General features: G+C 34.8%; 17 protein-coding genes, 1 long non-coding RNA gene and 1 pseudogene across 25 annotated transcripts in view; 12 read left to right on the top strand and 7 right to left on the bottom strand.

Moving 5' to 3' along the window:
* The window catches only part of LOC108221446 (WAT1-related protein At5g07050), a 2,030-nt gene extending 770 nt beyond the window's left edge, over positions 1–1,260 (top strand). The window contains exons 3-7 of the mRNA XM_017395326.2: positions 1–16; positions 91–322; positions 408–566; positions 641–792; positions 866–1,260. The exon at positions 1–16 is cut by the window's left edge and continues 101 nt beyond it. Coding sequence (XP_017250815.2) covers positions 1–16; positions 91–322; positions 408–566; positions 641–792; positions 866–1,037 — 731 coding nt within the window. The 3' untranslated portion in view covers positions 1,038–1,260. The remainder of the gene's footprint in view (positions 17–90; positions 323–407; positions 567–640; positions 793–865) is intronic.
* A 3,889-nt stretch (positions 1,261–5,149) lies between these two features.
* On the bottom strand, positions 5,150–5,572 carry LOC108199850 (ethylene-responsive transcription factor ERF098). Its single transcript, XM_017367852.2, has one exon. The coding sequence runs from the start codon at positions 5,570–5,572 to the stop codon at positions 5,150–5,152; it is 423 nt and encodes a 140-aa protein (XP_017223341.1).
* A 7,388-nt stretch (positions 5,573–12,960) lies between these two features.
* LOC108204838 (ethylene-responsive transcription factor 1B) lies at positions 12,961–13,884 on the top strand. Its single transcript, XM_017374474.2, has one exon. The coding sequence runs from the start codon at positions 13,031–13,033 to the stop codon at positions 13,703–13,705; it is 675 nt and encodes a 224-aa protein (XP_017229963.1). The 5' UTR covers positions 12,961–13,030; the 3' UTR covers positions 13,706–13,884.
* Positions 13,885–15,535: 1,651 nt separating this feature from the next.
* Positions 15,536–17,688, top strand: LOC108221439 (uncharacterized). Its single transcript, XM_017395320.2, has one exon. It carries the CDS (start codon positions 15,603–15,605, stop codon positions 17,622–17,624), a length of 2,022 nt encoding a protein of 673 aa, XP_017250809.1. The 5' UTR covers positions 15,536–15,602; the 3' UTR covers positions 17,625–17,688.
* Positions 17,689–18,714: 1,026 nt separating this feature from the next.
* Positions 18,715–24,901, bottom strand: LOC108204837 (uncharacterized). Its single transcript, XM_017374473.2, has 6 exons — positions 24,630–24,901; positions 20,271–20,414; positions 19,823–19,890; positions 19,649–19,699; positions 19,459–19,518; positions 18,715–19,329 (listed from the first exon to the last, which is right to left on the bottom strand). The coding sequence occupies exons 1-6, from the start codon at positions 24,760–24,762 to the stop codon at positions 18,949–18,951; spliced, it is 837 nt and encodes a 278-aa protein (XP_017229962.1). The 5' UTR covers positions 24,763–24,901; the 3' UTR covers positions 18,715–18,948.
* A 10,030-nt stretch (positions 24,902–34,931) lies between these two features.
* Positions 34,932–37,016, top strand: LOC108196151 (inorganic phosphate transporter 1-4). Of its 2 annotated transcripts, none has more exons than XM_017363296.2 (2): positions 34,932–35,152; positions 35,264–37,016. In XM_017363296.2, exon 2 carries the CDS (start codon positions 35,278–35,280, stop codon positions 36,871–36,873), a length of 1,596 nt encoding a protein of 531 aa, XP_017218785.1. In that variant the 5' UTR covers positions 34,932–35,152; positions 35,264–35,277; the 3' UTR covers positions 36,874–37,016. The 2 variants fall into 2 exon arrangements, with proteins under 2 accessions (XP_017218785.1, XP_063936955.1); XM_064080885.1 differs by having other exon boundaries at positions 35,258–37,016.
* A 447-nt stretch (positions 37,017–37,463) lies between these two features.
* On the bottom strand, positions 37,464–39,259 carry LOC108205258 (phosphoenolpyruvate carboxylase kinase 1). 4 transcript variants are annotated; one of them, XM_064080892.1, is made up of 4 exons: positions 38,806–39,198; positions 37,958–38,396; positions 37,808–37,860; positions 37,464–37,687 (listed from the first exon to the last, which is right to left on the bottom strand). In XM_064080892.1, the coding sequence occupies exons 1-3, from the start codon at positions 39,145–39,147 to the stop codon at positions 37,826–37,828; spliced, it is 816 nt and encodes a 271-aa protein (XP_063936962.1). In that variant the 5' UTR covers positions 39,148–39,198; the 3' UTR covers positions 37,464–37,687; positions 37,808–37,825. The 4 variants fall into 4 exon arrangements, with proteins under 4 accessions (XP_063936962.1, XP_017230642.1, XP_063936964.1 ...); XM_017375153.2 differs by having other exon boundaries at positions 37,812–37,860; XM_064080894.1 differs by having other exon boundaries at positions 37,816–37,860.
* A 9,268-nt stretch (positions 39,260–48,527) lies between these two features.
* On the top strand, positions 48,528–49,718 carry LOC108195074 (protein LIGHT-DEPENDENT SHORT HYPOCOTYLS 4). The gene has a single exon (XM_017362010.2). The coding sequence runs from the start codon at positions 48,934–48,936 to the stop codon at positions 49,513–49,515; it is 582 nt and encodes a 193-aa protein (XP_017217499.2). The 5' UTR covers positions 48,528–48,933; the 3' UTR covers positions 49,516–49,718.
* A 14,475-nt stretch (positions 49,719–64,193) lies between these two features.
* LOC108204218 (uncharacterized) lies at positions 64,194–68,605 on the bottom strand. 2 transcript variants are annotated; one of them, XR_010285394.1, is made up of 3 exons: positions 67,913–68,605; positions 65,831–67,814; positions 64,194–65,594 (listed from the first exon to the last, which is right to left on the bottom strand). It is a non-coding gene; the product is annotated as an uncharacterized LOC108204218 (long non-coding RNA). The 2 variants fall into 2 exon arrangements; XR_010285393.1 differs by having other exon boundaries at positions 65,831–68,605.
* A 2,482-nt stretch (positions 68,606–71,087) lies between these two features.
* LOC108204216 (glucomannan 4-beta-mannosyltransferase 1) lies at positions 71,088–74,077 on the top strand. Its single transcript, XM_017373547.2, has 9 exons — positions 71,088–71,772; positions 71,994–72,092; positions 72,174–72,426; positions 72,660–72,770; positions 72,869–73,005; positions 73,085–73,198; positions 73,315–73,514; positions 73,613–73,804; positions 73,912–74,077. The coding sequence occupies exons 1-9, from the start codon at positions 71,473–71,475 to the stop codon at positions 74,075–74,077; spliced, it is 1,572 nt and encodes a 523-aa protein (XP_017229036.1). The 5' UTR covers positions 71,088–71,472.
* Positions 74,078–81,928: 7,851 nt separating this feature from the next.
* LOC108204855 (casein kinase 1-like protein 10) lies at positions 81,929–89,115 on the top strand. Of its 2 annotated transcripts, none has more exons than XM_017374498.2 (14): positions 81,929–82,710; positions 82,801–82,841; positions 84,668–84,737; positions 84,821–84,969; positions 85,055–85,150; positions 85,652–85,722; positions 86,800–86,861; positions 86,965–87,028; positions 87,122–87,206; positions 87,342–87,468; positions 87,657–87,730; positions 87,814–87,877; positions 88,303–88,442; positions 88,545–89,115. In XM_017374498.2, the coding sequence occupies exons 1-14, from the start codon at positions 82,635–82,637 to the stop codon at positions 88,821–88,823; spliced, it is 1,398 nt and encodes a 465-aa protein (XP_017229987.1). In that variant the 5' UTR covers positions 81,929–82,634; the 3' UTR covers positions 88,824–89,115. The 2 variants fall into 2 exon arrangements, with proteins under 2 accessions (XP_017229987.1, XP_063936945.1); XM_064080875.1 differs by having other exon boundaries at positions 81,966–82,710; positions 87,817–87,877.
* A 7,783-nt stretch (positions 89,116–96,898) lies between these two features.
* LOC108204311 (COP1-interacting protein 7) lies at positions 96,899–108,106 on the top strand. Of its 2 annotated transcripts, XM_017373685.2 has the most exons (14): positions 96,899–97,179; positions 97,284–97,342; positions 97,804–97,983; positions 99,138–99,258; positions 99,339–99,378; positions 99,598–99,650; positions 99,725–99,783; positions 101,228–101,380; positions 101,879–102,093; positions 103,048–104,540; positions 104,869–105,804; positions 106,530–106,929; positions 107,667–107,732; positions 107,811–108,106. In XM_017373685.2, exons 2-14 carry the CDS (start codon positions 97,284–97,286, stop codon positions 107,876–107,878), a joined length of 3,843 nt encoding a protein of 1,280 aa, XP_017229174.1. In that variant the 5' UTR covers positions 96,899–97,179; the 3' UTR covers positions 107,879–108,106. The 2 variants fall into 2 exon arrangements, with proteins under 2 accessions (XP_017229174.1, XP_017229173.1); XM_017373684.2 differs by having other exon boundaries at positions 96,899–97,342.
* Positions 108,107–108,285: 179 nt separating this feature from the next.
* Positions 108,286–109,827, bottom strand: LOC108204312 (putative protein phosphatase 2C-like protein 44). Its single transcript, XM_017373686.2, has 4 exons — positions 109,388–109,827; positions 109,050–109,308; positions 108,747–108,886; positions 108,286–108,646 (listed from the first exon to the last, which is right to left on the bottom strand). The coding sequence occupies exons 1-4, from the start codon at positions 109,592–109,594 to the stop codon at positions 108,509–108,511; spliced, it is 744 nt and encodes a 247-aa protein (XP_017229175.2). The 5' UTR covers positions 109,595–109,827; the 3' UTR covers positions 108,286–108,508.
* Positions 109,828–111,579: 1,752 nt separating this feature from the next.
* On the top strand, positions 111,580–113,101 carry LOC108200011 (CRIB domain-containing protein RIC5). The gene is made up of 4 exons (XM_017368065.2): positions 111,580–111,968; positions 112,059–112,168; positions 112,274–112,337; positions 112,511–113,101. The coding sequence occupies exons 1-4, from the start codon at positions 111,914–111,916 to the stop codon at positions 112,852–112,854; spliced, it is 573 nt and encodes a 190-aa protein (XP_017223554.1). The 5' UTR covers positions 111,580–111,913; the 3' UTR covers positions 112,855–113,101.
* A 246-nt stretch (positions 113,102–113,347) lies between these two features.
* LOC108211479 (kinesin-like protein KIN-10A) lies at positions 113,348–117,739 on the bottom strand. The gene is made up of 5 exons (XM_017383091.2): positions 116,807–117,739; positions 115,152–115,307; positions 114,950–115,057; positions 114,697–114,807; positions 113,348–114,613 (listed from the first exon to the last, which is right to left on the bottom strand). The coding sequence occupies exons 1-5, from the start codon at positions 117,461–117,463 to the stop codon at positions 113,468–113,470; spliced, it is 2,178 nt and encodes a 725-aa protein (XP_017238580.1). The 5' UTR covers positions 117,464–117,739; the 3' UTR covers positions 113,348–113,467.
* A 4,102-nt stretch (positions 117,740–121,841) lies between these two features.
* On the top strand, positions 121,842–122,606 carry LOC108221420 (glycine-rich cell wall structural protein). The gene has a single exon (XM_017395300.2). The coding sequence runs from the start codon at positions 121,842–121,844 to the stop codon at positions 122,604–122,606; it is 765 nt and encodes a 254-aa protein (XP_017250789.2).
* A 3,669-nt stretch (positions 122,607–126,275) lies between these two features.
* Positions 126,276–127,019, top strand: LOC135149935 (glycine-rich cell wall structural protein-like). The gene has a single exon (XM_064086135.1). The coding sequence runs from the start codon at positions 126,276–126,278 to the stop codon at positions 127,017–127,019; it is 744 nt and encodes a 247-aa protein (XP_063942205.1).
* A 3,444-nt stretch (positions 127,020–130,463) lies between these two features.
* On the top strand, positions 130,464–134,707 carry LOC108204624 (protein NPGR2-like; annotated as a pseudogene).
* A 237-nt stretch (positions 134,708–134,944) lies between these two features.
* Positions 134,945–136,770, bottom strand: LOC108204625 (large ribosomal subunit protein bL28c). The gene is made up of 2 exons (XM_017374154.2): positions 136,457–136,770; positions 134,945–135,314 (listed from the first exon to the last, which is right to left on the bottom strand). The coding sequence occupies exons 1-2, from the start codon at positions 136,689–136,691 to the stop codon at positions 135,082–135,084; spliced, it is 468 nt and encodes a 155-aa protein (XP_017229643.1). The 5' UTR covers positions 136,692–136,770; the 3' UTR covers positions 134,945–135,081.
* Positions 136,771–141,814: the final 5,044 nt, after the last annotated feature.

The following is a 141,814-nucleotide window of genomic DNA, read 5'->3' as shown; positions in this document are numbered from 1 at the left end:
TAGCAGTTGTACTAAGGTACTTCCAATTTACAATCGCGTAAAATCTATTAAACATGTTGAAGTTGTGATGATAATTCAACCATGATGCAGGTTAGAGGAAGTTAATATATGGAAACTTCGAGGGCTAGCCAAAGTTCTGGGAACCTTGATTTCTTTAGCAGGTGTAATGACCATGACATTGTACAAGGGATCCATTTTAAGAAATATAGGGCATCCTCTAATCCATATTAATCGAAGCTCAGCAGCACAGGAGGAATGGTTGAAAGGTTCAATTTTAACCATAAGTAGCTGTATCACCTGGTCTATATGGTACATTATGCAGGTTTTTAGCTTCCTCTGTGTGTGTGTTTTTATGTGTTTATAATATGAGAGTCGTATTAAAATCGTTTGTATTGTTCAACTTTCAGGCATACACACTAAAAAGATATCCAGCACAATTGTCACTGACAACATGGATGAATTTTGTTGGAGCAGCACAATCAGCTGCCTTCACTGTAATTGTAGCCCACAAACCAGCTGAATGGGCTGTTGGTTTCAACATCGACCTATGGTCAATCTTATATGCGGTAAATTTAATAGCTTCATATATGTTTTCTATCAAGTTACGCGAACAATTTCTGAAGTTGTTTTCTTTCAACAGGGAATAGTGGTATCTGGTCTAATAATTTACATTCAACTATGGTGCACCGAAGAAAAAGGGCCGGTCTTTGTAACAATGTTTAATCCCCTCTCCACAATATTAGTTGCAGTACTGACATATTTTGCACTAGGCGAAAATCTATACATGGGGAGGTAATACTAATATACACATTATTATGTTTAATTCTGGTTGTCTGAAGATATTTACTTTCTTTTATTTGTGTAGCATTATAGGGGCAGTGATCGTGATTCTTGGTTTATACTTGCTACTATGGGGAAAAGAGGCCGATCAGAAATTGCAGGTTATCCGAAAGTGCAGACCAGATATTATATACGAAAGTGATGGAGATTCCCCGGGAGGTGGAAAGGGTACTTTAAACATGAAAGAAGAACCTTGAATTAAAGAATGTTCCACTAGCTTGCTGGGAATATGAATTCAATTATTAGATCAATTCTTGTTGTTACTATTTGCTCCAGTCGTATCGATAGGTAGAGACTAAAGATATGTTATCTGCCTCGAAATTTTTCAGCAAGGCAACAAAATGAAAATCTGTATTCCAACTAAATTTTGCAATGCATTCAAAGAAATTCCTGAAGCTATGGCAAGGAACGGTTCTGCCACTCTAGTTCTCCGCGATTAGTCTTGTATTGTCTCTTTTAACCTTATAACTGCTTAAGCAATAAAATCAGTGCCATTTGCAGAAGAACAAGCATCTGATACTCCACAGTCCACCATCAACCAACATCATCTAGAAGTGATCCACTCCTAAAAGGTAAAACTATTATTTGAACGGTTAAATAACTGGTCTGATATTTATCGTCGTCTTGCAAAAGTAGACCTGGAACACAATTGTTCATGTTGATATTTTTCTGGATCCTTGCATTAACTTAGAAGTGATACAACTTCTACAAATATTACTCTGCATTTCAAGTAGTCCGAACATATAAAACTTCATTAATGCAGTTAAAAAATTATAGACTTCAGTTATAAGCGGTTGAGTTACATGCAGAAATTGATGTGTCATGACCTGCAATTGCAGCTATATAAGCTCTGAATTCCCAGTTCTCACCTCTTTCCCTTCTGTTCACTCATCTCTTTCATTTCCTTGGCATAATTTGTTATGATATACTCCCTTCGTCCAAAAAAATGAGGAAAATGGCCAAAAAAATGAGAAAAGTGGCCTCAAATCTTCCATATTCTCTGAGGAATGTCCAAAATTATAGAGTTCGGAAAAAAAATACCTCAAATACCAGACACTGATAATCTAGCGTTTTCAGTTTTGGGATCGAAAATTTCTAATTAGACGCTACACCATGTACCGTTACACCACGTAGCGTTCTGTTAGGATAACTTAACATAACGCTAGACCACCATGTAGCATTTTTGATAAATAATCAAAACGATGCACGATATAACATTACTAAATGGTATTACCCAAAAATGAGCCACTTTCTTTCACGCATTTTAATATGTTCAGAAGAGGTTTTTGTAAATAATATATTTCAAATTTTTTATTTTATATAAAAATACAAGATTCATATTTTTACATAATAAAAAGACTGCAAAAACTAATATTTATAAGTAATTCTTCGGAGCACATTGAAATGCAAAAACATAAGAAATATCGGTGAATTTAAGATGCATGGATCATTTTTTTAGGACATCAAACACATTTTCAAAAAATACCTACGCCTCTCCCCTCTCGGAATCGCGCATGAAAACTGCTGATATCATTATAGATATCAATTCCACATTTTTGCTTGCAAATTAAATCAGTTCTGGGCCTTGGCTCCTGCAATTAAAAGATCAACAGCGATACAAAGTGGATGGAATAGGAACATGAAAAAGAAGCTGGAGGTTGTTCAATACAGCTTGGGACACGTAATTGGCCCAGATTCACAAGCCCATATATTGAATGAAGAGTTGGCGAGAAAAAGGATCACTTCTTTCTTTTAGGCCATTTTTAACCGTCACTAAAAAACCAATCAATTTGTCATTTTTTATAAAAAAAATATTTTAATTTTTTTTTCTCTAACAAATCTAATAAACTTCACTAAACCTTTGAAAAAGTTAATCAGAATTATTTATAATCGACATGGACTAATCATGATCAAAACATAATTAAAATTAATCAAAAAATAATAGAAATAATCAAAAAAAATTATTTTTATGAAGATTTAACTAGAAGATATAAAATAGATACAACTTATAATTTTGATGCAAACCTTCGTGTCCATAAGTTTTAACAAGTAATCATGATGATCAAGTAGTTTACTTGACAAATTATAGTAGTTCATATTAATATAATAAAAAAATAAGAAAAAAAATGAGACACCGCACAAGCACATCTACACTTATTTTCATGTTTATTTTCAAATCAAATATAACAATATCATTGAATCACAATCCACCAATTAGTCTTAGCTAAAATATATATACATATGACTTGTAGAATTTAGAGATTTAGACAGAATGATTAATATAAATTAAGTTTAAGTAAATTATATTTTCAAAAAGAAAGTCTAAATAAATTATAGAGACAACGGTGAATGATGAGTGAATTGTGTGTTGTTTCGTATTATGATTTTTTATTTTCTGCTTTTAAAAATTGGGGTTAATTATCTAGTTGGTCACTGAAGTGAGCTTAATGTATCAAATTGGTCATTGAACTCAAAACGGTATCAAGATGGTCACTGAAGTGACCATAAATATCAAACAAGTACCTTGAAATACAAGTTCAAGTAGAAAAAATATTATTTATAAAATTTTACACATTATATTTGAATGTTACCAAAACCAAGTAAAAGGTTATGACTTCTAATATTTATGATAATATATTTAGATTTTATCAAGTTTATTGATTATTTATTTGTAATTAAAACAAAAAAAATAACTATATAATAAAATATAAATAATAAATAAACTTGATAAAATATAAATATATTATTTTAAATACTAGAAGTCATAAGTTTTTAGTTGGTTGTGGTAACATTTAAAAATAATGTGTAAACTTTATAAATAATATTTTTACTACTTGAACTCATATTTCAAGGTACCTGTTTGATATTTTTGGTGACTTTAGTGACCATCTTGATACCGTTTTGAGTTTAGTGACCAACTTGATGCATTAAGCTCATTTCAGTGACCAACTTGATAATTAACCCTTAAAAATTGCTATCTAGTTATATCTTTACTAATAACTGTTTTTCAAAATTGAGCCAAATACAGCATTTATTTTCTAAATAGAAAGCTTTTAGTTATGAAGTCAAATGGCCACTCAGTTACTTGGTTAGTTAAACTTTCTTTTGTGTTCCACATGTTGCAAGTTGATTGACAGGAGATTCCTTGTGATATAGATACCTTAATGCAACATGGAGTTACAATTTGCAACATCGAGTTGACTCGTGACTTGATTCACAGTTTTAAGTCCAACCATCTTCAAACCTGCTTTATTCTTTGTTTATCTTTAGATTCTAAGACCAATCTACACGAATCAGACTATGTTCCAACTCACCTGCGCTAAATTTAGCCGTGTTTCCTTGTAGAGTTGTAGTGGCTGGTCTTGATTGTACCTGACATTTAAACATTAGTTGGACAGCTACAGCTAAATTTTAACAGTCTAGGTTTTCATATAGTTGGAATGTTAAAGTATGGCTCTTTAGGGAACCTGAGAACATACTATGAGATATGGCCCATACTGACCATATCAGAACAAACTAGCTACACAAATCAAACTATGTTCTAACCCACCTTCGATCAAGCCCTCATGTTGCAAACTAGCTTACACAAATCAAATTGTCTTGGATCCATGACTGATGATTTCAGCAACTGGCGGGCACCAATCATTCCTTCAACACCCCTCGGGTTACCCTTTCCCATAATGGGCTCATTCCTTCAACACCTCTTGGGATAATTTTTTTCATACCTCTCATCCTCATTCCTGATTCTCATTCCCACCAACCATCCAAACACCCCCTTAGACATGAAATCGGCAATTTCCATGCCTGCTTGCTTTAATTCACAAGTATCTATATACGAATCTCACGTCACAATAATACATAAGTTCGAAATGACATATTTGCACTTTATTTGCATGAGGTTCTTTCTCCTCATTCAGCTTCAATGCCTATCGTTTTCTTACTTGTTGCAGTGAGCTTATTAGTGTTCACATTTTTTTACTTTCCTACAAGTTGCAGTGGGATCCATACCAAATCCCTTCAACAAAACAACTTTATAAAAAAAAAGAACATTATCAAGGTATCTTCTGCTCTGTATATTGACCATCGTTTTCAAAATACTACTCAGTCTATGGCTACTTACTCTGCATGAAATAATACTGATGAGTCCAATGCAAAATAATGTACTCAGGCAGATTTCCAAGCTTTAGATCATTACCGCAGCTAGAAAACATATGTTCAATCAACCAAGTATTCTGTATACTAAAACCCTGTCATTTCATGAGTGCAAAGTTACATCATAGAAATGCCATTAATTTCTACACAAGATTTACTATTTCTTCGACTTGATCTTTTCTGCTTCCGACTCGAGAAGCTCATCCATAACACTGTCATCCAAATATTCAAACTCAATGATCTGCTTCCCATCAGAAACAGAGGAAGAAGGTGACACCGACGAACATGGTCCGGGAGGATAAATATAACTTGGCAATTTCGAATAATACTCCCTGGGGAAATTAAGAATAGCCAAGTGACCTTTTAGATTAAATGCAGCTTTATCATAAGCTCTAGCCGCTTCCTCAGCTGTTTCGAATGTTCCTAGCCACAACCGTTGTTGTCTGTTCTGCGACGAATCGCGTATTTCTGCTGCGTACTTTCCCCATGGGCGCCTCCGGACTCCCCTGTATCGTACTTCTTCCGATCCTGTGCCTCCCTTGTTCTCCTGCGCGTTTTTTCCTTTAGACGAACCTTCCATTTTTACCGAATACTAGCTTATCACCCGTGCCAATAACTTTCTGTTTTGTTTACAGTTTAGTATATAAACTTGTGTCATTGAAGCTGAGATATTTATAATGAATGGAAAACAATGGCATTTGAATAATACATCTCCAGGTTTAAAATGTTTCGAGAATATTACTCTAGTATGTCGACAATGATTCTGCATATGGTTGTTTGAAATTCGAATTTTTTATCAAATCAGTTAAATTGAAATGGACGTTATTAGAATTTAGAAGCAAGTTGCATGTGTGTTGAATGAAATTTTTATACTACTTCTCACCTTCTTGAGTATTGATTCTGTATGGTGGAGCATCCTTTTTTATGCGTGAAATCAGAATTAACACGGAATGAATAATATAACCTATCATATAATGTTGATTAAGGATCAGATTAGATGAGATTAGGTATCAAATTGAATTATTATATACTTATTAGGTTCACCTCTTAATACAAGGTCAAAAGTCACCACGTATGAAAGTAAATTCTCCGTGCAGAGTCTTCCATCACGAAAGTAAATTCTTCGAGTGAAGTCTTTTGGCGAAGCTTATAGAGGATCAGCACTTAATTTTGCTAATTTTTGAGTAACTAATCATGATTGATTTGTAAATAATTGTTGACAAAAATAAATCTTATATGACTCCACTAATATTGGATTTCCAATGTTTTTCTAGAAATCAATCAAGCGTTGATTCGAAAGGTTAATAACCAGCTGAAATGTTTAACCATCGAACAAATTGAAAAAAAAAAAATTATAAAATAACATAGATTATTGTTCAAAAATAAAATAACATAGATTATCTGCATGTTAATATCGTTGGAATATGGAAAGTTTAACACAAACATTATACATGCTTTTGATATGATTTCGGTAAATTAGAAAGTATAGGTTATTTCTTATTATGAGAATCTAAATTTTATGTTCGGAATTAAGATATATTTTTTATTGTAATTAGTAAAGAAATAAAGAGAACATATTTATTTTGAAGAAGTAACATGATATTATATGAAATTGTATCGTGTAGAATTTTAGAAATGATAAACAAAATATTGTGAATTTATAAAAAAAATCGTACGCAAAAACAGTGTACAATTACTGATGCAGGCACGTGAATGGTATGATTTAGGCACACCTTCTTAGCAAATATGAATTCAAAAACAAAATTGTTTCGAAATTTGACTGATAAGAAAAATACGATAATAAATGAAACGGATATAATTTTAAGGTGATCCAATTCATTTATGATTTAATCCGATAATATTTATGGGCTGATGATTAAATATAAATCACTAAATGCGAACTTTAAATACATAACAAAAGAAACTAGGCTTACACGATATCACCCACCCCTATATGTCATCACCCACCCCCTAGATGTCATGATCCATCCGGGGTCCACACCCGACCTTACTCAAGGACCAACTAAAGCCTCATTATGATTCCGGACATGACTTAGAGGCGCTCCTGACAAGCTCAAGAGCCGATATTTTAGCCCATCCTCTTGTCAAGACCCACCTCGTGGTCCATTCTCCGGGACCACAAACCTCCTCATATTTTTCAAATCATTAATTCGCATTTAAGTTTGTATTTAGTAGTTTGTATTGGAGTAGATGTGTGTGTCTATGTAACCACCCCAATAGAGAACGCTTATATACACATAAACTTTTATGTATTAATCTCATTATTAATCAAATATATAATTAATAAATCAAAAAAATAAATTTTAATTATTTTTTCTTCCAAAAAAGGTGTTGAAAATTATATATGTATAATGAATTAGAGGCGCTCCTAACAAGTTCAAGAGCCGATAATTTAGCCCATCCCCTTGTCAAGTCCCACCTCAGGGTCCATTCTCTCGGACCACAACCTCCTCATATTTTTAAAATCATTAATTCGCATTTAAGTTTGTATTTAATAATTTGTACTGGAATATGACTCTATATATATGTGTGTGTCTATGTAATCACCCCAACAGAGAACGCTTATATACACATAAAATTTTATGTATCAATCTCATTATTTATCAAATATATAATTAGTAAATCAAAAAAATAAATTTTAATTATTTTTTCCTCAAAAAGGTGTTGAAAATTATATATGTATAATGACTTTGAGGCGCTCCTGACAAGCTCAAGAGCCGATACTTTAGCCCATCCCCTTGTCAAAGCCTACCTCGGGGTCCATTCTCTGGGACCACAAACCTCTTCATATTTTTTTTTTTTTGAAATTGAGAATAAATCTCACAAATATGAACCGGCAATTCACCGTGATAATTCTTTCATTCAAGAAAGCTTATTATCTAACCGTCGGACATGCAAGATGACCGGAGAAATTTAGACAATAAAACTTTAATGTCCGAAAAGAAAAACTCGTCTTCTTCCAAGAATCCTGAAAATAAAACAAAGAAAACAAGAAGAATATAAATCAATATATAACACATTATATATATTATAAAAAAAAATATCCAATAATTAATAATTGATAAAATCACGTGTATATGCATGTAATGATTAAAATATTCACACAATTATGAAAACTCATAATTCAGACAATTAAACTCTTAATTAAGGTACAATTAATAAAATATTAACGCACTTAATTAAGACACAATTAACGCTCTCAAATAAGGCACATTTTACGCTCTCAATTATGAGGCACAATTTACGCTCTCAATTATGAGGCACCATAAACGCCCTCAATTACGAGGCACAATTAACGCCATCAATTGACGCTTTCCTTACTGAACCCGGATCCGATCATGGAACTGCCGTCGCCGCAACCCTCAGCCATCACCGCTACCACCGCCACACTATCTCTCCCGCACATCCCCTTGCCAAAGCCTACCTCGGGGTCCATTCTGTGGGACCACAAACCTCCTCATATTTTTAAAAGCATTAATTCACATTTAAGTTTGTACTTAATAGTTTGTACTGGAGTATGCCTCTATATGTGCGCGTGCGCGCGTGTGCTTATATGTAACCACCCGAATAGAGAACACTTATATACACATAAAATTTTATGTATCAATCTCATTATTCATGAAATATATAATTAGTAAATAAAAAAATAAATTTTAGTTATTTTATCTTCAAATAGGTGTTGAAAATTAATTATAATATACAAACTATTTCTATGGTAGAATCATATTCATCTAGAGTGATTCTACAGTAAAATCGAATTTAAAAATTAATTTCTTTACTTAGAATTTAGATAGTATGTTTTAAATTATTTGTGCATGTTATGTACGGTTAGTATTTTACATTAGAAATTTAGAATAAAAATTTATGAATAAATATGATCAATTTTAAAATTATTGATGAAATTTTAAAATAAAATCAAATGATTCTCCACTGGACTCAATAAAGATGGTTTTCCATGGAAAACTGGCCTAAATATGTGTATGTATATATAATATTTTTATGTTTATATCATGTTATATAATGGGAAATTCTTGATGGTACCCTCGTAGAATTGGTTTTTTTCAATGGTACCATCGCATTTTTGACTTCTACCGATGGTACGCTCGTACTTTTAATTTACTCTTTATAGTACACTCGTATACTTTTAATTTACTCTCTATGGATTTCAAATTGTAAAACAAATTGTATATTTGAAATTCTTGCGAAAAATAACATAAAATAGACCGTTAAATCATGTAAAACATAGTCAAAATGAGTGACATATATTCAAATTTCATAATCAAACTTTGATCATTAATATATTCAAATTTCATAATCAAACTTTGATCATTAATATCTCACTCATTTTGACTCTGTTTTACACGATCTAAGGGTCTATTTTATGTAAGTTTTCGAAAGGATTTTAAATATACAATTTGTTTTACAGTCTGAAATCAATAGAGAGTAAATCAAAAATACACGAGTGTACCATAGAGAGTGAATTAAAAGTACGAGGATACACTGGCAGAAGTCAAAAATGCGATGGTACCATTGAGAAAAGTCAATTCCATGAGGGTACCATCAAGAATTTCCCTTATATAATTATAAATAAAATTACTTTATTTAATATATAAAGTCGAAGTGCTCCTCGCCGTGTAATCTGTCGAAAATTGAATTTGCGACCATATAGCAGAAAGTATAAATCATGTTTTTTGGTACAAATTATTTATGTTATTTGTGTGATCTGATCCACTCTAAATATTGAAAGTATGATAAATGACTATATTACAATTGAAATAAATTATAAATAAAATTTGAAATAACAATTTTTACTATTTTTGGAAACATTCATTACTCGTATAAAAAATAATTTGTTATCGACTAATAAACATGACTAAAAATGAAATATTTTATTTATTTTACCCGTTCGGTTTTCCTCCCGTAATTCAGTCCTATATATCAAACTAACCTCCTCTTTTTCGGCCCTCGGAGCATATGCAAACATGTAAAGTTCTCAGCTAAAAACTGAGTTGGTAATATTAAAAATAAAAAATATAACTATTCTTTTCAAAAAAAACACAGTTCAACACGTCCGTCCATTATCTATAATTATAGCCGACCTTTTCAACACGTCCGTCCATTATCTATAATTATAGTCGACCTTCATTATATTTATCGAATCTCTATAGTATAAAATTACATATCATTTATTATCATATTAAATTGATATATTCTATTTATAACAATCTAAATATTAATAATATATTATTTTTGAATTATAGCCGACCAATATAGACAATACGATGGAAGCACAATGTCTTACCGTTCAACGAATTCTACGTGTCTAATTTAATCAATGATTATAACCAACCTCCGATGCTCATGGAAACGTGGGTTCATTTACAGTACTCTCTCCGTCCCTCTCATTAGTTTATACTCCCTCCGTCCCACTAGATTTTTTACAGTTTCCTTTTCGGGACGTCCCATCCAATTCTTTACATTTCAAAACTTATCAAAAATAGTCAATGGGTCCCACCACTACCCAACTTTTCCTCCCTATTCACACTACTTTTACTTCCTTTTCACACTACTTTTACTCCACTATCTCCCTTTTATACATTAAAAATTAGTAGATCCCACCACTTAACCTACTTTTCTTTCTTTTTTTCACTACTTTATATATATTTCTTAACCTCCGTGGCCAAACCAAACGTAAAGAATTGGCCGGGACGGAGGTAGTATATGAGAGGGACACGGAAACCAATGCCTTACTTATAATAATCTGTTTTACAGTAGCACAGCAGATTCAAAGTATAGAAAGTAAAGAAAGTAGAGATAAATAACATGTGCATGACAGAATTGTGGGGACACAAAGATTTTTATAATATTAAGAAGTTATTATTTTAGGTAACGTAAAAAAAATAGAGAGACGGTCCAAAATAAAAACTCTAAACAAATGAGGGGACAGAAGAAGTATATATCATGCAGCTAAAAGTTAAAACTGCTGAGTGCTGAGGCCTTCCTCAGCTGTCAGCATTCTAAAATCATGCAACTTAAAATTGACAGTTCTTGGAAAGTTCACGGATGAAAAAAACTGCATCGCCCTTGTGACATATACTCCCTCCGTCCGCCGTGATTGTTTACGTTCACTGTTTGTACGCATTTTGAGGCTCTTGTAAAGTATAATTCTATAACTTTTTTTTAAAATTTTTTTTGTTGAATAAAAGTTTAAACATCAAACTTTTATTCAGAGAAAAAAATTTAAAAAAATATATGATGGAACTATACTTATGAGTGTGGAAAAACGTGTCAAAAAATAACGTAAAGAAAGGGAGGACATGATTTATACAGTCACGGTCGAAGAATAGTCTTGAAAGATGTTCACGCCCCATTAGACTTTCAATAGCTTACGTGATCTGCACCTGGACTTCTTTGCACCATCAGCTTCAGATTATTGACATGTATCTACTTCTTGCGGTTGCGGGTCACAGAATCAACATTTTGGCTTAGCAGGGGTGAGGGGGAAATAAAACAGTTTGGCGAGCAAAAATAGATAATGCATAAAATATTATTGTTATTGTTGTTACAATTTGCAACTTGTGAATTCAGAGTACTGCTTTTCTAGTAATTTATGTATAAATATACGGTGTATATAAATCTCAAATATGGTACTCAATTGTTAGTCACTTGCTCAATTTTTCAAATATTGTTATACTGAACATATGATCAGAATTGTTATACGGGTTCTGGTTAATTATCTAGTTAGGTCAGTGAATTGGGCTGAATATATCAAGTTCGTCACTGAACTGAAAACGGTATAAGATGGTCATTAAAATCATCATAAATATCAAACAAATACATCGAAATATGAGTTCAAATAGTGTTATTCTTGAATGTTATGATAATCAAGTAAAAGGTTATGACTTCTAATATTTATGATAATATATTTAGATTTCATCAAGTTTATTTATTATTTAACTTTTAATATATAGTTATTTTCTTTGTTTTAATTAAAAATAAATAATAAATAAATTTAATAATATCTAAATATATATATTATCATAAATACTAGAAGTCATAACATTTTACTTGGTTATGATAACATTCAAGAATAATGTTTAAAATTCTATAAATAACTTTCTTACTATTTAGAATTCATATTTCGATTTACTTGTTTGATAGATATGATGACTTTAATGATCATTTTGATACCGTTTTCAGTTTAATGTTTTCAGTTTAATGACTAAATTGATACGATAAACCCACCTCACTGATCAGTTAGATAATTAAAAAGAAAACTTAGAATCTAACATATTACGACAAGCTTTCAAGATACAGATACAGATAGTGCTACGAAACTGCAACCCAAAATTTTTTATAATAAAAGTTTATAAGACAATGAAAAGAGAGAGAGACATCGATATAGAAAACAAATATTTTAAAAAAACCTAATTAATTACTACCTGTTTGTTAAACTAGGAACTTTCTGTGATCCTCCCTCACAATATTACCACAGCATCATACATCACAAAATGGTCAATAAAATGCTACAAACAAAAAAATTACAGAACTAATGTCATGTGATTCAAACTCTGATCTACAAAATACAAAGCATACAAGTCTCCAGGAAAAGAGAACTTGATATAAATTCACAAGATTCATGAAATGCTGATCTCATTCCAACTTCTTCATTGACCTGGCCGCCCCCCTTTCTTTGACCCATGTGTTAGATATACAAGTGGAGTAGTATACTACCACATTTCTTTATTATTTTTCATCAAACAAAAGTTAATTATTTACTCCAGTCTCCATAATTAAAGATATTAGTAATATGTGTATGCATCCTCTTTGGTCATTTTTTTGTCCTTTTACTAGATTGCCCTTCCCGTTCCTTTCCTTTTGACTTGCTTTCTTGGGTCTATTATTTCAATTCAAATCTCCTTTTCTCCAGTATTTAAGGAGCAGCCACAGCACAAAATCATATAAGTTAGTTGCATACTTAAAATACTTTTGCAGAGCCAAAAATTTATCGAGCAAAATGGAAATCGATTTATCAATGTTCGAGCACTTGGATTCGGAATTCTCACCGCAATCTTCATTCGGCTCGAACTCGTTCTCCTGGGACGACATGCAATCGACCAATTTCCTTCCGTTCAATTTTAACGACTCCGAAGAAATGCTCCTTTTCGGGGTCCTGTCACAAGCGCCAATAGAAAACTCATCCGAAGAAATGAAGGATGACGAGGTGAACTCGAAAGTGCAAAAAAATATCGAAATTCTCCCCAAGGAAGAAAAACCGTACAGGGGCGTCCGTAGACGTCCCTGGGGCAAATTTGCCGCGGAAATAAGAGACTCTACACGAAATGGAGTGAGGGTATGGCTTGGTACATTTGATAGTGCAGAACAAGCTGCTTTAGCTTATGATCAAGCTGCTTTTTCGATGCGGGGTTCTTCTGCTATTCTTAATTTTCCAGTAGAAAGAGTTCAAGAATCGTTACTGGAGATGAAACATAGCTGTGAGGCCGGGTGTTCACCTGTGGTTGCACTAAAGGAAAGACATACAATGAGAAAAACAAGTGTAAATAAGAAAAGTAAAATCATTAGCAAACAACAAAAAGAGGTGAAAATTGAGAATGTTGTTGTGCTGGAGGACTTGGGTGCAGATTATTTGGAAGAGCTTTTGAGCTTGACGGACAATGCTACCCCTTGGTGAAATCAGGAAACAAGATTATTTTTTGATTTCTTGGGATTTTATTGTTTTTAATGTACCACTTATTATTTTGTTTTAGTTCCGTGTATATATAGATGTTTTTGAGTTTTTTACATCTGTTATGCGATCAATAAAACTAATGGATGAGATTATATTAATAAATGTTGCTCTTATTTTCTTCATATTGTGGGACCATTTTATCACTGACTTGGTGACTTTTATCAAAATGGTATATTGGTCATTTCACATTTCAAATGATTGTCCAGCAGCTTTGACAACTTGTTTTTAGAAAATTCCGTGCCTTATTCACGCTCAAAACTCTGATTTAAAAGACTGAACATTTAAATAAGACGAGTAAACGATAAAGTGGTGGTGGTAGTCTTTTAAATTTTATAGATTATTGACTGGAGTTTAAAATCTGCAGATTGATACATGGCTGAACTTTACTTCCGTTTTTTAATAAGATGGATGTCGTTAGCGGCTGTGGCTGTTAAATTTAGATCATAAAGCCCAAGAAAAAAAAAATTTAAAAATGAAGGATAAAAGCGGGTTTTTGGGTTATAGCTCTTTTCTCTTTGTGGCATTTATTTTTCTCATGTTGCATGAACTCATTTTCTATGTGCAATCTTTGATATTCATATTGGTATATTGAATTTTTTATGGTGTGCTTATGGGCACACAATAGTCATTAACTCTCGTGAGAATACTAATTTTTGATTGGTGGATGGATATTAAATGTTGTTGGCCCCTCTGCATTCACACAAATTCCACCAATCAAATTAGACTATTTTCATCAGAGTTGGTGTTTAGCATGTGCTCATGGGCACACACTAGAAAAACCGTTGGTATATTTAGTGGGTGTTTTTGGCTCTTCAAATTAAGTATTTTTCATTATAAGCTTGCTTCACGACTTCTTTACTGATTTAAGTTAAGAATCCAAAAGTCAATTCTTAAACTTCTAGAAAAAATTAACATAATTTATTATCATATTAAATAATATATTTTATTTTTCATAATTTAAAAAATTAAAATAATAAATTGTCAAAATATAATCAATTACATAGACCGTTTCATATGAGCACAAGGACTCAAATGTTCAACAAATCTTATGTAATCAATATTTCATGTCATTTTAATTTATACCATTATAAATTTTATTCGAAACATTTATATAGTACTGGTATGTATACACCCCTAAAATAACTTGCACGCACTCTAACACTAAGAGCATCTCCAACGGCGTTGGCTATAATTGTTGGCTAAATTGGACCTGTAAGATATTATGTAAAATTTGCTGAACCTGTAAGACATTTTGCTTCAATGGTACTGACTATATTGGTTGGCTATAATTTAAAAATAGTATGTTATTAATATTTTAAATTGTTAAAATATAATATATCAGTTCAATATGGTAATAAATGATGTACAATCTTCCTACAGATTTGTTTACAGACCTGTAGAAGTTCGACAAATTTAGCCATCCATAGGAGGTTGGCTAAATTTATAGATAACAGCTGAGCATGGTTGGAGTTGAGTTTTTAGAGCTGTTGGCTAATTTTTTTTATTTTAAGTATGCCAACTCATCTTTTAGCCAAGGGTTTTAGATGGTTGGAGATGCTCTAACATCATACGCTGATTTAAATCAGTAAAGATTTTCGCACAATAAGAAATTTCCAAAATTTTCGTTTTTAATGAGTTTGCTTGTTTTCTGTATTTAACCGAATGAAAAAAAATATGAGATAATAAGCAATCAGAGAGAATCTTGGAATTATAATCTTATCCTTTTACATTACTTGGTGGCTAAGCATTTACCAAACATATAAACAAGGAAAATGCTTCATCTCAAAACCCTTCTCCATTTTTTACCGCTCCTCTTTTTCCAACTCTAGAGACCAAAGCTATGCAGTCACTCTGTAAAATTAAACTCTCACCTCGAGGTTTTCACTTCCACAATTCTTTACGTTGTTTAACCCACCATGCATCCCCTCAACCATGCAAAAACTTCGAATCTAAAACCCTAGCTTCCCCTCCTGAATACTTGTTAAAGCAAACAAGATGCAAATCATATCGACCTCTTTACGCATCACCAATCGGCTCTGCTTTCAATCCATACGCATATGGTGGCTACACCGCGATGGGCTTAACCGAAAACAAGTCACCAACATTTTTGTCTACGGGCAATCCTTGTCTCGATTTCTTCTTCCATGTGGTTCCCAATACGCCGCCTAGTAGTATTGTTGAACGTCTCGAGTCGGCATGGGCTAGTGATCCACTCACGACTCTGAAGCTTATTTGCAATCTTCGCGGTGTTAAGGGGACGGGGAAGTCCGACAAGGAAGGGTTCTACACGGCCGCGCTTTGGCTGCATGAGAAACATAGCAAAAACCTAGCGGGGAATGTGGCAGCTATTTCCTCCTTTGGGTACCTTAAGGACATGCTTGAGATCCTTTTTCGGTTACTCGAAGGCGCGGAGGCCCGAGCAAGGATTCGAGATGAGTGGAAAATGAAGAATAAGGTAGGGTTACCTAAAAAGAAAAAGAATGCACGGGGAAGGCTTAAGTATAAAGAGGGTAAAGAGGTTCAATATTTGAGATCGGCTTTGCTTTCGAGGGAAGTGAGAATTGAGGCCAATGACGCGAAAATGAGAGGAGAGAGCGAGAAGGCGAGTATTTTAAGAAAGGGGACAAGGCTAGCAAGATTTAAGAGGCTTCGGGAGGTGTACGAGAGTGACATGTATTTTCGGTTCTTACATGAGAAGATCTCGAGTCTTTTTTCTGAGATGCTGAAGCTTGATATGAAATGTTACAATTGGGGGAAGAAGAATAAGATTAGTTTGGCAGCAAAGTGGTGTCCATCACTTGATTCATCCTATGATAAGCATACATTACTTTGTGGAAGTATTGCAAAGAAGGTATTTCCGCGTGAATCATACCCTGAGTATGAAGGAATTGAGGATGCACATTATGAGTACAGAGTTAGAGACAGGTTGAGAAAAGAAGTGCTGGTCCCGCTTCGTGAGATGCTGCAGTTGCCTGAGGTTTATATGAGTGCTCAGAAATGGAGCTCGTTGGCCTACAACAGAGTTGCGTCTGTTGCCATGAAGAATTACACGGATATCTTCATGTGGCATGACAAAGAAAGGTTTAGCAAGTACCTTGAGGATGTGAAAGAAGGGAAGGAAAAGATTGCGGCTGGAGCATTGCTTCCCCATGACATTATAAGGTCTTGTTTAGACGGTGATCATACTGCTGGGACGGTGGCAGAGCTGCAATGGAAGAGGTTGGTGGATGATATGTTAGAGAAAGGTAAACTCTCGAATAGTATTGCAGTTTGTGATGTTTCAGGAAGTATGATTGGAACTCCGATGGAAGTTTCAGTTGCACTTGGGCTATTAGTTTCGGAGCTAAGTGAAGAGCCTTGGAAGGGTCAGGTTATCACATTTAGTACATACCCGCAGCTTCACTTGATTGAGGGAAATAGTCTCTTTGAAAAGTGTACATTTATTCAGAGGATGCAGTGGAGTATGAATACAGATTTTCAGAAAGTTTTTGATGAGATATTGAGGGTTGCTGTTAATGCAAAGCTGAGTGAAGAGCAAATGATAAAGAGGGTGTTTGTTTTTAGTGATATGGAGTTTGATCAAGCATCACTGAATCCATGGGAGACTGATTACCAAGCCATTCAAAGGAAATTTAAAGAGAACGGATACGAAAGAGTGCCTGAAATTGTGTTTTGGAATCTGAGGGACTCTTTTGCCACACCAGTGACAGCCAAACAGAATGGGGTAGCTATGCTTAGTGGATTTTCGAAGAACTTGTTGACTATCTTCTTCAATAAAGATGGGGAAATCAATCCTGAGCTCGTGATGGAGCTTGCCATTTCTGGTAAAGAGTATCAGAAGCTAGTTTTGTATGATGACTGAGTCGGAACAAGTATGTTTAAGCATTAGTCTTCTTTATGAATTTAATCAATTTACTTGAAATGACTATGACTTCTTTGGTTTTTGATTAGTAAGAATTTAAGCAGGGCCCTTGGAAATCTAATAACTAAGCAGCTGTTTATTATATCAAGTTTTCTTAGACAGATTAAGATATGAATACATGAATGCATAGATGTATTATTTTCCAAAATTTTGAATGATAAATATGGTTTTCTGTGATTTTATGAATACAACTGAAAATTTCATTCCCAAGTATGTTTGCGCGTGGATAGCAAGTACAACTGAAAATTTCATTCCTAAGTCTGAAGGAATTGAGGATTTCAGTTGTATATGGAGCAAGTGACAGATTGGGGAAACAACTGGTGCCATTTCAGGCACTCGAGTTGCCTGATGTTACATATATTGCAACAGACAGAGATATCTTCTTACACCAAGATGATCCTAGGTGTAGGAAAATATCTTCAAGTTTCTGATGTTCCAGGAAGTATGGCATGCTCTACAATTCCCATTTAACAATCAATAAGGAAACTTATTCATATACAAAGAAACTCGGTTGTTCGACACGTGGGGACGTGTATTCCGAGTTGAAGTGCCATTAGTGTGATCTTATCGCTCAGTTGGTTTAATTTACATGTCATGTGTGGTCTTAGTTCGATTCCGATTTACATGTCCAACAGTCAGTCCGATTTAAATGTCATGTCACTCATATGTGGTTTTATCGCCCAGTTAATCCAACTTACATGTCATATGCTAAATCTAAAGTAGTGTAACATGATAGCAGTTGAGGTTTCGAGAAAATACACCTTTTGACCAAATATTAACAGTTGGGGTGTCCGGAAAATCCACCAAATACGCCCTTCACCAACTATTTTTGTTTCTGAAAACATAAAACAGTTATTAGAATACGTGGCATCAGCCCTGCATCTTAAAACAGTTTTATAAAAATAAATGTAATCAGAGAACAATTTTTAAGAAGGAATACCTGATATGAAGAAAGTGTTTCCGAAAACAAAAAACAACAAATAATGTCAAACAACACCTTAGCACAGACGAGTAATATCTGCTATAACCATTTGCAGTAGAAAACGTGGTTGCAATTAGAGTAATAATTTTTCAACTCCCAAGTTAAAGTTAATATCTTACAAGAGGGTCACTAAAATGTCATCTTCTGGCTGTAATTTACATCTACAGAATGTAAGTAAACCTTCAATTACGATACAAGCATACAAACAGAAGAAGTTGGCATGCACTTGATCTACCGAATCATTTACGAGAAGGATGTTATAAGGAACATAACTAAGATCTTTCATCCTTCATTGATGCCATTTACATCACTCTTGCATGGCAGATTTACATGCGATTCAGGTAGTAGTGTCTGAACTTCTTTCTTTCGGTAAGTTAAAGCTTGTACTCCACCTCCGTTTCTTGTTCTCGTGGAGATGGGCACATGATCATGGGTTTGTGACTGGTTTTTCTTCGAGAATTGGTTGGCAGCCAAACGGGCGCCAGATATAGCTGCAGCAAGTGTTGGTGATTTCTTCTCTATTTCAGATGAGGCAGAGCTATTTGCACGTGCAACAATGGATCTTGGCTTTGATGAAAAATGACCTTGTGGATTTCCAACCAGAAACTTAATCTCCAAGGGAGCTTCAACAGGAGCAAGGCCTCTGATAGCTGAATCATATATCTAGATATTTATGAAATAAATGAAACAAGATTAGTACTCGGTGCTCAGCAATGGTGAAAGATCAATCACATATACAAATCATCCTAAACAACAACAAACAGTGATCCATCTGGTAACTTTCTATTGTACCTTTCTTTCCAAATTATAAACGCCTTGATATCCCCTCATTTCAAATGGAACAATCAATTTCTGCACTCAAGAAAATGTACACATGTGGATATAACAACACAGAGGAACATAATATAGATAGAGAGATACACACCCAAGCTATAAAACATCTCAATGTCAAAGAAACAAAGCTTATCAAGAAAAACTGAACCTGTGGTTGCTCGCAAAGCCAGCAAAAATTTGTTTGACCTTCAAGCCTCACCTGCAAAAAGACAACTAGGATAATTAAAATAAGGAAATTGTACGTAATACTAAAATTAAGCTGAAGGTACCAGTCCTAAAGTTTGCCTTGAGATTGATAAAGTGAAAATTATGGTATACCCACCCCTTCAGGGATATCCTCCAAACCTTTTAGCTCTTCAAGTGTAACACAACCGACCACTTCAACGCAGCCTGTTCAAGGATAAACTATCATGCATGAAACAGATCTCCAAGTATAGAATTGATGCAACAACACATTTTCTTTGTTGATAATAAATATATAATGTCTTTTATCATGTATTCATGCGAGAAATTATCAGCTCAGTTCACATGCAAACTCCAAATAACTCTAGTGTTTGGTAGGTGAGGTTTAAATGTGAACTTTAGACAATTAACAAAGAAATTTAACAAATCAACGATAACCAGAAAAACAGGACTAGAGACTATGCAAGAAGAGAATAAGTGTGAGAAATGGGGGAGATACTAAAGACGGCTAAAAAATACTATTAATCAACTAAATAGGTTGAACTTGGTACTAAAACCTTAATGAATAAATGTATATAAGCAAGCACCTAGAAGTCTTGAAGTTGGGTAATTAGTGGGGAACTTGATATCGGTAATCCCATCCACTGCATAAATTTCTCTGTAGAAGTCTTCCATTGCTTTAATTGTTGCTTCTTCTGGTATTTTACCAGCAGCATGGATCCAAAGTCGTCCTACAAAACCAATCAAATGTAATACAAAGAGTTGCAGACACTTGGGAAAGACAGCATGTGGAGAGCGGTCAATTAATAAGGTTATGATCAATAAAATTCACATGAATGTATATATTGTGGCCCATCAAAATAACAAAAGTTGATCTCTCTATTGTTCGGTTTATAGGGGACAAAAAAACATCTTTTTAGAAAGTAGACCCTCATATTGTGTATAATATATATAAGTTTCAAACTGATTCTTTCAAGATTAGAAAGCATCCCATATGTCGTTAGAACTGCATAGGTGTATACTAATCTTTGGAAATACTGGGAAGGCACACAGACCAAAAATGCAAGCATACAAGCAGCTACTAAAATCGCTGAAGTTATCTCAACTTCCTTCTTCCAAAAGTTATCAGTTGGACTTCACAGCAATTTGAACCCACAGGCAGGTCAAGAGGCACAATTGCAGCCAGTCATTACAGCCTAGCTCAGCAGCAAGTGCATTTTAGTAGTTGCTTAGCAAAATTCAGAAAAGTCTTTGTTTGAGTTACAATCATATATATCATAAAAATTTCAAGATATGTAGCTACTTGGGGTGGCGCAAAATGAGACAATCAATCTCAGACAATTAAGAATACCGTGTTTATCTAAAGGGCTCATAGCTGCCTGGCTTATAAATAATGATGCCGCAGAAAATTAAATTTATGGAAGCACATTACATTGCAAATATAATGCTCCCTCCGTCACACTTATTTTGTCCATCAATCAACTTCCACGTTTTATTCAATCATTTTAGACACTAATAGTTACTCAAGAACTATATTGTTTTATAAAGTACTTAACATAATTAACACTTAACTTCTAAATAAACTGAATTTGGGCAATAATTTTGGGACAAGTATTATTGGAATTGTGACCACTGGCCAATATAAATGAGACGGAGGGAGTAGTAAACCACTTGTTGTATTGCAAATGGTAGTATCATTGTCTAAATTATATATGAATCTCTGTAAAGATAAGATCTGAAGGATACCAAAATGCAATGTCATGGATACTCATCAAATAAGGTCATCTGGGGGAGAGAACAAAGAATCGTTCTAAAGGAAATTTCAAACGTTTTCCAGAGTAGAAAAACTGACAAGTATCCGAAAGTACTTCTATAAGGACATAGAATCTATGTCACTGGAGACAACTTCGATTCAACCTTCAGTTCTGAACATGTATGCTTCTGGTAGCTAGTAACGTAGATGTAGTGAGATGTAGAGATTCAATGTATAAACAGAAAAAAAGGTATAAAATGGAAAATACAGTGTTGCGGAACAGTGGAAGTAACAAAATCAAAAAAGGCTCACAGGTCTTTACAGAACACGTTATGCGCAAGTAATTGCTCACTTTTTTTTCAAAAATTATATGATAGAATTAGTGATATTGTTCTAATATACATGCTAAGGCTTAAGTGATAAGTGTCCAACGAAAGGTTCTGCACTTTTTCTATGTTATGGTTTTGCAACACATTTGGTTCTCAGTTCCTACAATTCCCCAGTTCTCATTTGTATATATGTATGTGCTTATCGAAACAACCTGGTGCTAGTTCATATAGTTATCAATGTGACAGCCTCAAAACACGAGCAAAACATCACCAGACATCAAGGTCATCACGAAGACAAGTCGTCAAATAGATGACATGAAGGTATTCGAGTGTCGAGGGCCTTAAGGCTCGACTTGGCACCAAGATAATCATCATTATGGTGTATTATTGCCCAATGCAACCAACGACAATACAAAAGAATGAGATAGGAATGAACATGATATTGAGATAAATGACTCTGCTCGATTTCCATCGTCATGTTTTTATTTGCTTGGACGTGGTTGATATTTGGCATATGGATATTACAATGTAGCAACCATGCTTAATTTAAAGGCTTCTCCAACAGAAAAACCTGCAGTGAAGGCATTTTCTTTGTGCACATAATCAGTATCTACGTCATCACCAAGCTCCTTTTTAAGAAACCAGTCATTGTAATTAGCAATTACATTTTAAGCAATTGAGTCATGTATGAGTTTTCGCGAGCTTTGTTTTACTTTTATCATTTTTTGGCTCTTTGTCAATTTTAAACTTGCATAAAGTCACTACTCTCTGACTAAAAACCTTGCACCTACATGAATTTTGCTCACTTACTACTAACTCCATACTCTATAGGACTGCATACGGATCTCTCCATACAACAAGACATGTATCTGATAATAAGATTGTATACAATCTCGTTTCCGTTACTTAAGCAGTTCAGGGAAATCAAGCTAAAAAACTTAATGTTTGTTAATGTCACTGTCAGATACCTTTTGAGTTGCAAAATGTTATTCTTATCTTCTAAAGAATTTATCTTTCTTATTAACGAGGACCTTGGCACGCTTCCACCATATCAAGTACAACTAGAAAGCAAAGCCGCATTAATCAGATTAGGTAATCATTCTGATGCCATGACACAATAAAATCAGAAATAAATAGTTGTTTACATGCTGTTTGCTTTAGACATGGTTTATTCACATTTGTTTTCCATGACAAACAATGCCAATCTTCTTCCATGTGTACATGGCCCTCCAAAACAAAATCACTTCTTCTATCCGGCTCAAATGAAGCATAAGCACAACTGTTTAAGAGCAAATCCAAGTGTGATCCCTATTTTAAATCCCTAAAATATAGTAAAATAATGGTTATTTTAGGGAATCAAGAAGTTGGTGTACTACAACGATATCCCCTATATTCGTCCCCATATATTAAAGTAATATTTTAGTAAAATAGATGATAATTAGAATAATATATTATATCTAATTGGTACGTATAAGAGCATCTCCAATGGGGTTGGCTAAATTGAATCTGCAACATATTATGTAAAATTTGCTGAACCTGTAAGACATTTTGCTTGGCTATAATTTAAAAATAGTATGTTATTAATATTTTAGATTGTTATAAGTAGAATATATCACTTTAATATGGTAATAACTATAATTATATAGACAAGGGGTGGGTATGGTTGGAGTATGACTTTTTGAAGAAATTGGCTATATTTTTTATTTTTGGTATGCCAACTAAGTTTTTAGCTAAGGGCTCTTCATGATTGGGGATGCTCTAAAGGATTAAGGTAGTAGAAGATATAGTGTCAATTATAGGGGATCAAAGTTCCTCTCTCAAATAAGGGGATGATTTTTCTCTCTCTTAAAAAATGAAGGGGGTGGGGAGGGTGGTTGGAGCAATAATTTTGGAGCTAAATCCCTAAATCAGCCCACGTTGAGGAGATGCTATAATGTTTGAACCCTAAAGTCAGAACTCAATATCTTTGTCCATTAGAAAAAAAAAATCAAGCATGATGGGATATAAGGGTTGGATGCCACTTACTAGCTAATGTTAAACCAAAAAAGGTAAGAATCAAGTTAGGGTTTTTGACATAATAGACAGTGGAGGCGTTTGGAAGTCAGAGGTTTGAGAAAAAATTAGACTGAAGCAAATTAGAGGATTGACTAGATATATCCTCTGATATTGGTGTTTCCAAGGGAATTAAGGGTATAGGAATGAGGTTTCAAAGGGGAGTGTAAGGAATGATTTACTCTCCTAGTGGGATCAAGGTTCCCTTCCATGTCACAAAATTGCTAATCCTAATACCAACATATGGGTTTGAGGTTCCAATTCTCGTTAACCGGACTCATTAACCATGAACCAAAAGCCTCCCTAGCTAGCGGTTTTAGTACTCAATTAGCTAAATTAAAAACACTACTCGAAGAGCTTTTTCAATTAAAGGGGTGTCACATGTCTACTTATAATATAAACAGCTAATCCAAACCAAACAGTTCCATTCAAAACCGTTAATTCAATCAATTAGCTAGTCAAAACAGCTACTTCCATATACTAAACGGCAACGCTCATACCTAATTGCCAAAGAGGGCAGTGTAATATTTCACACTCCACAGATAAAGAGACATGACACCCCAAATACAGCAAAGTGCAAGTCTTTTTGAATAACATAGAAATCATATACTAATAATCTCCCAAATCAGTATAAATTAAAAACCGACGTTCATAAAACAATCAAAACCAAGGGCAAACAAATAATTCTTACAACAAAAATACCCAAAAGCATAAAATTCGAAAACCAAAAGAAATCAAGAAAAAGATCAAATCTTTAACATAAAAATCAGAAGGAAAAACCGAGAAAACAACAGAATCAAATAAGAGAGTACCAGTTATAGGAGAAGGCCAAGATCTACCCTCAATACGTTTGATACCATGAACAAGCAAAGAAGCCCATGGTTGATGCATTGTGAGACATGGGTTCCTGTAATTTCCACTCCCTCTATTATTATTACTCGCCATATTTGTCAATTGATTGCTGCTTCCAAACTTCAACGATTCTTCTCGTGGCCTTTCAAATTTGTTGTGTGTATGTATATATGCAGCTGAAAGATTTATTTCCTTTTGCTAGGTAGCTGAACGATTCCTCGTAAGCTTATGCAACTGTATTTTTTAGGGAAATTGAGTGATAATAATGGTATTAATTATAAATTGGAAATTGATATGTGTTTTCAGATAATTAAGACCTTTAAGAGTGTCTTTTTAATTTTGTAAAAAGAAAACTTCTATATAATATAATTCTTACAAGAAAATTGAAGTAAGACGTAAAATCATATAAAACTAAATTCATATTGGTAATCATGATAAATCCTAATACAAATGTGATTTAAAAATTGATCTTAAAAAAATGTTTATTATTTATTAACTAGTGAAAAAAGCCGCGCTTCGCGGCGGCGTGATAAATTTTGATATGAATCAGTATTATAATAACATAGAAATTATTTTGAGTCATCTCTCCGTTAAACATATCACAAATAAAAAATATCATAATTGGTATAAAAATTTGTTTAAGTGGTCATCCTGTCAAACAAAATACTAATAATAAAATTAGTTTGAACCTCCTTCCCGTCAAAGACAATATTAATCCATAATTATTATTTTTATGATAAAATTAAATACTATAATTTAGATCAAAATTAGTTTGAGGCTCTCTTATCAAACACAATACCAATAACAAAACATTATAATTTAAATATTAGTTTGAGTCGCCTTACTGTCAAACACATACTAATAAAAATTATTCTAATTATGATAAAATTAAAGATTATAATTGGACAAAAAGTATTTTGAACTGTGGTTCCGTTTTAACAAAAATATATATTATAACATAGATAAAAAATTATTTTAGCCACTTTCCTGTCAAACATAATACTAATAGAAAATTTATTATTATTTAGATAAAAATTAGTTTGGGCCGCCTCCGTGCCCGTCAAACACAATACTAATCAACATTATCATAAAATCAATATATGATTCCTATTTTATATGTATTAACTTTTGGAATCCTTCAAGTTGATTTTTTAAATTATAACTATAATTGGATAAAAATTATTTTGAACTGTGGTACCGTTTTAAAAAATAAATATAATAGCATAGATAAAAAATTATATTAGCCACTTTCCCGTCAAACATAATACCAATAGAAAATTTATTGTTATTTAAATAAAAATTGGTTTGGGCCGCCTCCCGTGCCCGTCAAACGCAATACTAATCAAGAATCATTTACATTATTATAAAATCAATATATATTTCCTATTTTATATATCCTATTTTTTTTGTTAATTATTTTTATTTTATGATTCCTATTTATTACTTAAAAATTATTACTCTTTTATGGTTCTAATTTTTTTGCTATTAGTGTTTTTTTTATGATTATTATCTTTGCAATCCTTTATTTTCTATACGAAATTTTAAAAAAAATTATAAGACTAAATTGAAAATAAAAATTGTACGTATTACCTTACAAATCTTAAATATAAATTGTATTTTATATATGATTGTTAGTTTAAATAAATATAATCCTGCTCTTTTTAGGATTCCTAAATAAGAAAAGAATTGTATTATCTTTAGAACCAAAAAAAAAAGGATTGTATTAACTTTTGGAATCTTTGAACCTGATTTTTTAAACATAATCCTATTTCTTTTAGGATTACTAAATAAGAAAAGAATTGTGTCATCTTATCATCTTTAGAATGAAATAAGAAAAGAATTGTATTACTTTTAGAATTCTTGGACCTGATTTTTTGAATTATAATTATATTTTATCTCCGAAATTCAAGAAAATTTAGAAGACTGAATCGAACAATCCCAAAGACTCCCGCATCCTCCTTTATATATATATATTGATTGATGGGGGATGATTTAATGAAAAATAATTTTTAGTTTATATGTCTGAATAATTTTTTTGTATTTATAATTTGTTAAGTATAAAAATTATTAATATAATAATAAAATATTATATATTATTTGTTAAAATGATCTTTTATATTATTAAAATATAAATACTAAAAAACTAGCAGTTTATAAGTGAAAATTGACTTACAAGTTACTTATACAAACATTAAACTCAGCCAACAGCACCTAAGTTTTTAGTTTTTCCTATTTTAAGAAAAAATAATTTTGTTTATTCAAAAATAAATAAATTTGTGATGAAATTTTTGGTTTCGAACAATAAGCCACCAGCAATCTTTACTCGAACTACCAACTGAAACTAGAAAAATATTGAGTGATACAAATGGGGTGTTCAACCTGAGTGAATAAGATAGCATGCGCCTAGTTGTTTCTTGCAAGAGTGTATGCACCTGCATCTTTACTTATCCTGGTCAGGAGGAGATTTGCGAGATCTCCGTCAAAATTAGCTTTCGGGACCTAGTTTATATATACTCTGCATATTTCATGCAGGGGAACCCTGAATCCTGATCCTCATCTGAGCTGCCTGGGGACGTGTTTAAAGTTTGTGGAAAAATCGTGTTCCAAGTTCCAACTACCATTTGTTTTGCCTGCCGGAAGGATGTATTTTAGATGATCGAAAGAAGGGTTAGAAGTTTCGGAAAAAATGGTAGTGTTAGCACTATCAGGTTTTCTTTATTTCTTTTCAACGTAGATGGCTTACATATATTTTAATGGATTTTAATACTAAAGTATACATATTGTTTTCTTTGTTCTACCAGGCACAGAACAAATATAATAATTTGACAAAAAGATCTAAGTTTTCCGGTGCATAGTAGAACTAAGAAGTTATGAAAGTAAGATATCTATAAGCCCCAAATTTCGTGGTCCATCACTATACCAGGAGACCAGGTTTTTCCTGCAAAATTCCTGAAAATGATCGAATTGTTTTAAAAGCTAATTCCAGACTTCCAGTCATGTCAAGAACCAAGGAGTACTATTTTTCGGTACTGCAAAGACTTAGTACATTTTCTCCCCCTTCTGGAATATGATCCTCCGAGCTAATTTCTTTCCTATAAGTTTATATAGTGTTAAAAATGGGAACATAGAACTATTGCAATTACCATTCTGAGAGACTATTACACTGATATATCACTGAAAGCTACCAATTGGTATGGTTTTTTTTTTAACATTTATTCTATAAATGAAAGTGGTCTACTATTTACTTAATTTTGTGAGGTTGGTTTGATGTTTATGATGCTTAAGGTGCATAAGATATCTTTGAACAGGAAACTTTTTTTTTTTGGAAATGTGTTCTGGAGATATTATTTTACAAGAAATGAGGGTGGGCACATTTTAGAGTAGAATTGCTCTACTCTATGCAAGATAAAATCCTTTTAGAGTAGAATTGCTGTTGTTCTATGATTCTGAGATCAAGTGTTTATTTGCTCTGCGCCTCTTTTATACTTTCTATTGTCATGGCAACTTCCTTTGTTACCGTTTACATTTGGATTTAATAATTTTACTATGTATGCAAGTTCTCTAGGCTGAATCTAAAGTCCTTTCAGAGCAGGGTGACATGAGTACTGATGTATCTTTTACAGCAATTTATGGTTTTGAGTTTGCGCGCTACAGAAAACCCGATTCCTACATTATTTAGTCATTTGGTCCATCACACTATCTTTAACCCCGTACACACTATCTTTGAGTGCGCTGGAAAAGTGTCATTTCCCTGTTCGGATTTAAGTATGAAGGGCCCCCAACAAATATGATCTCAATAGTTGGAGTTCCTATGTTTTATTTTTGGTGGGTATCGCCACGCGGCTTAACCCCGTCCCCGGCCGTAAAGAAAAGGACGCAATAATCGAGCGGAATAGCCGAATAGGACAATAATCGAGCGAAGCGTCAGATAGTATTCCCCCTTTTCCAAATAATAAGGGCACGAGGGCCCTTTTCCTAAGAGATAGAACAATCCTCACTCGACACCTCAAAACTGACCAGTATAAAAACACTCTGATCCGTCTTTACTTATATTTGCTCAAAGAAGAATTTAGTAAAGATCTAGTCTAATACTATCTCTATACTTTGAATTTACCAGGAATACTCATGGTCATTACTCTGCTTTACTGAGGGTTTTTAACTATAATGGTTTCCTTCTGAAATTCAAATTTTCAATTCTAGGCAGTTTTCTATATCTTTGGTGCCTAGAAGCTGATGCAGTTTCTTTAAAAGCTGTAATTCGGCTTTATACCTCGAGCTCACCATGTACATATCTTCTATCTTCAGATTACAGGGGAAAATAAAGTTGTAGTTTACTTTAGCTAATTTCCTTTTTACTTGGTGGGTGTTTTTTTTGTTATCAATTTACTGAAATAAATTTTTTCTACAGACAAGTTGTTTTCTCACTAATGTAATCGTTTGTTCCAATCATTCGGGATAAAAATAAATTATGATGAGATTGTGTAACATAGTTGCCGACTCAGGTCAATCAGAATGTGATGCAGGGAAGCTATATCATAGAGTGATTGTAAATGAATATGCTAAGTGAAACCCTAGAATATCAGTTCAGAACAGAGAAGACTAGAAAGGAGAGAGAAAGAAGAGAGAGAGAGATATGATTGTAACAAAATGACATAACATTTCATAGTCAACAGCATTGTTTTTATACACATGTCTAACTGCATTTCCCGCCAAAAGACTCCTCTTACTAATATTTCTAATTATGATTTGTTTTTTTATCACTAAACAAATCATACTCTATCATAACTCCTCCCTCTAAACAGACTTGTCCTCAAGTCTGATGTACCCCAACAAACTCAGGAAACTTGATAACAAACTCTGCTGCAATTTCCCAAGTAGCTTCAGGAATAGAATGTCCTTCCCATTGAACCAGATATTGGATCTGAGGAGCATTGTGGACCTTAACCATCCGAGTATCCAGAATAGCATAAGGTTTCAGCATTGCAGTTTTAGCAGACACAGTAATCCAGTCTGGACAACTCACCGAAACAGGAGAATCCCCCACAAACATTTTCAACTGAGATACATGAAACACATTATGTATCTTGGCATCATCAGGCAACTGAAGTTTATAAGCAACCTTCCCCACACATTCTATAATCTGAAATGGACCAAAGTATTTAGAAGCAAGCTTTTGATTAGTTCTTATCCTTACTGATGACTGCCTGTAGGGCTGCAATTTCAACCAGACCCAATCTCCCAGCTGAAAGACCCTATCTGATCTGTGTTTATCAGCCAATTGTTTCATCCTACACTGAGCCCTGAGTAAACTTTCTTTCAGTTTAGCAATCATCAGTTCCCTCTTTTGCATACTCCTATCCACTGCAGCCACAGCACACTCCCCAGGTAAATAAGGTAAATGCAGTGGAGGAGGTTGATTGTACACCACTTCATAAGGAGTAGCTTGCAAAGCAGAATGGTAGTGAGTGTTAAACCACCACTCAGCTAAAGGCAACCAGGCACACCATTCTTTTGGAGAATCAGCACACATACATCTCAGATAGGCTTCCAAACACCTGTTAACCACCTCAGTTTGACCATCAGTTTGGGGGTGGTAAGCAGAAGATAACAGAAAATCAGTTCCATGTAATGTGAATAAAGCCTTCCAAAACTGACTTAAAAATATTGGATCTCTATCACTAACAATGGACCTAGGCCATCCATGCAGTTTAAACACCTGATCCAAATATAATTGAGCCACCATTGGAGCATTGAAAGAATGAGGCAGTGGCATGAAATGAGAGTATTTACTTAGCCTATCCACAACCACAAAAATCACTTCTTTGCCATTAGAGTTAGGCAAACCTGTGATAAAATCCATAGAAATGTCCACCCAAACCTCTGTGGGAACTGGTAAAGGTTGTAAAAGACCAGGAGAAGCACTTGTATCATACTTTGATGCTTGACACACTACACAATGCCTTACCAACTGTCTTACTTCTTGAGTCATTCCTGACCAGTAAAAGATACTTTTAACCCTCTGTAAAGTCACTTCCCTTCCAGCATGCCCACCTTCTGGTGACTGATGTTGCCAGTCCAAGATTTTCTTTCTCAAAGAAGCATCAGGTCCCACTACAATTTTGCCTTTTCTTCTTAAAAAATCTTGCCTCCACTGAAACTTGTCATGCACCCCTCCTTGTTTCAGCTGTTGTATAACCTCAGACAAAGATGAATCCAGAGTGTAACTATTGTGAATTTGTTGGACTAAATCAGAATTGACAATTGAAATAGCCAAACACAAAATTTCAGAGCCTTGCACTCTTGATAAGGCATCTGCAACTTTGTTATCCACCCCTCCTTTATATTGAATCTCATAGTCAAATCCCATTAGCTTAGAAAGCCAGAAATGCTGAAAAGGAGTAGAAATTCTCTGCTGTAATAGCCATTTTAAACTCTTCTGATCACTTTTGATTACAAAATGAGCACCACTCAAGTATTGTTCCCATTTTTGCACTGCAGTTACAATGGCTAGTAGCTCCTTCTCATAAACAGATAACTTTTGCCATCTGGGACCCAAAGATTTGCTCAGAAATGCCAATGGATGGTTATTTTGCATCAAAACTGCCCCAATACCTTCCTTAGAGGCATCAGTCTCTAATACAAATACTTCTGAAAAATCTGGTAATGCCAAAACAGGAGCAGAAACCAGAGCAGCTTTTAGTGTCTCAAATGCTGATTGAGCCTTATCATTCCATTTAAAAACTCCCTTTTTTAACAAATCAGTTAACTCTTTGCTAATACCAGCATAATTCCTGATAAATTTCCTGTAGTATCCTGCCAATCCCAGAAAACTCCTCAAATCTTTAACAGATTTTGGTATTGGCCACTTAGCTACTGATTCTACCTTTCTAGGGTCAGTCTCAACTCCCACTCCAGAGATAAAATGCCCCAAGTATTCTATTTTGTCCATGACAAAACTGCATTTACTTTCCTTGGCATATAGCTCATTCTGCATCATCAATTCAAACACTAGAGACAAATGATGCCAATGTTCTGCAACTGTCTTGCTATATATGAGGATGTCATCAAAAAATACCAACACACTTCTTCTAAGTAGGGGCTTAAAAATGGCATTCATCCATCCTTGAAATGAGGCTGGTGCATTTGTTAAACCAAATGGCATCACTAAGAACTCATAGTGACCACTATGAGTTTTAAAAGCAGTTTTAAAAACATCCTCCTCATGTACTCTTAACTGATGGTAACCAGCCCTTAGATCAATTTTACTAAACACAGTAGACCCTGCCAATTCATCAATTAGCTCATCTACCACAGGAATAGGGAATTTATCTTTGACTGTATTCTTATTCAATTCCCTATAATCTACACATAGCCTCCATGTTCCATCTTTCTTTCCCACCAAAACAACAGGAGATGCAAATGGACTAGCACTGTTTTTGATAATTCCCCTTGCTAACATCTCTTCAACAAGCTGTTCTATCACATCCCTTTGCTTCAAGGGGTATCTGTATGGCCTAATATTTACAGGATTGGCCCCCTCTTTCAATGGAATCCTATGATCAAAGACCCCTCTGTTAGGTGGTAAACTCTTAGGCTCTCTGAAAATATCAGCATACTTTTCCTTCAGTTTGAGGAGCTCCTCATCAGCAGATTGAAGAGGTACTGATGTAGACTGAATTTCAGCAAAATTAGCAGCAATTTCTTCATTCTTAACACCAGAATTGGTTACACCAGCTTTGGAAGAAATCTCATTAACTTGTAGAAAGCACAGTTGAGCAGCATTTTTAAGCAATTTTGCAGAACAAGTGCCCTTCACTACTTTAAGTTTCTGTGGAGCAATTCCTCTCAATTTAAACAAATTCCCAGCAAACAAGAACTCCATAATGAGATTTTTAAAGTCCCATCTCACTGTCCCCAAAGTGCTCAACCATTGAACCCCCAACACCATGTCACAACTACCTAAATCAATCAATAGCACATCTGCAGAGAATTCCTGGCCATTCAATTTCCAACAAAAATTCTTAACCATATTCTGGTATACAATGTGGTTTCCATCAGCTACAGTCACTTGTTGATCCTGTATTTTATCAATTTTACAGCCCATACTCTTTGCCAAATGAATATCCAAGAAGTTATGTGTACTTCCTGAATCTATGAGTATATGCAGGGCTTGAGATGTAACCATACCTTTTACTCTCATGGTTGAGAAGGAATGGTTTCCAGCCAAAGCATTGACAGAAATACAAGGTTCAGCAATGTCATTATCATCTCCTTCAGATTCCATATCACAATCATTTTCAGCACATATTTCCCCTGGAATTTCCACTGTGAATAGTTGAGGTTCCTTAAACTGACATTTGTGCCCCTTGTCATACTTCTCATCACAATAATAGCATAAACCTTTAGCCATTTTATCTGCTCTGACTTCAGCAGGGATAAACCTAAAAGGTTTATTGTTAGTCTTTGCTCCAAATGTATTCACAGGCTTTGTTTGTGGTGTTGGTAACAATGCAGGTTTATTGACATTGGAGTTAAAAATAGCTGGAGAAGATGTCTTCAAATTAGGTCCAGAATAACTAGACTTAGAGAGCTTAGAATTGGCTTGAATAGACTCCTCCTGTAGTCTGGCATATGTGATAGACTCAGCAACTGTCTGAGGCTTAAAAGCTTTAACAAATGGTTTAACAGCAGGTTTAAGTCCCCCAATGAAGCTTTCTAACAAATATGTATCAGGTAACACATGATTAAACTGCTCCATAAGAGATCTGAGATTCTCAAACTCATCAATATAGTCCTCAATTGAGCCAGTCTGCTGTAGTTTATTAAATTGTTCTACTACACTTAAGCCAGATTCATCCTTGAATCGAGCGCTCAAATCAATGACAAATTCAGTCCAATTCACAGCTCGTTTCAGAGAAAGGTAATTAGCTACCCACACTTCAGCTTTATCACTCATATACAAGGATGCTAAATCAACTTTCTGCTCTTCAGGTATTTTACACAATGCAAAGTATTTGACACATTTTTTAACCCAATTTCTCGCAGCAGTTCCATCAAACTTAGGAAATTCTACTTTAGGAACAAAACCTAAAGGTCGTGGAGCGAAATTACCTCCAGATGAATCAGTTCTGGCTTCAGGTGTGGATCGGACATTGTCATCTCTCGGTCCTTCAAAGGAGCGATTAACGCTCAATTCACGCATAAGCTTCATCATCTCCTCAAATTTCTTATCATTTTCTTCTAATTTCTTCGCAATCGCTCGCGATTGTTCCTCGATCTTACTGTCAATTGATCGGGAATAGGCTTTAAACTGTTCGTCCATACTCACCGTCGATGCATAAGTCTTTCTAGTTGTTGGAGCCAGAATTGAAGATAAAATGTTCTAGATTCGCTCTGATACCATTGATGCAGGGAAGCTATATCATAGAGTGATTGTAAATGAATATGCTAAGTGAAACCCTAGAATATCAGTTCAGAACAGAGAAGACTAGAAAGGAGAGAGAAAGAAGAGAGAGAGAGATATGATTGTAACAAAATGACATAACATTTCATAGTCAACAGCATTGTTTTTATACACATGTCTAACTGCATTTCCCGCCAAAAGACTCCTCTTACTAATATTTCTAATTATGATTTGTTTTTTTATCACTAAACAAATCATACTCTATCAGAATGTACTGAAGAACAGGACAATCTTCTGTCATGCTATGCTCTCCATCTTTTCCTCTGACGATGATCAGTAGCAGATGAATATGAGTCTTTTGCGGATGGACAACTTGTAACTACAATTTCAGCTTCTTTTCAATTTGAACAATTTGATAATACTGACGCCTTCATGAGCGTGGATCAAACATTGTTGCGTTGTTTCCAGATACTAAAGCCAGCAGAACGGATATCGCCATATATACTAAATACCAAATACTTGTTGCTCCACATATTGGCATTTAAATCTGAGTTGAATTTTTATGTACCTCAGGGGCCGGGCCAACAGATGATTGTAATATCGTAATATTTCTCTTTGTCTTGTGTGATTGTGATAAGAACTTGTTCCCGGGTTGCATCGTGTTCTCAGTGTTCTGTCATAGGTCACCATTAAAGTACCAATATATTTGTAACCTTGCATAATTACAGTAGCGTAACTGAGTAGATTACATCAACTTAGTCTTCTCTGCCGGCATACAGATGCAACCATCTGTTTATATGGAGATCAGATTTGTCAGCAGCTCGTGCGGATTATGCCACCTGCGATCCTTGACAAAGCTAGAGACGAACAACAATCAGAGCCGTTAAAGAGACAAGTTAAGGCTATAAATAAACATAACACGGGTACGGGAATATCCTTTCTAAAATGCCATGCCAACAATAGTCTCCTGAGGAACTTAAATATGGAGCCAATCCTCCATATTCTTGCCACGCCACTCTCATTTCTCTGCCACCCTTCTTAAGGTGCATCGATTCTTTCTACGGCTGTAAATTTCGTAAGGTGAGATGAAGTACTTTTTAGCGTTTTTTTATAAGTAATGTACCCGTTAAGATATAATATGTGATTTAATTGAGCTCTGTTTCTAACTGTTAACTGCCTTTAAAGTTTTAGGAGTGAATTTAGGAATGGCAAGAGAACAATTGCAAGTGCTGAATGCGCTTGATGTGGCCAAAACACAATGGTATCACTTCACTGCGATTGTTATTGCTGGAATGGGTTTCTTCACAGATGCATATGACTTATTTTGCATCTCCCTCGTCACTAAATTGCTTGGCCGCATATATTACCATGTAGACGATTACCCCAAGCCTGGAACGCTTCCACCAGGTGTAGCAGCTGCGGTTAATGGTGTTGCTTTTGTTGGCACCATTGCCGGCCAGCTGTTTTTTGGATGGTTAGGAGACAAAATGGGGAGAAAACGAGTGTATGGAATGACACTTATGATTATGGTCATCTGCTCAATTGGTTCTGGCCTTTCTTTTAGTAAGAATCCGAAAGCTGTGATGGCTACTTTGTGTTTCTTTAGGTTCTGGTTAGGCTTTGGCATTGGTGGTGATTATCCTCTTTCAGCTACAATCATGTCGGAATATGCTAACAAAAAGACGCGTGGAGCATTCATTGCATCTGTTTTTGCAATGCAGGGATTCGGAATTTTGGCAGGAGGTGTTTTTGCTATCATTGTCTCTGCATCTTTTAAGGCTAGTTTCCCAGCTCCAGCATATGAAGATAATGCCCTTGGCTCTACTGTTGATCAAGCAGATTATGTTTGGCGAATCATTCTGATGTTTGGTGCAATTCCTGCCGCCATGACATACTATTGGCGCATGAAAATGCCTGAAACGGCAAGGTACACAGCTTTGGTGGCAAAAAATGCCCAACAGGCGGCTTCTGATATGGCTAAAGTGTTGCATGTTGAGATAGAAGTGGAACAGGATAAAGTTGAAAAAACTAAAGATTTTGGTTTGTTTAGCAGAGAGTTTCTTCGACGCCATGGGGTTCATTTGCTTGGGACGACGAGTACATGGTTCTTGTTGGACATTGCTTTCTACAGCTCCAATCTTTTTCAGAAAGACATTTTCACTGCTGTAGGATGGCTTCCTCATGCTGAAACAATGAACGCAATCGAAGAGGTTTACAAAATTGCAAGGGCTCAAACTCTTATTGCTCTCTGCAGTACTGTTCCTGGTTATTGGTTTACAGTGGCATTCATTGATAGAATAGGAAGATTCAAGATTCAGTTAATGGGCTTCTTTTTCATGACAGTCTTCATGTTTGCTTTGGCTATTCCATACGATCACTGGACTCATAGAAAAAACAGGATTGGATTCGTTGTGATGTACTCACTAACGTTTTTCTTCTCAAATTTCGGTCCAAACGCAACTACATTTGTTGTTCCAGCTGAGATCTTCCCTGCAAGGCTTCGTTCTACATGCCATGGTATATCAGCAGCATGCGGAAAAGCCGGAGCAATGGTAGGGGCATTCGGGTTTTTGTATGCAGCTCAGAACCAGGACAAAAGCAAAACAGACAAAGGATATCCACCAGGTATTGGGGTGAAGAACTCCCTTATAGTTCTTGGCGTTGTCAACTTTCTAGGCATGATGTTTACGTTCTTAGTGCCCGAAGCAAATGGAAAATCATTGGAGGAAATGTCTCAAGAAAATGTCGAAGAAGAGGAGATGGAGTCGAGGCCAGAGGATAGTAGGGCAGTCCTAGTTTAATTATGCTATTATGCAGCTAAACCCTATGAACCTTTTACTCCATATCATAAGCAAGATGAAATACCAATCTTACATTTGTGATACGATATTTGTATAAAATAAAAAATATGTGCACAAGAAATTTATCTGCTCAATTGGGATGGATACAAAGGCTTGAATTTGAGTTCAACAATTAACATAAACCAAACCTAAGATTAAGCTTTAACCCAGAATTTGTTCTGCTACAACAGAGGCTATATTCTTTCCTCTATTCATAAGCTATCTTTGTATAATACCTGTCTATAAAGACTGCTTCTTTATCATTCTTTGATAAAAGAACAAATAACAGCTAGCACATTTCTTATAAACTACAATACACTTTGTCTTGCACTACATTGCATGTATTGAAGAAAGAATATGCTCCTCAAAGCATATACCAAAACATAGTAAAATCCCACTATCGTAACTTACTCCATACATAAACAAGCACAATAATTGAACTACTTAGAAACACGGATATGCTCAAGACATACTCTTGGTAAAATGAAGAAAAGAAACACATTGTGGGAGCTGATAAAGTGATAATGCTTAATTTGAAATTAAGATAAGCATTCAAACTTCAAAGTCCAAGCCACATATATTTACATAGCATAAGATTCCCTTCAAAAAGAGAATTACACTCTTTAGCACCCAATTAGTAGAAAGTTTAGTGAAACATCACAAAAGCAAGGATGCCTCTACACAAGCCTATACATACAGTTAGGTCGATCGATTACATACAAAAATTTTCACATTGGAATGCTCATCTCTCGGTTGCCTTGCATCCAAGGGTGTCCTGATTAATTACACCATAATTACACACATTAGAGATTTGTATAATAAAATCTGTCTATCCAGAAAAACTGATCCCTAACTTCAACAAGAAACAAAGTAACAACAAAGCAAAAGAACATACTTACATACAGTGAATTCTCTATGGGATATTTATTCGTTTCGGGACTGAAGAGCCTAGTTGTGAATTTATCGAGATATGTCATATCTATTAGATCGGAATCAAGATAAATATTAATATTTTGAGATTCTGCCTTAATTTGTATTTACTCACCAAGGACTTGCTCAGCAGAGAGTCTTCGAGAAGCATCTTTGCACAGCATTCTCCGCAACAGATCCTTAACAGCTGGTGACACAGAGTGAAAATACCTAACTGGAAACCTCAAATTCGCCCTAAGTACTGCCTCAAAAATCTCCGTAGCTGAATTACCATAAAACGGAGCAACACCAGTCAACATTACATACAAAATCACACCTGCACTCCACACATCAACTTTCTCATTGTAATTCCTCCCAGCCAAAACCTCAGGCGCCACGTAATAAGGAGTTCCTACTACTCCAGTCAGCATCTCGTTTTCCCTAACACACTCAGCCGATCCGAAATCAGCTAGTTTCAACTGATTCCACTCGTCAAACAACACGTTGTCCGGCTTCAAATCACGGTGAACAACTCCCAATCGGTGACAGTGTGCAATCGCCTCCAGTAGAGGCACCTAATATATGGTTTTGAAACAAAATTCATCAATTAAAACGAATGAAATCACTTTTAACCAAGCGTTTACACTCCAAAACCAATTGAAATCTAAAAAAATGTACACTGATCAGCATATAAAAATGGTTTAGCTAGCCCACAAACACACACGGAGAGAGAGAACCGGTGCACAATTATCAGAAAAAAGTGTTAAAATAATCTGACCGGTGCACAATTATCAGAAAAAAGTGTTAAAAGAATATGATAAAAAAAAAAAAACTGTTATAGCTACAGATTCAAGTATATTCAAGCAGAATCAAAGGCATTTAAAGCACAATTAATTTCACAAGAAAAAAAACTCTTTGAATCCATCTTATAAGAGTATAATTTTTTAGGAAAGTACCAAAATTAACAAAAGTAACAACACATACCATAACAGATTTGGCTTCAGACTCATCAAAAACTCGTTCACTGACTCGGCAAAAAAGATCGGGCGAGTTACACAGCTCAATCACCAGATGCAACCAGTCCTCATCTTCATACACATCATAAACCTGTATCACATTCGGATGCGGTGCCAAAACCTGCATAATCTTAGCTTCATTATACAAACATTGCCGATCAATCGAGTCATCGGCGAGCAGTCTTTTCTCGACGGATTTCACGGCAAACGACTCGCCGGAGACGGCCGAGTAGCACCGGGAAACAACGCCGAATCGTCCCCGTCCGATCTCTTCGCACACGGTGTAGTCTCGCTTCAACGCCTCACTCATAGTCTGTATGTATAGGCTGTAAGTATAGAATTCTGTTTTTTCTAGGGTGTTGAAGTTGTTTATATAGAAACAGAATAGAATTGGGGAATGTTTGTTGGTATATTCCAAGTGGACTGTGCCCCTTGATTTTGAGTAGTGTGTTTTTATCGGACGGCTGAGATTGGCTTGGGTGAAGATGGAGTTATTTACGAAATATGCCACTAGTGACTTTCCGTACGACTGTTAAGACGGGTTTGACACGTGGGGCCGGTGTTGGTTTCTAATAAAGTTTGGATTTTATTACGAGATTGCCACTGTGTGAAGAAGTGTCGAGTGAGCACTGAGCAGTGTTCTCAAAATCTCCGATTTAACCGATTAATCCCGTGCAAAGTTGGTTCCCGGTTCGATTTTTGAAATCTGATTAATCCTTATATATATTTCTTAATCGAAGTATATATAATAAAATATTGAAATTAAAATATTATATTTCTTTAAATATGAATAATTATAGAGTTTATGAATATAGTAAATATATTAGTTACTAAATAGCCAATATAATAATAACTAAATATTAAATAATATTTTAATATTAAAATAAATCCGATTTTCACTCCGATTAATCCTTCCGATTAATCCCCGATTTCCGATTAATCCCTGAATCGGTAGCTCAGCCGATTATGTCCGATTCCCGATTTCTGTAACACTGGCACTGAGTATTGAGTGTGGTTATTTGTAGAGTAAAATGCGTTTTAACCGAAACACTATTACACTTCTATAATTATCGTATGTAATATTACATTTCATCATCTGATAAAATTTATGCAATTTTGTTTATAATTTTTAACGTCGTTTCTAGAAGTACAAAAGAGCAACTATAAAATGCAATCACATTTTAATTTTGATCATACATTTTCAGATTGTATAATAAAATATATTTAAAAGAAATTTATAATAAAAACAAATGATTATAATTTCGATAAAATAATGTTTATTAAATAATTGCTCAAAAATATATATTGAAAATAAAATGACGTTAAGTGCAAACTCGATCAATAAAGTTTTCAATTAAATTTATGTTGTACCATTATTAATTTTTTAGTTTTTGTCTCGTATAATTTATTAAATTTGTCCTAGTCGGGTTGATATTTCTTTCCTCCGAAAAAGCTAATTGATCTTTCATATCCCTGTCATTTTCATGTCTTGGTCCTTAGATGGGAACTTTGCGTATTTGAGCGAAAACTCGAAAGAAATGTACAACCTTTTGTTTCTAAAATTACCGTGAGAAGTACTTGTACTGGATATAGACATTAAATTTGTACATTATTGGAACATCGTGGTGGTTATTCTTTTCTTTTGGACAAGATAATAATAACCTTTATTCCACTAAAATGAGTACTGAGAAAGTGGGGAATAAGTTAAAGGGCAACTTTCATATCACGGGTGTACACACTATAAAGCAAGTTGCGTATCATTTAGTATAAAAATTAGGATATTGGCAATCTTTTGGGTAATTGGGTGTACCAACAAGTACTCGCACAAACTCAACTTACACAGTTTTTAACCAAAAAAAAACTACACAGTTTTGGGTAATTTGGTGTAGACATGCAAACCAAAAAAAGTGTAATAAATGAGTAAGGTTAGATGAAAAGTGGATAAAGTGACGGGACTCATTTGTATTTAATTATAGATTTTTGATAGTGAAAAAAAGTAGTGGGTGTAATAGTATTTATATTATTATAAAATGAAGATAGTGGAAGAAAAATAATTAGTGTAATAATGTTTTGTATGATTAAAAATTGTTATTTTAATAATGTATAGAAATGATGTGACATCACGAAGAGGAAACCGTATAGAAATGACTGGGACGGAGGGAGTATATAATAGACAATAAATAAATATAAATAATATATATAAACAAAATTCATATTTATACTTATAACTAATATCTTAATATAGATTATATTTGTCGAGATATATACATTTGTTATCATATTTAAATAATACATTCTATTAATAATAATATGAAATAATAAAATATATATTATTTTTAAAATATAAACAATTATTATAGCCGGTCTCGTCAGAGAAAAATCTCATATAAATTCAACAAATCTATCTACTTATATATATAATAAGGCAACTAGGGGCAAAAATTGACAAGAAAATAGCTATGAAATATCTCATATACCCCTACTGATCATATAATTACAAAAATACCAGTTAAAAAATTATTTAAAATCATTTAACCTATTAATTGTTATTGATTGCTCTTTGAACATAAATTAATGACATTGTTATACTTTTCATCTTATATAAAAAATTGACAAGAAAATAGCTATGAAATATCTCATATACCCCTACTGATCATATAATTACAAAAATACCAGTTAAAAAATTATTTAAAATCATTTAACCTATTAATTGTTATTGATTGCTCTTTGAACATAAATTAATGACATTGTTATACTTTTCATCTTATATAAAACTTTCATTTATAAAGATATCAATGACTAATTTATTGATACAAAATTTTAGGAATCATCAATTAAGCAATTAATTGATGTAATATTTAATCAATTAACATAAAAAAGAATATTCATGTATATTGATCTGCGACTTTTTATTTAAATTTCGCAATCATAATCAATTTAGCGTATCTCTCATAAATTTTATTTAATTTACTTGAAATCTATTATCAATTGAGGGTGAAATGTTGAATACATTTATCATATAATTACGAAAAAATCTTATTTAAACTTCACAATCACAACCATTAAAATAAACACTCTCGGGTCGATTCAATCTTAAATATTAAAAAATTACACATTGACTTCGAAAAATACCTTAAATATTATCATTTTAACAACATATAACGCCGCTCTTGATAAAAAGAATATAGGAGCGTGAGATAATTGTGGTGATACATGGACATCTAATCCAATCAAAATAATGAAAATTATATATCCATAAAAAGAATTCTTGTAATATCATGAAACTTAATCTTGATTCGATAACACGAGCAAATCAGTCCAAATATGTTTATGATGTTTAAAAAATTTAAAAAGTTTCGTGATTAATATTATTATATATTGTTAAATAGTAAATCTTATATTTTCACTCGTTTAAGCAAGGGAATCGAAGATATTATTTAAAATACAATATAAATTAGCGGTCCTTGCCTTGTACGGGTTTTTACGCTAGTTGTGCATAATCTCTTAACAATCCAAGTTAATTTATTGTGCATAAACAGGGTCATATAAGCATACATTGTAAGTAAGTAAGTGTTAAAAAAAAAAAAAAAAAAAAAGTTTACCGTACAGTCTATTCAAGACTCAGAAAGAATCGAGGAAAAGGAGGGCCTACTGCAGAGTAAATGAGAAATGGATGCAATGGCTGTCCACCACCAGTTGATATTTGATGAATGAACGAGGCCGTAACAAACAAGTGTCCTTTGAATATGGTGAAAGGTGCGAATTAAAATTCAAAATTATATCATCCATCTTATCGACTAACTCGGGGGAGATTATTAGGTTGTCTTTATTTCTATGTGATGCGGTAAGAAATATTAAAACGAAATTTGTTTTCTAATTTGAGATGCCTAAAAAAATTATCCATTTAATTATTTTATTCAAAATTATTTGAACTATGAATTCTAACAAACGTTTTTTGTGATAGATGTTCAATTAATTTATTCATCATATTTTCCTACAATTTTCATTACAACAATTTTAGACTTATTCATATTTAATCAGTATTGTCTAATAATTTTTAATTTCTATATAATTTTTTTTAATTTTTCATTGTGTCATACAAGTAAATCTCTAAGTATTTAATTCTGAAAAATTTATTCATTTTAATAATTTACAATATAAAAGTTAATATTATCATAATGATTGGTCTCAAATTATTATTTTATTACATTTTAATTATATACACATAATATTTATAATACAAATTTTTTATGAAAATATTAATTCAAGTTAATATTTATTATTTTTTATAATAATTTAAGTCATACTCTAAATTATTTAGCAAAATTTATCCACGAGGAATAACTTTGCGCGTGATGTGAAACAAGTACCCTCCGTCTCTAAATACTTTTCCTGTTTATACTTTTCACGTTTGCCAACACACACTTTTGATCGTTAATATATTTCATTTCGTAGTAGTATTAAATATAAAAACTTCACCGTATTAAAGTACTCGTGAATACGAATCTAACAAGATCACTCATGACTATATTTAGTTTTATAGATTAGATGTAAATTAATAATTTATCTCATGTTATGAACAGTACCGACATCATAAATAGGAAAAGAAAAAAGAAACGGGGGAAGTAATTAAAAGGCCAACTTCTATCTCAGGATCTCAGGTATCTCATGTGTACAGAATATGTATATACGTTGAGCTGCGTATCAAACAAAAAATACATTTCACTTATAAACAAAGCAAACTATGATATGATCTTGAATATAGAGATATGGGTGGCAATAATTTAAGAAAAAAGGGACCTACCGGGAAAAAATGGGTGCAATGCCTTTCTCCACCACTAGCTTATTTTTCATGAATGGTGAAATGAATTAGGCCCTCGCGAAAAAAAAAGTGCCTTTTCAACAAGGTGAAGAGTGCAAGTAAATCATCAAATTTGTTTTGTCGACCAAGATACAACCAACAGTGACAAAACAGACGTACAAGCCAAGGACAATCAGGCGAACAATATTAACGGTGTTAGTTTTTCGAGTCCGCCCTTTCTTGTTGTTGAATCATTATAGTGTTTCAGTGGTCACAAACACAAATTTACCATGTCTTATGTTTTGAATTTTTTATTAATTTATTGATACTTTCTTGTTGCCTCTATGTCAAAGATTCAAATTCATATAGGAGAGAGAACGAATTTTTTATTAATAAAAACAAGTTCAGAGCCACTGCATGACTCTTAAAATAAAGGAGAGAAAAGAGACTCTTTGAGCTCAATTTTTGATCATCCTCTATGTATCTTGAGTTAAGAGCCTGTTTAAAAGTCTTTTGGAGATGCCCTAAAAGCCACAACAGCATCTCCAATGGGCTCTCTTAACAAGCTCTTCATTTCAAATTTAAAGAGCTAAGGCAAATTATAGAGCTCCATTAATGGGCTCCTAGAAACTCTTTAAAAATTTAAGAGCTCATCATCACTCCTCTATTATAGAGAGCATCTAGTAACTCTTAACATTTATTTATGAATATAATATTAGTTTTCCTCCGGCTCTACGTCCAACATCTCTCTTTTTATTTTTCCCTCTAATTTATATGAATAAGGAGCAATTATAAAGAGGAGCAGTGGAGTTGTTATCTTTTTTAATGCCTTAATTCACTAGGAGTCACATATAATATTATATTTTAAAAAATGATTTAAGAGTCTCATTTGGAGATGCTCTAGCTCTTAACTTACATTTTATATTATTGTATTTTTTTCACTTTCTTTCTCTCTCTTTACTATCTATCTTTTTATAATTTCAATGTATTTTCAATTTTAAAATAATAGATAAGAAGGAAGTAAAGATTATTGTTTGAGATAAACAAATATTATCTTACTAGAAGGTATTTTTGTATAATACGTCACCAAAGGTACAATTTGCAGCATAAATTGTAATAAGAACTAATTAATTAGGTCATAAGCTTGGATACAGTGTCAATTTAGGTCATATAAGACCTAACATAGTTAGGTTGTTTGCAAGTCTGCAACTATATTTAAAAAATAAATAAATATTATAAATATTTTGGCTAAAATTTATTTAGCAATAAACAACTTCATAGCACGTATGCAAACTGCAAATGGAATCAAAGAATTTGTTATTAAGCGAGACCATTAGATTATTGAGGGGATTATCACATAAACGATGAAATCATTGAGTTTGTCGCAATCAGTTAGCAAAATTTTAATATAAACATATTCTCTAACTGAATATTTAATATTGGTTATTGAACTTGCTGGCTTAAGTTGGGTGCGACGGCGGCCGTAGTACTAATAAAATGTAACATAAATTATTATTTAATTAATTATTGAACGGCTGCATAGGTTGTATTGGGGACAGGTGCACCTTTGTCAGCCACTAATGGATGTATTTAATCAATAATCATATGATTAAGGATATGAATTTTTTGTTTGGACATGAGTTGTTGTTTTCACTCCAACTCCTTTCAATAACTAAAGCATCTTGGTGGCTAAATGAAGCCCCAAGAAATTGAACCTAGCTACAAACATATCGCCTAAACATCGAACCCGAGAACTCAGATTTTGACAATAACAATACTTGTGCGGTAATTAATTATAAATGAATTAATTTACTGTACATTTGTGAATTAGCACGTTGGATTCATAACGGCCTGCCCTCGTTCTTTGAATAAATGTTAAGATATAAATAAAATTAAACCGAACACATAATTGTGTGCTGCTTTCGAACACAAGGTCAGCCATATGCATATACTCCTATACTTTTTGTTCATTTCATCGACAAACGTCATAGGGATGTATGACAATTTGGGCCAGGCTCTTCTCTTGTTATAAAAATCTAAGCATGCCAGGCGCCGATTTTGGTTTATTCTTCTACATTCTTATTATTTATCTTCAGCCCAAGAGGGAGAGCTCAAGCCCAAGTTAAATTATAATTCAAATCATTATTATCTTCAGCCCGAGAGCGAGAATTCAAATCTATAAATTTGGTTATGTGACATATTATTATCTTTTTACGTGTCATATCTGATACTCTGAAAAAGAAATGTTCTTACATACAATTTCTTGTTCCATTTTTTCTGTGTTCTTTTTAATTTAAGAGCTAGGGGAAAAAAATAAATACAAAGTACAGTACAGCAACATTTCCACGCACTTCGTCCCTCCGCAATTATATTTAGGACACAGTGCTTCAAAAATAAGACTCTTTATTAATAGTATTTAATAATTCTTATTTATATATAGGTCGTTTATTTATTAAAAAAAGATATAATGTTATGTGTTATCGAAGAAATAAATGATTTTTTTCCTGAAAAATAAAACCCTTAATGTTGTTTGCATCAATGTGAAGTAGCAATGGTCTAAACGGTAATCGAGTAGACAACTACTCTCTCGATCCATTATATAAATCGCTTGTATTTTTACGTAAATTTTGAAATTTTGACCTCAAATCTAAAATCAATATCTTTTATAAAAAATTCTGAATAGAAATATTTATATTTAAAAAAAGGTCACAATTTTTTTATATGATCGAAACACTTAAAATTACGTGTAATTAGTTAAACAACTTAGAAACAGAGTAAGTTAAAATACTTGTAAATAGGAACAGAGGTAATACTCTGATCCTATTTACAAGTTGTTTACTAATTGTTACACGTAAATTAATAATTTATTTTATATTATAAACACTTCCGGCATATCAAACGGGAAATGAGAAAAAAACGGAGGGAATATTTTATAAAATATTGAACTACATGTTAAATATCATGTTCAAGGTAAAAAATCGAGGGCACTGAAGGAGAATGCAGCAAGAATAGTAGTTTGTCCCCGTGCATTTAGATACGGTAAATGTTAGGCCTGACCCACCGTACAAGTGCAGGTGGTCAATTATATGAGACTGGGAGATCAACAGTAGTCCTTTAATTATTGAAGAACTTGTAGTCACTGCTTGCTTCGGACTAGTCTCTTTGAAAGTTATTCTCCACGGGGACAGCTCGGGGTATTCTTGTAATTAAGTTTGTATTGTCAATCAGTGTAAATAGTGATTTGTCCATTAAACAAAAATTATACTCATATATGTCGTCCTTTTTCCTCTGTCATTATCCTTTTGCTATTCAAAATATTAATTTTATCAAGACTATCGGTCGAGCATTCCTGTAGAGGTTTAGTTCTTTGCAACTGTATACTCCCACACTACTTCTCTAAATAAAAAAACAAGCATAGAATATGAGGGATAAAATGACTCAAATTTGATTTGTAGAGTATTTCATTTCGATCTTGAATTATTCAGAAACTCTATAAAGGAGCTCGAGTTTCAAATATTTTGGTCGGAGAGATTCGAGAGCCAAATTTTAAAATCTTTCTTCTTTTTTTTGACGTACAATAAGATTTTATTGAACATAAAACATAAGAACATAGTCGAGACAAACTCTCAAACTGACAACTACAACTTGATTGTGAAACAAAAATCGAGCTAAACAAATAGCCGCTTTGTTTTCAGATTGCTTAACATATAGAATATAAATATTCTTGATAATAAAAATGATTACAAAAGTTTCTCGAGCAATCCAGTCCACACCAACATCACTGAAAATAGTGGAATCATATCTTTCTTTTAATGTTATGTATATGTGTATTATATTGATAATCAAAATTTATACATTAATAGATCGAATCACACTCCAGCAAAACAACGATTTACTCAAATTTAAGTTGTTCGATTCCATTTGTTACATTTTGCGCCCTTCAACAAGAAAAGCAGCGTAACAAAAATCCATAAATTACTTTATTTTTGATTACCTGTCAATCACCTCTTTACCTGCTGATATCAATTTTAGTTATTTATGGATGTATTTATTTGAGTCTGTTTAATGTGAGACAGATTGGTTAGCCCTAGATCAGCTAGAATCCCGAAGTGAAATGCAGAAGAACACAGTTTCTGCCTACTCATTCCCTTTGTTTTTTCCACTAGAGTTTCTTGTGCATATCCTTAGAAAAATATATAATGTGCAGCTTTTTTGTGTTATTTGAAAACACGAAACTTTTATTATTGATAATATATTACTCCCTTCGTCCCTTTTTAATTGTCATCTTTGGTATTGTGCCGGTCAAATTTACCAAAGTTTGACCGGAATCTATTAATATTTTATCAATTGAAAAAATAAAAAAAAATATGTCACTAGAAATAATTTTTAATATATTTTAGGATGTAATTTTCAGTTTTTAAAATAATGAAAGAGTGACTTATCATCTTTGGTCAAAAGTTAGTCAATTTGACCAACAAAAATAGAAATGTGACAATTAAAAAAGGACGGAAGAAGGATTTTAAAAATAGATTTATGTGTAAATATTCTCCTCAAACTTATATTATATCTGAAAGTAGAAAAAGTTATAAAGATCAATGATTAATGTGATCCTATTTTGGCTGATATTTTTAATAATATTGTTAAACTATGAATATCACAAAAAAAAGTTCATTCAAAATATAAATTGAATTCATTCAAAATTGCAAGTCCCGTAAAATTATTTAATATTCAGATTAAATACACGACAACAATTTTATGGAAGTTGTAGTTAGAGAGAGTAACTGAGAGCTAACAATCAGTTTGGGGTGGGTGTCACTATCTAGCTATCATATCAATCTTACTGTCAAACCTCTTTTATTTCCACAAAAGCCCGAACCAAGTACCTTCACTCTTCACAATTCCATCACTCCATCTCCTCTAATGCCACACAGTCCTCCTGTTGAGGGGAAGGAATAGTACCTTTTTTTTTCTCCTTTTGTAGGAAACTATGTTCCCATCTTTCTCTTAAACTTTCTAGATAAAAACCATCCATCCACTTTAATCCTCCTTCCCATGTTTTGCTTGTATCCTTAGGTCTTCATCAATTTCTAGCAATCAAAGGAAGAGATGATCAGGACAAGAACCAAACAATCACATCTTTGAATCTAGCTACTTAGATCTCCACTCTTCCATCAATAATCTTGCAGATCATATATTAGAAAGATATGATTATGAAACCCTAGCTAGTTGTGCTTCTGTCAAGAGAACAAAGACTAGGGTTTAGAATTTTGATCAAATCTTGTTTATGAAATCAAAATGAACTTGAATCAAGAACTAGTCAACTCATCAAACTCAGTCAGTAACACAAGCAGCATGCTAATCTCCACCACAAACACAAATTCCGTTGCTTCCTCTGCATCCACCTCAGTGACCTCACCAACAACCCTAAGCCGATACGAAAACCAGAAGCGCCGTGACTGGAACACATTCGGCCAGTACCTCCGCAACCACCGCCCACCACTCTCTCTCCCCCGCTGCAGCGGAGCCCATGTTCTTGAGTTTCTGCGGTATCTTGACCAGTTTGGAAAAACTAAGGTCCACATTCCACTGTGTCCTTTCTTCGGGCACCCTAATCCTCCTGCCCCATGTTCCTGCCCGCTAAGGCAGGCTTGGGGCAGCCTTGATGCCCTCATAGGCCGCCTCAGAGCGGCCTATGAGGAAAATGGCGGGAAGCCAGAAGCCAACCCGTTTGGAGCTAGAGCTGTTAGGCTATATCTTCGAGAAATTCGAGATTCACAGTCGAAAGCAAGAGGAATTAGCTATGAGAAGAAGAAGAGAAAGAGGGTGGCGCCACCTCAACAGCCACTGATGCAAGCTCCTCATCATCCTCCCATATAAATCATGATCATGACCTAGATTTCATATAGTCATGTTTCAATGAATGAAATTATGCACTTTTAGGGTTACTTTGTCGTCGTTTGTAGGCTTGTAGCAGTTCAAATCTTTAATTGATCTATCTCAATTGGTTCTGAACCTTCTTATATATGGTTATCTGTAATAATAATGTTTGTTATATGAGATTGATATGAGCAATTATATTATTGATTATGCAGAAGGTATATGAGCAAAGTTGTGCGGATACTTATGCGAATGCACTGTGCAAACTTTACTCTTTTTTCTTTTTTTTTTCTTTTTTTTTTCTTTTTAACTCTTATCTCTAAAACTGTTGTGAATATTATATCTAAATGTAGCATTATTTTGATAATTAATGGTAGACAAAATAAAAATAAAAGAGTATGTACATTCTAAAGAACTCTCACCTGTCTCCATGGAACTGGTAGTTGAGATTTGAGAAATAATGCTAAAACTACACGCACCAGTGTGCATGAGAATTAATTGGGAATTGGAATTAATCTTACAATTAATCTATCGACTCAGAATTTATAATTATCGAAGATTTTTGGATAAGTCAGGAATTTTTAACAAATCAGAGTGTGATTAATAAATCGAGCAATGTTTTTTTTACAAATCAAACGGAATTTAGTAAGAATCTTTATTATGCTATCAAGAGCAAGACCGATGCACAAAATACTTTTTTTTCCCGCTAAATCATACTGTCATTATTTTTAAACGTAAAGTCATAACAATTTATGTATTTAAACGTACAGTTATAACAATTTATGTATCAGGGGATTTAGATTATTAATATTAATGTAGAAGCCCGTGCAATCAAAATTATTTCTCATACATATATGTATATATATTTAAATAATTTTATAACTTTAAAAATAGCTAAGAATAATATTTCGTTATTCCAACTGTATCTTTTATATGCATGCTAAATTATAATATTTCATTCAATTCTTGTAAATTAATTTGTTTTACAAATATGTATATATAATTTTGAGCTTAATATCTAATTGAAAAAACATATATTTTTTACACAGTGCATAAGGTTAAAATGGAAAAATAAAGAGTGTTCTATTAAAGATTTATAGAATGACTACTTGAAATAGAGATACACAACCTGACTTTGACAAGTATACTAAATAAAAAAGAATGAAATTATTGGTCATGTATACTCTACGCGACGTATTGATCATAAATTCATAACTTATGGGTTGAATTTTTTTTTTCTCAATAAAATTAGTTTGGACATTAAACTTTTATTCATTAGAAAAGAAATTAAGATAATTTATAAAAGTATACCACATATATGAGCATTTTATGTCGAACTCTCTTTCTAAAATGCTAACAATCGAAAGGGACCGAGGGAGTATAACTTTACAAATATACTATTACCACTATGTGATGGCATGGAGACACAAACTTTTGATTAAGTTTTAAGCTGAAACTAAGATGTCAATTTGTCATTGCTCTAAAAGGCGTATTAAGCGGTCGTTTATGCTGTCACTTTGGCAGAATTCGCTTCTAAAACTCTTCGATTATGTGCTAAGCGGGTGATTAAGTGTTTCTTAAAATTAAACGGGTTAAGCGGTCATTAAGCGAAATAAGAGGTCAATATGATATTTAGTTGCTAGTATTTTAATTTTAAAATATTATTTTTTATAATAGAACTAAAAGTATATTTAGAAAATTATATATATATATATATATATATATATATATAAATATTATAAATTTAAAATTTTTATCACAACATAATTTTATTTTTAAATATATTAGTATTATAACTAAATATTTAAATATATATTATTAATCCACTTATTGACCCGCTTAGAACTGATTTGTACCTTTTATAACGTTGCAATTTGTACATAGATTTAAAATTTTCATATAAGCTAAAGCAAGATAATCCGGTCCTAAAATTTTCTTGAGCAAATTGTTCTCTTTCTGCATTAAGATCATCATCAAAATGATTCCAAGAAAAAATGGATTATCATCAAAATGACTATTTCTTTGACTGTACGTTTAACTTAAAACACTAATTTACCATATTCAGTCTATCAATAATTTCTTTAGCATCTATGCTAACTTAAACTTAAAAGTCAATTAAAAAACTCATGTGAACCTAATTTCTTAGCATTCCAACATATTAAGAATGCTACTCTGTGGGGCGTGATGATGGACCACAAAAGAATCTTACAAAATCCTAAGTAATGAAATATTTGACCTTATTGATCAAATCATGCAGATTTCTTACTTTGATATGAAGAAAGAATATTTTGAAAAAATTATATAAAACAAAATTTTGTCAAAATTATTTTCAAACATGACAAAAAACGTGAATTTTTTTAGCATAACTTTCTTGCCTGGGGAATTAATTTAAAGTAGATAATTAACGCAACTCGTTTTTTCATGTAAGTTTAATAGCTTTCTTGTTTTGCTCAATGACAACGATTATAATTAGATGTTATCTTTTTTTAAAGGAAAGACTATATTCATTGTTTAATCTTTATTTTTTTTAATGGAGAGAGTCGAACCTGTGATCAAGAGGATAAAAGTCCACTCTTTAACCAGCTGAACTAACCCTTGCGACTATTCATTGTTTAATTTAGTTAAGACTTATCTACAATTTACTAGTTTGCATGCATAAACATATCTAAAATTGCTTAAAATATGTTGGCTGAGTAATATAATAGGATTATTACCTTTGACAAACTAAGTTATACTCCCTCCGTCCCATTTAAATCTATACACTTTTTTTTTGGATGTCCCACTCAATTCTATACATTTCAAAACTTTCCCAAAATAGTCAAGTTTTATAATATAAAAACCTCACCCATCCATTACTTTCAACTACTTTTCCAAATCTATCAATTATATATTGATGAGTCACACTACTTTACCCACTTTTCTTTCTCTTTCTTCTTACTGTACATTACTTTATACACTTTTCTTAGTGTCAGTGTCTAATCCATATGTATACAATTCCGAGGGACGGAGGGAGTATAGATCAGTGAACCGTTTGCGGAATGATCTCGTCTCTATATCGCTGACAAGATGACGTCATAATATGTCTTCTACCACCTTGATATCTGGAAGTCCACGTGATTTACTTGATTTGTGTGGTGAGAAATTGTCGAATGATAACAAGTTTCAGACATCGTCTGGGAAACTAAGGTAATGGAAAATGTTTAATGTGGACTTCTCCTCCAGCTTGTAGAGAAAACTATAAAAGAATAAAAGAGCATGTATTCAAGTGGTGTGAATGAGTATTTTATATTAGGTGATTGACCACTACTTGAGCTATCTAACCGTGCTAAGTACTAGAGATATTAATATTATCGAAGTAACTTAATAATCTAATTAGGGCATCTTTGGCATCTTTTCTTGTTTCGACTTTTTCTCTTTTGTTGCCAGCAAAGCCACAAACAGTCTGCAAAGATAAAGTAAATTTCGTAAAAAAAAAAAGAGCTGAAAGATTGTGCAAACTTCATGAAGTTTCTAAAATTAATCATGCATTTTTATATTCATGAATATGTGTCAACATATAATATTAATAATATTAAAAATACATAAAATCTGAATAGGCACATGCATCATATACACCATCTAGATTGTTCTACTACCACTAATATAAAATGTACCCTACACATTTGTATCAAATCAGAATTTTGAATTCAATTTGTAATTATTCCAAAAATATGTATTCATTCTCTCAACAGTGTGTGCACGCAAATAGTGTTTCTACTGTAGTTCAGAGAGTGGTTGTGATTATCTCAAACTCTAAACTCATCTTATCAATACAATACTAAATTATCTTATCAATACAATACTAAATTATTATTGTTATTACTATAAATTAATAAATAATGTAAAAACTGAGTCATCAAATGCCATTTTTAGGAAGAGAAATTATAATTCACTAATTACAATAATATTTCTTTTTACCTTCTTGTCAGTCATTAGTTTATTCCTCACAGACTCCATGATGCCAGGATTCTTACAATGAATTGAAACTTTATGGCTGCCCATTCACGAATAATCAATAATTCAATTGTTACCTTTGAAGAAAAAAGTTGATTGTTACATAAAAAATTATAATGATTACCAAGTACAAAATCATAAGTATCTATCACATCCAAGAAATCAGCTAAGTAAATATTTAGCCAGTCACGGGTATGGTTTTCCATTTTGGAATGGATTGCCAGCTGTACTCCATCACGATTCCTTTACACACAAAATAAAAATTAATAAAGATTCTCAAATCAAATAACCAACATGATTAATTAAAAAACATACTCTCGGCCTTTAAATTCATCATAGAGATGCTGCAAACACATACATGTGTGCATTGATTCATGCTAGTTAGGAAAGACCTTATCCAAGTCATATGTTAATCCGTATAAGTCTTCATACGGATACTAAAGATTCTGTAACAAAACATAATCACAAAAATATGATACACCTATGTGCAATTTTATACTTACTAAATAAAAAAAACCAACAGTATTACCCCTTTTTGATCCTTAAGACGCTTCTCATTCTCGTGATTGTAGTAATTTCTCACAAACTGAAACCATTCAAAGATAGTATCATTGTATGTAGTGGCGGATCCATCTCCGAAAATAAAAGAGGTCATATACAATATTTTATAACGATGATTAATCAGAATAATAACATAGAAAATAAAATTTTAATATTCATATTATGTAATTATTTACCGTTTCACAACATAAATAAGTCATGTCCACCTTGATTAGAATGTCTAATACCAAAATGATAACACAGAAAACAAAAATTTAATATTTAGATTATGTAATTTTTTACCGTTTCACAACATTATATAAATTTTCAACAGTTAGTGTTTCCAGCTATAGTTTGAGGAGTGATTTAGTTTTCAATTAAACTTACATTGTGTCCGCATTCTCAAGCTCGAAAAAAAAGTGTCGGAGATGTCTTTGATCTTCGCATCCAGTTCTAATAGTATTGCGTATGATGTTTTTTAGTTGAACTACTTGCTTTTTCAAGTCAACCCTTCTATTAGATGTCGTGCATAACTTAGGTTGTCCGTTTGCTATCACCAACAGCTCAAAACCATCATTAAGCTAATTATGAAAGTCGAGTTTAATAGCAATTCTCAAAATATTCCTGTAACATATAAGTTATTTTTTCAATAACACTTTACCAATTACATACACTAAATATGAAATTAAAACATAGAGGAAAGTAAGAAAAATTTGTACTTAAGGAGCTTATTTCTTTCTTCGGATGGCTTTTTCTTATACTTTATTGCTTCGAACAGCTCAACTGCGAGATAGACCTTTTCCTCATGGTCAACCACACTAATAGGTTTGACAAAGAGATCAGGAAAATTCTTGAATTGTTCCAGTGCTTTTTCAGCTTTCATTCGCCTTGGAAATGGTAAAAGCAGTCCAAGTTGTTAAACGTGCTATAATGATGGTCATTCTCCGATGGTGTAACAATTACCGGTTAATATATCAAACATAACCTAATTTAGTTAGTTAAACACGGATTTAAAAGAATATACATCAACAACGCAAAAACAACTTATAATTACGCTTCATTTTGCACAATATATAGATCATCTCAAAACAATGTAATTAATGCTTATTGTTCAACTTAGTAACAAAATGAAATACATGGAATAACAAATAAATTAAATTCAAAAAAAAATGTAAAACATTGGTCAAAGGTACATGTTTGCATTCATCTAGGATGCTAAATATAAAGACAAGGGATCAATTTAGTTTTTATTACATTATCTCTCACACACACACACACACACACAAATATATATATATATATATTTATATATGCACACTTTGTTCTTCTAATACGTTCATATTATACAAATAAATAGGCTATAATACATTACACATTGTATCCGCTTTTATTCTTTCATTCAAGAACAATAATCGTTGTGCTTATATAATATACACTAGTACACAAAGCTTGAGCTCTTCAAAATGGTTGTTAACGATGAATAGTTTAAAGAAAAAAAATAGGAATGAGAGAGAGAGCGGAAAAGATATACCATAAGTAGATAAGAATGATACAGTTTTCGAATTTCAAATAATCAAACGCATTAATTGCTTACAAAACTATATTTCCCTACTCATACATGAGATGGTAGATGAAACTAATCAATAATTGTAATAATTATAAATAAATTTATAATATTAATTTCCAATAACTATTCCATATATCGTGATTCTTTTAAATATTTTAATATGACTTGTTATTTTATTTGACTTCGACTAAGGGTTCTTATTATTTTATTATATAAATTTTGAGATTACTAAAAATGTTCACTACAATACAGTAGAATAATGCACAATAGAATATATCTCAAGATTTAGTTAAATTACTACATATTATAATATGCTGAGAGATTCAAATATATGTAAACCTAAAGATTCTCGTAAATATTTTATAATAGAATATATGTACACAATGTTGGAAAGAATCTCTGATGATTAATTATCTTCGATCATGGTAAATCTTTTGAAATTTTAAATTTTGAAATTAATTATTAAATGCATTAAATGATTGATTAAGACAGAGATAATATAGAAAAGGAAATCAATTGATTACATATCTTATTATTTATGTTAATCAAATCATATGTATATATGGTCATAAATGAGTACTTGCCTAAAAGATTTTTTATTATTGATGTACGATTATGCGCTTTACTGAATTGTTAATATATATTTACTAAATCACCTAATTATAGTAGCCTTTGGATTAAAATGACTAATCTACGGTAGATAGACGGGTTTCTCAGTTTTCTCGATAAATTGAGTTTTCCTAGGATCTTCCCCATATATATATATATATATATATATATATATATATATATATATATATATATATATATATATATATATATATATATATATATAATTGAATCGAACTCGATCCGAATTTATTGCATTCGAGTTTTTCACAATATTTAGTGATTTAATACAAGCTTTTGAGCTGAGCTCGGACATATGAACACTTGTCGAGCCCAACTTCGAGCTTGAAATTTATGGCGGAACTATTTAATCGAGTCGATTTCAAACGTGACAGTGTTCGACTCGGCTTCGCTCGTTTACAGCCATAACACAAAGCATTGGTACTTACTATATTACTAAAAATTATATGTTTTCTCAATTCTCACAATTTATTTTCCAACTACGCCTAAAAGAATTCCCCGCTAACTGTGTTTACTCAATCCACAGTCACTTTCCTTCATTCTTCAAAATTTCTTTCATATTAATTATTAATTCACTAGTTGCTTTGAATTAAATGATTTCATATCTTTATTTTTCTACGTTGTTCCCGTCTAATTATTATAAGATTATTCTCAGTATGTAAAATAGGGTACTGTTGATAGAGGAATTTGGTAATCAACAAAGATGAGGTTCGTGGCCGGAATCAAGATCTGTGACGGTGGTTTTAGCTAACGGAGAGTGGTGGTTGTGTGTTTAGGAGGTGGCTGAGATTAGGGTTTTGAGTTGGTCTCACGTGCTCTCAACTCATGATCCCCCAATGTGCCTACGTACCCCTATTTATAGGGGATCAAGCCATACGTAGTTCTATTGGACCAAGAGTCCTAGTTTGATCAGGACTAGGCCTCTTGGCGATAAGGTCGGAGATAGGCCGAAGGCCCATCTTGGAGAATCCTACTCCTGTTAGAATTAGTCTTGAGTATGACTACCCCAGACTCCTAATCCAAATAGATCACGGATTCAACGATATCTCCACTACGAGAGATAGCATCTACCACGACTCTTATGGAGAAGTTATCTGGGAGAGCCATGGCTAACCCCTCGAGGTGCAGGGACATGTCCTCACCTCTCGGTGAGGTCTTCATCTTCAAACAAGGTAGACAAGGAGCCGAATTACACGATCGTCTCAATCCCCCGATGAGGGCTAACTCACCAGAATACAGGATCCAGACATATGATCGGCCTTCGTGTTACCCCGGAGGGCCTTCAAGAGCCATGATCACCTCAAGCCCCCACACGAGGGTTAACTCGGCAGATAGCAGGATTGAGGATTGTAGATCATGCCCGGATGAGCCCGGGAACTATCAGATGAGCCCGATAACTACCAAATGAGCTTGGTAACTAGTCTTCATATCCCTCGGAAGGGTTGTCACGGAGACTCACTCATCCTCTTTCTTTCATCATGTATTTCATAACTATGCCTCTTCTGAGTCAAAGGACGCGCCCTGATAGGGAGGACGTGTCCTTCCCAATTCCCGTCTTCATCCCTGTTTACTGGACAAGAGACCGCACCTCCCGGGCCATGTCTGGGGAGGGCGCGTCCTTCCCTTATCTTGTCTTCAATCCTCCTTACTGGACAAGAGACCACACCTCCCGGGCCATGTCTGGGGAGGGCGCGTCCTCCCCTCCACATGATATACAAAAACGGCTACAACACCTCGGAAGAGTCGTCGTATCCCCCGGAGGGGTCGTCATATCCCCCCGGAGGGGTAGGTCTTCCTATCCCCGGAGGGACGGTCTTCGTCTCCCTCGGAAGGGTTGTCTCAGCGAATGTACACTCTCTCATAAGAAGAGCCTTCTTACAACACATCAGACAGGTCCTTCTTTAACATGAGGTCGCGCCCCCGGGGAGGCGAGGACACCCCGTTAAAGGCACGCCCTTGGTCTTCATCTCATTGTCAACTTCTTACAAGGGACGCGCCCCTCGGTCACCTCCGAAGAGGGCGTGCCCTCCTCCACATATTACAGGACGTGGGTGGACGGAGGTCGGTCGCGTCTCTCCATCAACACTCTCAAGTAAGGCGTCCCTCCTTGTGACTCGGAGGACGCGTCCTTTTCAAGCAACACCAAGGGTCGGTCGCGTCCTCACTTTATAAGCAGGAGGACGCGTCCTTCCTTTATATAGGACTCTTAGCCCAATTCATGTCTTACTTAGTTAAACTAAGTACATACTTGGCCCAACAAGGACCTAGCCAAATTTGGCTATAACAAGTACTCCCCAAATTTTCTTGATATTGGAGATATCAGGGAAATTTTTACTCCATACCACACATCCTCTTCCGAGAGGGCGTCCGCCCATAGAGGCGTGACGTAAGCCACTTCTATTCCTCGACATTCCAAGATGCAGGTTGTGCACAGACCTTGCAAGTATATAATGTCGGTGTCTTTGATCATTTAGCAAAGTTGCTAAGCATGAGGCTGTCGCGTCTTCTTGATGTGTTCATAAATAATAAGCAATCTTTATGTAGACAAAAGAAAACAGGGGGCGCGGCCTATCTGTTGTTGACAGTGGCGCAGCTTCGCTTATTCCTTCCAAAGGACACATTCAACCATAACATTCGCGCCAATGAACTTCAACAAAAGAAGGGCGCGCCCTCGCTGTGCGAAGGTTTGTGGGTTTTTTTTTTTTTTTAGCCTTAGTGTGTCCATGGTACCTGGGAATAGTAAATATAAGGCGCGACTTACAGAGTGGCGCTGCCTTGTTATAACATGACCCCTTTTAATTCTTTTTGTTAAAGAATTGCCTAAGCAGAGGGCGCGGCTGATGGCGCTGCCTTGCAATATTTCTTTTCTTTCAAGGACTGTATAAGCAGAGGGCGCAGCCTTACTTGTAATGTGGGCTCTTTTGATCTTTTCCAAGGATTAAGTAGAGGGCGCGGCCTTTGGCGCAGCTTTACTTTTTCACGCGTGAATCACTTGCTTAAGAAAATCAAGAGGACCACTCCCCAGTCCATACATCTTCCCATATGGGGCATCACGAATCTTATCGTGGTTTTCATAACTCCGGTGCATCGCACAGGTCCCAGAGCTCATAGATCAATGGGGAATGAATAGTATAAAATGTTATCCAGAGCATATCATGGATATGTAAGATCCAGAGCGTATCATGGATGCGCAAGTATAATGTCCAGAGCGTATCATGGATGCGCAAATATAGTATCCGGAGCGTATCATGGATATGTAAATAATCATAGCATCCAGAGTAGATCGTGGATGACATCCAGAGCGTATCATGGATGGTTAAAATTCATAGTACCCAGAGCTGGTCATGGATAATTTGGTAACCTTTGAAAGGCCTTAAGTGTACCTTGATCAAAGACCTTGCAGGTATCATGCTACGTTCCTGTAGAACGGAGGGCGCGCCCTCATCAAGATGGACAGCTCCTTTAGCATGTTGGACTTGACCTGCACTTTATCATGTATACGACTTAATACTGATGGTCAGTGTTACCTCACGACGCGCCCTGTTGGGGGAAGACGCGTCCTCCCAAATTATCAACCCTGGAAACGTGACTTTGAAACTCGGGGTGCGTCCAACTAGGAGGAGGTGCGTCTTTGAAGCATATTCCTCCTCAACCTTATTATCCTGGGGGCGCGCCTTCATGCGCTTCCTCAAGTGATGAGTACTTCCGAGAGGGCGCGCCCTAGGGAGGGACGTGACCTCTTCAAGACTAGTGAGCTCTTTCCTGAGTATGTTTGTCTCTTCGGGAGGGCGCGCCTTGTTGGAGGAAAGTGCGACTACTCCTCATGGAGAAGAGGTGTACTCCTCTTAAAGGTAACACCATATTACCTGTGAATTTACACATGTAGTAGTCTTAGGGAACCAAATACTGAGGGAGTTTAGTATTTACCTGAGGGCGCGCCCGGTCAGGGGAAGGCGCGCATCCTTACGACTTTTCGAGCTAGGTTCCATCTCAATAGCTCGCCCTTCGTAACTTTCCCGTTCATATCATCACATGTGGTCAGGCCTTCAACATGCGCCTCTCGCGAACCTCAAATTACTTGCTCTGGGGAGGGCGCGCCCCTTCAGAAAACCGTTGAGGCTTCCAGGGAGGCGATCTCCTTCTCGTAAAGACTCAAACCACAACAGACTTGTTAGCAATAACATGCGAAAGCATTGTGAGAATCTTACCCGGAGGTGCGCCTTCTTCGGAGGTGTTAGGGAATTCGTTCCTCACGGTGGTAGTCGAGCACCACATCACTTGGAGGCGTACCCTGTCAGGGGGAGGTGTACCCTGTCCGGGGGAGGTGTACTCTGTCCGGGGGAGGCGTACTCTGTCCGGGGGAGGCGTACCCTCTTCGTAGGTGTCAGGTCTCCGAAAATCACATCCTTCGCTGACTTCCCGGTCCAGAAAACCCTGATCGCAAATTAGGTTACCTCCTAGAATTTCGTTGATGATCGTCCTCCTTCAAACTCCCGATGGAGATATCGTCCTTTTCCTGAAAAAGTAGATGAAGGTCTCCTCCTCTTTTGTGCTCTAGCCATCGCCCTGCCGGAAAACGCTCCTCCTCTACGTGCGAATCTCCGTCGTGTGACATCTCTTCCTCCTAAGATGAAGATCTTGAATAGCCCCTCCTTCTAGCGCCAATTTGTTGATAGAGGAATTTGGTAATCAACAAAGATGAGGTTCGTGGCCGGAATCAAGATCTGTGACGGTGGTTTTAGCTAACGGAGAGTGGTGGTTGTGTGTTTAGGAGGTGGCTGAGATTAGGGTTTTGAGTTGGTCTCACGTGCTCTCAACTCATGATCCCCCAATGTGCCTACGTACCCCTATTTATAGGGGATCAAGCCATACGTAGTTCTATTGGACCAAGAGTCCTAGTTTGATCAGGACTAGGCCTCTTGGCGATAAGGTCGGAGATAGGCCGAAGGCCCATCTTGGAGAATCCTACTCCTGTTAGAATTAGTCTTGAGTATGACTACCCCAGACTCCTAATCCAAATAGATCACGGATTCAACGATATCTCCACTACGAGAGATAGCATCTACCACGACTCTTATGGAGAAGTTATCTGGGAGAGCCATGGCTAACCCCTCGAGGTGCAGGGACATGTCCTCACCTCTCGGTGAGGTCTTCATCTTCAAACAAGGTAGACAAGGAGCCGAATTACACGATCGTCTCAATCCCCCGATGAGGGCTAACTCACCAGAATACAGGATCCAGACATATGATCGGCCTTCGTGTTACCCCGGAGGGCCTTCAAGAGCCATGATCACCTCAAGCCCCCACACGAGGGTTAACTCGGCAGATAGCAGGATTGAGGATTGTAGATCATGCCCGGATGAGCCCGGGAACTATCAGATGAGCCCGATAACTACCAAATGAGCTTGGTAACTAGTCTTCATATCCCTCGGAAGGGTTGTCACGGAGACTCACTCATCCTCTTTCTTTCATCATGTATTTCATAACTATGCCTCTTCTGAGTCAAAGGACGCGCCCTGATAGGGAGGACGTGTCCTTCCCAATTCCCGTCTTCATCCCTGTTTACTGGACAAGAGACCGCACCTCCCGGGCCATGTCTGGGGAGGGCGCGTCCTTCCCTTATCTTGTCTTCAATCCTCCTTACTGGACAAGAGACCACACCTCCCGGGCCATGTCTGGGGAGGGCGCGTCCTCCCCTCCACATGATATACAAAAACGGCTACAACACCTCGGAAGAGTCGTCGTATCCCCCGGAGGGGTCGTCATATCCCCCCGGAGGGGTAGGTCTTCCTATCCCCGGAGGGACGGTCTTCGTCTCCCTCGGAAGGGTTGTCTCAGCGAATGTACACTCTCTCATAAGAAGAGCCTTCTTACAACACATCAGACAGGTCCTTCTTTAACATGAGGTCGCGCCCCCGGGGAGGCGAGGACACCCCGTTAAAGGCACGCCCTTGGTCTTCATCTCATTGTCAACTTCTTACAAGGGACGCGCCCCTCGGTCACCTCCGAAGAGGGCGTGCCCTCCTCCACATATTACAGGACGTGGGTGGACGGAGGTCGGTCGCGTCTCTCCATCAACACTCTCAAGTAAGGCGTCCCTCCTTGTGACTCGGAGGACGCGTCCTTTTCAAGCAACACCAAGGGTCGGTCGCGTCCTCACTTTATAAGCAGGAGGACGCGTCCTTCCTTTATATAGGACTCTTAGCCCAATTCATGTCTTACTTAGTTAAACTAAGTACATACTTGGCCCAACAAGGACCTAGCCAAATTTGGCTATAACAGGTACATTGAGATGCTTTGTCTGATATGGTTTCAAAAGAATGGTATTAAAAACAAACATAAAAAGATATAGAGAAGAATGCTCCCTTGTGATGTTCTTTGGATCACTACTCTCCGTCATTTCTTCCTTGACCATCAGCTTAAGAAGTTTTGCTATAGAGCTATCATTTGAATCTTCAACTTGCGTGAGGGTACTATATCTTTTGCTTAGATCGAGAAGTTCAGTCTTAAATTTTTCAATATCATCTGTAATATGGGTGCTAAGGACCATGTGGCAGCATTGGTACGTCTTATACCACAGCATAAGGCGACAGTGATGTTAGTCTTAATGGAACATAAACCAATAGGAAAAACCACCAAGAGCCTTTGTAAAAATGTCCGCCAACTGATCTTTTGTGGAAATCTTCAATGAAAGAATAATCTCAGCTTGAACCTTCTCTCATAAGAAGTGACAATCGAGTTCAATATGCTTTGTGCGAGCATGTTGAACGGGATTGTTAACAATATCAACAGCTGCCTGATTATCACAATACACCAGCACAACACATAATACATGAACAAGGAGATCAGATAACAAATATTTAAGCCACATAATCTCAGCGGTGATAGAAGCAAGCTCAATAAATTCCTATTAAATATGAACAAATAGAATCATTACATTTATGCTATAGAGCCGTCATTATTAAAAATCACTTACAAATAAATAGGTAAAAGTAATTACTTATTACTTATAAGTTAACAATGATTAAAGACAACTATATGATACAGTAATTTTATGTTTCTGTACTATACAAGACTGGAGGCACTGCTTGAACCACCACAAACTCCATCTTAAACTTTAAACCATACCCATAAATCCTCTAAAACATGTTATGCGAAGGAAGTATACAATCTTTATCGCCAGAATGATCGACCTAAAATAATCTTTGCCAATAGTTTATACATGTGAAGCTATGTAGAAAAAAAATATACGATGACGGTGTGCATGGACAGAAGACAGAGAAAGAAGCTGGACAGAAAGATAGAAGTCCTTCTCTCTCAACTTCCAAAACTTATGTCTTCATAACCCAACAAAAATTCTCCCGTTTATTTTATCCGAATGAGCTTAAAGAAGTAAAAGCCCAATTTCCTTTAGCCCAGCTTCTTCATACACTTTGGGTCAAAGTTACCTGTGAATTAAAAATATAGAATATGTTCCTTTTATTAATAAAAACTAGCTTTATACGCCGTGCGAGACATGGGCATGTTTTAACTATGATTGAGTTGTGTTATTTCTCTTGATATTATTTTTTATAATGCGTATATAAATAATTGATAAAATTCTATGTTTTAATTTTTTTTATCTATATATTGTTTTTATACAATATGGTGGTAAATAATTAAAAAAAAAAATCAATCTTGACATTATTTGAAATGTAAAATATTATGTGATTTTATTGTTAATATCCTTTTATATGTTACAAAAGAAGTGGGACAAATATATAAATTTATATGATTGAGCAACCGAAACTTCTCTCAACATGCATGATTCCTATGTTTGTCACCCGATACCGCATAGCAGTGTTAAGAGAAATTTTATATAAAATACTTACTCAAGATAAATACACTGCATCTAGAAGATTAATATTACTAAAGGAAATTTTTCCCAGCACCACCAAATAACCAAATAGATCCACATGACTTACAACTATATCAATTTTGTGGTCGTACCAACAATTTTTCCTTGCTAACTATACATATTTATCAAGTTTAAGCATGGCACGTTTAAGCATTAACCTTCTGTCGATTGTAACGATATCTGTCATCATTTTTTTGGCTAGTGGAATCTCATGAACCTTGCAGACTTTCGGACGAAGTTGAAAATTTCGCGAAAAAAATACAAAGTTTATTTTTGATAACTTACATTTACAAGCTGTTTAAAAGGGCACGGTTCAGCCTCCCGGAAACTGTGTGCATTCTCTTCTGATTCTTTTTTTTTATATATAGAAATTCTTTGATTGTTTTTCGGTCATTAGTTCATTTACATGTATCTTATTCTTTGACTGATCAGTACATTGTATATCTCCGTTGCAGATTAACTTGTATACTTTGAATTATGATGATATAATTTAAGCTTGTTACTATAGAAAGTTAAATCCTGCATCACTAAATTAGAATTAAGAAAGGATTTGCAAATGCCAAAATCTACATAATGTATTAGATATCAGGAATTGAGACTGATGGGCCTATGATTTCTAGGGGTTCTACTTCAAATCTGTTTTTTTTTTTTTTTTTTACCCATTGGCACATGTTAAAGAAAGGTGGTCAAAGGAAACTGAAGAAAATTCAAGTTTAGCTTTTTCTAACAAGTAACCGGATTCTTACTAATTCCTCAACAAAACAGAAAACTCCGTGAAACCTCAGGCTGAGATTTAATGACTTTCATGACTAAATCTTCATATAAATATAGTTTGAAACTGAGCTTCAGCAACTGCATGTCTGTCCTCCATACTGATCTTATTAACTCATTCAATTTGGTGTTCCTACCTAGAAAAATGAAGCTGAGAGGTCTTCAGTATGATTTCCAGAACTATATTATTAGTTCTTGTTCTTACCACCATCAAAACATATATGATATAGCTCATTGAAGCCAGACACTGAATACATTATTAGTGTTATTCTACAACTACCGGCACTTAAAAGGGAAGTAATCTGGTAGGTGTTGGGGGTGGTGAAAATCAGGGCTGTAAACGTCGTACAGGGTCTGTGAACAAGCATGTCATGACGTAGTTTTTGTGCATTTTTTGTATTTTAAAACTTGTGTTCCCATTTAGTTGTTGCTATACATGGCTATAACATTTATTTCATCCAAATCTATATACACAAAGTTTGATTATTTATGTATACAAAGTTCCAATAAAGCAAAAAATAAGATTGTACACTACACAAGCATTCAGTTCATATAATATGATGAAGTTCAATAAATTTTATCAATTACCCAATCCAGGATTGTGGAACAGAGCTTAAAAACTTGTTTTCTCTTTTGGTTGCGTGTCAGCAGGAACTTCTTCTATCATGATCTAATCATAACCTGCATAATTAACATGAAATGTTAGACTAAGCTAAAGAAATCCTAGGAGCACAATTCAAGTAGAATTGACACAAAGTAGTGGCAGGATGTGAAGCTGAAAGTTCAAATCACAATTAATATTCAACTATAACTATATAATTTATGGAACGATAGTTTATTCCTATTTTAGTATGCAAAAATGTCAATCAAGGACTTCCTATTATTTAAGATAATGAGTATGAACAGATTCATCTTACAAATTGATATTAATTGAGGAATCATTGTGAAAGAGCGGTGGAAAGCTTTTCTCTCAAATCCACAAGGACCTTCGGATATCGCTCCCATAGCCTTCTCTTTGACCTCTTGAGCCGAATTCATATTCTCCTCACTAACCTCAACAGATGAATCTCTAGAGACACTCGCTTTAAATATGTTGCAGCACGGCGATCAACGTGATTGCATTTGGTAACCAATATGGCAATGCCTGCTTGATTAAATTCAGCAAAATTTCATGAAATATTGAGAATATATGAGACAAGACTCTGCTTATGTTGGATGCTTCAGGCCTCATATGGACCGATTTACGCAGTCAATGAATGATACACATACATGTAATATAAGCGGGAGTCACTAGTATGGTTAATGAACCAACAACATAATTGTATTTGATAATTAATATGCCAAGGTCTGTGTAAATAAATTCAGCTAAGTTTCATAAAAAAATATTAAGCATATATAGACAACACTCTGCTTATCTTGGATGCTCGAGGCCTAGTGCGAACGGACTTGACAGTTAATAAACGATACATGTTTACGTAATAGAAGTGGGGAGTCATTAGGCTAGTTAATATACCTTCTCACTAATTTTTATAGTCTGTATGATAATAGCGGGATAACTCAACTTTTGAAATCATCTTCAAAACAAGCAATGCATGTATCTTTATTCTTTAAAATTATTTTAACAATATGCTCTCAAGCAAAGACTTATACACAATCAATATGTATTCACTTTGTCCTCTAACAACATATGACATATACTCATCTGCAAAATATATGTTCATATGTGTTTGTAAATGCCAATCATCCTTAAAAACCAACAATGATCGATTTGAGTTGCATAAATATTTTCGTTTCGTGCAATCTGTTTTAAAAAATTTATACCAAAGGCATAGGCGGTTTCTGTTGAGATTTTTATTCTGACGACCATCAAAATTCAAAGCATACAGAAATGTTAAGTGCTGCAAGAATTAGAGATGCTTTAGGGCATGTAAAGGGAGAAAATAATTTGCTCGGAAAATTGCTGTATTAGGAACATTTACCAATCTTTTCCACACGTCGAACTTGCATGATAGAACCACCTAATCAGTGGTGGAGCTAGAAATAAATAAGAGCAACACTAAAATAAGCAATAATTTTTTTTATTAACATACAATCAGCTATCCTGCATAGTTCACAGGTTGCTAATTGCTATGCTATTCTAGAGACTATTTACACAAGAATTAATATTAGACATAACCAGGGTGTAGAGAAGACGACCATAAACTCCAGTAATAATATGTAAATATATGTTAACAGAAGTTCAGAATGGCTAATGAGTTAAGGTTTATAGACTATTAAAAAAAATTGGGCTGGTCACACACTAAGTAACACCCACTTTCTTTACTTGTACCAACTATTTTGTTTGCTACAATGTATAAAACATATAAAAGAAATTCTGAACTCAGAGTACTCGAGAGAACCCTCTAGGTTCTCTATCCCTCCACCCCTGCACCTAATTATTTTTTTAAAAATAAATCAATTAGTTTGTCATAGACTCATAGTTAATAAATTCTTGCTACTGGTATTTTTCCGGTTTATAAGCTTTTCTGATCTCAACTTTTCTCATCTCCTGGGTGAGAGATAAAAAAACAATTATTACTCAAAATGCTCCTCACGTCCCAGTTCCCGAAAGAATAGTCGAGTTCGGTTCGACTGTTCATCGATCTGGTGAATATATATGCTCCAGGGTGGTAATACGAGGTCTAATTAAACTCAAATTCTATTCATATGCATTAATCAAACACCATCTAATCATAACTAAATTTCTTTACCATACCAAACTATTGAACATAGTTCACCAATATAGAAAGCATCAGTGTAATAGCAAATTGTTCAAACTTACGGATCATACGATAGGCCAACATATAGTAAAAGGAAGCTTTTCAATTTCCTTTCACTCAATCAGTATTAGATTCTTCAGACCTACAAATGTAAATAACACTTTAACAATACATCATAAAAGGAGAATGCATACTTACGGAGAATCGAAGATAGAAATAACTTCAACACAAGCCGCTCACCCTCTTGAATAAACTGTTCAGAATCTCTCTAATCCAATCTTCTGTGTAGCACCAAAAATATCTATAACCAAAACAAGACCCTTGAATCCAACAAACAAACACCTTCAAATCAACAAATAAATTATAATTTAAATGGAGAATACTAATGTGCAACAGGGGTTGCAAATAGATCTGGGGGAGCGAAAATAAAAGATGGAGTGTCACAGATACGAGGGAAAACGAAGAGAGAATTCGACGGTGGTACTCCGGTCTGTACTTTTGATGCATACAAAAATCACACATGAGTACATGACTCAGCAGCTGTTCATGCACAAATATAATGAAGGGGTGCAAAAATTACTGGGGTACTGTAAAGACAGAGCCCATAGTACAAGAGGGATAAAGAAGTAACTTCAGCTCAGTAAGTGATGGGCAAAATTGTAATTTCACACTATTTTTTTGGCTCACCTAAGTCCTTGTTTCAGCATTATATATATAATAGACTATTTTTTTGTTCCAAAAGCTGCAGCTTACGTCTTGCTTGTAATTTTTTTTTTATTTTGTCATATTCTTGCTTGTAATTTGTTTTACACAAATCGATTCTCTCTTGAAATCATTCCAGGAGTTTGTTGTTTTTTTTTATTAGCAAGGAAGTATACAGAAATACTTGCTGAAAAAGAAAAAAAAATATATTTACCTAAAACATTAATTAAAAACTCTACCTGCTAATATACTCTTTAATAATAACTAGCAGAGCTCCCCGCAGACACCCTTAATAAAATACACAACACTATTAAATAGTAACGAGTAACATTCACAAAAATTTATCAATTTATCATCCACCTGTCAAGGAAGTGCCCTTGTCTTCACTGCATACTCGGGACAAAGGTGCCAACAAACCCAATGATAAAGCCAAGAATGCGCCGAACTGCAAGAGCAGATGGATCTTATAAACATTTTGTACAAGGAATAATGCAACATAAAAATTCCCATAATTAGCTCCAACTTGTTAATCCTGCTCAAACCGAGTGTATGAGTTACAAACAAGAATAACTTAAATATTTTTCCAATTATTAACCTTAATTTTCATATAAAAATTAAAGTATCAATAACTAAACAATACCTCTGGATCTTAATAGTCACAATTCATTCGTTGACTTGGATAGCTTCTATTGCTGCCATAGAGGGATGGAAGGTATGACATTCTCAAACGTTATCAGAAGACAAGGATATAAACAAATTCAGAAGAGAGGGTGGTGTAAGGATCTGCAATGTATCAGTTTAGTAGTAAATCAGATGAATGGACCTTTATATCGAAGTTGCATTACAGTAGAAACTAAATCAAACATTCAAAATTTCGGTGCATTTTGACTTCTGCATCACCAAATTCCTACATATTCCCCTCGTATAGTATAGTCAGTACTGGTACTCGTTAGCAGATATACATATGGTTGTAAACCACCTTTTAGTATTCACTTTAGATTCCAAAGAAGATATGAATCAACTAAACTATCGAGCGATACATCAGAAATATACAACTGCATAAAACTATAAAGATCACCTATTCAACATGCTAAGTACATATAACTGAAGCTTGACTAGATTGATGCATTCTTGCTTAGATGCATATTAACTTACATTGATTGTCCTGAATTGCATACACTCGAAGATCAACCTATTAGATGTATAATCTTGACTTTCATGGTTCTTGTCACAAGGGTGGCCTCCCTGTTACATCTTGCATACTTATGTGTAAGAGGTCCTAATGACATTAAGCAATACTTGTGCGTTTTTGAGATTGCTACAGATGGAAACTACTAAATGTCATTAAGCAATACTTGTGCATTGCTTGAGATTGCTACAGATGGAAACTACTAAATGTAGACCTGAATAATCATGAGTCTTCTACCTTTTCTCGTAACTCACAGTCTCACATCGATGCAAGTAAAAAGGCGTACAAGATTTTTCTGAGCTTCAGTCAGATATTGGTACATAAGCGAATATGACATCTGACAAGCTGCAAGTTGGTTGGTTGAAAATGTACAACCTCAAGTAGTGGTGAACAGATGCATAGCACCAAAATGGATAACATTGTGGCCATTTCTGGAATAATTTTTGTTGTAAGGTTCTCGAAAGAAAGAGGCTATAATGAACTTCTACAAAGTTTACGAGAGAACACAGAAGCCATGTGCACATCACCATAAACATTTTACTTAAAGAAGCGCAAATCAGGAGTAACTTGAATGATAGCTGTTACATCAAATGTGTCTTGGTTACGTTGTACAAGGTATTGGGTTCTGATAGAGAAAATACAAAGATTTTGTGGGTGTTTGGTTTCATATCTAAAAAACCGGTTTCCGTTTTTTAAACATGTTTTTAGATAACAAATGTTTTGTTCTGTTTTTAGACAATAATTTTCAGAGATATATCACTAGAAAATAGTTTTTAAAAAACAGAAAAATAAACAGGACCAAAAACCACATTATTTTCCTGGAACTGTTTTCATGTTTTTGAAAACAGAAAACAGTATTTTAGTTATGAATCCAAACAACTTATTAGCCTCCGATATTCGAAATTTCCCTTGCTATAGCCTATAAGTACAGCCTACAGGAATCAAGGCACCTTAATGAACAATATATATTGCAACTATGTATCATAAATTATATATTAGTATGTATAAAGTATAGTGTATAGTTAGCAAAAGAAATAGATCAACTCAAAAAACATATTGTTGCTATATTTTATTCTTTTTAGATTACGGTTGCTTATTTTCTTCTAGTACCGTGCATTTCGAAAATTTGAACTATCGGAGTCATCTACTGATATTATCTTTTATAAATATATACTATAAGGGCAGATGCAAAATAGAATATTGTATATGTTATTAAACGTCATATATAGATAATGATATCATATATTTTATATATATATTTTTTACTAAATTAATCACTCAGTCCTAAACAAATGTATTAGAAACAATGTACATATATTTGATTTTATATTTTAGTTTTGTATATGATTATTGATGATCGGATGATATGTTACATCTTGTATATTATTCTGTTCGATTATACATCAACATTAGTTTTGTCCAAATAGTTTCCTTTTTATTTCAAACATCAAAAAGAGTAAAAAGTCCTTACTGCAGTGACACATTTACTAAAATTGAGATAAAGAGTAAGAGAAATACCTTCGATCAACAATTTGATGACTTCCTTTTATTGTTGGCGGTTCCAGCTAGCAAGTAGCTACGTAGCAGCATCATTGCGTGCATGTTCTCCGGGTGTCCTTGCTAACGAAAGACTTCAATTTCAATCGTTCACTCCTCTTGTAGAATGCTTCCAGCTAAAGCCTAGCTATCCTCATCTTTATCCTGAAATTTTTCTATGTTAAGCATATACTACGTAATTGCCAAAGCACAGCATCCATCAGATGCACTCCATAGTTATCCCTTCCCCGGTTCCCCCTCTATAAAAATCATCCCCTTCCTTACTTTCTTCTAAAGCTCTGCATCTAAGCTTTTTCCCACATCAATTTCCTTTTTTGCTTCGCACTTCAGTTTTATCCCCACACCTTACAATATGAGAAATTCAGTCTTCCAAGAGCCTGATGAGATAACAATGAGCATCAATGATGCTCAGAAGAAACTCAGAGCATCAGTAATTGTGCCACTCTTGTATTTTGCACTATTTGTATGTGTGATTATGTCTCTTATGCTTTTCATTGAACGGCTGTACATGACAGCCGTGATCCTATATGTTAAAGCATTGGGGAAAAAGAGATACACACAATACAATCTGGATTCTGTGAAAGAAAGAATGGAACGGAATAGAGAGCATCCGACAGTCTTGATCCAGATACCTATGTACAATGAAAGTGAGGTAAAATTATTACTTTACCTGTACACTTTCCTTAACAATTAGTATATGTATAAATCATTATTTATTGTATCGCATATAAACTCTACAAAACAAGATTAGACTAAGGCTCTAGATCCCAAGTATTTAAAACTTTATACTATTACCATCAGAATGAGTGATTAGATACCAATCTCTGCGAGCTTCACTATTATCCATCTGATCCTAAATTTTTTTATGTCCAGGTATACAAACTCTCAATTGGAGCTGTATGTGCACTCTTATGGCCACAGGACCGACTCATTGTTCAAGTTCTTGATGATTCAACCAATACAACAATAATGGTACTTAATTTAGGCCAATCAAAATAATTTTGGAAGTATACTAACTAGAAACGAGTTTAACCATCTAGTGTTCACATGCAGACGAATGTACAGGCAGAGTGCAGGAAATGGCAAAATCAAGGCGTGAATATTAAGTATGAAAATAGGGCCAACAGAAATGGCTATAAAGCAGGAGCTCTGCGGGAAGGGTTACAAAAGCAGTATGTCGACAATTGTGAATATGTGGTGATATTTGATGCAGACTTTCAGCCTGAGAGAGATTTTCTTGAAAGAACTATTCCTTATCTAATTGATAACAAGGAACTGGGGATGGTTCAGGCCAGATGGAAGTTTGGTAAGACCTATGAAACTCTATTATGCTCATAATTAACTCCAAAACTACTTCACCAGTTCGATAGAACTCTAGTGTTGTGAAGAGAGTACTAAGATATTTATATGAGGAATTGGTTAGATTGTCAACTTAGTTCGTCAAGTTATTGCATAAGAAAAAGTGTCTGAAATAATCAAAGCTTTTAGTATATTTTTTTTGTTTCTCAAGGTTATAACCTAATGATATTTTTATCCTAGTTAACGCGGATGAATGTCTTATGACTCGTCTCCAAGAGATGTCACTTAACTATCACTTCTCAGTTGAGCAAGAAGTAGGCTCCTCAACATGCCAATTTTTTGGATTCAATGGTAAATCAAAACCCCAGTATAAATCAATATAAGCATAACGAGTGAAAAACAACTCCACAAAACAATTTCGATATAATTCTTAATCATTATGTTCATAGGTACCGCTGGTGTATGGCGAATTCAAGCAATTAAGGATGCAGGAGGATGGAAAGAGCGAACCACAGTGGAGGACATGGATCTTGCAGTCAGAGCCAGTCTGCAGGGTTGGAAGTTTGTCTTTGTAGGAGATGTGTCGGTAATTTTATCTCACCCTGTAATTTTATTCTTCAATCCAGCAGCATAAGTTCAGAGAGAATTTCAATATTCTTTTATAGGTTAAAAATGAACTACCGAGCACCTTCAAGGCTTACCGATTCCAGCAGCACCGCTGGTCATGTGGTCCAGCCAACCTTTTCAAAAAAATGACAAAGGAAATCATGCTTTGCAGAGTAAGACAACTCCGGAGTCTAATCACACCAAAATCAAAGAATCCAAAATAAAAATATCACAAGCAATTATTATTTAACTTTCAAAGGAATTACAATTACCTTGTTTTATTTTGCAGCGCGTGTCTGTATGGAAGAAGATTCACCTCATATACGCATTCTTCTTTGTTAGGAAGATCGTTGCACATTGGGTAACCTTCTTCTTCTACTGTGTGGTTATTCCTGCATGCGTTTTGCTTCCTGAGGTTTATCTTCCAAAGCCATTAGCCATATATATTCCAGCAATCATCACAATTCTGAACACTGGTGGCACTCCTAGGTAGTAATTCTAATAACTGTATTACATTCCATTTAAGAGATATATCATAACTTCCAAAAAAGATATTGATTAACCTGAATTGATATGCTGGCAAGCAGATCCTTGCATCTTCTCGTATTCTGGATACTGTTTGAAAATGTCATGTCCCTTCACCGAACTAAGGCATCAATAATCGGGCTATTGGAAGCCAGTCGAGTCAATGAATGGGTTGTGACGGAAAAGCTTGGCAATAGAAGAAATAACCAAGCTAGAGTTTCTTTTTTTAAATCCAAATTCCAATGTGGAGAGAGGTTATATTTAATTACTCTTGCTCTACTAATGTTTTGTAAAAATTAGGCTAACAATAGGAAACATTCATCATTTTCTTGTTTGTAACTCATACGCTGAATTTGAACAGGATTCACAAGCTGGAGTTCATAATGGGGATATTCATGCTTCATTGTGCTGTATACAACATGTTGCACGGCAATGATCACATGTTTGTATATTTGTTCTTGCAATCCGGGGCGTTCTTCACAGTAGCATTTGGTTTCATTGGCACGTTTGTCCCAACTAGGCAGTGAATATCTGAGAATAAGCAATGAGGAAGACAATGACAAGTTGGTGAATGTTAATGTTTATGAATATCACCCCACTTGTACAAAACTAGTTTGTATCTTGTCAGGGGTGACTTCTGGTAATGGTGCGAAGAGAGGTGCTTAGTTGCAGTGTAATGTATGTATGGTTATATGCATCTACCTTAAAATAAAGATTGTCCCCTGTGTGTTTAAAACGGTTTCAAAGATACTGTACTCAAACCTTTTACTGCATTTTCAACAATTGGACTTCTGACTTGGTAATATGTGATAGACAACAATCAAAAGTCATTTTAACCTGCATCCCTATAAATTGTACCATTTAATTATCCTCCAAATAAAAAATTAAGGGTGCATAAATCCTGCAGCATCTAGGGAAGAGTAGGTATTAGGACTGTTCTGAAATCTGATTTCGATTTTATTAGCATACCAACGTAGATCATATTATAAATCTAGTATATGTCTGTAATAAAAGAATAGGATACACACTTATTTATCATCTTATCCCTGTCAAAAACATTAACTTGAATCCCTTGATTGTCCATAATGTATATTGTTAGTGCTTCTCCTATAAAATCCATAGAATGCTTGAAATTATTTACTAGTGTTCATCACTAGGGAGGTACATCTGACTCTAGATGATATCGAGAATTTGTAATTCTTGTCATATTCAAGCAAGATTCAAGGTCTTTACAAGATTATGTTGGTGGTCAATTGGGGTTTTTACCATACCCTTCGACTTTTGTTGGTTTACAAAAACTAACTTCAACACGAAATCACATAGTGGTGGAATTCATTCGATTTTAAAATGCTATAACACTGTAGAAATCAGGCACAAACTCGAAAGATTCTTACGAGACAAAGCCTCTCTCTAGCTCGGCTTAACTCAATCAAACTTAACAGAATCAAACCGATACGTATAAAGAGTACAATTCCTATATCCAAAACAACAATACAGACCCTCACTAATGTTTCAATCTTCATCGTGTGAGTATAAGAATTCAGCAGTACATGACGCAATTACAATTTATGCAAAATAATTAACCGTTTGCGTAATTCGTGATAATGTTAATTGATGATGCTAAGTAGATAAATATCGATAACTGAGCATATAAAAATATAATTAGACTGGAAATAGGCAGATAAAATGAATGAGTAGATGATAAATGAAGAATGCAAAGAGGAAGATGAAGCAACGTACTTAGAATCAAAGGCAGCGGCAAATGGACGGTCCAGATGCATTTGCGTTATTCGTGATAATGTTGAATTGATGAGATGTTCGCCGTGGTGACGTATTTGACGGAGATGAATGTGATAATCACCCTTTTAAAAAGAAATATAAAGGTACTTTTATCGAATCTTAATTTATTTTTTTTGTTATACTCCTTAATATCCGGTTTTATTTCTTATTTTTTTTACGATTTTTCATTACTTTAAATGAATTTTGAGGTCAACAGGTGTTTGATGGAAGGTTTGAGAGAGGGGGGATTTGTTGAAAGGGTTGTGGTTTAGTGATCGATGAGGTCAGAAAAGCGGTGCCTGTTGAGGACATTGTTTCTTGGAACACTGTGATTGCAGGGTATGCTCGCAATGAAGCTTTAAGGATGATTAGGGAGATGGGTAGCGATGAACTACAGCCTGATGTTTTTACTCGGTCTAGTGTACATATTATTGTTGAATATGTGGATGTTTTAATAGGGAAGGAGATTCATGGATATGTCTGAGGTGTGAGCTTGGAGAGGATGTTTTTATAAGAAGTAGCTTGATTAATGCAAACTGTACAAGGACGTGAGATTCGTATAGTGTACTTTTTTTGTTGCCTTGTCGGGGTTAGGTTGCATGGAACAGTGTTGTTACAGGTTGTGTACAAAATGGTTTGTTTGATGAATGCTTGAACTTGTTCAGGCAGATGGTGATGGCTGGAGTTAGCCGTTAGGCCTGTTGAAGTTTCTTTTTCAAGCATAGTTCTTGCTTGTGCTCACTTGAAAACGCTGCTTTGAAAACGCTGCTTCTGAGGAGGCAACTTCATGATTACATATTAAGTTGTGGTTTTGATGCTAATGTTTTTATAGCCTAGCTCCCTGGTAGACATGTATGCCCAATGTGGGAATATTAGGATTGCTGGATGGATTTTTGATGATATAAATAGCCCGACATGGTGTCATGGACAGCTATGACCTATGATAATGGATTATGCTTTACAATGGCAACCTCATGATGCAATATTCTTTCATGGACAGATGATTTTGGATGGAGTGAAACCCAACGATGTGGTATTTCTGGCTGTTTCCGCTGCATGTAGGCTGTAGCCATGGGGGAATGGCAGACGAAGCTTTGAAATATTTAACAGTATAACTGGGGATTATGCAATCTCTCCCTGTTTGGAGCACTATGCTGCTACCTCGGACCTTTTAGCTCGAGCAGGATAATTGGAGGAAGCTTACAGGTTTATCTCTAACATGAAAACTAGGCAAACTGGAACTATCTGGTTAGCTCTGTTGACCGCATGTAGATCTAACAACAATATTGAACTCGCTGAAAAGGTTTCGAAGAAAATAATTGATCTAGATCCCAAAAATATGGGTGTGTGTGTCCTTTCACCTAGGGCCTATACCGCTTCTGCGAGAGGAGAGAGGCAGCAAATTTGCGCTTTAGTATGAGAAACGAAGGCTTGAAAAGAAGGCATCTTCTAGCTGGATTGAGGTCGGAAAAGAAGTACATGCTTTTGTAGCAGGTGACGACTCCCACCCATCTTATAATGACATAAGTGATGCCCATGATGCTCTTTTTCAACAGAAAGAGCTAGAAGTATATGTACCAGAGACTACCTAGGATTGCATGATGCTGAAGAGGGACAAAATAGGTACTTCTGTTGAGGCACAGTAAGAACTTGCAATAACATTTGGTTTCGTTAGCACTCCTAATAGGACTGTGATCCAGTTAACAAAAAATCATAAAGTGTGTGTTGATTGCAACACAAAATAGATTTGGTTCAGAGTATCTTGCGCTTGATGTTATTCCAATGTATTAAATTTGAGTATTATTTCAGTATCGCTTGTGATGATTTTTTTTTTTTTTTTTGTATTAGATACAGTGTCAGCATTAAAACATTTAATTTTTGAGTTGCAGTCTCTTGTATTGGATGTATAAGTTGCATTAAGTTTTCTATGTAGTTTTTTTAAGGTAATATTATGTTCACTGCACTTATTGTAACAGTATTGAGTTAAGAAACGTGATTTGTTTTTTTACAGTTAAATGAGTTATTGTGAATCTCTTTGTACCGGACTCCTCAGTTTTATTTAGTCAGTAGTACTAATGCCTATTTGTTTCACTTACTAATGTCCGTTGAATTGTGATCACTTACATTTTGCAAAATTCAGAGTTTCAGAAGATAGCATAGACTGCAGAATGTTTGTCCAGCAAATTCAGATTGGAAGGTAAGTTGAGTTCTTCAATGAGGAAGGAAACCACTAGTGATTGGAGAAAATGTTCAAATGCACCTAGAACAGAGGAAGCACCTTCTGTTGCAACAAAGTAGAAGGTTGCAGCCGCCAAGCATCATACTAAAGAAGCATTACAAGGAACAGATCAAAACATACAGGAGAGAAGGGAGCAGTATGATCCTTGTGCATCAATTTATTCTGTTATCAGGTTTCTGTTACTACCAGTAGTCAGTTCTGCATTATTTTGTCTTTTTCATTTAATTTTGAATCAGTTGACGCTTACATTTTAAAAAGCTTGATACACGTGCGTGTAGATCGTTGTTCTTAAAAATTCTCCTCGATTCGTATAAGTTGATATATTATATTGCACCTGTACCTCTGAACTCCAAACTCTTTATTTACCGTCCTCATGTTTGCAAGGATCTATGATTTCAGGTCTTGTGAGGTTTCTTCATCTGTAAAAGTTTAAAAAAAAAATCTGAGTGTCCAATTTATTGATGTTATGTGCTTATTCTTGCAGGTTGACAAGTAACCGCCACTGCAGCAAAGGCATGTGAATGGCTGAAGGTTTATAACCCTACTTTAATTTGTGTGCATTCTAATCCCGTTAAATCTACAAAGTGAAACATTATTTTCAATTACTCTAATTGATCTGACTGAATAAAATATCTGTTAGTAGAGAAGCTTTTGACTTATTTAGTCCAAAGTTAGGATATCAGAAGTATAAACATAGCAAAAATTATATTTGTTTGTACTTTCAGTTTTCACCGTGTCGTATGCTCTCATCTAAGGCCGTTTATTTTATTGGCTTCACCTGATAAGTTTAATATTAAAGCTAATATGAAATGCCTAGATTTGGTACCCGACCCTGTTTTATTTTTTTTACTCTAGCATCCCCATGTACAAATGACTATTGTAAAATGCATTATTTTAAAAAATGTGTGAGTGCCAGCAAATATAGCTTGAACCTTGGTTTTAGGTGATTACTTCTAAACTTCAGTTTTTTTATCTTTTCAGCAAAACTGAAGAAAAAGAACTCAAAATGCAGAAGACCTGCTGTGGATTTCCATTCCAGTAAGATCACTCTCCAAGAACTCAAAACGCAAAAGGCCCACTACGTATTCCGTTCAGGTCATGATCTGCCATGTTTCACATGACAAGTTATTCAGAAACAAAATAAAGAGGATTGTCCTGCAAATAGATTATACGATTTATTAGTACTGGAAGTTTCAACGGGAACTAATAAACTGAAATATAGTATGCTGAAACTCGACAGCATTACAGTTCTGTAGAATTGTAGGAGTTGTGTAATCATTTCTAGTCGTTCTGAATTATATTGCGCAAGCAGTATTTGTTGTAACTGTAACATGTGTAATATAACCTTTTTATGCCTTTGTATAATAATACTTTAATATGTAAAAGCATCCTACAGCTGCAGAAAGCTTCTTCGCCTCTGAAGTCTTACCTTCCAAACTCAGTTGGCAGCAGGATGGATCTGCTTGAGCTGAACCTCGTCCCAATTTGTTCATTACTGCAGAACCGTATCATAGCTAAGCAAACAAACAGTTCAAAACTTAGCAAGGTGGTTGTTTTACATTTGGCAAGTCTATTTCTGGTCTTCTGTTTCAAGTTGCATATGTTCTCCGCACATGTGTTGTCATCGTTGTTGTTCCTTAATTTTTTGTTAGATATTTTTAGTCAGATAGAAGTGCTTGTAGTTTTGAATATTGATAGTATATGATCCATTTTGTAACTTCCGTCAACACGTTTTAGGAGAGCTAGTCACAGGGAACAAATCATTTAGGGAAAGTCTAATGAGGCTCATCAAACGGCCCTTTCCGGTGACAAAAAAGGGACAAATAATTACGGCCTGATTGATGATGTGTTCCCCACGCCGGTCCCTTCTCAGGACAAATGATAGATTCAAATCATTCTGGACTGATTGATATTAGTCTGATGAGAGGAAGCATGAGGATTAAAATATAGAGAAAGAGGGCTCTACATGTGTTTCAATTAGTAGATTATATAAAAGAGTAGTTTATTACTCTAGATGGTATCCTGGTGATTTTGCTCTTATGTCTTGATGTATACTTGCAAGTACAACTATGGTTCTTATTATAAGAGCAAGTCCAACAATGTCCTAGTTAGAGCCTCAAATATAATATAAAATATGATGTCCTAGTGATTTAGGACATGGTTATGTAAGTTCAACTCCAACAATGTGCCTTATTTTCAATATATGTTTAATATTTTATTATTAAAGTCTTCCTTTCATCATTAAAACACAATATAAAGTAGAGAGAGAAAGAGGGTGGATATAAAATTTTATATTAAAATATTGGATATGGCAAGGAGAGAGGTGCCCTATTAATAGGGCTTGAAGAGATTGTCCTAGTGATATAAGGCATCACTAGGACACTTTTGGATCAACATTTTTCATCAAGTGCCTTAAATTATAACTTAAGACAAGTTATAGGGCTTCTCTTGGACTTGCTCTAACAGGAGCATCTGTTAGGCCTGGTGCCAGTGTCCAACCCTGTCTGCCAATTATTTGATCACAAAATATGCTAATTGTCTGTATGGTTTAGATCATCTTCTGCTGAATAGCATGAAAATTTTAGCAAGATAAATTTGTTAAAACATTTGGACTCATCTGAAATATATGAAAGTCAAGAAAGATTGATCAATCAAATAATAATAATAAGGATTGCCAACAAAAAGTCAAAAACAGCTCAAACGATTACTTATTTTCTCTTAGCTCTCTAAAAAAGCTGAGCCGCGTGTTACTCCCAATTTACTAAACTTGAGCCAAATGACAAAAAGTGAAAAAGGTTAAAGATATTTCTGATTAATCATCCCATATAATTAGGAGTAGTATTGAATCGCCCATATATTCATATAAACTCAATTTTGTTGTTTAAACAATGTATTAGGCCATGACCTCGTCTTGCATGAGTTCAGCGATTTTTATATATGTTTTTATAAATTCACGAGAATCAAAATATTTCTAATTATAAAATATGCCAATCATAACAAATAGGGAATTTTCAAATTTGGTAGAATATTTGAATATATACTCAGATGCAAAATGAAAACTCCATGCTAATTGTCAATATATAGATAAATACCGTGAAAAAACATATATTAGATCATTTCCTATTATACGAATAAAAACAACTAAATAAAATAATATAAATATTGATTTTTTTTGAAACAAAGGTGTTAATCTAATAATAAAAAGCCATACGGCATCTACACCAATGATCGAGTCGAACAAACAGTGATTTGCAATCGCCTGTTCTCGTAAAGAGACAGTTAAACGATATTTTGAAGAAAATGTATATACAAATACAAGTACCCGCTTCATGCATCCTCGTTGAATTACTGGTACCCTCTTCATCATGCCCTGACAGAGCTATCGTTTGAGCTATCGACCAAAACGGCGATTCCATACAAACTCTCATCACCAAATCAAAACCCCGCTTACAATTAAGAAGCGAAAAACAAAACTCTCACCAGGGAGAGAAAACAACCTTAGATCTGAAGCAAAACCACAGAAACAAGAGAAATCGAACTGAAAATCCACCCGCTTGAAACAGAGAAGAAAGACAACGAAATCTCCGATGATTTTAGATCTAAGAATTCTCCCGAGAACAGATCCGGAGCAGAACCACAAAAAAAAAAAAGAAATCGGGCTAAAACTCACCCGTTTGGAAGAGAGACAGCGAAATCTCCGATGGTTTTAGATCAAAATTTCCCGGGAAGATGTATTATTCAAAAACTAAGAAGAAAAACAAAGCAATCAAATGATTCGGGGTTTTCCACCGGTGAAAACCGATGGAAGCCCCAGGCGGCTACGACAAAAGAGGGGCTGGGCTAGAGAGAATTAGTGTTAATAACTTAACCAGTTAACCGGCTAATATAAATATTGATTGTTTCTTTATTTTATTTTTGGCACCCGGGTGTCTCTGAGACAAAAGAGTATAAACCCGGCTATCCAATCGTGTCCAAATATTGATTAATTTAAAATTTATTAAATGTGATTGTTGCTCGTTTAAAATTGATTATAAAAATTTATTATTATTCTAAAAGTAGGTGGTTAATCCATATTTCATAACTCGTCGAACGGATTAATTATTCGATTATTAACTGATTAATTCTTGTTTCATGTCTTCTTTGATTAAGTGTAATTCATTTTTTTTACAAAAATAAATCCATTATATTATAAAATATTAGATTATATTTATTCTTTATATTATTATGAATAAAATATAAATTACAACAAATATCGTGAAATTTTTGAAAAAACAACGGAAAATTTGACAAAAATTACACTCTCACTGATTTTTTTTATTTTTTTTTACATATTATTTTATGATCGTTCTTTATGCTCCTGTATATACTCCTCCATCACCCTCTTCTTCCTCTTCATTATATCATCCCTTTTCTCTGTCTCTCATTCCCCTTTTTCAGAATCAATTCTTACCAAACCCCTTATTTCTCTCTCACTTTCTTTTATTACACAGATCCCTCACTGTACACATACAAACATCTATATCTATATATCACCCCTCAAATATTTCACACTATTTCTTCAAATCCTCATTATTTCTTGAATCTTTCCCTACTTTAATCATCACTTTTTCACTTGTTTAGTCCACTCCTAAGCCAATGTATCATAAAGTTAGGATTTTTACATCTAACTTGTTGTTCTAGCCTACTGTTTTGTGGTTTTAATTCAATTAGACTTTAGGGTTTCAATCTTTTTGTTAATGGGGTATTCAAAGTTCTTGAAAGTTTCAATCTTTATTGGTAGATTGAGCTTAATATTTGTTGTTTTGCTTTGATACAGTATTTTATATGACCCATGTATGTATAATTGATTATGTGCTTGTAATTTTGGGATCAGATGTTTTGGGGTTAATTATTTGATTATTGGACAGGTGGGTTAGTGTGATCGTTTATTAATATTGCTTTTCTTGTTGGATCTGAAATGATTTACGGCTTTCAAGATCATATAGTGTGTTAGTTTTTGTTAGTTGTATAAGAGTGAGAAACTGGGTTTTGATTGTTTATCTGGGGGATAATTTGATTTGGTTGATATGGATCATGTTGTTGGTGGCAAGTTTAAGCTTGGGAGGAAAATTGGAAGTGGATCATTTGGGGAACTTTATTTAGGTATGGTTACTTTGTTGTCGAGATTTTGTTTCTCACTGTTATGTTGTATTTTCAATATTTACTCAGTACTTTGTTTCGATTTGTTTACAGGAGTAAATGTGCAAACCGGAGAAGAAGTTGCTGTTAAGCTGGTGAGTGATGTGTTTTTAATAATAAATTTTCAAATGCTAGAGACTGTTTTAATAAATTGTTGGTTGGTATATGTAACTATATGTTTCGATTACCTGGAATAAAGTTTTGAGATTTTGTTATGGTATGTGTTGTTTTACTATATCTGGTTAGCATATCTGTGATATTTCAGAAACTATCATTTCGTCAGATGACGCACACTAATCCTACTTGTTTATTATGAAATGTGATTGCTAAAGATTTATGTATTTGCTGTACTGGGTAGCTTAAGGTTATAGCATAACATAAACCTTATCAGTCATGGCATGTGGGGTTGTGACACATAGAACCTTGAGATTCTTTTTTCTATGCATAGAAAAATTGCACCTGTTTGGGAGAGGAGAATGGCAGGAGAATATCTGATAAGCTAGGAATATTTGTGCCAGAATTCAGACGAAAACTTTAAGATTATTGGTTTTTGAATTCAAAACTTGTTAAGTTTAACAATGTGTATAACCCTAATTACCTACTCTTTTCTTTTGTCTATTGTGTCTTAAGTATAAGAGCGCTAGAAGATGGGTACCTTAGGTGGAAATATCCTGTCGTATGTTTTGGAGAACAAAGGCAACACATGTACAACAGAGTAAATTATTACAAATACCAAAATTTGTTTGCTTTGGTAGAATTCTGATATCTTCATTTTCGAGTAATTATTATGTGCTTATTGATTAGGCTTTTTTTCAGCTGCTAACTGTGTCTTCCCTATAACTAATTTTGGTGGTAAAGTTAGTGAATTTGTAATAAATTTGTTACCCAACACGGGTTGAATTTTATATTATGCGAAAATAACTTTGGAGCATTTATTCTTGAGCTTGGCATACCTGATAGCCCAGATGTCAAAACTTTGGATTAGTGTTCCTGATGGTCTTATAGTTGCCGTTTTAAGTGTGAATGTCGTCTTTGGAGGGTAAACATGGAATTGTTTGTTTTTCGGATGAGATACTTTGGTTTAGCCCTTAATCAACATCATAGAGATGACATTCCATGATGCATTCTGTTATGTGATGACATTCCATGTGCCTCTATTGGAGATGCTCTGATGGGGGTAAAAGAATGTAGATGAATATTGGTTGTTCGACTGGTATTGATAAGTAGATCTACAACAGAAGAAAAAATTTCACATATCTGGCTTGGATTGAAATATCTTTGGCAAATCCACAAAGCTGTATGCTTTCTGAAACAAACCTGTACAATCAATGTGATTATTAATTCAGGGCAAACTTTTTAGGGTTAATATAGCAGAGGCTGAGTTTCAGAATGAGGTATCAAAAGAAAAGGAAAAAAACCTTTTTTAATATACTTCAGCATAATATACGTTCCACTACTTGGTAGAAGATATTACATGTGTGTTCTGTCCTTGTAATGGTAATGACAACAGGATCGACATCTATAAGTAAGACCTTTCATCCTTTTGCTTGGTAATGATATTGGGAATCACAGGCGTGTTCCTTGATTTAAAGTGTTGTAAAATAAGAACTCTGGATATATTTCTTCTCTATTGAGGCTTTAAACCTCAACTTCTTGGTCGAAAGGGGAGCTAGGAATGTTGGGCAAACACCTCCCGAGTCCAATAAATTGAGATCTAAAACTAGGGAGGTTTATCTGTTCTTTAGTTTTTAGAAATAAATACTTTTCCATCTGTTTGAGTTTCTTTTACTGGCAATGACATGAAGATTTTTATTATTCTACTTGTATCTCTCAAATATTAATTGCTGGCATCTCCAGCTCTGCATTGCTTAAGAAAGCTCTTACAAGGTCGTCTTTTGTTTTCCTTCTTACCTCATTTCAGGAATCAGCCAAGACCAAACATCCTCAGCTCCACTACGAGTCTAAGTTATACATGCTACTCCAAGGGGGAAGTAAGTTCCCACGTCCTATTCTTCTGTTTCAATTATTTAAGAATTTTTTTTAACATATTTAAGTGTTTGGTCATATTATAAAGCCGGTATACCTCATCTCAAGTGGTTTGGAGTTGAAGGGGAATACAATGCGATGGTTATTGACCTTCTTGGACCAAGTCTAGAAGACTTGTTTAACTATTGTAACCGCAAGTTTACACTTAAAACAGTGTTGATGCTTGCAGATCAGTTGGTAAGTGCTTTGTGCCTTGTATATTGTCTGTCTTATTGTATCAGTAGCATTACTAACGTTTACCTTTTTAATCTGTTACATATAGATAAATAGAGTTGAATATATGCACTCAAGAGGTTTTCTTCATCGTGATATAAAGCCTGATAATTTTTTAATGGGGTTAGGGCGAAAAGCAAATCAGGTATGTTGTACTACAATTTAATATTTAATTTTGTACTTCTTCATTCAAGTTGAAGCTGTTGGTAAATGCATCTTGAACTATTTCACTAGTGTATACTTAAGTACGTACTTGGAGTAGTAAACATATCTATCAAATTTTCAGATCATAAAAATGTGGATTCATCTTATTTTTAAAGTGCTGCCATGTGGGTGCTTATCTATATACATGCATGTGTGTGTGTAATAATGCACGATGCACCAGGCTTATTGTTTCTGCATTTGATCGAGTACATGTACGTGCAAACATTTTACTGGCACTACCTTTGAATAACAAATAAGTTCAACACTTCAACCTGAGACGTGTTTGGGTGAGGACTATCATCCTACTTATATTTGTAGGTGCCACTTATTTTGAGAAGTAAACAAAAAACTAAGCATTCTCTAGGATTCTTTTCATGAATTTTTACACTTCTTAGCTATTTAATTGTACTTGACTGTTTGTGCTTTGTTTCCTTTATGACAGGTGTATGTAATTGATTATGGCCTTGCTAAAAAGTTTAGGGATCTTCAAACACACAAGCATATACCCTACAGGTATTATATCCTCTCTATTTGTGATGTTTTGCTAATGTGGAATCCTAACTTTCCGAACTCATTTTTAAAAAAAATCTTGATAATGGCAACCTATATAGATTCGTAATGTTCTACTCTGTCAGTTGATGAAGATTACAACTGTTTTTATAGAGATCCTACACTTGAAGAAGTGAAATTACTGGATAATAGGAACACGCCCAGTAGTGCCCAGCTCTAATGAAGCTAAATGGTTCAGCTCGGGGTGGTTGAAGTCTTGCTGATATCGGACTGTAACAACCTATTCTTCTGAAATACTCCCTGTGTCCCAATTTTGTCACTTTGACCAAATTCTGGTTAAATCGACCAATTTAATATTGAAAATTGCTTATATTATATTATAATAATTATTATTCCAAAAGTTATGATCATAAGCTATATTCAATGTATTATAAGATTCAATTTACAAATTATAAAAAGCATCAAGGATAAGTTTTTATTTGAGGTCAAAACTTGGTCAATTTGACCAACAAATAAAAATTAGGCCAAAATAAATGGGACGGAGGGAGTTTCTGTCTAGAGTTCTTGTAGATAACTATCGCCATCTAAGTCTAAAATATTCCTAAACAGAATATACAAGTACACTTTTTTCTTCCTAATAAGATAAAATAAGCTACAAATCAAAATATTAATTACACATTACTATCAAATTTAAAGTGACAGACAAAGTTCCGTGTAGTAAAAGTAATATTGACTTTGCCAAGTAAAATCATAAACTTATAGTTGGCCAATGAAATATAAGTGTCTCCTTGCTTACTATTTAAACTACAACTTATTTGATGAGTATTTAGACACAAGTTGTAACTTAATATATTTGACAATTAGCTTGATCTGCATTATGAGCCTTTCTCATGCAACCATAGTCAATAATTGTATACTTTTTTCTCCTGTTATGGTCACCCAAAAATGATGCAGAGTAGCAAAATTTTTCAGCTATTTAAAACTTTCCTTTGATAATTGCACCCTTTACATTCTCCTTATCCATAAATAACTCTTGTATTCAAAAAGGCAAACTTCATTATTAACAACTATTTTTTGCAGGGAAAACAAGAATCTGACAGGAACAGCTCGGTATGCCAGTGTTAACACCCACCTTGGAGTTGGTGAGTTGCTTCACTCTCTTCAACTTCTACTAAATATCTCTTTGTTATCTATGATAAGCCACTTGTTCTTGAGTAAAAATTGCAAGATGTGCTGATTTTGCAGAGCAAAGCAGGAGGGATGATCTGGAATCTCTGGGTTATGTGCTTATGTACTTTCTGCGTGGAAGGTATATATAATTTAAGCCTAAATGATACTATTTCTAATTTTTTAATTTGATGTGGTTCTTTACTTCTTTCCTGTTTCTATTTGGATTTTCTAGCCTTCCTTGGCAGGGACTAAAAGCTGGCACAAAAAAACAGAAGTATGACAGAATAAGTGAGAAAAAGATGCTAACTCCAGTAGAGGTATTGTTTCTCCCATGAGAAAGAACACTTATTGAAATTTGATTGAACTTGTAACAAATTCATATTATATGCAGCAGCCTGAGCCTACTGAAAAGAATATAATGGAATTGATGTTCTGCTGTTTCATATTTCCAGGTGCTTTGCAAATCTTACCCATCGGAATTTATATCATACTTCCATTACTGCCGTTCCCTGCGGTTTGATGACAAACCAGATTATTCATATATGAAGAGGCTTTTCCGTGATCTTTTCATTAGAGAAGGTTATTTTCTTCTAGTTCTTTTTTGTTGGTGTTATCATTATTCCCCTCCACTTGACCCTGAAGAAACACCCACATTAAATTTCCTAAATTCATCTTATCAGTGTAAATCCTTAAAGTTGATCCCGACTTCTTTCACATTTTATTTATTTTGGAGTAAAATATTTGTCAACTCATCAATACTGGTGCAGGGTATCAGTTTGACTATGTATTTGATTGGACCATATTAAAGTATCCACAGATTGGTTCCAGTTCAAAATCACGGGTATGTAGTACTCTTGAATTGCTGTGTAGAATTTCCAGTAATTGAATCAGAACTCATGTGTATATTATTCCTCTTATTTTCAGCAGCCAAGTGGGAAATTACCTTTAAATCCTGGACCCACTATAGATAGAGCAGAAAAGACACCAGGTATATGCCAAATAGCTTCAAGTTTTGAAGTACATTTTTTATTAAGCTTTCATGCTTTGCTGAAATTCGCATGTTATTTTGATATTTGCTAGATTCAGTATGGCATTCCCTTCGACTCAAAATTTCATCTCTCTGCCTTTGTATTTCACAATTTTATTTTTTTAAAAGTGGGGTCACTATTTTGAAAGCAGATCAAAAGTGATTGCTTCTTACTTTTTTGAATAAAGAATACTAGTCAGCTAAACTTCTGCTTTGCTAATATTTTTCTGTATAAATGTTTTTAGTCCCATTGTCCTACTAAGTGAAGATCACGAAAGTGTTTTTTATAAATGAAAATGTTCATTAATTCTATTGGCTAGTAATGAATTTAATGGATTTGAGTATGAAATCTGATTATGTTATGTTCTCCATTTTTCTTCATTTAGTGAAGCGAGAGATGAGAGATCGATTGTCTGGGGCAGTTGAGGCGTTTGCTAGACGGAAAGGTTCTAGTTCTGGTGCTAATCTGCGTGGTGATCACTTAAGACACAGATCTTCTGATAATGTACCTTCATCAAAGGATATGGTAAGATTGAAGTTCACGTACTGATGTCACGATTTTGGGTAAAATTGATCTATAGTTCTGTAAATATCTAGTTTTGACAGATGCTTTTTTCACTATTTGCAGCAAGCCGAACCAGTAAGAGGACGAGTTTCTCGAGCTGCTAGTGCTTCAAAGAGGGCAGTCGCATCAAGCAGTCGGCCTAGCTCCTCTGGTGAACCCAGTGAAAACAGGCTAAATCGACTGGGATCAGGCAGTGGTCGTCTGTCGACCACCCAAAGGATCCAACCTGGTTTTGAGCCAAAGCCATCATCCTTTACCCGAGCCTTACCATCAAGAGGTGGCCGTGATGATGCTCTCCGGAGCTTTGAGCTGCTTACCATTGGCTCGGGAAAGAGGAAGTAAGTGTTGCAATCTGTTTGCATCTTTACTGAGCCAGTATGTTTCTTTTTACTTATCAACATCTCCAAGGACCCTCCGAGCACCATGGTATCTTTACTATTCCAACGAAAAATAAATTTGAACTCGTTTCATGTTCAACTGTTTTTTCCTGAGAAATGTAGCAAATATGTATTACAAATTACATTGAGGATTGCACAAGTATACATGTGCCAAGATGTGAACAAGATAATTATAAGAACTACTGATGAAATACATGACACAAGTGATAAACTTAATTGCTTGTTCTTTTTCTACATATCTGACTCCCTTTTATACGGAAGTTGAATTGATAATGAGATTTGCTTTATCAACTTGTTTCTCCTTTACTTCCGGGAGTTGATTTGGATGAAGTGCATTTGGATCAAGTGTTGTGAATTTTGGTCATTCTGTATTTGTGTGCATTAATTCATTCTGATTATTTATTTCGAAGTCAAGTGCCAGCAGTAGTTTTGCATTGTAATTTGTAAACACTAAATATACCTGCTGCTTTGACAGATTTTTTTTTGCTTGAAAAATAGAACTCAGAAGTACTAGTGATTTGTTAAAGCTGATTTCTAAAGTGGTTGATAATAAGTTTATGGAGGATATTATGTGGTGTACATAGTGTTATAGAAATCGGTAATCGGTTAATCTACCGATTTAGGATTAATCGGAGTGAAAACTTGGATGTATTTTAATATTAAAATATTATTTAATATTTAGTTATTATGTTTTGGTTATTTATTAATAAATATATATTTGCTATATCATAAATTCTATAATTGCTCATATTTAAAATGATATAGTATTTTACTTTTGCTAAATCATTATATATATTTCGATCAAGAAAATTTTATAATGACTAAAAATTTGAATCGGTCGGCGACATTGCGAGGATTAATCGGGGATTTTTAGAGCATTGAGTGTACACATAAATATATGATATATAATGACAGGTGTGATCATAATGCCACCAACTGCTCACTGCTGTCACACATTATACTTCCCTCTTTGACCGGGAAGGTTAGATCTAAGACATTTATAAGTTGGTGTTAGAGTTGGATGTGGTGTTACTTATAACATTACCTTCTAAGTGAGAATAGTACTTGTGGAGGAAGTGGTCGTAGTACCTTGTTGTGAGTTCGCCTTTCATTTTTATTATGCTTCTTTTTTCTTCGTTATTTAACTCGAGGTCGTTGGTGTGGTGTGTTGCTTTGTTGTGAATTGTGAGTATAAATTCAATGTTAGTTCTGCTTCTCTCTTTTTCACTGGAGGTTGGTGGTAATGGCAGTAAGTGCTGGTTGTGCTGCTTTGCTGGCTATAATATAGTAATATATTAGTAATTATCTAAAACTATAGTAAGAAGTTTTGGGTTATACTATATAATATGTATAATTATATTATCTAAAGTCATACCTAATAAAGATAGAGGTTTTACAAATGTAACTAATCTAATTTTAGTCATCTATCTTTTACATGTCAAAAAAAATCGAGAAATATAGCAGGATCAACATCAAATTAGGAGGTTGAGTATTATTATAATAAGAAACGAGGTTGAGTATTATTATAAAAAGAAATGTCCGAATGGAGTTGAGATTTGTTTCAATATTATTTATAGCATCTCTTTTTTAACTGCTTTAATTGCAAAATTCAGAAATTTTATTAATTTTATATTTTTATCTGCAGTATTCATGAATTCTATTCAACTACGTGCGTCAATTGTTAAATGTGTTGAATATCGATTTTTAAACGTGTTAGATATGTGGATTCCATATTTTAAATTGTTTGAGTAGTTTTTTTTTTTTTTGATCAAAAATATTATTTTGTTATTTTTGAATAATTTAACATTAAGTTTACATTCCAGAAATCAAATTTGCATACTTTCCTAGCGACACGAAATGAACTCCCTTCTAGATAGATTTCTTCTGATAGCCTACCATATGACCATGTCACTGTGACCTGTGACTGTTTCGCAATACCCACTTTGTGGCTTTTTTCGAGAAAAATTCGATTTTTATGATTCGTTTGTGTGAAAAACCCGAAACACTTATAAGAAACAGAAAATGTTAACTTTTGTTTCACTTCTTTACCAAACAGTTTAATCACTTCTAAGTTTTAATTTATTTTTCATTTCTGGTCTATTTTTTCATGAAGCATTTTTTTTAAACATATCTAAACAGTCCCATTATAATATACAGAATTATAAAGAATGCAAACGTTATGGAACATACCATCACCAACCATCGTTGCGGCGTTGCCAATTGCCATGTTGTATAGGGTTAAAAATGGGGCGGGTTCGGGGCGGGGACTTCATTTCCCAGCCCCGCCCCATATATATTTTTCCTGCCCCGTCCCCGCCCCATTCCCCGCGGGGATTTATTTTTATTCCCCATCCCCACCTCACCGGGGATTTAATATAATTTCGCCCCGTCCCGCCCCGCTGCTATAATATTACATTTTAAATAATTACTTTAATTTACTAATTTCTTTTTCATAATTTAATAAAAATATACTAAACATATATATTAAAAGCAAAAAACTAAATATGATAGAAATCAAAAAGACATGTTATACATTGTAAAATTATAATTTTGTGTATTATAAAATAATAATATTAAATATAATAAATATATTATATTAAATATAATTATTTATTTATTTAAATATAATTATTTATTTATTTAAATATATGCGGGGCGGGGCGGGGAATCCCCGACGGTATTCAACAAATACCATACTTGCCCCATATTTTGACGGGGCAGAAAATCAATCCCCGTCACTACCCCCATTCCCCATATTAGCGGGCGGATCTGCCCCATTCGGGGGTTGGTGCGGGTTCCCCATTTTCCCCACCCCATTTTTAACCCTAATGTTGTACTCATAAGATTTGAATAAAATCCAATCAAAATGGTGGACACAAATATATTTAAAAGAAACGTTAAGTCTTCGTACATGCACCTTCGTTCAGTGCCAAATGAAATATGGGTGCAGAATACGTGTGTGACAGGGTGATATAAGTTTATCAATTTTTGGTGGTATATACTCTGGACTCTGGAGGCGGGACCAAAGTCGAGGAATTATGGTGAAACAAAGATACGAAATCTATCACTCTCAGGCTGTGTGTACAAAAAGTCCATTCAGTAACGTCCATATTTTTGAGACGTTGAGAAAAAGATCATCAGCCGAAAGAATAAAATGTTATGACTACGAAGACTCTTTCCGGACACGTAGATTATTATTATCTGTATATGAATATTGGCAGTGTTAAAGAAATCGGGAATCGGACGTAATCGGTGATTTACCGATTTAGGATTAATCAAAAATCAGAGATTAATGAGAGTGAAAATCGGATGTATTTTAATATTAAAATATTATTTAATATTTAACTATTATTATATTGATTATTTATTAACAAATATATCTTTACTATATCATAAATTCTATAATTATTCATGTTTAAAATGATATTATATACTAATTTAATAAATTATTATATATATTTCGATTATGAAAAACTTATAAAAATTAATCAGATTTCAAAAATTGAATAAATCGTTAACAATGCAGGGGATTAATCAATTAAATCGGGAATTTTCGGAACACTAACCATTTGTCAATAATAAATCACTTGCGGCGTCGATAATAAATCACTTGCCGCAACTTTAAGATGAATAGCTAAAATGGTTAGTTAAAATAATATTAAATAAGTTCTCTATGTAAATTATAATAGTTAGTAAATTATACTGTAATAATTATCTATATTTTAAAAAATATATTTTGTTGTTATTATTAGTAAATGTATTAGTATATTATAATTTTAATATTTTAATTTGGCTAGACATCATGTGAAGCTGTATTTTATTTATATTTTAATTATAGATAATTGTTCTTCAATATGCAAATACAGTGGATGGTAATATAAAGCCAACAGGGAAGATCCTTATTCCTTGGAGTGTCTGGCTTGCTAGACAGTAGAGAATAGGGGTGAGCATTCGGTTCGGATATTTATATACCAAATGGATATATCCGAAATATTTTGGTTCGGATATCGAACCGATAAAATATAATTCAGTATATGAAATGTTTTTAGATTATTTCGGAATTTCGGTTTTTCAAACAGACTTTTGGACTTATCTGAATTAATCAAAAATTCAACATTTTGTAAAAAATATCTTTTATACTATTCTAATCTAGTAGTAATTTATATAATTATGTTCTAAAAAAGTTTGGTTTTAATTTGAAGTTGAACTTAAAGAATTGCTGCTTTCCATATTTGCATGATTTGCATTTTGTTTCATTTGAATAAATAGTGCCTTGTGTTTCTCTTGTTTGACTAGTTAATATGGTGTAGAATGGATATTATAATTTCATTTTAAGAATTTCATTTTTTTTATTTTTTTTATACACATGCAGTTTGTGTTATATGCACAATTAAAGTTGTGTTATATGATACTTTTTGTTGTTTAGTTTTTTAAAAAATTTGGAATCCGATCCGGATTAATATTAATGGTTTGGATTCCATTCGAAATTAATTCGATTCGATATTTAAAAATGAAATTTTATATTTTTGGAAATTTGGATATCCAAAATAATTCCAGTTCGATAACTAAATTTCCGAATACTCACAACTAGTAGACAATTAGCTTAATATGCTTGCCAACTCAGCTTTGGCTAGGTGTTGCTCTTGCATTTAGAAAAGATATTTAATTGTGTATTATTCTGAATAAAAATATTTGTTTTGGAAATGTGGAATAATAAATTATCTTTAAATATTTAATAATAAGAAATATTATATAATTGTGATAATCTTTTCCTAAAATAAGTTTTAGTTTTTTGGAAAATAAGGAAATAAAATTTCTTCCGACTTAATGTAATTATTGATGATTCAAGAAAAATCTAAAAGAATTCTGATAAATAAAGAGAACCTTAAATTTGGATCAAATTTGTTGTGGAAACTTGATTTTCAGCTTCGGCGCATTATATAGATTGTATTTGACATGTTTTGACTAGTTAATAAAATAATTATTTTAATTATTGGATTGCATTAATAGTTTTGTATGAAATTATATAATATATAGTAGTTTGATTTGCTTTTTATACTTTAACTATATGATGTCAATCCATTAATTTAAAAAACTCTTCAAAATATTTTGGTAGAAATTAGTTTTCTTTTTTATCAAAACGGTTATTTCAATCCTCTAATTATCAAACTAATACTAGAAAATTTATGCAATTTAACTATACTACAATGAACACGATTGTAAAAAGGGTTGAATAAAATCTTTATTCTTTTCAAAAAAATTTGTGACTGTATTCACAAATGGTAGGCATAGATGATTTAAAATGAACATATAATAAATTGGAACAGGAGCTTTCGAAATTTCGTGTGAATTTTCAGTCGGGGAGATTTTATAGATTTTATATTGAAATACTCTTTTATATTTACGTAACACATCTGCCTACATGAATATCTAGAACAAGCTTTCTAAGCTTGCTCTTTCTTTTCAGATTAATGGTGTTACACTGTCGGGTTATAAATCATGAGTTTATAACTTTTATTTGATAAATTATCTTTTGATTTTTAAGAAAAAGTGTGACCTACTCAAATATATTTTTGCACATTCTTAAAAATATTTATCTGATTGGTAGATTTACTTTGTTGGACACTCTAATCTTGTATGACTAAAAATCTCTCAAGTTACAATTTTTACTTGATATAAAATAAAATGACTTCTTATTTCAAAGGCCATGACTACTCAAATCTTTACTTATACGTTCTCGGAAATATATATCTTGTTCACATATTTACTTCTTTGGATAGTCCTATATCGTGTAACTAAAAATGATACAATTCAATATACATAAGTTTTTAAAACAGCAAATGACAGCATCAAGCGTCACTATTGTGAGAATATTAATTAATTATCCTGCGGATAAATTCTATGAAAAAATTTAGATACCTTTTCCCCAATTGTTTATTTTACATTTTATTTTTTAAACATCCCAATAAATATTTTATATTTCAAAATTCATCAAAAATAATAACATATCATAAAAATAACTGCACCCGTTCATTACTCCATTATTCTCACTTTACATGTAATAAATGTCGATTTCATTATTTTCACTACTTTTCATTCTCACAAGTCACAAGGAAGTAGTAAGAGATACTCCCTCCGTCCCTTTTTATCGGTCCATTTTGGGAAAAAAAAACACATATCAAGGAATAATTGATTGTATAAACTTTTTCATTAAATACCTCTAATTAATATCTTGAAAATGGTGGAATACATCTGCTTTATGTCTTGAAAACATGAATTCAACCAAGTTTTAAATAAGTCAAGCCTTGAAAATTGAAATTATGGAGATATATTTGAAAAACTATCATTAAATTAGTTTTGAAAGTATAAATGGACAGATAAATAGGGACAAATTTTTACTTCCAAAGTGGACAGATAAATAGGGACGGAGGGAGTACTATTAAGTAGAATTTTAATAAAGGGAAAATAGATTTTTTTTGTCACCGAACTTATTATGTTTTTAGAAACTTGCCACTCAACTAAATTTTTTTTCCTTTTAGTCACTGATGTTAGGTTTGAATTTGTTTTTAGTCATTAACTTAGATTCGGATATGATTATTAGCATTGTGATAATTTTTTGTAGCATCATTAACACATAGTGATAGTATATAATTTTTTGACAATATGATGTATGTTTATATCTTTGTATATAGTAATAATAACATAAAATGAGGTACTATAATATTAAGATCAGGAAAAATCGTAATTAGAATTCTAGAAATTCATTAAATCATCAGTATGGAATCAATGACTTCAAATAATTTATGCTCTCCATGATAAAATAAAGGGTTAATTATCAAGTTGGTCACTGAAGTGGGCTTAATGTATCAAGTTGGTCACTGAACTCAAAACGGTATCAAGATGGTCACTGAAGTGGCCATAAATATCAAACAAGTACCTTGAAATATGAGTTCAAGCACTAAAAATATTATTTATAAAGTTTTACACATTATTTTTGAATGTTACCAAAACCAAGTAAAATGTTATGACTTCTAATATTTATGACAAAAAATTTAGATTTTATCAAGTTTATTTATTATTTATTTTTAATTAAAACAAAGAAATAACTATATAATAAAATATAAATAATAAATAAACTTGATAAAATCTAAATTTTTTGTCATAAATATTAGAAGTCATAACCTTTTACTTGGTTTTGGTAACATTCAAAAATAATGTGTAAAACTTTATAAATAATATTTTTAGTGCTTGAACTCATATTTCAAGGTACTTGTTTGATATTTATGGCCACTTCAGTGACCATCTTGATACCGTTTTGAGTTCAGTGACCAACTTGATACATTAAGCCCACTTCAGTGACCAACTTGATAATTAACCCATAAAATAAAATCTAATTGAGTGATACGATGCATCATCTTTCACTATTAAAGTTTCAATCACCTAGTCCAGCCCAAGATCTCTCTTAAATTTATCCTCATAATTTTTAATAACTTTATCTTTTTATAATTTTCAAGATAAAGATATATAAATAGAGAGGAAAACATATTCTTCGATGATTTATGAGATTTTCTTTTTGCGTATAAAAATTCAAACACTAAATTTTAATTCGGAAGAAAAACTAAAATAATTTATGAGAGTACACTTTTTGAAACCGTAAAATGCGTGTTTAACTCTTATCACCGAAGATAAATGATCCTGGGTACATAAAAGTACTATATATAAAGATAGACATATATCAAATCATCAAAATATTACAGGTTATCACTATATTTTAATAATACTACAAAAAATTAATATAATGGTAATAATCAAATCCGAACCTAACTTTAGTGGCAAAAAAAATTCCGAACCTAACATCAGTGACTAAAAGGAAAAAAAATTTAGTTGAGTGGCAAGTTTCTAAAAACATAATAAGTTCGGTGACAAAAAAATCTATTTTCCCTTTAATAAATCATTCAAATTTATTTTAAATAATTGAGCAATGCAAATCGGGTAATGTGAAGATTGTAATTAATGAAGGAAGTAGTGCAGTAGTTGAGGTCTTGAGGAGGAGACACCAAGACAAAATGAAATAATGTTGTTTTGTCTCTCCTCGCACCATTCTCTCCGGTTGGAATCCAAAGCCCTAAATCACTCGGGATCATCTTCGATATCCTACTAACATCTACTACACACACTATGATTATTGATGCATATATTCACATAAATAATCTCTCTCTCTCTCTCTCTCTGAACCTCTCCACTCTTCAACCCTACCTTCTTCATCTTGTTCATCTATTTACCCACATTTCATCTATAATGTAATGCAGTAATTAGACGATTCACAACTGTGTCTTCCTTTTCCATCCTTTAGTTATATGATCTCTACATACACAATCTCATTTCATATATTGCATATTAGCAGATGAAGTCCACTACTCGCCTCGATTCAGCTGTGTTTCAGCTCACTCCTACCCGAACTAGGTCCATCTCTCTCTCTCTCTCTCTCCCCCTCTCTCTCTCTCTCCCTCTCTCTCTCTCCCTCTCTCTCTCCCCTCTCTCTCTTTCTCTCCCTCCCTCGCCCCCGGCACCTCTCCCTCTTATATGTATATGTGTTAGTTTACTGAATTGATTGAAAGTTTTACTAGACATTTAATAGTTAGATCATATGCAAACTAATTTAATCCACAGACTACAATTTGTTCATTTGTAGTATGTTCTGTGATTTAGTAGAGCTTATACATAAAATTGTTAGGATTGGTGATTGATTTATAATATTCCCTCATGATTTGTTGTTTAAACTTGACCGCGATTACCAATATGCACTTTCGAGTATGCAGTAACTAGTTGTTGGATTTTGTTTTTCTTAGTATTTTTTTGAATTGGTAGTTGATGAGTTATTATTTAACTCTAACTAGGATTGCTACTTGATCACTATATATCAGGTTTGACTTGTATATTCTTGCCAATGGGAAAAAGGAGAAACTGACTTCAGGTTTGTTGAAACCTTTTCTTCCCCATCTAAAGACGGCTGAAGAACAGATAGCAAAGGGAGGTTATTCCATTTTGCTTGAACCGCCAGATGCAGATAATGCCACTTGGTTTACGAAAGGCACTCTGGAAAGGTATGTACCCGTAATGTGAATCTCTGAAGTGTTCAAAAGTTCATCCGGTACACTATTGGTAATCAATCCAAAAATATGTGCAGACTTGCAGTTTTGGTTAATATGGATATTTACACTCTGGTGCTTGCCAATGACATTATGTGATATATGTTACTGCCCAATTCATGACACCGTTTAATGAATAATATTGTAACATATAGTTGATTCTAGAAAAATAATTTTGCATTACTGAGTTGGATTCTGAGTATTTATGTCCGAATTGCCTAAAATATTAAATATATACAAAAGGTTCTCAGAAATGGTTAAATTATTATTTAGTAGTTAATTGCGTTTTATTTAATAGGTCCGGTCAATCCAAGCTTAAGGTTTTGAGAATCACATTTTTGCTACTTTTAACAGCCAACTTCTCCTTCATGGAATCTCCCACAATTATTTCCTGTTCTAAACTTTTTAAGTTTTATCTTCAGTAAGTATCATAAATTCTGGTCAGTTTAAAGATACATCTAAAGTTATACAGATAAAGAATACAAAATCTAAAGTTATACAGATAAAGAATACAAAATCTGGTTTTTCCTTATCATTAAGTAATTGCAAGAATAATTGTCGCAAACAGTCAACAACATTACTGAACTTGTTTTCCAGTCATGGAATGTAGGTTGTAGTATGTAGAGTGGCAATCTACTTATCTACCAGCTTGAGGAATGTACTTACATGATTCGTTGATTAGCATATAATTTTGTTACGATTTTATTAGCATTTAGCACATAAAATACATAGTAAATCTATTGCCGAATTCATATATTATCTTCACTGCGGTCGGGATTTTATAGTTTGTAGATTGAATGGTAGATGTCGTGATTGCAACATTATCTAACAACCAAAATGAAAGTTTCAATGTAACGGTGATTGCTAAGTAGAATTTGGCATAGCTGTTACTAAGCTGTGCAGTTTCATTAAGCTTGGACAATGCAACTTTCAATAATCTCCAATGATTTTCATCTGTTTAAAATAAACATCTACAACTCAAGGACTAGTGGAAGACCCTTGGTACATAAAAATGAAATATATATGCAATTTAAGTTGCTCCCAGAAGCTTTGTGTAAAAGGTAAAGTATAGTACAATGACTAATAATTGCATGTGCCAACTTTAACAGGTTTGTTCGTTTTGTAAGCACTCCAGAGATTTTGGAACGCGTATACACCATAGAATGCGAGATTGTACAGATTGAAAAAGCAATTGCCACACAAGGGAATAATGATATTGGGACAGATATTGTGAGAATCTTCACAACATTTATAATTAATTAGGCGTTTATTGTGCTTTAACTATAAAATTCTTACCTTCCACATCGCAGATAGAAGATGATCATGTGAAACCTGTGCCAGCTATAGAAGGTACTACTTGGAAAAACAAACATGGGTATCTCTATCAATTAATCGGTTTCAGAATGTTCTTTGACTTCCCTATTCCCCTCCCCTACCCCCAATATCAGTCATGAATCAACAATCTATGATTGGGATCAGAAGCATGTTTAGTTTCTTCCTTTCTAACATAGGAGATTGTTAAAACTATGCTGGTTTCCACTAATAATACTATCTATAATCTTTTGACAGGGAGCAGCTCTAAACTAGATTCTAATGAAGAGAAAGCAATTGTCCTCTACACGGTATCTGGGTGCTATTTGTTACTCAATTTTGGGATTTATATTTACTTACTAATTTCCGGTCTTCTTTTGTGCAGCCTGGCTCACAATTAACCGAGGCAAACGGGTCCACCATCACCCAGGAGAATAATCCCAAGTATAGTGCTACACTAACTGATAACAAGATTCCATTGCATTAATTGAGGATGTGTTGGTTATTTTAGTGCTATTTAATTTTAAACCGATGACGATAATAAATTAAGAACTAAGACGAAGATAATACTTAAGTATCTGGTCTAAATTTATTGTATCAGCTTAAAAACAAGAATTTTTAATACATATTATTAACACCGTAGAAGCCAAGACAAATCTCATTACTAGATTGTACCTCTTTATTCGATAGTTAGAAACACATACAAACACGCACATATATATATGAGAAAAAGGAACCTAAAATATATCTTGGGTATCTTTCCTAAGATATAGCAAAACAGTTCCTTTTGGTCTATAAATCATTTTCTTCTTTTTTTCCTCATCGTCTCAGGCGTCCCTTTTTTTTTTTTTTGCATTTTTTTCTTTTGTATTCACTGTTGTGTTCTAACATTCAAGTGCCCATATTGAATAGTGGGTTCTGCTGCCGAACATTGAGGTTCGGTTGCAGAACATCAGGCAAAACACCTGATGCCGAATAAACCGTTCAATGTATATCTTCTAGCTGTAAATGTTGTGTCTATGAACACATATTGAGACAGAGCCTTTCTACTGAAATACTCCCTCCATCCCAAATTAGATGAGTTAGTTGACTTTGAGCAAGTAACTTAAGGTGCATTGACCATCCAGTTCCAAATTTATTTTTTTAAAATTTTCTTTTGTAAGCGAAAATTTCATATTTAAATTTTTATTTGCAAAAAAAAATATTAAAAATAAGTAATGTAGCTATGCGGTCAATGGACTTTAAAGTGCGTGCCCGAAGTCAACGAGCTCATCTAATTTGGGATGGAGGGAGTACCAAATAGTTGCTTATGTGTGAGTACAGTAAGAATGTGTTAATGACGGTTTTGTGAATGATATATTTGTATATAATCATGTGCGTCTTTTATAGAAATGTGCATGTATAAATTGTGTTTAGGAGATCTTTTTTAGAGATTTGAAGTAAGTGCCCTGTGCAGTGGAAATAGAATGCAAAAGAAAAGAAAAAATTAAGTTAAAACATAAAACGAAATCTGTTGAAGTGAAGTCATAATGACTTCAATACTATTATTACACACAAATTTATACATGAACCATAATCATGAAATGTGAGTATATGGTATGTGCTACTTGTATAGTCAATATTCACGAAGAATGTGGTCACTAAATTATCATATTGTTTTTACATTTATTTAATATAATGACAATAATTAGCTCAGAGAATATGCGATGTACATGTTATTACTGTCTTACCTTAATTGTTTGTCTCCCTGAGGAAGTCTCACTGCACGTGTATATTGTATATTAGGTTGCAAGGTTCATACACTTTGTACTAATTGCCCATGGTTAATTGTATTTAATAGCACTTCTGATGTTTTTTTTACTTGCGGATATATGCTTGCATTGAACAGAGTTGAGTTACTGAAAGTCCTGGACACTCGGAAAAATGTGCTGCAAAAGGAACAAGGCATGGCTTTTGCACGTGCCACAGCTGCGGGTTTTGATATGGATCACATGACACCACTTGTATCTTTTGCTAAATGCTTTGGGGCATCACGATTATTGTAAGAAGAACTAAGTCTTGATTCATCAATATCACCTATGCCAATATTTGTCAGTAGATAATTGGAAGTCTCAGTTTTTTGTTTACCTTTTACTAGTAGTTGGCCATTCTTTGTTACTTGCATATATATGAGTTTCATTTTGTTTTGAATTAGGCGATCCAAATAAACTTATTAAAAAATAACGACTTGATTTGTGGAAGATAGCACTAATGACAGTTACATATTGTATGTGTTTTTAAGTTAGATCTTAGTTTTTTAATTTTTAATGAAGTAATATTAGAATTGCAAATAAAACTATGTATTCATCTGTATGTTTGGTCTTTGCAAAAACTAAAAATTAAACGGAAATGATGATTCACATAGATAATGTTTATGGGAAGTTGTAATATTTTGTACGTCAGAATAAATATACTTTACCAAAGGGATGTTAAATATATGTTACAAGATTTCTAATCAATAAAATGTGATAGCTCAATTTGTTTGCTATTCTATCATCAGGGATGCATGTTTAAGGTTTACGGATTTGTGGAAAGGAAAGCATGAATCAGGGCAGTGGCTTGAAATTGAAGGTGCTGAAACCATCACTAGCAAATCAGAATTTTTGACAATGCATACTGCAGGCATTATGCTTTCCAGCATAGCCAATAAACATGAACTGCAGCGAGAGTCTGCATCTGAAAGTGATGATAAAGCAGGAACTGATAAAAGTGCAGGTATGTGTCACCTCATAAATTAGGCTTACTCTAGAATCTGTTGTCCTTAATTACTTATTGCTTTGAGCTGCCTACGTAATCCTCCTGACATAGTAGTTGAAGGATTCACCTTTAGGAACCCAAAAAATACACTGATTTTTTCTGAGGTGGATTCAAAGGGATGTGGAATATTATTATGTATCCAATGATAGAAATTCTGTATTGCATCCAGTCTATCCCATATAGAAAAGACCATGCATTTCTATCCAGTGTCGAAATACCCGGCTTCAGGGTGAAATACTGAAATGTTTGTTGTGGCAACCTTTTCTGGTCACATGCTACTGAAGTCAATATATTAACAAGATAAATTTGTTTTACTATTTGTGTTCAAAGAGTTTCAGATGTTAATTCCCCGCTAAGCAGCTCCAAGGATTAGGGCTTCTGATAACAATGTGGGTTTACCGGTTTAGTACATTTAACTGTAATGTTCTTTGAGTTTCAATTTCATTCCGATTATTCTCTTTAGAGCTTCTATAAAAACTGCGAATTTTATAAACATATTTACATGTGGTTTTGAGGAATAAAACACGAGAATCTTAACGGTGCTAATACCAAGGTAATAACTGATCACAGAGAAAACTTGTTTGTCTTTTAATACACATTTTTCAAAAGATTGTAATCTACTTTGATTTTGTTATCTTAGCACTGTACAAATCACATTTTTATCCAGAATAGGAAATTCTCTCCTTATGCTAAAGGCTATACTTAACTAGTCTTCCTGGTTGAGTCATCCTAGCTACAGACTATATATTATTCTGGTCCTTACCCATAAATATGGCCGATTAAATGACGATTCACATGATTTGTAAAATTTACCAGACCTGAATTTGAAATACGAGTATCCTTGCTTTTCTTCCCGTTCAAAGTATGAACACATATCTGGCAGGTTGAGTTAATATTCACACTTCTTGTCAGGTTTAAGGCCTCCAGCAAGTTACCAAGTTCCATTAGGCCAGCAAGAATATTTTCCGGGCCAATTTCCTCATCCTATGTTCACACCCTGGCCTATGCAGTCTCCATCTAGTGGCACACCATTTTATCCAGGGTATCCCATGCAAGGAACTCCCTACTATCAGAACTATGTAGGAAGTGGTCCATATCAGCAGCCATTTCATCAAGTAGTGGAGGATTCACAAGTCAGCACTATTCAGAAAGAAAAACTGAGAAGGCAGTCGTTGGATAGTTCAGATGGCAACAGCGGATCAGATACAACTGAAATTGATGCCTCTGGAATCAAATCACAGAATGATTTGCACAAAAGAAGTACAAATAGTGAACTGCGAAAGAAAGCGGGTAGATCAGGTAAAAAGCAAGGAGACGTGGTTGTAATACGTAATATAAACTACATTACTTCAAAACAGAAGAAATCAACAGGAAGCCAGTCAAATTCTGATTCTGGGTCTGAGACTGATGGTGAAGGCAGAGATCTACTTTCTGATGTTAATAATTCATATGACAAGGGAGAATCTGTTACTGCTGATGGTGGGCACTGGCAAGCATTTCAAAGTTGTCTGCTAAGAGATACAAATGAAGATAGTTTAGTTGCAAGTGATGCTATGTTTGCAAGTGAAAAGAATGTTAAAATGGGAAGAAATCAAAAAACAGTGAATGATGATCAATTAGCTTTTACTAAACGAGATTCAGTTGAATCACAAGGTAGGTGGTCAACTAAATTTGATAAAGCTAGTGGAAATGTGTCTCATTTAACTAGAGCATCAAATGATGAACTATCTACTTCTAGAGTAGAAGATCCGTATAGGAATGGTAGATTGGCAACAGAAAACATGCAGTTTTCAGATATGAATGGACGCAATATCTTACGTACTACCGGAAATGATGAGTTTATGGTTGCTGGACGCAGACACAACTCAGAACTAAGAAGTTCATCAGATTTGGCTGTAAATAAGTATGAGGTTGCCACTGATAATATGGCTTATATGGCTGATGAGTCCTTCATTGTTCCGTTCAGGTCTATGTCACTAGATCAAGTTGGATCAAATGGCAGAGCCAATTATGATATGGATTCTGAGATCCCATCCAAACATGAAAGTTTAGTAATGGATGGGAACCAATTAAATTACGAGTCAGCTGAGTTCAGCTTGCTGCCAGAGCGGGGATCAGAAAAGAGGTCCGTTGGTTATGATCCTGCTCTAGACTATGAACTACACTTTGGAAATGTTGCTTCAATGGCTACAAAACATGAAGAAACTGTAATTGATGCAAAAGAAGGGTCCAAGAACATTGAGAAGAAGTCAAAGGTTGTTTCTGAAACTTTAGATAAGAAGAAATTTGGTGGTCCAGTGAGGAGGGGAAAACAATCAAAATTGAGTCCTTTAGAAGAGGCACGACTGCGTGCTGAGAAGTTAAGAACATATAAAGCCGACCTTCAGAAACTTAAGAAGGAGAAGGTACGCAATCTTACATATTAGGTTAAGAACATATTAAGCATTAGCATTTTTTATTATTTTGGTGGGGGATGTGTGAAGGACCTCTTCTAGCACTAGAAGCACATTTTACACTGCCAGGGTACTCCTTGATTTTAACTAAGCATATTATTTTCTAAGAAGTTAGTTGATCTTATTAGGACATACTCAAATGGTTTATGTTGCCAGGTCTGTGCCATAATTGTTTTAGATCTCTCGTCTTCATCTTTATTAGCCAGTTAGCATGATTTTGATCTTGTAATTTTCGTTTTCATTCTTTTCTAACTAGTGTTCATATGTATTTTGTTTACAGGAGGAGGCAGAGCACAAACGTATTGAAGCTCTTAAAATGGAGAGGCAGAAGAGAATTACAGCAAGAGGCAGTTTAACCGCTGCCCAGTCCTCATTGCCCTCTATGTCAACCAGAAAGTCATTGCCAGCAAAGAGTTCTCCCATTTCTCACAGAGGGTCTAAGTTCAGTGATTCAGAACCCGGATCATCATCTCCTCTGCAGAGGTCTAAGATAAGAACTGCTTCTCTTGGATCAGCTGATTCCAAACTAGCTTCCAAGATCTCCAAATCAATTGATTTTAATCACTTGGCGGGGAATAGGTTAACTAGATCAGTGTCATCATTAACAGAGGCAAAGAATGAACCCAGTAGTGCTACTCCGGATAAGGCTTCCATGGCTCGAATTAGAAAACTATCAGAACCCAAGACAACTAGCGGTCATCCTGCTACTTCAGTAAAATCTGGTGTTGAATCAGCATCAAAACTGAAGGCGTCTAACGGGTCAGAGGGCAGAAAGAAGAATGCTATTGTCAATCTTGATCGCACTAAAGCTGCAACTCTTCCTGAATTGAAGACCAAAGTATCTAAAGGAACATTAAATGCCAAACAAAAGAAATTAGTGGAAAAGGATAAAACATTGAAGATCAATGGGAGAAAATCTTCAATACCTTCTGGGAGCGGCGAACAACTTACCAGTGGTGGTATAATCCTTGACAATACGGATGACGATCCGGTGATTGAAAAAACTGTTGTAATGCTTGAATGTCAGAAGTCATCTATTCCAGCTGTAGACAAGTCAGAGGGAGTTTCAGGCCAATACAATGATGTTAATGACAGTCAAATCACTAATTTGGTGGTTCCAGAAAATGCAATTATTCATGCACTGCCTTCACCAGTGAATACAGTTGATCAAGAACCGTCTCTGGTCCGATCACAAGAGAAGCCCGGATTTTTGAAGGTAGGACTGGACTGATAATCTGATGTTTTCACATGAAATTGCACTGTATGCTTGTACATATTCTTTTGCTTGCCACTACTGTGAGCAACTGTTAAGGGCTATTTTGTACGACCCTGATTAAAAAAACATGCTTAGCTCTTTAGCCTAGTGCAGGACACATGGCACAAATGGTTTAGTGTATAGCTTTAATAAGTTTTTGACGATGTACATTTAGAGCTCACGAGCCCCTGAACTGTCTTGTGTGGTAGATATATGTTTTCTCCTGTTAAGTGGCTAATGCAAATATAGAATAGTGGAACAGTGTCTCAGTTCTACTTGATGGATCAGTTATTTAATAGGAAACATAACTATGTAATACTCCCTCCGTTTCAATTTACATGTCCACTTTTAAGATTTTTTTTTTTTTTTTTTGACGAAACTTTTAAGAAAATTTTTTGTTTCAAATTACTTGTCCACATCAACTTTCAATGCAAATGTATATTTCCAAAGTCAATTCTACTCCACATATCTCTTATTTATATTTCCTAGATCAATCCCACTCCACATATTTTGATCATTTAATGCAATTAATTTGTAAACAACTACTTTTCTTAAACTGCGTGCTTTTTTCAAAGTGGACATCTAATTTGAAAAGGAGGGAGTAATAAATTACAGAAATAGTAAAGTGCCGATGATATATATTCTCTTGCTGATATGATTATCTACTAACATGTAAAATTTTGTAGGTGGCGACAAATTCTGCGGCGATGGAATCTTCAACTTTTTCAAGCATAGGTGTCTCCGAAGAGCCTTATCAAGCCCCCTTTGCAAGGGCCTCATCTTTAGAGGATCCATGCACTCGAAACTCAGAATCTGGAAAGGTCCCAGCAAGCTCTTTGCTATCAGCGATTACTAAAACCACAGAAAAACCTTCATCTCATTTTGAAAACATGAAATTTGAGCCGATTAAAGGTTCTGAGAAACCTCAAATAAAGGAATCATCTAAGGGCTTCAGACGTTTCTTAAAAATGGGAAAGAGAAATCATAGCTCAACTGCTGTAGAGCAAAACACCGAGATAGATGATTCAAGTATTAATGAAGTTGAGCAGGGCAAAGTTGGAAAAGATGCTGCTACTTCAAATGAAGGTATTGTGAGTTTCATTATCTTATATGAATGTAGTCGTGATGATGAGTACTATCATATGGAGACGATAGTTAAGAATTTCCACAACAAATAATGTGGGAGAAGTTTAATCAAAATATATTTAACACTTACAGCATCTAACATGTCCATAAACTTTATTTAGTTGAGTTCACTTTTAGATAAAGAAGTTCATAGAGAATTTTAATGTGGAAAACACACCTAAATATGTAGATTATTAGTCATATACCTATTGAATTTTACAAACTATAGTTCAACACAAGTATAACAATTTTTTTCGGAGTTGCGTATTCTTCTAGAACAAATTGGGTGAACCCATTTATTTTAAACTTTCAATTGTATACATAAATGTCATTTATTATGTTTTTTAATAGGAAGGCTATAATTTTTCAATTTATTTCAAGAATTCCATCACATTTATGATACTCGTGGCTCAAATTAGTATAACTAAGGCTCAAACATGTTGACAAATGTTTGTATTGATTGTATTTTATAAAGTTTGTAAGGGAATTTCTATTATAAGTATGACTTTTGTGAAGTTCGAGAAATTTAAAGAAAAAACCTCATAGAACATCTATCCAAAATGTAGCGGAATAATTCAAATGGAAGTGGCAAGTGCTAATATTTTTCTAGGCATCCGAGTTGACACATAATTAGGTTTACAATATGTTAAGTCATTTTTAAATTTGCACTGGCCTAAGAGAGCTGCATTCCATATCAGGGTTTACATTGAAGAATCTAATCTTCCAAGATGAGACACCAACTGCTTCCAGTACTTCACAAAAGTGTAAGGTTCACCGCATTACCTACATTTCCTGGTTTGATGTAAATGATATAACATAATGTTCTATTTTCTTAAATGCAGCTTCACGACACTTTTCTTTATTGTCGCACTTCCGCAGCAAGACAAGTGATAAGAAACTGATATCATGAGTTCGAAGATTTACAAGGTTAGGTTGCAATATTTTTGATCTTCTAGCCCTTATGGTAGGCAGCTGGGGTATTGTCACTTCAATTTGCATTCATGTCTAAAGCAGAATGGTGACTAGATTTGCTTTCAGTTCTGTAGCTGACTAATTAGTTGAAATCTCAAGAACAAAGTTTAAGCTAAGTGTCATTATTCTATAGATCTTCTGAACCAATGAAAGATGTTTTTGAGTTGACGCTTCTCATAGCTTGTAGATGAAGATACATATGAATCAAATATGATGGCCAAAATTATATTTGTACTCTTTGATTTTGTAAAACTGGATGTCACAAAAACAATTTCCCTAGCACAGAACCAGTAATTTTTCAAGGGTAAATAGCTAATTTGAAAATAATGTCAGCCTGGCCTGATTATTAATAAAATGGATATTTTTTACATATCCCCTGCCTCCCAAGATGTAAATAATAAATATACAGTTTAGTTAACATACATTGATTTTGCACTGCAACTATCCCAGATGAGAATACACGATGCTTCATATTATGTCTTGAATTTATCTGAAAATATTCATTGTACTAATACTTTGTCATTCTTGTGGTCTGGCTTCTCTTAATAGTCACATGTGATACGTGAGATCACTCGAATCGAATTATTAAACAGGAAATTTTGCTTTTGCTCATTCTTACTAAAGCCTCCTTTGCTAAGCACTCAGCAGCTTCTTGCGGGTCATCTAGGTGCCTAATAAGATTTACAACCTCTTGATGCTTCATCACCTACAAAAAGGTGATAATGAAGTTGAATAAAAGTTACTTGGTGGTCTGTTGTTTGTGATCTTTTTGTTAGGAAGGACATGGGCAAGTTTCATTAGATTACCTCCCATATGCCAGTACTTGCCAAGACAACAAATTCAGTATCAGAGTCTATTTTTTCAGTTGAAACCAGAGGTTCAAAGCTTTTAGATGACCTTGTTCCTCCTGAGTTGTCTACGAAGCGTAACTTGGACATCTTAGCACCTGATATAACGGATTTAGGTGAGCAAGTGTATCAAGTCTGGTAGAATATCTACGTTGGTATATTTACTCCAGGAAGTAATAGTTGTGTTAGATATGGCCTCAAAAAGCAGAATTTGATAACTGTATAATATGGTAAATCGAGGTGCAAAGAGCATATCATTACCTGAGAACAATTTGTGAGACCAATTTCGCTTACTTGTCTGCTTATGTTTTCGGCCTACTTGGTGAGCCTCACCATCTTTACACACAATAGCTCTATACTCACCCATATGAGCCAGTACCAGCTTCTCTCCATTGATGACAATGGCAGATGCACAACCCACTCTCCACATATCATCACGCTTAGTGGTTTCCCTGATCTTTGCTCGCACGCCAAGATAAGCCTTTCTTATTGTTTCTTTGGCCTTCCTCCTCATTTCAGACTGCACATATATAATGAGAGTCTAATCCCTTATGAATCAGATATATTCAGCATGTCTTGAGATCAGTTACATAGCATACCTCTGGGGGCTTCTTATCAAATAGATGGGACTGCATGTACTTGGTAACCCGATCTCCTATCTGAGCATCAAAAACGCTGAAGAACCACAACTCCTGTCCTTTGTTTTCTTCTCTTTGCACCACAATCGAGTCTGAGTCTAGCTCATTTGCTTCACCTATCGATGATCTATCCTCGACTACGTGGAATCCATGTGAGATCGGCACCATCCATGAAGGCTTCTTTTCGTTCCGATCCTTTCTTTTGCTATGCCCAATGGCAAACTTTCTGAGCTTAAATGCCTGAATAAATGGGGATACAAAGTGCTTAGCAATACCCTTCAGTGAAGAGCGTAAAATCCCTCCCTACGACACACAATTTAGCGACATCGCACACACACTGAAGATACATTACATGATAGGAAACCGCTGTAAATCATGGAAATGTGGATATATGTGTGTATATAATAAAACGTTTAAAAGTACGAAATTGAAAAGGAAAGCATACCTTAAAGTTGAGATTTAGCTTCTTGATCCCCATGTACAGGGGGTGATTTACCGGCAGTGAGTCGATTATTATTATTGGAAGAAAGGGTAAAAGCTTGCAATTTCATTCAGCGAAAGAGAGGGAGGGTGAATTTGCAGTCAAAAATGAGTCTAGAAAGTATCTGATTATTTTTGAAGTAATCAATGCAAATCCTATTTTTCTGAAATCAGTTATGATAATAATATCCCCATGCAATGACCCCACGAGAGAATTTAAGTGGGGCCTAACTGTACGTTACTATGAGGAATTCAAAATAAAATACTCCGAAAAATGACTAGAACACGTTTTCTTGTTTTTTTTAACAAAAATTACCATATATTCATATTTAAATAATTTAGAACATCATGTTTCCAAAAAAATAAATTATGTACAAAATTATAAATCAACACGAGTTACCTATTGGTACGGATACAAAATTGTTTTCTACTTACAGTTTCCAAATTGATTTTTCACTTTTATCGGATACAATTATTATCTTCTGAATGTATTTTTTTTGTCAATCATCGATTATATGAAAATAGAATGGTTAATAAAAAATTTATTTACTCTATTTATATGGTTTGATATAGTTTTAGGGGTGCTTTTACAAAACTATGAATTTGGTTAAAATTCCAATTTTGAAATTTAGAATTCAGAGTTTTAATATTTCTAATTTGTATCAGTAATAATTCCAATTCCAATTCGGATTTTGAAATTTGTGATGAACTTTTTGGCGATTCATGAAATTGCAAATGGAATCGTCGTTTGGCACGTAAATGGAAATTTCCAAAATTCATCAACATGACTGCAATTGCTTTGATTCCTGAATAAGAAGATACGCACATGAAGAATTTCAGATAAATGTGTAAGAAGGTTTGGTAAAAGTCTGCAATCTCTGTTCCCCAGTCTGGTTTCGAATAACCAACAACTTTTGTATTGTCAAGGTGACAAAAATTCACAACATGTTTATCTTATATACAACTATCTTGTTGAATAACATATTTATCTTATATACAACTATCATATTGAATATATGAAAGTTAGAATACAATCATCTTACTTAATATATTGAAAGTTAAAATACAACTATCTTACTGAATATACTGAAAGTTAGAAGTGCTCCCAAGACGCTATATATAACATTTTATTGAATATTGTGAAGTTACAGTTTTTTCTAAGATCTTAAGGATATACTATCTTCAACCTCCTCCCCACTCCAACTCGAGACCTTAAGGTGTTAGGGAAATGACTTAATTGGATCATCTTATATCTTCGACCGACATTCGTGTTCTATTGACAAGATTTTCATCATAGAAAATTTTCAGCATCATCTGCTAGTGCATAGGAAGCAGAAGACCCTTTTATTATTTTAGTGCGAGACAGATTTCATGTAAATGATTCGAGGCAATGCTAAGATAGACTACTTTACGAAGCAAGGATCAAATATGAATTTATGTTTGTTGTAATGCAATGTGAGAAGTGTTAAACGGATATAAATTGGAAATATGTAATATCCACAGTTAAGAACTCATGAACCATATTCTTTTGCATATTGAAGCCGTTAAAAATAACCCAAATGTAGTCCAGAGCCACAAAAACATCCCCTCTATATCTCTGCATTTTTTCCTAAACTTCAGCTCAGCTCCTGATTTTCATTACAACAACAAACCAATCAACTTTCTACCCATACATTGAAAAAACTCGCAAGAATCCTTTGTTTTCTTGTAATCATTCGTATTTTTACACTAAATGATACAAGACCCGCGTTCTTGTAAATTTCTTCGTTACCTTTACGGATTTCATTCTATTCTCCCTGCAACCACATTGTAATATTCATATTACAGAATGATTCACCTCAGCATTTCAGCCCTTGTGAGGAGCCTCTTTCATTTTTTTAAATTGTTAATGTAGCTCTGTATTGATTATAATCTTGAGCCCGTTTTTTGTTGTGAATGCTCGATCACAACGCGATTTGAGACTTGTTGAACGTATTCTTCGTGTTCTTGTTGTCTAGTCCTTCGAACATGTCAACCGTGAAGGGCATATTGAAAGGTCTTAGATATATTTCACAAATATTTGGTACGTCCAATCTCTTTAATTCTCTTAAATTCATATAATCTCTTGCGGAAAGATTGTTTGTACGATATGATAATCGTTTCGGAAATGCAGAAAAAGAAGAAGAGGAGGAAGAGGAGGAAATACAAATAGGAGCTCCCACGGATGTAAAGCATGTTGCGCACATCGGAAATGATGGTCCATCTACGAATAAACCAAGCTGGGTACGTAATAATATTTAGCTTGATAAACTCGAAAACTCGTTATTTAAATTGGAGTAATAATTAAATAGTAACCACCTTTGGTAAAGTATTCATGTCTTTTTGCAGATGAAGGAAGCATCAAGTGAAGCTAAAAGTAATGGCAACAAAACCAACAAATCGTCCAATAAAGGTGTTTAATATACAATTTGCTTTTCCGCTATTTAACAAATCAATTATTTCCTGTCACATTTTCTCGAAAATCAAAATTATCTAAACATCCGATTAATATCAAATAGTCCGTCTCAGATTGAGATATATTCGTAAACCTTTTCCATAAGAAATTGATAATATGCACAATTGCAGATGGCCAAAACTCATCGGATGCTTCATCGGATAAAAAGAAGCAATCAAAACGCAATGCTGCAAAATCTTACATCAAGGATATTGGGTCATCGGCCCGAGATGCAACCAGCAATGTAAAGCCCAAGCGTGGCAAGAATCCAACTGGTGAATCACAGCAAAGTTCTATTGCGATGGAATCACCATCTCGAGAGCCCGGCTCGGCTAGAGCATCCCGTGCAAGGAAAAATAAAACAGGGGCCGGTAAATCTAAAGGCCCAAACGCTTCCAGCGACAACTTTGCTTCCTCCCCTGGGCCTAGCTACGAAAGGGACAATGGTAAGATATCCCAAAGACAGGCATCATGAAATTATTGAGTGTGAAATATTTGAAATGGAAAATACGATTAATTAAATTAACGAACCAAATATACTCGGTATATCAGCTCTCATCTGGTGCGTATCTTGGCTCGGAAAAAGTTCGAAAAATAAAATGTACGGAAGTCTTCTGTGCACTCCAATTATTTTGTAATTTTTTATAATTACTATGTTTTGTTGTATGTAGAACTATTGTTGTAGTTGTGTATAACAACATGATTGAAATGTTTATTTTTCATGATTAAGTGTTCTTTCAATTTGTACAAATTTCATTTTATTTTTCAAGTTTCTAGTCTCTGAAGTAGAGCTACATTTCTTCATTAAATATTGTAATTTCATAAAAATGCCAGAAAATAAATAAAAGTTGGTCCAGGAAATAATGTCTTAGACATGAAAAACAATCTACGAAGATGAATAAAATAAGATAATAGTTTCGGGAATTATAACATGCAGTAACAAATATACCCTGAGAAAACAAATCAGATAAGAAAACCAGGCTCAATATCAGAAGATCTCAAATCAACAAAGCAACAGAAAAAGAATCCTCAAACCAAAAGCAACTTTACACAAACCAAAACAAGAAAGAAAAGAACAGCTGTGTCAACTACCATTGCTGACTCTCCTGGGATACACCTCTGGCAGGAATAGATGAGGTTTTGTGATGAGACAACTCTCTGTGACTTCCACAGAGTGTAAAGATATTTTGGATCCTCTTTTGCCTAGCAACAGATGTATCTTGGCTAGCCAATGGTGCTAGTGCAGAGCGCGGCTTAGACGGAGCTGAATTCTGATCAAGAAGAGGTCCTTCTGCAGTAGTATACACTGTCTTTTCCTGTATTACCTCTTTCTGCACTTCATCAACCAGATTTTCTTTGCCATCATCCTCATCGATTTCTTCCTCCTCGTCCTCATACACAGTGCTTAAACATGTCTTGTTTGTAAAATTTGAGGCACTTAAATCCTGATTAACAGCTTCATCACAGCTAGAGTTGCTCATATTCAGACATGTGCCTATCATAGCTTCAGCAATGTTATTTTCTATTTTATGAGTTACCACCATGTCAAAGTCCAGTGACTTGTCCAAATCCATTGATTTCTCCATCCCTGGATCTTCATCGGTATAAATCTCTAACAGTTTCTTTGCAAAGTTGCATTTCTCCAACTCCACTGGTCTGTTTTTCTCTTTGGAGTTCTGTAACTCTGATTCAATATCCTCCAACCGTTGCCTCAATACTTCGAGTTCCTGCTGCTGTTGCAAAATCTTTTCTTCCATTTTCCTCCTTTCCATTTCAACTAGTGTATCTGCCATTCTCTGGCATTCCTGTATCTTGTCCTCCAACTCGATTTTCAGTATCGCTGTCTGTTCATTTACCTTTAAACTAATTACCTCCTCTTCGTTTGTTACTGGATCTTTCTCTTCCACTCTTGTAAGTTTGGCTCTCAGTGCAGAAATCTCCTCTTCTTTCTTCATAAGCTCTTTCTGGGCATCATTACGCTCTTTCTCTCTAATCTTGTTCTCCATTTGCAGCTTGTATATGAACTGATCCATAGCATCAATCCTTGAGCCTAAAATAACTGCTGATGAAGAATCTTCAGCACCTTTATCTTTGATTGGCGTATGAGGGCCACGTACAATGCATTTCGCCTTGGCCCCATATTCCAATGTTGCAATGGTTTTATGCATCTCCTTCGGATCGGGACTCGCGCACAATACCATCAGGATTTTAGATTTTTCATCCTCAAAAGAATCCTAAAAAATAAAAGAAAATTTGCAATCGACTAATAAATAGAAAATGATTATCAGAACGTGAGAATCATGTTAGGAATATGTACCTGGAGAAGCATTGTTAGTTTGCTATCTCTAAATGGTACGTGAGAATCACCGTTGGCAATGGACTCTACGACACGCTTCAGAGCTATGTTCCCCTGGTTGATTTTTGCCGTCTGAACTTTGAGAAAAACATAAACAAATTACAATGTCAATGGGTATTACAAATAGAAAACTATTGCAGAACCAACATGAGAAAGAGAAAGTAGAAACCCAGGTATCTAAATTAGGATTTAAGAAATAATAAGAAAACTTTGCCTGCATTTTCGCATCCAACCCAGTTTGTCCAGCCTGTTCAATATTTTCAGAACCTGCCATATCAACAAGCATAAGACGTCCTCCAACTGCTGGAACATCCAAAATAATCTGCCAAATGAAAACATAGCGAAACTTATTTTGCAAATTTTGGCAATAATTAGCTACAACATATTCACAAATCAAGATACGTCAAAGTTCAAACCATGCAATGGCTTCGAGAGCTTCTCTCATTACAGAGAGTGCTTTTCACAATTCTGCGCTTCTCCACTTTCTGTATTTCCTTTGATATCTTCGCAGCCTCATTTCCAGATATAAAAGTTGCATTTCTCGCTTTCTTCCCCATTACTTCTAGTCTGACCTGCACATTTAAACTCAAAGCAAACTAAATTACCAGATTAAAAAAAGTGTGGGACCTAAAAAGAAGCATGCTTTGACAAGCAAGGGAACTGAGGTCGGCATTATGACCACTATATATTACGGAGAATGTATATGACGGAGCCTACTTAACACATTAGAACCAATAAGAAAAGGTTATTGTATTGCAAGCGCATGCACATTTGAACTAAAAAGTAAAACTTATTTAACAGATTTAGCATGGGTAAATAATAAAGTAGCATTCAGTGTCAAGTAAAAGGACTTCTGAAGGCAAAAGTTGATGAGCTAGTTTGATACAACCTAACTATATGCTATTTAAAATAATGATGATTTGGACACATTTTTATGAACTAATACACTGAGAATAAGATAAAATCTGAATTTAAGGCCTAAAACACACAGGAAATCAATAAAATATAAGTAATCCAAAGTCAGACGAAACAGTGTAACAAAGCTCACGTGATTTAGTCAATTCAGGATGGCACTTGGTCACATTCTATTTATTTACACAACTTAATAGACAAAATCTCTGTTTCTCTTATTAAGCATATAAATTATTTAATCTAGTGGAGGATTAAGTCTTGCTTCTCCAACCTTCTTAACATTTCCATTACTCTCTTAACCTCCATTTTCCAAAATACCTCTCAGGCTCTCAGAGTCAGAGTCTCGGAGACAACAAGATAAAGTGATTGTATTCCAAGTGCATCCACGTTCAAACTCGAAAATAGAACTTGTTTAGGACTCTCAAACATACACAGAACAGGACAAAATCATTCTGCAAAAAAAAAAACAAGAACTGTAGTAGGGGCCATAGGGCACAGATGCACGTGCTAGTGATACACTATATATATATGACATTTAAATCACAAAATTTAGCAAATCTAGGAAAAACTGTGACTCAACACATAAAAAAACATGCAATTTCAATTCAGAGGCCCAACAGTACACACAGAAAACCAACAAAATCATATAAAGGAAGCCTAAATTTGGACTTTTACAGGAAGCGTAAACAATGTAAAAGCTATCTCAATTTGGTCAAGTCAGATAGGAACTCGGCAAACATTCTATTTAATTGCATAACTTGAACAAATTTAATAGCAGAAAGTACACAATAGACATTCGAAATGATATACTTTTTCATACTGACAGTCCATGTCACATAAGAAAATTTGAGTCTACCATTAGTTCCTCACTTTATCCTTGAAAATGAGAAGAGGTCAAGGCCACATCTTAGCAGAGGTCTCTTCATTTTTTAAGAGCTTAGGAGCAAAATTCTTTCCACAAACTACAACATATCCTGATGCAATTCTCTAACTCAAGCTTGATCTTTAGTATCAAACCTCACAATTCACATTAGACAAGCAAATCCATTATAAATGTAAGAAAGTCCAATAGAACTCTTATTGATCATATCACACATCACAAAGCAAGAACTAAAATAACTTATCTAACAAAATTGAATACGTAACAGCTAATTCTAACCTTAGATGCATTGCCTTTCGACCAAGCAAGACTAAACCCTCCACCACCATTACTCGACAACAGATCATAAATCTCCTCATTATAAATTTCCAGAACAGTCACCTGAACAAAACTCCCAGCCTTCTTAATATTCCCATCACCCTCTTCATCCCCACCTCCCAAAATACCCCGTAAAGACCTATACACAATCCCTTGCTGCTTATGACCCCCAAACATGGTATAACTCTTCCCCGAACCAGTCGGTCCATACATCATTATAGTACATTTATCCCCTAATTTCACAGCATCAATTCTTGACTCAACAAAACTCTTATAGAACACATCAAGATTCTCATTTTCAGACAATGACACCCCATCAAGACCAAAATCTCTGTACCCAAATTCAGTCCTGACCCGAATCGAGTTTTGACCGGAATTAACAATCAATGCTGAAATGGGGTTTTGTTTCTTCTCATTGTGGTCTCTGATTCTTGCAATTACCTCAACTGGGTGATCAGAAAGAAGGGTTTCTTTAGGGTTTGGAGTGGGCTTTGTGAGATTGAAATTCAAGTTGTGCTTTGATTTGGGGGTTCTTGAATTGGAATGAACATGGGTCGGGTTGGTTCTTGACGACCCGGATGGGGTTGAATTCACATGGGGTTTTGGTGTTAAACCCATGTTTCTAAAGAAGCCCAGAAAGTTTCTCGATGAATTATACAGATTATAGTGTGAATCAAAGTTTCTTGACTATTACATATTGTGTGTGTATTGTATGTATATGGAAAGATTTCTTGTTGAGGTGATTAAAGATGATTGAGACATTAAAAGGAGAAAGTTGTTTTTTCTTGAAGAGTGAAATTTGAAATTGAAGAGAGAATAGCCGTTACAAGAAGAGATGATGTTTAAAGATCAAATTTTTCGTGGGCGTAGATTGAGTTCATTTGATTTTGGGCGCCAATGTTCTTTAAGTAGTGCAAGACTGCAAGTGTGTGACATATAACTAAAATCAAATTAACACTTAACCTCAATGGAGATCAAAAAATTTTGGAGTCTTCGGTCACTACACAGCAACTACAAGATTTACTGTTAAAATAATTTGGCAATTAATGTACATTATTAAATTTTTTTATCCTGCATTTCTAGTAATGTAATATTAATAATTTACAGTATTCTTATCCTGCATTTCTAGTAATGTATTATTAATATTCTTGTGCTGTAACATTATTAAAATATAGTTGTAATCTGTAATATTTTGATGATTTGATATATATTTGTATCTTTATATATAATATTTTTTATGTCTCTAATGTGGTTTATCTTAGGTGATAAGAATTTTACACGTATTTTATGGCTTTTAAAAGATGTAGTTACATAAATAATTTATTTTTTTCTTATGAATGAAAATTCAGCGTTTAAATTTTTACACACACAAAAAAATCACAAGAATAACTTATGAAACTATATTTTACAAGAGTCCTAAATATGTGCTAAGCAGTAGAAAAAACTATAAACTAATGAAAGGGACATAAGGAGCAATAATAACATAAAATGATGCATTATAGAGACAACTATCGAAAATTAACTTTTTCTCTCTATTTATTTATCTTGAAAATCGTAATAAGATAAAGTTATTAAAATTTTTGAAGATAAATTTAGGAGATATCTTAGACTCATGAGCTAGTCAATTGAAACTTTAATAGCGAAAGATGATGCATCATATCACTCAAATACACTTCGGCCCTGTTTGGAAATTAGAGGTTTGAGGTGTTTTAGATGTTTGACCACTAAAATAAGCTAATATCAGTGTTTGATAGTTAGTGGATTGAAATAGAGGTTTGGATCCAAAAAGCTAATTTTGAAAAAGCTACCTTGAGGAGCTTTTTGGATTAGCGGTTTTGGTTTGTGTCAAAAAAAGCTAATCAATCGGCTATTACCAAACAGTTTTACGAGAAACAGCTAATTCAATCCGCTAGTCAAAACATCTAATTCAATCAGTTAGTCAAAACAGCTAATTCGATCCGCTAACAACTAACAACTAACCGCTAATTCTCAAACAGGGCCAAATATCTTATGAGATAAGGTAAATTGTTTGAAGTCATTGATTTCATATTCATGATTTATTGAATTTTTAGAATTCTAATTACGATTTTCCCTGATTTTAATTTTCCATCGGCTCATTTTATATTATTGTTGCTATATATAAAGATATAAACATACGGCACATCATCAAAATATTACATACTGTCACTATGTATAAATGATGCTATAAAAATTATAGTTGAGTGGTTAGTTTCTAAAGACGCAATAAGTTTAGTGACAAAAAAAATATCATAATGCTAGTAATTAAATCCAAACCTAAGTTGGTGGCAAACAAAAAATCCAAACCTAACATTAGTGAGTAAAAGGAAAAAAATTTAGTTGGGTGGTAAGTTTCTAAAAGCACAATAAGTTGAGTGACAAAAAAAAATCTATTTTCCTCTTTATATATAATATTTTTTATGTCTCCAATGTCGTTTACCTTGGGTGATAAGAATTTTACACGTATTTTATGGCTTTTAAAAGATGTAGTTACATAAATAATTTATTTTTTCTTATGAATGAAAATTCAGCGTTTAAATTTTTACACACACAAAAAAATCACAAGAATAACTTATGAAACTATGTTTTACAAGAGTCCTAAATACGTGCTAAGCAGTAGAAAAAACTATAAACTAATGAAAGGGACACATGGAGTAATAATAACATAAAATGATGCATTATAGAGGACAATCATCGAAAATTAAGTTTTCCTCTCTATTAATTTATCTTGAAATTTGTAATAAGATAAAGTTATTAAAATTTTTGAAGATAAATTTAGGAGAGATCTTAGACTCATGAGCTAGTCGATTGAAACTTTAATAGCGAAAGATGATGCATCATATCACTCAAATACGTTTGGAAGTTTGAGGTTTGAGGAGTTTTAGAGGTTTGACCACTAAAATAAGCTAATATTAGTGTTTGATAGTTAGTGGATGGAAATAGAGGTTTGGATTCAAAAAGCTAATTTTGAAAAAGCTACTTTGAGGAGCTTTTTTGATTAGCGGTTTTGGTTTGTGTTAGAAAAAACTAATCAATCGGCTATTACCAAACAGTTTTACGAGAAACAGCTAATTCAATCCGCTAGTCAAAACATCTAATTCAATCAGTTAGTCAAAACAGCTAATTCGATCCGCTAACAGCTAACCGCTAACCGCTAATTCCCAAACAGGGCCAAATATCTTATGAGAGAAGGTAAATTGTTTGAAGTCATTGATTTCATATTCATGATTTATTGAATTTTTAGAATTCTAAGTACGATTTTTTCTGATTTTAATTTTTCATCAGCTCATTTTATATTATTGTTGCTATATATAAAGATATAAACATACGACACATCATCAAAATATTACATACTATCACTATGTATAAATGATGCTACAAAAAATTATCATAATGGTAGTAATCAAATCCGAACCTAAGTTGGTGGCTAAAAATAAAACCAAACCTAACATTAGTGTGTAAAAGAGAAAAAAAATTAGTTGGGTGGTAAGTTTCTAAAAACACAATAAGTTGAGTGGTAAAAAAATCTATTTTCCCTATGTATTATATAAATATATTATTATTATTATTATATATACAATCGGGGTCGGGGATCGGGGCGGGGAGACACGAATCCCCGACCCCACCCCGATCCTCGAATTTTTTTATAAAATTTTCCCCGATCCCCGCCCCGACTCCGAAAAATTTCCCGAATACCCGACCCAAACGAGACGGGGATTGGATCGGGGTCGAGCGGGGCGGGGTGAATGCCCATCTCTAATGAATGTTGACGAACGAAGAAGTGACGGGTAGAACCCTAATTTGGAGGTCTGCTCTCAAAACTGAGTGATTGTTTCTTTTTAAACTTTATCAAAAGATATTTAGTCTAGTTTAAAGAGGATCCTGCATTGCAATTAATAGAAATTCAATTTTGTGTGATCAATAAATATTTCAAACCACCATCATAAATGAATAAGGGGTGGACTTTGTATTCCCCTAAACAATCTTATGGAGCAACAAAATATATATGCACATGCATCGCTTTCTTTAAGTGCCGGTGGAGCTCATATTCAACCCAGGAACGCCCAACAAACACTTTAATGGCGAGAAGGACTTGCATGCAGACAGTCATAGTCTCCCTGGAAAGTGATCATGTATAAATTGTAATGTTTGAAAATGCAGCATACACAGTGATAACTCGATCTACAGGAAAAAAAGGCTACTTTTGTTATTCAATACCAACAGTTATATGTGTATATGCTGGCAGCATCTACTTCAATAATCTGTGCCTCAAACAAAATTTCAACGAAGTGTGTTCATGAGCACATGCTAAGCACTAAACTTTATATGTTTGTGACATTTTAATTAGTGTGATTATTATATATGCAGAGGATTCATCATTATTAAAAAATAAGAGCCAATAAAATGATTCATACTTATATACTATAATATTTAGTGCTAATTAGCATGCATGTGCCCACAGCACACTCTAGATGAAAAACCGAAAAATATTACTTCACATTAAAGGTTTAATTGGAAAATAATTTTTATTGTAATAATTTTTATAGATCTAGCAGGTTTATGAAAGCAGTGACACAGAGCAAATACTTTTCACAGTCTCGAATCGGTGTTTGTTTGGGTACTAATAATCCTAGCTACTGATGTGTTAAAGAGAAAAATATATAAGATAACATGATGTTTCTTAAAATGCCAGGTGAGAAGTGTTAAATAGAAACAATAGTGTAGATAAGAGGAGCAATATATTCAAAAATACTACAGTGTTTTGATGTAGCTAGCATTTAAATCTAAGATTATCAGGTAGGTGTTGAGGCATTAAATCTTTAACATGGAAGCTTTAATGCCAACCGCATTTAGAAGAATATTGTATGTGAAAACAGAAATCAGAGATGTAACTTAGATTTGGCACTGCTATAAATACCTGGTTGGTGATTGATCAAATATCATATATTCAATATCATTGTCTGTTTTAGGTTTAAAGATGATGAATAGTAACAGTGCAATGAAATCATTATGTGTGCTGTCGTTGCTTCTGTTGGTGAGTGTTGCGGTGGCTAGGAATGTGAGGCATGTTGATGCTGAGGAGAAGACTTTTGTTGGTGGTGGTAAGGGTGGTGGATTTGGTGGGGGAGCTGGTGGTGGAGCTGGAGGTGGCGGAGGATTAGGAGGGGGTTCTGGGGGAGGACTTGGTGGTGGAGGAGGTGGACTAGGAGGAGGAGCTGGAGGGGGAGGTGGTCTTGGTGGGGGACATGGATTAGGTGGTGGAGGAGGTAAGGGTGGCGGATTTGGAGGGGGTGCTGGTGGTGGTGCTGGAGGAGGAGGAGGATTAGGAGGTGGTGCTGGTGGAGGAGGAGGTAAAGGTGGTGGATTTGGAGGAGGTGCTGGTGGTGGTGCTGGGGGAGGATCCGGTGGTGGATTTGGAGGAGGTGCTGGTGGTGGTGCTGGTGGAGGAGTCGGAGGAGGATCCGGTGGTGGATTTGGAGGAGGTGCTGGTGGTGGTGCTGGGGGAGGAGTTGGAGGAGGATCGGGTGGTGGATTTGGCGGAGGTGCTGGTGGTGGTGGAGGAGCTGGTGGTGGGGTAGGAGGAGGATCAGGTGGTGGATTTGGAGGAGGAGCTGGTGGAGGGGCAGGTGGAGGAGCTGGAGGTGGTGCAGGAGGAGGATTCGGAGGGGGAGCTGGTGGTGGTGCTGGGGGAGGATTCGGAGGAGGAGCAGGTGGAGGTGGTGGCTTTGGAGACAAACACTGAAATAGAGATACCAGCACCAGTTGATGAGCTTGCTGCTTGCTTGCATGCATGCATGGTTCACCCATCATTGAGTATTGTTTAAGCATATCCCTCAAACTACTTGAATTAATGCAACTATATGTATGTATCTGATTAAGATTATATGGAATATTTGCATCAAAAAAAAAGAAGAAGATTATATGGAATATTGATAAATGTTACCTACTCCAATTATAAGAGTAAACTACTTTGTTTTTGCATGGCTAGCTTGTTGACTGTTACTATAATCTACTACTATAAATCAATGCAAAATGGAAAAAATCGTGCATGCGTGTCCAACCCAATTAAGTCAGGTTAATACTTTTTAACCCAATTATATATGTATCGAGTTGAAAAAAATCGGATTGGATCAGGTGAAATATGGTCGGTTTGGATTAGATTGGTCGGTTTTACCAACCCGTATACACCCCTAATCACACAAGTCATGCAATCTTCTGTTTTGGCTTTATCAGCTCTGCTCTGGAGTACATGCATGAAGACAACAGCTCAAGCCAAGCTCGTTCCTGAAAATCAAAATCGAGAGGCCGTTTAACATTTTGAAAATAAGTACAACAAAAAGATGTGCATTGTAATTAGACTGAGAGGTTGATGGATACAATAAGAAGGTGAATTTACCCAGGGCATTCGCAGGAGAAACAGGGGTCCGGAAGAAATTAGCTGATACAACTATTAACAACACTCTTTTCAGACAACTCCAATAGCTTCTAAGTCTTAAACCAAAATATGAGGAATACAGGGAAATAATCAACTTGAACAGTATCCTAGTGATTTCTTAAATCACTAACATCCATTAGTCATGCCTTATCTTTAGCTACCGTCCCTCCTCTCCTAAATCTTATTTTATAATAAATTTTGAAAACAAACATGTTCTTTCTCTTCACCTATTACAATAATGCTAACTTTTAATAATAAAATAGTGTATAAGGAATGAATATAAGGAATATTGTTGGAGGTGAGAATAGCTGGAGTATTATCTTAAGTCACTAGGATCCAATATTTTATATTATATTTAAGGAATGTGCTAAGATACTGCTGGAGATGCTCTCACTCAATTTGCCACTTAATATGTTGTCTTTATTGTCAATAGTTTTTCACACAATTTGCCACTAGCAGCTTCCCTATATGGTGTCCTAGCCATCCCTTAAAAAGTTAGGATGCCCACTTCATTCCTCATACTATTTTGAACAATAAAATATTCACTTCTCTCCTTTTCCCCCTCTTTTCCTCCTTTCTCTCTCCTAGTTACAAGTTGAATATAATATTATAATAATAATAGGGAATAAAAATAGGGAATGTTGTTGGAGTTCCCATTCAATAAAATATAATAATCTCTTAAAAAATGAATATTTTATTATATGTTTAGGAAACATGTTAGGACTCAGCTGGAGCCCGGAGATGCTCTAATAGGTGGCCTCTCTGCACAACTTTGAGCATCTCTAAGATTAAGAGATCTTTGGCTCCACTTAAAAGAAATATTTATTGTTTATAAATAAGATATTGTTTATAAATAAATGTAATTTTTAATTTATGTGTTTAAATAAATTTCTTGATATATACAAATTGTTAGATATAAAAATTATTAATATAACAATAAAATAGGATAAAATATCTTTTAAATGATCTTATGCATATTTATAACATCAAATTTCAAACCAAAATATAAATCACTACTTCTCAGATGGTGATTTATAAAAATTGACTTATAACCAAGTCGGCTAGAGATTTAATTAAGCTTTAGCTTAACAGGGCTGATTATTTGTTTTAATACTTGGTCTAAGCTTTTTAATTTAGCTTTAAAAAGGACTGCAATAGAAATTCAATTTTGCGTGATCAATTAATATTTGAAACCAGCATCAATAAATGAACGAGGGGTGGACTTTTGTTTTCCTTGTGAACAATTATGTAGCAAGAAGATATATATGCACATGCCTCGCTTTCTTGAAGTGCCGGTGGAGCTCATATTCAACCCAAGAACGCCCAACAAACACTTTAATGGGGGAGAAGGACTTGTAGTACTCATGGTGCATCTTTGTTCACCTTGTTTATGCAAACCACTTTTAACAAGTCCTGAACGTATGATAAGTAGTAAGTTGAAGAGATTAGTTTAAGCATTTTTAAGAAGGCCAGAACATGAAATATTTTAATTAAATAAAATTATCCGAATACTAACTTATAAGTTACACTTCACTTCTTTAAATTAACAAATATTTTAATTAACACTTCACTTCTTTAAATTAACAAATATTTTAATTAAATAAAATTATCCGAATACTAACTTATAAGTTACACTATTTAAGTAGTTATTTTTTTTGATAAAAAGTAATCAATTCATTAATCAAAAATCATACGGCATCAACAAATATAATCGAAATTGGACAAACGGTCAATTATATCGCTATTGAATCTTTCTTTTTTGGAGAAGCAACTTAGTGATTTGAAGATGATTTGAAAATCATAACCCACTTAATTTTTATAATTTATGTTTTTCTTTGCCTTGCACTAAATAGTACTCCCTCTGTCTCAAAATAAGTGTCGCTTTGACTTTCCTTACGTCATTTGAGGTGAAAAAAACATACTTCTACATACTCCCTCCAGTCCATAATATAAGTCGTTTGACTTTTTACACCTTTTACACGTAACTTTAGATGTTTTGACCACATAGCATATATTAATATTTTTGTAATTTTCTTAGTGTGAATAAAAATATAAATGTTTTTTTTTGAGAATGAAAATATAAATGTTATATTTCTATTCAGAAAAAAAATTACAAAAAATATTAATATTTATTATGTGGTCAAAGCACTTAAAGTTACGTGTAAAAAGTCAAAGGACCTATAATATGGACTAGAGGGAGTAATATTTATCAAATTTTCTTTCTGAATAAAAGTTTATCACCTATATTTTTATTCAAGAAAAGAAAATTTGAAAAATAATGTGTAGAGGTATGGGTTTTTATACCTTAAATGACAGTGCAATCAAAGTAACACTTATTTTGGGACAGAGGGAGTAATAAGTAACTTTTTTACCGAACTAGTTCTCCAGCAAGTAGACATGTTTAATGTTTGAGAAAATGCATGCACAGACATTGATAACTCTACAAGAAAAACCAGGCTAGCTACTTTTCTTACTATCATATACACCATTATACAACAGTCCTTACATGTAACTTCTACTTCAAGAATCTGTGACCGAAACAGAATTTGGAGACAGATCGAGTTCGGAATTCAAGGTTTAGAAAAATAAATGTTCGATGATTTTCAGATTCATCATAAGTTAGTAAGTCTCGAATCGGTATTTTTATTTGTAGACTAATAGGCTAATTAGCTACTGATGTGCGATGCAGGAAAATTCAGACATAACTTGATGTTTTTTACAGTGTCATGTGAGAAGTGTTATATTCAAAACCCTACAGTGTTTTGATGTAGCTAGCATTTAAAATATTGAACAGGTGGGTGTTGAGGCAATTAGATCTGTAACATGGAAGCTTTAATGCCAACTGCATTTAGAAGAATATTGTATGTGAAAACAAAAATTAGAGATACAACTTAGATTTGGCACTGGTATAAATACCCGTTTGGTGATAGATCAAATATCATATATTCAATATCATTGTCTGTTTGAGGTTTAAAGATGATGAGGAGTAACAGTGCAATGAAATCATTATGTGTGCTGTCGTTGCTTCTGTTGGTGAGTTTTGCGGTGGCTAGGAATGTGAGGCATGTTGATGCCGAGGAGAAGACTTTTATTGGTGGTGGTAAGGGTGGTGGATTTGGTGGGGGAGCTGGTGGTGGTGCTGGAGGAGGGCTTGGCGGTGGAGCTGGAGGTGGTGGAGGATTAGGAGGGGGTTCTGGGGGAGGACTTGGTGGTGGAGGTGGACTAGGAGGAGGAGCTGGAGGGGGAGGAGGTCTTGGTGGGGGACATGGATTAGGTGGTGGAGGAGGTAAAGGTGGTGGATTTGGAGGAGGTGTTGGTGGTGGTGCTGGAGGAGGAGGAGGATTAGGAGGTGGTGCTGGTGGAGGAGGAGGTAAAGGTGGTGGATTCGGAGGAGGTGCTGGGGGAGGATCCGGTGGTGGATTTGGAGGAGGTGCTGGTGGTGGTGCTGGGGGAGGAGTCGGAGGAGGATCGGGTGGTGGATTTGGAGGAGGTGCTGGTGGTGGGGTAGGAGGAGGATCAGGTGGTGGATTTGGAGGGGGAGCTGGTGGAGGTGCAGGTGGAGGAGCTGGAGGTGGTGCAGGAGGAGGATTCGGAGGAGGAGCTGGAGGTGGTTCAGGTGGAGGATTCGGAGGGGGAGCTGGTGGCGGTGCAGGCGGAGGAGCTGGGGGAGGATTCGGAGGAGGAGCAGGTGAAGGTGGTGGCTTTGGAGACAAACACTGAAACAGCAGCTCCAGTTGATGAACTTGCTGCTTGCATGCATGCATGGTTCACACATCATTGAGTATTGTTTAAGCTACTTGAATTAATGCAACTATATATATGTATCTGATTAAGATTATATGGAATATTGATAAATGTTATCTACTCCAATTATAAGAGTAAACTACTTTGTTTTTGCATGGCTAGCTTGTTCACTGTTACTATAATCTACTAGACTACTACTATGAATCAGTTAATGCAAAATGGAAAACAATCGTGCATGCTTATAAAGCTAGAGTATTAATCAAATGGAGAAAAATATAAGGCATACGCAGAGAAGCTAAAATTTGAGACACAAAACTCAGCAACTTATAAATAATTTGGAGCTATGCAGAGCAGTTGATGAATATAAAATTTTAAATGTTCATGAATACATGACACAGATATATGTTTGTTTGCCGAGGAATTTTAGGTACTTCATATTTTTATCAAATTATAATTACATTTATATTTATATTTATTTATCCCTTTTTTTATATCTCAATAAAATATTATTCTAAAAATATAGAGTATATCTTCTTCTATACAGATAGTTATAATATTTTCTAAAAGGTTACTCTTACGTCTTACCACTCATTGCCACACCTACTTTTTATTTAAATAAAAAAATTTGGTTGAGGGACATTTTTAGACATGACGTCATGATTATTCTGTGTGGTAATAGAAAAATACGGAAAGAAAATTAAATGCTTCACCTACAAAATTGGATATTAAATTTTTCATCAAGTGACATGTGTTAAATTCTGATGAGAGTGTCTCATGTATTCATATTAATAATAATAATTAAAATATTCCCATTTTCAAAATAATATTATTTTACATAAAATTTTATATTTTATTTAGTGTGTATGAAAATCCTTTCTTAAAATAAGAAAGAAAGCCTAATCTCTTAAACACTTTTTCTACAAAATAAATATGTAAGCGGGCCCAAGCCTCAAAAGAGATCCACGCGGGTGATTGACTCTCGCTAGGCCTTTATTATCTTATACTTGCTACATTACTTTTGAGTTTTAATTTTTGACCAAACTAGCCGTCCAATCTAAACCATAATAACCCAGACAAGTACCGCTCCTTCATGTCACATAAATCAACAACAAGCCCTGACTTGGTCTGTTTAAAACTCAATTTATTATCGAGTTCAAGTTTACAAAAAGAAAAAATTGTTTGTCAAAAGACTCTGAGGCGACTTGAGTGGTTTTAGGACCCGATCTCGAGCTCAGTTCACTATGTTAAGTTCGGACTTGATTCATTAAAATAAAATATAAGTTTTTCGTGTAAAAAATTGAGATAAACAAATTTAAAATTAATATACTTATTTATAACTTAGATTAATAATCAAACTCATTCTTAAATTATTCAATAATCGATCTTCACAGATCTCACTCGATTTACCAAATTAAATTAATGATATCAACTAAGTTATCCTGATTTCATGTGATAAAAAGTATAACACATGAGTGATGACATTGGCATGTCATGTGGTATGGTGCTGAGGAGTTAATAAAAATGAAAATAAAAATAAAAGCATTAATTGGACAGAAAATTCAATCATATAAGTAATGTGATTTTACTTATATCTTTATTTGTATAATATTTAACTTATCACCACGTCATATACATATTAAAATTATGACCCATTTACTATATTTTTTGTCAACAATTTAAATAAATTTAACATGATACTATGAGCTGAGTGAGACTCTGCGGATATCATACATGATTTGGGGATGAGTTTGATAAATAATATTTTACGATTTTCTCGTAACTGCGATCAACCAGACAGAAACCGTTGATGAAACTAGTTACATATTTTTTTATTTTTTTTTGTAAAGTAAACTAGTTACATATTGTTTAATAAATAAAATTCAAAAAACCACAGAGAAAGCAGTGTTTCATAAAATCTAACATAAGTATATATAATAATACGGTTTTTCTATGGTGTGCCCGTGGCACACAATAAGCACAAAATTTGATAACTTTCTTATGTTTTGATTGGTTTATATTTTTTTAATAATGATGACCAACCACACTACTGAAAACTCACCAAATTTATGAGTTTTCGTACTTAGCATGTGCCCATTGGGGCACACTATACAAACCCATAATAATATCCCCAGGCTAGTAGGCCACGGTTTATAAAGTGACATGATAAATTTGCTCCATTATTGATTGAGATCTGTTTTATCACAATTTTATAATTTCGAGTTTTGAATATTAAATAAGATTAAAATAGGAAAAAGTAAATTTTCATGAACTATTTGACTAACGGTTCACAAATAACTCCAATTCATCAATTTCGTTCTTAGTGAATTCAAGTTCTAACAAAAATATGTATTCGACAAGTACAATGTACAATAATCAACTCTGCTTACTAAACAACTACTCATTTTCAATAAGTAAAAATTAAATTAGACTCGACGCGCGATCATTTACAGACACAGTTTCAATCAAAAACACCCTAATGTTACTCATTGTTTTACTGTAACTATTTTAAAATGTCCCTCTCATTTTTTTACGTTATTATAAATAGTATGTTTTTTCTATTATTATACCCATTATCATCCCCTACTATCTCATATTTAACAATAAAAACTACTATTACACCTCCTACTTTCCTCCACTATCTCATATGTCCACAATCTAAGATGTATTATTAAATATTGATAGGTGCCATCACTTTACCCACTTTTCATCTAATTTTACTCATTTTTTTATACATTGTCTTGGTCTCATCGTCCTCTCCAATGTAAAGAATTGAAGGGGACGGAAGGAGTAATCGGGAACGAGAGAATGTACATGGACACACAACACATTGCTGCATCCGGACTGTCATCCCATTGTATGCTATGAAAGTCACATCACCCAGTCTTTTCTAGTTGACTATGGTGCCTCATTTGCATGACAAATTCCCCTAGTGGGACCCTAAACATTCTTGGCCAATTCAGAAATTATTTCTTTCTAGTGTGCCTAAACACAGTCACACACTCACATTTTTATATTGCATTGGACATTGTCATTTTTCAAACAAAACTTTCCTCCATTCACACTTGTGTAAAAAACAATTTATTAACTTTCCTGCTAGTTGAATTTCTTTGAACCAGTTTTACACTTCACTGAGTAGCTTAGGATTTGTGAAGAGAATGCAAGAAATTTAGAAGCTTAGGATTCTTGGGTAGCTCAGAAAAGTGATTTTGTTGGATGATTGAACAATGGGTGGTGCAGCAGCTGGGGTTCAATTCTTGTGGGCTCAGCAAGTTCCTCTTTTGGTGCAAAAGGTACTTTTTTTCTTAATAGTGTGATTTTTCTGTTTACTTTTTGTTTTATTGGTATGATGATGTAATGGCCTAGGGGGGTCTGTTTTTCTCAGCTTTTAATCTTGAGATTATGTTCTTTTGGTGATTTGATGTTGTATTTTCTGCTGAATCTACATGGGTATGCTACTGTGAGTCTGTGACTCATTAGACTGTGGAAACTTTTCTGTTATGAGTAGAGTGAGATGGTGCTTTTTCTGAACTGAATTTGCATGGTTAGTTAGGTTTGTCATTCTAAGGTAGTGTGTAGCTTTTAATTATGAATTAATTATTTTGTCGCATTGTCACAGGTTTTGTATGATCATCTATTATCAATATTGTGTTTTTGTTTAAATGGGTTGGTTGAATTTATATCATATCATCATAGATTATGCTTTTCATTTAAAAGGGATATTTAGATTTTGAATCTTTCACTATTTTTCGAGTAAAATTTGAATTTTGAAGCTGGGATTTGATATATAGGTATGAGCAAACTTGCTTAGAAGTTGCTATAGCCTGATTTTGTTAGAAGCCATTGTATTTGCATTCTCTTATGTTTTGTGATATGAAGCCCCGTAATGAGGCGATACAGATTACTATACACATTTATTTTGCTTAGAAGTGTATTTATGGAGCTCTCTGATATCTTTATAAACTGCTCTGGAGCAGAAATTTCTCAACTGTATGAAACACAATGAGAATCAGAAGCTGGATTGACCAAAGGGTTATCAGAATAAAAGGAAGTGTGCGAAAGATGATGAAGTGCATTTGTTCAGGGGAGCAACTAATTGTTGAGGAAACGATTCCTTCACCAGATTCACTGGCTACAAGAGATTATTCAGCAAGTGGATATTCTTCTCGAACTGGGGAGAATGATACGAAGATTGACACCAGTACTATTGAAGAGGCAGAATCATCTCTTCGGGAGAGTGATTTTTTAAATTATGAGGTGATTCCAACTAATACTGTATAATCAAGATTTGCTTTTAAAAATCATCTGTTGAGTGACTACTTACAACCATTACCATGTGACATTGTTATTCACGAGAACTTTTCTTTTAGTTTACAATTTACTTAACTAAGATACTCCTACTTTTTGTATTTTTGATCAGACTCATTCAGTAGCAGCTAATCAGATCAATGCTAGTGGAAATTTCCTAAATTAGAGGAATATTAGGTGAAGGGGGTGAGTATGTGGATAGAAAATAAGGATTTAAGGTAGTAGAGTGGAAGAATGGTGAAATACTTCCGTAAAGGGACTATTTGCTACTTAAGAGTTAAGACATATGATTTGCTGCTACTGTCTTTATTTAAGCATGCTGCACCATGGTAGATTGGTAGGCCAGAATATTCACATGAGATCAGGCATTCTAATTGAAAAAAATTGGATATTGAACTGGATACATGGGCCAGATAATTGCATTACAGTAGTTTATTTTCCGTTATGCTCATCTTGCTCTATAAGAGACTTGCAATGTAGAAATCAAGAAGGATATATATATTGATACTTTGTTTACTAATTATTTTTATATAGTTCATCATTAAATATTGTGTTATCCTGCCAAAATATACTCTGACATTAAGCATGAATTTTTTTGTAAACTTAGGAAGCAAGAGCGCTATTAGGTAGACTTGAGTTTCAAAAAGGAAACGTAGAGGGTGCTCTGCACGTATTTGAAGGAATCGACATTACTGCTGTAGTTCCCAAGATCAAGACCTCCATCATGAGTAGATGTGAACTCCCTCGACGTCATTCATTAACTGATTTATTACCAACAATGTCTATTCACGCGATCAGTTTACTTTTCGAGGCAATCTTTCTCAAAGCAAAATGTTTGCAGGCTCTAGGCAGGTTTACAGGTACACCTTTATCTTCGGCTGCATTATCTGTTTGTTAAGGTGCATTTTGTTATTTTGAGCAGCTGGTGATAAATATACATATTCTGTTAATAGCAAGAAGGTGAGATTCTGTGTGATGAATGGTATCGGCATAACTTTATTTTCTCATCAAGTCTATTAATCATTGGTGACCTTAATGAGGCCATCTTGTGTACTAAACAAGCAATTTTAGCCTGGTTCTTTAAAGAGGACCTAAATTGAAAACTTTTTATCGTTATCTCTTGTAACCACCAAGAAAGTCTGGAGGCTAAAAGTAATCAAAATATATAATTTTTATGTCCTGCTCTAATTCTTGTCTCCATTGAACATTTCTAGAGGCTGCTCACTCGTGCAAAGTACTTCTGGACACAGTTGAATCCGCGTTGCCTGAAGGCTTAACTGGAAACTTTGCTGCTGATTGCAAATTTCAGGAAACCATAAACAAGGCAGTAGAACTACTTCCAGATCTGTGGATTCTTTCTTGGGCTCCTGAAGAAGCGATTTTGGCATACCGACGAGCTCTACTCTACCAATGGAATCTAGATACGGAGACCAGAACAAAAGTGGAAAAAAACTTTGCAGTATTTCTTCTATACAGTGGTACAGATGCAACCCCTCCAAATCTTCGCTCCCAAATGGAAAGTTCCTTTGTACCAAGAAACAATATAGAAGAGGCTGCTCTTTTGTTACTGATTCTTCTCAGAAAATTTTCTCTCCGGAAAATTGGATGGGACCCTTCAATATTGGATCACCTTTCATTTGCACTAACTATTGCAGGGGATCTTAGATCTCTTGCCCATCACGTTGAGGAGCTGCCTCCTGGGATCATGGAAAGACGTGAACGATACAATACTCTAGCCCTTTGTTATTATGGGGAAGGCGAGAACGTGGTTGCTGTTAATTTATTGAGGAACCTGTTGAATAATCGGGAGAACCAAACCTACATAACTGAATTGATACTAGCTTCAAAGATTTGTGCTGAGAATTCTGATCGCCTTCAAGAAAGTGTAGGCTACTTGCAGAAATATCTTTCAAAAAGTAGTGGAAGATGTAATGGAATGGTGGGTGTAGCACATTCTTTACTCGGCATTTCTCTTTCATCACTATCTAGGATAGTGGTGTCCGATCTTCAAAGGATTTCAAGACAGTCTGAAGCAATTGAAGCGCTTGAGACTGCAGAAAATACGATGAAGGTAACAGATCCAAATGTTCTTTTTCATCTTAGTCTTATAAATGCGGAGCAAAGAAAGTTGGACGTTGCTCTTTACTACGCAAAACAGCTGTTGAAATATGAGGCAGGGGCTAGTGTCAACGGATGGATCCTTGTAGCTCGCATATTGTCTGCTCAAAGAAGGTATGTTGATGCTGAGAATATAATCAATGCTGCTTTAGATGAGACAGGAAAGTGGGATCAAGGAGAGCTGATGCGAACCAAAGCCAAATTGCAGATTGCACAAGGCCATATAAGGAATGCTGTTGAGACATATACACATCTTCTTGCTGTTCTTCAAGTACGGAGTAAGAGCTTTGGAGTTCAGAAAAAGCTTTTAAATGTACGTTGCAATCCTGGTTTCGGTCTTTAGGTGAATTTTACTGTCATAGCTCCAAATTGGCTTACTCTGTCTAGTTTTTTGTCTTATTTTTCATTGCAGAACAGGGGAAACCGTGACAAACTTTTGGAAATGGAGACTTGGAATGATCTTGCAAACATATACACGAGCTTGTCGCAGTGGCGAGATGCTGAGGTTTGTTTGTCAAAATCTTCCTCTATCAATCCTCACTCCGCTTCCAGATGGTATTCCTTGGGTAAGTATACATGTCAAATCTTTGTTTATTCTTGCTGAAGTAAGTGCTCTTATGTCTATAGAAACATGGTTAGAATTTTCTACTATTATACACAAAGTTGCATTTTGCATATAAAAGACGGTTGTCAAGACTGTCACTATCTTAAAAGCGAAGATTCTGAAGCTTTGCTTTTAAAGGTTTGTTCTACAAAGGGAGAGGCCTTCACGCAGATGCTCTGAAATCTTTTGAGAATGCGCTAGACGTGGATTCCAGTCATGTCCCGAGCTTGATAGCTACAGGCATTACTCTGAGAGAAGTCAATGATCGATCCTTGCCAGTTGTGAAAAGCTTTTTGACTGATGCTCTGAGACTAGACAGAACAAATTCCTCTGCTTGGTACAATCTTGGACTGCTCTACAAAGTGGAGAACGGGGGATCAGAAGTCGAAGCTGCTGAATGTTTGAAGCTGCAGCTATACTTGAAGAATCTGAACCAGTTGAACCTTTCAGATGATTAAATACTCCACTGCTTCCTGCATACATCAATCATGTGTGGAATGGCTTATCAAAAGCACTATATTTAACCATTTATACTTCGTTACTTAATAACTTTGGAATTATGAAATACGAGAACTTCTATAGATATCAAAAGATTCTATACTCACCATTCAATCAGTTATAATCTTCTTATCCGTATCCTTATTCTGTATAAGTTCTAAGACCAAATACAAAGGTATGAAAGTATATGTTGCATCATGGTCTATGCGGATGTTGTAATAATGCTACTTTTTCTGGATTCATATCGAAGTGTTGTTAATCTTCGTACTCCTCGACCTTTTGTTACCGAGGGTGAGGAGTATGCACTAGACTATAATGCTAGGGATTCTTAGAGATTTATAGAAAAGCACATAAAGATTGAGGAGCAAACAAAACATGAACACAATGTAATTTCCCTTCAATTTAAAACAGATTGTGGCTGAACAAAATTACAGAGCTACCAACTAACATCATCGAAAAGCAATTGTAATTGCAACGTATCGAAGATAAGGCAGAAAAAATTGTTATACAGATCTATAGCTTGCGAAGATCAATCCCAGCTTTCTTAGCGACTGCGTCCAGTCCATTCTTCTCTATGGTCTTTATAGCCTTCGTTGACAGGCGCAACTTTACAAAGCGGTTTCCTGCCTCCCACCAAATTCTTTTATATTGTAGGTTCACAAATTGCAACCTTTTAGTCTTGTGATTTGAGTGTGAAACCCTGTTTGCTTTGTTGGCTTTCTTTCCTGTGAAGGGGCATATCCTACCTGAAAATATGTCGATTTACGCAGTGGTTACTAATACACTCGGATGTAAACATCTTTGGTCATAAGATTACAAGAGCAAAAATATATTGATATCAACAATTAATAACCAAATATGGCACACAGGTTCTATACAACATGACATAATAAGAACCAATTCAACAAGTGATATTGATGAAAAGACATGACATAATATATTATCGAGATACATAGCAGGGGAGGGTGCTAAGCTACTGCACATTTGCAAGGAAGGACTCAATCTCTCACAAGTATGCCAGTGGAAAAAGAGAATAATGGTGCACCAGCTTAACGCCCTAAACACATATCAGCTAGACCCAGCATATCAGCTAGACCCAGCATATATCTATTAACTTGATCCTCCATTCCATTCCTCACACACTATACTGGAGATCACACCCCCAACTATTAACGAAGCTTAATTCTCAATACTCCCACTTCCCACTAATTCCCAATAGTTCTATCAAACATCCCTTCTCAATAAGAATGTGCATGTCCTGACTAATTCCTTCCTCCATTCCATTCCTTACACACTATACTGGAGATCACACCCCCAATATGGGTTAGAAATGCTCCATTCCCTCCTATACTCAATTTCCTTTCAAATCTCATCATAACAATTTTGCACGCACTCAATTGTTTTTACAACTTTCCTTCTACCCCTATTATCTTCATTTATTTTTAGTCATTCCATTCCATTCTCCCCAACCAAACACAAAATTAGATCATCCAACTTCATATCTGTGTAGTTGCAAATCAACCACTCACTAATCAAATTATGACTTATAGGCAACCTAACAAAATCATACAGCTGAACAAGGCTTTCCCATCTTTCACACCCTGTCTGTTCTACCTACGACAATACCAACAGCAAAATTACGAATTCATTCATTTTCCTAAACCAACAACTGCGGAAACAATCAAGTACCCACATTACCTATACTAAAAACCCACAAAGTAACACGTTCACACAAGCACCCTCTTTTCGAGTTTTGGGATATGTTTAATCGAACTTACACACTAACAAAACCATAAGCACATTCACATAAATAACCCAAAAACACATAAATCATCAAACACCCACATTTTAAAATCCACATATCTAACAAGAACATAAATGGGCTTACGAGCAACAGGCTGAAGAGGGAGCTTAGTGGGTGGCACACAGATGGGCCTGACCAAATGAGCAGAATGAGTGTGTGATATTTGAAGACCACTCAATTGAGAACAAACGAAACGCAGGTCAGCGACTGAAGCGAACGACGTCGTCTTGAGGGACGGTGAAATGGGTGGTCTTGTAGATGATGAAAGGTGTGTTCTTGAGCTCAAGATGCCCACTGAAGAAGCCATGAGTGTTGCCATTATTTTTTTTCTCTTATCTTGTTTTCAATCCTCTGTGTTTTTGGTTTGGTCCTGTGGCTTTTGCAATCGTGTATTGTATAATTTTGTTATCTGCTTGCTGGAAATGATAAAATCAGAACAAAAGGGAAAATTATAAGAAAATGTCCGCACCATGAAACGACACCAATAAAAAAAAATTACGGGTCGAGGCTCGAGTCTCATAGCTAGAGCTGTAAACGAACCGAACTGTTCGGTAAGTTCGTTCGGTTCGTGTTCGAGTTCGGTAAGCTCGTCCGGTAAGCTTACCGAACACGAGTTCGAACAACACTTTACGTCCGATAAGCTTAACGAACCGAACCGAACTTTTAGGATGATCGGTTCGTGTTCGGTTCGTTAAGCTCGTGTTCGGTTCGAGTTCGAGAAACTCGTGTTCGTTCGACAATAATAAAAATATTTATAATATTATATGTAAATATGATATATAATATTATTTAAAAATATACATTGTTCGTGAATAGTTCGTGTTCGGTTCATGTTCGGTCCGGTTCGATATGTTCACGAATAGTTCGTGTTCGGTTCGGTTCGTTACCGAACCGAGTTCGGACAGAAAATTTTGCCCGATAAAATTATCGAACATTGTTCGGTTCGCTAAGATTTAGTTCGAGTTCGATAAGATTTCGTTCGAGTTCGGTTCGCTTACAGCTCTACTCATAGCATTTCTAAATTCTAAGAGCAACTCCAGCAGCTTCCCTATTTCATGTCCTAAGTCCAAATATAAGGAATGTGACATAAATTAGTGCTTCAGCAATCAGCAGTGTCTTAGATGTGCCTTAAATCACTAGGATCCTCCTTCCATGCCTTATTAATAAGGCACCACTAGCCATGCTTTATTTGATTTCTTTAATAAAAAAATCATTTCTCTCTCTTATTGTAACTTATTTTCTCTCTCTTCCTTCCATCTTTTATCAATCTCTTTCCAAATTTATTATTATAATAATAATAAGGAATGAATTATAAGGATCATTGTTGGAGTTGAAATACAAAATCTTGTCCTAAATCACTAGGATTCAATATTTTATAATATTTATAAGGAAGACACTAAGAGCATCTCCAACCATGGAGACCCCTTAGCTAAAAAGTGAATAATCATACCAAAAATACAAAATTTAGCCAACCACTTCAAAATTTCACACTCCAACCATAGTGACCTGTTGTCTATAAATTTAGGCAACCTCCTATGGATGACTAAATTTGTTGAACCTCTACAGACCTGTAAGAAATCTGTAGGATGATTACACATCATTTATTACCATATTAAACTGATATATTCTATTTATAACAACTAAAATATTAATAACATACTCTTTTTAAATTATAGCTGTTGTGAGAGGAATTGATACAACACCCCCAGAACCGTATAGCACAATTATAGGGATATCTGTTACGACTACGAAAATCACGGTTAGCTCTTAGGGGCTACCGTTAACATAAACTAAGAAAACAAATGAGAAACAAGTGTGTTTAAGGGCTGAGCTTGCAAAGAACCAAACAACGAGGCCGGAATTATGGAATTCCGTCCTGCAATTGCCCGGAAAAATCTGTCACAAAGGTTACACGTGCCTCTCTTTAGAGTGTAGAACTCGTGAAAATGATCCTCGTCCCTTTGCAAGGTGCCTACATACCCTATATTTATAGGGATCAAGCCCATGTAGTTCTTGATTTAGGACTCTGAAGAGATAAGCTCTTATCCCCTCTAGTTTAGGATAAAACAGCCTTCTTTCAGTAGTTATCCAGCGGTATCCCACTCCAAGTAGGTCACTTGAAGCCTTCATCTTGCATGATTATCCGAATTTATATGAATTATCTCCCCTTGATTGTAATTATCTCCATAATGTACGTATTTATCTCTTAATTCGTAGATAAATAATAGCTGATACACTCCCGATATGTCTCCAATTCGTCCTCCTAGAAACAAAGAAGAAGAGTCCTGCTTGGAGTCTGCCTGCCATTCTGCCCAGGCGGCGGAAGCCCTGCCAGCGGCATCCCCTAGCTGTAGCCCCATAACTGCAAGCCAGGATGCACTTAGCGGTAACCCCTAGCAGCGGTAACCCCTAAAGCGCCTTCAGGTGCAACCCCATTCTGATGGCAGCCTTTGTTATGCTTCCAGTGTAAGTCCATGTACCTTCTTGTACGCATTCAATGATTCACCCAGCTATGGCGAAGCCCATTATCCTTAACCAAATGACCCCAATAAGCCTAGGTAAAGCCCAAATAATATGATGGGCTATAAAATAAGCCCAGGGAGATTTTATGGCACAACAACTACCCCCCGGTTCCTTGAAGTATTGAATACGAGAGGAACCTAAGAACGGTAACCCTCAATCATCCAGCTGCAAGCCCTTAAATTATGTCAGAGGTTAATCGTAAATTATTCCTAAGCTTACGTGGGCGTAGCCCGGTGTAAGAAACAAGAAATAATTCAGACGTAACTCTCACACATAATTATAAAACCAATTATATTAATTCAGTACAACCACCACAAGCCTTGAATATTTATCCCCAAAATAATAAAAATTATTTTCCACAAATATATCCGAGCTTCCACAATTTTTATTCCACCCTTCTAGTTTCCCGCGTGTGCCATGTCAGTTTGTGATAAGGCCAATCCCAGAGATTTCGGGGTTTAATTTAAATTCAAATTGGTTTGAATTGCAACAGAAAATCCCTAATTAGGTGGTGCAGCCGTAGAGTCCTAGCCTGCCTCTACCTCTTCAGCCACCCACCTAGGCCTCGGGAAGCCCTGCGTCATCAAAGCCTTCTCCACGCCAAGCCAGTCACGGCACGCCACCTGGCGCAGCTGTCCCCCACTTCCCACAGCTATATATACACTTACACACAGCCTTGTTTCACTTTTCTTTTATCTCTCAAACACTTCACTTCACACTCTCTCTTCCGACCGAAGCACTTCCAGGCGCGCATTACTCTTTCTCACCGGCGTTCACTTCTCCGTCTCCGTTTCCAAGTTCCGACCAAAGGTATGCTCTCCTTGAGCCTTCGTTTTTATTTTTATTTTTCATTCGCACCATGTCTGCAACTAAACGTTTGTATGATCCATGCCTATCTGCCTCTTTTTCTCTTGACTGTTCACCTCGGTATGCGTGCACACACCCACATTCGCCTTGCTTGATGTTATTATGCCCGATTAAACTGCTAATTTGCCCTGCATGCCAATTATAGTTAAACATGTACACTCATCCTTTGAATATACACACACCACTGGTTTTAATTGACCCCAATTAGGCCCTGATTGTTTCCCAACTGGGTTATCGCCCTTGGTGTTGTCGCATTGCTTTGAGGCCATGATCGTAACCCTAGATTATAAACCCTAGGTTCCCAATCGCCTCCAGGGGGAAACCCCTCTTTCACAATCGAACCCCTCTTTTTGTGCCCTTTATCTGCTGTGAATGTATTATTTGTGTGATTTGCTTAATATACTTGTTTAGCTGGTATCTTAGGATTGTGATTGGGCGTTGATTGTTGTGGTTGAAATTAGGGTTAGGATTAGGCTTCCCGCTCCGGGTCCCTTGTTGGGCTTCCCGAAGAAGATGAACCGTCCTCCGTGGCCTGTGCTACTTCCTGTGAGGGATGTAGCCCTCTTACACTTCAGGGCTCCAACTGAAGCCTTTTTCCTTCCTCCTTCACACCCGTAGGGCTCCACCCTTGCAGCCCAGTCTTCCGCAAACCCCTTCTCCTTCTCCCCTTTTTGTCTTTCTTTCTCTCGACCTCTCCTCGTCTTGCTGTGTCCTTTCGTTAACCCATCCTTTCCTATTGTAGATGTCTCAAGGATCCATGTCCTCACACTCTTCTCAGTCTACCACCAGCAAGGCTCCCGTTGTTGCGGTTGACACGGGATCCTCCTTTAGCCAGGACCTTCAGCCTGCCAGACCCTGTTTAGGGGTTAGCTCCAGAACCCGCTCCAGGCGCAATTTGGTGGTGAAGGAGCTCAACTGGACAACCTCTGAGTCCAGTAAGGAGGATGGGACCTCGGGCCTCCCGCTGGACCCCGCTGCTGAAGCCCTCGAAGGGAGCCCCGAGGAGGCTGAACGGGAGGCTGAGGCTTCCGTGGAGGTGATCGAGCCTCCAGCTGTAGTCCTGGCCTGCGAGCATATGGACTCCATCATGACTCCTGTTCGGCTGCAATCCCTATTGGAGTCCTGCAACCCTGGCTGTACCTTGGGGATCCCGAAGCCAGGAGAGAGGTGTCACCGCTTCGACACCCTCAAGCCAGGCACTGGCTACCCCAAAGCCGTGCTTTCCGCCCAGTTCTTCAGGCTGGGTTTGTCTCTCCCCCTCCATCCTTTCATCCTGGAGGTCTTGGACTTCTATGAGGTCTCTCCCATGCAGCTCACCCCCAACTCCTACCGCATGGCAGTCTGCCTCTACATCCTCTATGACATCCACCATGGGGTGAGGATGTCTGCTTTGGAGTTGGGCTGGTTCTTCCAGCTGAAACTTACTGGCAGGACCCCAGGGTTCTTCTACCTCACTGCCTGGAACACCCACCACAAGAAGGGCATCAAGGGCAACCGCCAGTCGATGTCGGATTGGCAGAAGCTCTTCCTTTACTGCTATGACTGCCCAGTCTACAGGAAGGACTTCAATCTCTCTCCCAGTAAGCCAGCTTTTCCTTAATCCATTGTCCAGTTTAGCCCTTTAGGGTTCCCGTTTAGTTTCCTTACGCTTGTATTTGTTGTAGACATGCCAGTGCAGATTCCTCTGGCGGGAGAGTCCCTTGAGAGGGCCAAGCATGTGTTGGGGCTATCTACCGGGCTAGGTGATGGCTCCAGCCTGCTTACTCCAGAAAATCTGGAGAGGCTCGGTTTTTCCACTACGGTGGTAGATGCATCCCCCGTTGACGAGGGGGGTGCAGATGTGGAGGCGACGGGAAGCCCAGGTTTCCTCTTAGCTTGCACCTTTGAACTTACTTTCCTAATATTCGCTTTATAAATTTCCTTCCTGCATGATTTGTGATTTTTATGCCATCTGCTATGCTTGCATTTCCCCATATTTCCGCATATGTTTGAACATTACCTAATTGTTTCTCCTTGTTTCTTTCCACAGATATGGCTGCCAACATCCCCCGG

Source organism: Daucus carota, chromosome 1 (genome assembly GCF_001625215.2).
Source record: "Daucus carota subsp. sativus chromosome 1, DH1 v3.0, whole genome shotgun sequence".
NCBI lineage: Eukaryota > Viridiplantae > Streptophyta > Magnoliopsida > Apiales > Apiaceae > Daucus > Daucus carota.
The sequence above is the reverse complement of the archived record's forward strand: the minus strand, read 5'-3'. Positions and strand labels throughout refer to the sequence as shown.

Bases quoted from the DNA above. Each gene is read 5' to 3' on its own strand.
- LOC108204837 (XM_017374473.2), bottom strand. From the start codon at position 24,762: ATGGCGAGTAATAATAATAGAGGGAGTGGAAATTACAGGAACCCATGT. The intron at 19,891-20,270 runs GTGCTTGCTTAT...ATCCTTGAACAG, and splicing joins CCCAACTTCAAGACTTCTAG to GCTGCGTTGAAGTGGTCGGT. The intron at 19,700-19,822 runs GTGGGTATACCA...GTCTTTTTGCAG, and splicing joins TGGAGGATATCCCTGAAGGG to GTGAGGCTTGAAGGTCAAAC.
- LOC108199850 (XM_017367852.2), bottom strand. From the start codon at position 5,572: ATGGAAGGTTCGTCTAAAGGAAAAAACGCGCAGGAGAACAAGGGAGGC.
- LOC108204216 (XM_017373547.2), top strand. From the start codon at position 71,473: ATGAGAAATTCAGTCTTCCAAGAGCCTGATGAGATAACAATGAGCATC. The intron at 72,427-72,659 runs GTAAGACCTATG...TTTTTATCCTAG, and splicing joins TCAGGCCAGATGGAAGTTTG to TTAACGCGGATGAATGTCTT. The intron at 72,771-72,868 runs GTAAATCAAAAC...TTATGTTCATAG, and splicing joins CCAATTTTTTGGATTCAATG to GTACCGCTGGTGTATGGCGA.
- LOC108195074 (XM_017362010.2), top strand. From the start codon at position 48,934: ATGAACTTGAATCAAGAACTAGTCAACTCATCAAACTCAGTCAGTAAC.
- LOC135149935 (XM_064086135.1), top strand. From the start codon at position 126,276: ATGATGAGGAGTAACAGTGCAATGAAATCATTATGTGTGCTGTCGTTG.
- LOC108221420 (XM_017395300.2), top strand. From the start codon at position 121,842: ATGATGAATAGTAACAGTGCAATGAAATCATTATGTGTGCTGTCGTTG.
- LOC108204312 (XM_017373686.2), bottom strand. From the start codon at position 109,594: ATGGTGCCGATCTCACATGGATTCCACGTAGTCGAGGATAGATCATCG. The intron at 108,887-109,049 runs GTAATGATATGC...CCGTTATATCAG, and splicing joins GTCTCACAAATTGTTCTCAG to GTGCTAAGATGTCCAAGTTA. The intron at 108,647-108,746 runs GTAATCTAATGA...ACCTTTTTGTAG, and splicing joins CAAGTACTGGCATATGGGAG to GTGATGAAGCATCAAGAGGT.
- LOC108204855 (XM_017374498.2), top strand. From the start codon at position 82,635: ATGGATCATGTTGTTGGTGGCAAGTTTAAGCTTGGGAGGAAAATTGGA. The intron at 87,207-87,341 runs GTATTGTTTCTC...TCATATTTCCAG, and splicing joins AGATGCTAACTCCAGTAGAG to GTGCTTTGCAAATCTTACCC. The intron at 88,443-88,544 runs GTAAGATTGAAG...CACTATTTGCAG, and splicing joins TACCTTCATCAAAGGATATG to CAAGCCGAACCAGTAAGAGG.
- LOC108204625 (XM_017374154.2), bottom strand. From the start codon at position 136,691: ATGGCAACACTCATGGCTTCTTCAGTGGGCATCTTGAGCTCAAGAACA. The intron at 135,315-136,456 runs GTAAGCCCATTT...ACATATTTTCAG, and splicing joins CCCTCTTCAGCCTGTTGCTC to GTAGGATATGCCCCTTCACA.
- LOC108204838 (XM_017374474.2), top strand. From the start codon at position 13,031: ATGGAAATCGATTTATCAATGTTCGAGCACTTGGATTCGGAATTCTCA.
- LOC108200011 (XM_017368065.2), top strand. From the start codon at position 111,914: ATGTCAACCGTGAAGGGCATATTGAAAGGTCTTAGATATATTTCACAA. The intron at 111,969-112,058 runs GTACGTCCAATC...TCGGAAATGCAG, and splicing joins ATATATTTCACAAATATTTG to AAAAAGAAGAAGAGGAGGAA. The intron at 112,338-112,510 runs GTGTTTAATATA...GCACAATTGCAG, and splicing joins CAACAAATCGTCCAATAAAG to ATGGCCAAAACTCATCGGAT.
- LOC108196151 (XM_017363296.2), top strand. From the start codon at position 35,278: ATGGCAAGAGAACAATTGCAAGTGCTGAATGCGCTTGATGTGGCCAAA.
- LOC108204311 (XM_017373685.2), top strand. From the start codon at position 97,284: ATGAAGTCCACTACTCGCCTCGATTCAGCTGTGTTTCAGCTCACTCCT. The intron at 99,259-99,338 runs GTGAGAATCTTC...TCCACATCGCAG, and splicing joins ATGATATTGGGACAGATATT to ATAGAAGATGATCATGTGAA. The intron at 107,733-107,810 runs GTAAGGTTCACC...TCTTAAATGCAG, and splicing joins TTCCAGTACTTCACAAAAGT to CTTCACGACACTTTTCTTTA.
- LOC108211479 (XM_017383091.2), bottom strand. From the start codon at position 117,463: ATGGGTTTAACACCAAAACCCCATGTGAATTCAACCCCATCCGGGTCG. The intron at 114,808-114,949 runs GCAAAGTTTTCT...CTCAAAGTTCAG, and splicing joins GGTTGGATGCGAAAATGCAG to ACGGCAAAAATCAACCAGGG. The intron at 114,614-114,696 runs GTACATATTCCT...TTTATTTTTTAG, and splicing joins AACTAACAATGCTTCTCCAG to GATTCTTTTGAGGATGAAAA.
- LOC108205258 (XM_017375145.2), bottom strand. From the start codon at position 39,147: ATGAGTGAGGCGTTGAAGCGAGACTACACCGTGTGCGAAGAGATCGGA. The intron at 38,397-38,805 runs GTATGTGTTGTT...ACCATATATTAG, and splicing joins CTGAAGCCAAATCTGTTATG to GTGCCTCTACTGGAGGCGAT. The intron at 37,688-37,957 runs GTGAGTAAATAC...GTAATTAATCAG, and splicing joins CTCTGCTGAGCAAGTCCTTG to GACACCCTTGGATGCAAGGC.
- LOC108221439 (XM_017395320.2), top strand. From the start codon at position 15,603: ATGCAGTCACTCTGTAAAATTAAACTCTCACCTCGAGGTTTTCACTTC.